Source organism: Nicrophorus vespilloides, unplaced genomic scaffold (assembly GCF_001412225.1).
Source record: "Nicrophorus vespilloides isolate i.1.1-1 unplaced genomic scaffold, Nicve_v1.0, whole genome shotgun sequence".
NCBI classification, from domain to species: domain Eukaryota; kingdom Metazoa; phylum Arthropoda; class Insecta; order Coleoptera; family Silphidae; genus Nicrophorus; species Nicrophorus vespilloides.
The window spans coordinates 1-141845 of NW_017099915.1; the positions used below are offsets into that span (position 1 = coordinate 1).

The 141845-nt window shown below is 32.2% G+C and overlaps 19 protein-coding genes across 29 annotated transcripts in view; 6 read left to right on the forward strand and 13 right to left on the reverse strand.

Moving 5' to 3' along the window:
• Nucleotides 1-6209: 6209 nt before the first annotated feature.
• LOC108566044 (trypsin-1-like) lies at nt 6210-8832 on the reverse strand. The gene is made up of 5 exons (XM_017925740.1): nt 8769-8832; nt 8523-8700; nt 6643-6947; nt 6429-6580; nt 6210-6368 (listed from the first exon to the last, which is right to left on the reverse strand). Exons 1-5 carry the CDS (start codon nt 8830-8832, stop codon nt 6210-6212), a joined length of 858 nt encoding a protein of 285 aa, XP_017781229.1.
• An 8518-nt stretch (nt 8833-17350) lies between these two features.
• Nucleotides 17351-18417, reverse strand: LOC108566060 (protein PRY2-like). 2 transcript variants are annotated; one of them, XM_017925762.1, is made up of 4 exons: nt 18254-18417; nt 17999-18094; nt 17694-17942; nt 17351-17633 (listed from the first exon to the last, which is right to left on the reverse strand). In XM_017925762.1, exons 1-4 carry the CDS (start codon nt 18330-18332, stop codon nt 17353-17355), a joined length of 705 nt encoding a protein of 234 aa, XP_017781251.1. In that variant the 5' UTR covers nt 18333-18417; the 3' UTR covers nt 17351-17352. The 2 variants fall into 2 exon arrangements, with proteins under 2 accessions (XP_017781251.1, XP_017781250.1); XM_017925761.1 differs by having other exon boundaries at nt 17351-17579; nt 17999-18417.
• Nucleotides 18418-20188: 1771 nt separating this feature from the next.
• On the forward strand, nt 20189-22418 carry LOC108566058 (actin-related protein 2). Of its 2 annotated transcripts, XM_017925756.1 has the most exons (7): nt 20189-20354; nt 20420-20530; nt 20731-20745; nt 21036-21194; nt 21253-21381; nt 21435-21848; nt 21907-22418. In XM_017925756.1, exons 1-7 carry the CDS (start codon nt 20307-20309, stop codon nt 22228-22230), a joined length of 1200 nt encoding a protein of 399 aa, XP_017781245.1. In that variant the 5' UTR covers nt 20189-20306; the 3' UTR covers nt 22231-22418. The 2 variants fall into 2 exon arrangements, with proteins under 2 accessions (XP_017781245.1, XP_017781247.1); XM_017925758.1 differs by lacking the exon at nt 20731-20745 and having other exon boundaries at nt 20190-20354; nt 21907-22417.
• Nucleotides 22419-23703: 1285 nt separating this feature from the next.
• Nucleotides 23704-25232, reverse strand: LOC108566059 (ribonucleoside-diphosphate reductase subunit M2). 2 transcript variants are annotated; one of them, XM_017925759.1, is made up of 2 exons: nt 25127-25232; nt 23704-25062 (listed from the first exon to the last, which is right to left on the reverse strand). In XM_017925759.1, the coding sequence occupies exon 2, from the start codon at nt 25056-25058 to the stop codon at nt 23979-23981; it is 1080 nt and encodes a 359-aa protein (XP_017781248.1). In that variant the 5' UTR covers nt 25059-25062; nt 25127-25232; the 3' UTR covers nt 23704-23978. The 2 variants fall into 2 exon arrangements, with proteins under 2 accessions (XP_017781248.1, XP_017781249.1); XM_017925760.1 differs by having other exon boundaries at nt 25122-25232.
• Nucleotides 25233-26287: 1055 nt separating this feature from the next.
• Nucleotides 26288-30523, forward strand: LOC108566045. Its single transcript, XM_017925741.1, has 14 exons — nt 26288-26512; nt 26566-26953; nt 27022-27114; nt 27164-27337; nt 27395-27562; nt 27622-27804; nt 27863-27985; nt 28042-28206; nt 28267-28635; nt 29108-29491; nt 29556-29654; nt 29711-29893; nt 29949-30077; nt 30136-30523. The coding sequence occupies exons 2-14, from the start codon at nt 26616-26618 to the stop codon at nt 30509-30511; spliced, it is 2784 nt and encodes a 927-aa protein (XP_017781230.1). The 5' UTR covers nt 26288-26512; nt 26566-26615; the 3' UTR covers nt 30512-30523.
• Nucleotides 30524-33666: 3143 nt separating this feature from the next.
• On the reverse strand, nt 33667-38482 carry LOC108566064 (integral membrane protein GPR180). Its single transcript, XM_017925766.1, has 4 exons — nt 37364-38482; nt 37169-37306; nt 35228-35483; nt 33667-35163 (listed from the first exon to the last, which is right to left on the reverse strand). Exons 1-4 carry the CDS (start codon nt 38237-38239, stop codon nt 34934-34936), a joined length of 1500 nt encoding a protein of 499 aa, XP_017781255.1. The 5' UTR covers nt 38240-38482; the 3' UTR covers nt 33667-34933.
• A 4185-nt stretch (nt 38483-42667) lies between these two features.
• Nucleotides 42668-66955, reverse strand: LOC108566054 (protein BTG1-like). 3 transcript variants are annotated; one of them, XM_017925752.1, is made up of 5 exons: nt 66809-66955; nt 51823-52102; nt 47795-47983; nt 45227-45485; nt 42668-45145 (listed from the first exon to the last, which is right to left on the reverse strand). In XM_017925752.1, exons 2-5 carry the CDS (start codon nt 51942-51944, stop codon nt 45011-45013), a joined length of 705 nt encoding a protein of 234 aa, XP_017781241.1. In that variant the 5' UTR covers nt 51945-52102; nt 66809-66955; the 3' UTR covers nt 42668-45010. The 3 variants fall into 3 exon arrangements, with proteins under 3 accessions (XP_017781241.1, XP_017781240.1, XP_017781242.1); XM_017925751.1 differs by lacking the exon at nt 66809-66955 and adding an exon at nt 57491-57785; XM_017925753.1 differs by lacking the exon at nt 66809-66955 and adding an exon at nt 57046-57125.
• Nucleotides 66956-77811: 10856 nt separating this feature from the next.
• Nucleotides 77812-85735, reverse strand: LOC108566056 (zinc finger protein ubi-d4 B-like). Its single transcript, XM_017925754.1, has 7 exons — nt 85413-85735; nt 84469-84970; nt 84274-84400; nt 82048-82464; nt 81172-81480; nt 78491-78603; nt 77812-78410 (listed from the first exon to the last, which is right to left on the reverse strand). The coding sequence occupies exons 1-7, from the start codon at nt 85466-85468 to the stop codon at nt 78285-78287; spliced, it is 1650 nt and encodes a 549-aa protein (XP_017781243.1). The 5' UTR covers nt 85469-85735; the 3' UTR covers nt 77812-78284.
• Nucleotides 85736-85964: 229 nt separating this feature from the next.
• Nucleotides 85965-86867, forward strand: LOC108566057 (mitochondrial import receptor subunit TOM20 homolog). The gene is made up of 2 exons (XM_017925755.1): nt 85965-86393; nt 86467-86867. The coding sequence occupies exons 1-2, from the start codon at nt 86261-86263 to the stop codon at nt 86787-86789; spliced, it is 456 nt and encodes a 151-aa protein (XP_017781244.1). The 5' UTR covers nt 85965-86260; the 3' UTR covers nt 86790-86867.
• A 2584-nt stretch (nt 86868-89451) lies between these two features.
• Nucleotides 89452-94630, reverse strand: LOC108566053 (cofilin/actin-depolymerizing factor homolog). The gene is made up of 3 exons (XM_017925750.1): nt 94516-94630; nt 91067-91389; nt 89452-89769 (listed from the first exon to the last, which is right to left on the reverse strand). The coding sequence occupies exons 1-3, from the start codon at nt 94516-94518 to the stop codon at nt 89649-89651; spliced, it is 447 nt and encodes a 148-aa protein (XP_017781239.1). The 5' UTR covers nt 94519-94630; the 3' UTR covers nt 89452-89648.
• Nucleotides 94631-95630: 1000 nt separating this feature from the next.
• On the reverse strand, nt 95631-99943 carry LOC108566052 (RNA polymerase-associated protein Rtf1). Of its 2 annotated transcripts, none has more exons than XM_017925748.1 (5): nt 99689-99943; nt 97786-98195; nt 96987-97710; nt 96638-96850; nt 95631-96560 (listed from the first exon to the last, which is right to left on the reverse strand). In XM_017925748.1, the coding sequence occupies exons 1-5, from the start codon at nt 99758-99760 to the stop codon at nt 95949-95951; spliced, it is 2031 nt and encodes a 676-aa protein (XP_017781237.1). In that variant the 5' UTR covers nt 99761-99943; the 3' UTR covers nt 95631-95948. The 2 variants fall into 2 exon arrangements, with proteins under 2 accessions (XP_017781237.1, XP_017781238.1); XM_017925749.1 differs by lacking the exon at nt 99689-99943 and adding an exon at nt 98260-98354.
• LOC108566051 (transmembrane channel-like protein 7) lies at nt 98411-105639 on the forward strand. Its single transcript, XM_017925747.1, has 5 exons — nt 98411-98473; nt 101297-101518; nt 101601-101804; nt 102030-102262; nt 102566-105639. Exons 3-5 carry the CDS (start codon nt 101636-101638, stop codon nt 104459-104461), a joined length of 2298 nt encoding a protein of 765 aa, XP_017781236.1. The 5' UTR covers nt 98411-98473; nt 101297-101518; nt 101601-101635; the 3' UTR covers nt 104462-105639.
• Nucleotides 105640-105804: 165 nt separating this feature from the next.
• Nucleotides 105805-108103, forward strand: LOC108566049 (transmembrane channel-like protein 7). Its single transcript, XM_017925744.1, has 3 exons — nt 105805-105877; nt 105929-106002; nt 106057-108103. Exons 1-3 carry the CDS (start codon nt 105829-105831, stop codon nt 107851-107853), a joined length of 1920 nt encoding a protein of 639 aa, XP_017781233.1. The 5' UTR covers nt 105805-105828; the 3' UTR covers nt 107854-108103.
• A 146-nt stretch (nt 108104-108249) lies between these two features.
• LOC108566067 lies at nt 108250-109141 on the reverse strand. The gene is made up of 3 exons (XM_017925772.1): nt 108935-109141; nt 108591-108823; nt 108250-108533 (listed from the first exon to the last, which is right to left on the reverse strand). Exons 1-3 carry the CDS (start codon nt 109077-109079, stop codon nt 108507-108509), a joined length of 405 nt encoding a protein of 134 aa, XP_017781261.1. The 5' UTR covers nt 109080-109141; the 3' UTR covers nt 108250-108506.
• Nucleotides 109142-110029: 888 nt separating this feature from the next.
• LOC108566066 (regulator of telomere elongation helicase 1 homolog) lies at nt 110030-113353 on the reverse strand. Of its 3 annotated transcripts, XM_017925769.1 has the most exons (10): nt 113175-113343; nt 112490-113116; nt 112108-112442; nt 111871-112056; nt 111684-111808; nt 111258-111627; nt 110942-111199; nt 110655-110891; nt 110308-110598; nt 110030-110249 (listed from the first exon to the last, which is right to left on the reverse strand). In XM_017925769.1, exons 2-10 carry the CDS (start codon nt 112977-112979, stop codon nt 110037-110039), a joined length of 2505 nt encoding a protein of 834 aa, XP_017781258.1. In that variant the 5' UTR covers nt 112980-113116; nt 113175-113343; the 3' UTR covers nt 110030-110036. The 3 variants fall into 3 exon arrangements, with proteins under 3 accessions (XP_017781258.1, XP_017781257.1, XP_017781260.1); XM_017925768.1 differs by having other exon boundaries at nt 112490-113344; XM_017925771.1 differs by lacking the exon at nt 110030-110249 and having other exon boundaries at nt 110497-110588; nt 112490-113353.
• Nucleotides 113354-115483: 2130 nt separating this feature from the next.
• Nucleotides 115484-123758, reverse strand: LOC108566065. The gene is made up of 3 exons (XM_017925767.1): nt 123533-123758; nt 119667-119867; nt 115484-116807 (listed from the first exon to the last, which is right to left on the reverse strand). Exons 1-3 carry the CDS (start codon nt 123585-123587, stop codon nt 116602-116604), a joined length of 462 nt encoding a protein of 153 aa, XP_017781256.1. The 5' UTR covers nt 123588-123758; the 3' UTR covers nt 115484-116601.
• A 9686-nt stretch (nt 123759-133444) lies between these two features.
• LOC108566047 (3-hydroxyacyl-CoA dehydrogenase type-2) lies at nt 133445-134539 on the forward strand. The gene is made up of 4 exons (XM_017925742.1): nt 133445-133573; nt 133626-133793; nt 133852-134016; nt 134071-134539. Exons 1-4 carry the CDS (start codon nt 133565-133567, stop codon nt 134497-134499), a joined length of 771 nt encoding a protein of 256 aa, XP_017781231.1. The 5' UTR covers nt 133445-133564; the 3' UTR covers nt 134500-134539.
• Nucleotides 134540-134556: 17 nt separating this feature from the next.
• LOC108566048 (UDP-N-acetylglucosamine transferase subunit ALG14 homolog) lies at nt 134557-135541 on the reverse strand. The gene is made up of 2 exons (XM_017925743.1): nt 135361-135541; nt 134557-135284 (listed from the first exon to the last, which is right to left on the reverse strand). Exons 1-2 carry the CDS (start codon nt 135365-135367, stop codon nt 134632-134634), a joined length of 660 nt encoding a protein of 219 aa, XP_017781232.1. The 5' UTR covers nt 135368-135541; the 3' UTR covers nt 134557-134631.
• Nucleotides 135542-136142: 601 nt separating this feature from the next.
• Nucleotides 136143-141845, reverse strand: part of LOC108566062 (pleckstrin homology domain-containing family G member 3) — a 24164-nt gene continuing 18461 nt past the window's right edge. For 2 of the 3 annotated variants that reach the window (XM_017925764.1, XM_017925763.1), the window contains exons 5-9: nt 141182-141273; nt 140857-141124; nt 140474-140785; nt 137280-138112; nt 136143-137226 (exon numbers count right to left, since the gene is read on the reverse strand). In XM_017925764.1, coding sequence (XP_017781253.1) covers nt 136551-137226; nt 137280-138112; nt 140474-140785; nt 140857-141124; nt 141182-141273 — 2181 coding nt within the window. In that variant the 3' untranslated portion in view covers nt 136143-136550. The remainder of the gene's footprint in view (nt 137227-137279; nt 138113-140473; nt 140786-140856; nt 141125-141181; nt 141274-141845) is intronic. The other variant, XM_017925765.1, reaches the window with a different exon arrangement.

Below are 141845 nucleotides of genomic sequence, written 5' to 3' on the forward strand. Positions count from 1 at the left end.
TAAAATATAAAAAAATAATAAAAATAACTTACATCTGAAACTGCTACGGAAAACTGTGGTTAAATTTTGATATGCTTTGTTTAGGTTTTAATTCAGAATTACTCGTTTCGATATTACAGTAAAATAAAAATAATAATTATGTATTAAAATATATTTATTTTTCAAGTAAAAAACATATAAGTTGAATAAATGTAAAATACAAAATGTACAATAATACAGCTATGATTAAATTAATAATAATTATTACATATATATATATATTATACATTGAAAAAAAAAATATAAAAAATAAAGATTAATTTATATTGACAATTGGCAATTTTTCTTCGGAAATCACATCATATAAATAATCACAGAATTGCTCCAGTGCTTCATAGTTGATAGTAAATTTCCAATGTCCTTTAACATATCAAGGGCTCTTTTTTCATAATGTGTTATATTATCAAAATATGATTTAATATTTTCACTATTATCACAAAATACAATAATATCATTGATGGCCTCCGAAGTTGGAATAATAGTCGAAGTTATAACATTATTTACTAACAAACTCCACCTGATATATATTGTAGAATGCTTATTTAAAACATTGTTCTGTTCAATAGTTTCATTCAGCATATGAAGAAACGTCTTATGGTTTAACAAGATTTCGTTTACTTTCATCTTTAAGATTTTCCAAAACTCGCTTTCTATCTGCAAATACTCTTCTCGCCATTTCTGTATATGATTCTCGGTAATTAATTCAATCTGTTGATCATTTCTATTCATGTTATGAAAGTGATAGTTCAGATCTTCTTGCCTTTTATTTTCAATATGTTTTAGGGACTTTGTATCTTCTTTCAGAATTTCAAGAAAATTCTTTATTTTCAGCGTCAAGTTTTCCATCATAATAATTTTCATTGGTTGCTTCTGTTATTGTTCAAGAAATAGTGTTTTTTTATTTTTTATATATGATCATGCCACACTCACATTGCTTTATTTTGTAATTGTATAGTTTTAGCTGTTTCGATTGATTGACTTACCGCGGTATAGTGATATTGAAAATTTTAGCTATATAGACGTTTTTTCAATTTAAAAAATAAATACAATTTAGAAATAGAGATAAAAGCAACAAGTAAATATTAAATTATGACGATATTTAGTGAATATGATTTGAAATGAAAATACTAAAAAATACTTATAAAATATTCTGAACTCATCTATTTAAAATATTTCTTTAATAAACTTTTATTGAATAACAACATACACATATGAAAAATAATTTAATTAACATAACATAAGTTATTGCATAGAAACGTTTTGTTATAATTCTATATATTTAAAATTTGATTAGATTAAAAACTGAAAGGACATAATGATCATATTTTTTTTTATTATTCATTTTGAAATATTCATGTACAATTAAGACATATAAATGAGTAAATATAAAACGTCGATGTTCTGGTTATTAATCTACATTTTTTATTGAGTTTTAATTTTAATACATATATCCCAGTCTAATCTTTACAAAAGGTCTTAACTGTTGAAAGGAAAAACTCCAATAATTTTCAATATATTCAAAGCGCCACAAAGAATTTCAGTACAATCTTGTTTAAAACAGCTGAAGGTTAATCAATTTTTGTAAAAAAAAGTAACACGATAAATATTTTCTTCATACAAACACTAACAATAATTGAATACAGTATAGTTTTCGAAATAATATTCTTTCCTCAAATTCTTGTTCTTTCAATTTAAAATAAATAAAATAGCGGTGATAATTTACTACAGAAAAAAATATTTTATTCTACTTATTTTTATTTATCAGATGTTCAAAATAGTTTCTGCAAATTTGCAACAAGTTGAAATACCTATTCACTTAAATTAAAAATATGGCCTCAAGTTGTACCAGTACAAAGGAATATTATAAAAATATTTATGTCGTGTAATTTTATTCATAATCTGTTCATCAATTTGAACGATGAGTAAATTTAAGATCGCGGTGGATAGTTACCATTATGATGATTTGATTTTTAATTTGTTGGTTAGCTGTCATCTTGTAGGTTAACTTCAGTAGTATATCAGATGTTAATCAGCTGCTATCCTTAATACTGTCATTGTCCATCGCCTTGGCTAAAGGTCCATATGCTGAACCTCATTCATTTCACGGTTCATCAGTGATGAACCGAGAGGGCTCACAAAGGGCCTGGCTTGATCAGGATTTGAACCTGTGCCCACTAGCACGTGGGTAGGGCGACTTAACCATTCGGCTATTAGTCGCTCTAAACATTATATGTTTGACATTAAATTTTATTGAGTTATAAAATTTACTTATATTTACTTTGACTGTATATTTTTATATACAGTGGAACCTAGCTTAACTAGTAAATCTCATAACGAGCATTTCGTGTTTCGAGTGACGAGAAGAAGAGAATTGTCAGATTGTACACCTGCAAAACAAACATTTATTGTGTTCAGCCATTATTATAGTTATATTATCTGCGATTTTTTTTGTATAATTTAATAACACTTGCATTTAATAACAATAAAGCCGAAAGAATAAAAATAACCATAGATATAAAAAGCAATATCAATAAAAAGTGAGACCAAGCTATACTTTTTTTCCCGACATTATGGTATTTTACATTAGTTTATACTGGAAAATTATTTCACTATACGAGTATTTCATTATACTAGTAAAAATCCGAAAATTCTGAAACGGATTATGCGTTAATCGTTATGGTTTTAGTAAAATTAAAAAATAGGAATATGTACCAATAATATTCTACTACTTATAAATACTACTGTATTTATCACACATTTTCGTTACGTCCATAAAATATTTTAACAATAAAATGTTTATATAACTTGTTACTTGTTATATTGATTTCTCAAATATTCAATACCATACTAAGAACGGTAAAATTTTATGCACAATGGAAAGTGCGTAAATATTTATTTAATATCTCAAAATTGGGAGCGAAATCTTGAGAAATTGGCTATTGTTTATAATGCCTATTTACGAGAAAAAGTATAAAACTATGGAAAAAAAAACCGACAAAATATTAGCAAAGTCAAAAGTATGTGAAATTATATAAAATAATAGGAACTATGACACTTACTCTGAAACGTATATACAAAAAGTTATTCACTATAAAGGTAAACAGATTTAATATTAAAATTGAATATGCCGGTACCCGGAAAGTTCCGAGATTTTACGCACTTTCAATCCCGATTGAAAAAGTTCTGTGTTTAGTCATAGCATTTAATGATTTTTTTAAATAAATTGCACAAAAATGTACACATATATTAAAATATAATGGAACTCGTAACGCAAAACAATGTTTCCCATATAAATTAATGTAAGATAAGATAATATATTTATAAGGAGAATGAAATCATCTTCATATTTTCTTCTATCGTGAAATGAACCAACCTGGAATGCGAATTTGATTTGCAGAAAACAAAATTCTTTTATATCAGAAAACTGTCTAGTTACACTTCAAAATTTGGTGAAAATGCGACACAACATTACTAGATAATTTTTTAGCGCGCAAAATCACTACCTTATATTAATGTACTTCTCAATGTACGATACAATAGTTTTTCATACTTTCAGAATTTCTTCTATTGCATCTCCTACTCCTTTAACAAACTCTCTTCAACAACTTTTTGCTATGAAACACAATGCAACTCCAAAAGCTCTTCGGTGGTCAGCTCTTGGCTGTTCTCATCCACAAGCTCAATGATACCATTGTTATCTACATCCCCATGATTAATGATAAAAGACACAATCTCGTTCATTGCAGGCTCCACGGGTACTGTCTCAGACCTCTCAAAGACACATTCGATCATCCTGATGTAGGCAACAAGGTGGAAGTGATATTTACAAAACTCTCTTACTGACAGATTGGTCCCTTCAGTCATCTCAAAGGAACGTTCGAGGAGTGCTTATTCCACTGTATATAAGTTTTACAAAAACCAGGAGAACATGAATATTTTGTCAAATCACGACTTCGCACTTCTCTTATTATATCTCTAATTAATTATGTAGTAATAATCATTTATTATAGTGTACATATTTTAGTGATTATAGAATTGGATTGTCACGAAAGTCAATTCAGTGTTCACAAATAGATATGGGTTATGTTTATTTTTAATTACTTCTGTCAATGTTATGATTTTTACCTTTTGACATTTGATAGATGTCATTTTTAGCTTATGCGAGTAATTTTGAGATGTTAGTTATATGGTGTGCAAAAAAACTAACAATTTAACATATTTATTTCCGTAAAGGCAAGTAAGCCATATGTGAAGTTTTTAGTGTTTATTTCTAAACAAACTGCAAGTGTCAGAATTGGTTTTGGGTATTTTCACTCAAATATGACAAACGTCGACCTGCTAAAGTTGACCAAATCAAAGTCATTAACTGTGTGTGTCTTTCTCTAATTGTATAATTGAATTGATAACAATTTAAAAGAAAATGAAAATGCTAATGTGAATTTACCATTAATTAATCTCAATTTTATTTAGTTATTGCTAACGACCATAGCGGACGATGCCATAAAAAAATATAAACAAATCTCACTTTTACAACATATTCAATGTAGGTATTATTTCTCTTGCATTGCGAAATATTCAAAGAGATTTACTTTCAAAGATTGCCGAATAAAGCTATCGCAATTTCGATGCGGCGCTTCTCTTTGCAACTCTCCTCCAGATCGTATGCAAATTTCCTTTTTACATGTATATAAATCGAGAGTAAAATGCCGCGTTTTCCATTGGATAAATAAAGACATCGATCTCTTGACCACGGATAACTACGAAGAACTCGTCAGTTTCTGTTTGTGTGGATGTGTGTTGCCGTGTTCTGTAAATTGTTCGCTTGTCAGGACGACAGCAATTGACGAGGCGTTGAAATAATGCATGGAAATGGAATATAATTGCTTTTAAATTGCAATTAATCACCATGTACGGTCGCGCCGAGACCGTAAAAATTCTAATACATCTTCGTCTTGAATATTCATGCATCGGCAATGACGAAGCTATTGGAACAAATATTACTTAAATCTTGACACGTATTACTTACATCACACGTAATAAATTCACTGAGAAATTGGTCAATCTGATCCAATGTAATTGTATAAAAAATACGGCATTAACTGAATTAACTAAAATTATATTCATTTAACCATAATAGTTATTCTAACAGTGTATACTATTAATACTGTATAATACGCAAATTATTCTTCTTCCTCTATCCAATATTTCCATTTAACTTTTGAGATTATATACACATAAATCCATTGTTGGAAAAACACTTTTTATATTTCAATATATTTATTATTTATAATTTACATTGTTTGTTTATACTTCCTTAGTGCTTCGCCGCTTCTCCTGGTTGGTATAACGAGTCAGACTTGTTTGTGTTTATCTTAATTCGTTCTGCAATGGTCGTACATTTCGTTTTTGAAGCTGATTGGATTTCTTTTTAATTTTCCCTAGTAATTGGTTATATTCTTGAACCCTTCTCACCAATATGCTGTTTTAGAGCAATGCTCCGCAACCTATTTTCACCTACGGCACACCAAAATTTTCCTAAAATTCCGATTCAATGAACACAAAAGTTTTATATTTGGCTCAATATTTGACAACGTAACCCGAAGCATGACAAATGTTGATAAACTTTGCTCACATGAATATGTGGTCGAAAATGGAAGTACTTTATGATGACTGATTAACTGAAATCTAAAAAACATCTAATAGAACTTCGGCGAAGTGAAGTTGACGTCCCGTCATGACTTAATTCTATAAAGACAATACTGTCTCGCAATACCAACCGCAGGGACACATGAGGGGTGCAGCTGAGGAGCACGAAATAATACTAGAAACTGTAAAATATTTATAAATATATTGTAAAAAATAGAATTTTAACAAATCTTGTAATATTTTATTATTTTTACAAAAAATGTTAAAAACAAATGAAATTTAGTAAATTAATTACTATTGGATAAAATAGGATTTGTTCTGGGAAGTGTAGATTTAATATTTTGTATATACATTTAGAATACCGAAATAAACGGCATATTTATTGTGAATATAGCTCTCATAAATAATACTTAAATATTTTATAATTATTTGGCTTCATAGAAGCATTAAATAGATGAATATAAGTTAAAATCTTTGGTTTTGTTTTTTGGTTTAACAGTTTCCTTCCTATGCGTATAGCAATTTTAATTCCCGAGTTGCGATTGTATCCACGGTATGAAATCAGAGACCCTGGTGTAGATACCTGGCAGATACGGTCTGGCGCAGCCGATTCCTGTGGACACCACTCCAATAACCATCGTCTGACTGCTCTGGTCGACCATCAACGGACCGCCGCTGTCTGCCTATAAACCGCAAAATGCCTGTAATCTAATATCTAACAACGCTATCCCATCTCCTTTTACCCAGCAAGAGTCGACACCACCCTGCTCATGCCCGGCGCACATTTGCGTCTCTTGGATCTTGGTCTTTTTGCCCTGCGATTTGTACCACTGTCTACATCTCTCGTTCTCCAGCACATTTACTTTAGCCTTTTGTAAAATGTTGGCTCGTCCACCTGATGAAGTTTAAAGTTATTTTATTAAATGATTGCATTCACTTCACGTTTATTGCACTCACCTTTTGAACTATTTTCGTTGGTCCATCCCCAACCGGCAACCGTGGCCAAGATGTTTTCGTACTTTCTGTAAGCAAGATCATCGCTGCCCAATGGAAGGCAAGCTGGCAACACCTTAGATGTCCAGCTGATCGGCTGATCCAATTTCAGTATGGCTATGTCACTCTTGACTTTATTGCATTTATATTCGGGGTGGGCCGTGATCGTGCTCACCGTCATCTCGTATGCATCCGACTCTTTCCTCAAATCGTACTGTCCCAAAGATACCTTTATGCTTGCCGGCTTCAAAATGTCATTTCCAACTCCGCTGCAAATATAATTATAACTTTCGATAACTAACGATATTTAATAAATCAAGTTCAATTACTGTTAAACAATATTATAAACAAAAACAAGAATTCTAAACATAACACATACTTATGTTTAGAACTTTCTTCACAGTCTTGACTGAAAAACTGCATGGTCTATGAGCAATTAGAAGAGAGATCTTCAAACAGATATAGTTACAGCTAATTGTGTTCTAATTTACGCGTAACAACTCTCTTGTAAAAATAGTGCGGCGTAAATTCAGGAACGCCTGTATATAAAATATGTTTGCTACATTTTACTCAAATTTACTAATTGAGTTCACTATATCAATATAACAATAATATACCCTGAATATAACCGACGCCACTAATAATCGTTCGAATTTAACCATATCAAACTAAAAAAAATCCTAACTTGAAAAAAAAAAAGATTTTTAATTCAAAACATAAAATTCAATAAATAAACTATAATAGAGCACTTATACCAATTCATATTCGCTTTATTATAATGAAAAAAGAATGGAATTTAATAAATTAATTGAAATTATATAAAATATGATTTGATTCTAAGGTTTACATTTAATCTTGCTTATGTTCATTTAGTATACCGAAACGAACGTTTTATAATAAAAATAAAATATATTTTTCTCTTCTTAAATCTACCATTCAAAACTAAACTGCATATTATTATCAGTATTATGAAAAAATATCGTAAGCATAATAAATCTCAATGAACTGACTTTCCTTGTGTTTCAAGTAGAAAGTTCCAAAATAAGATTATTTACGATACATTCTGTGTTTAATATCGAACATACACCAAAATAACTTTTGTTATTATTTGTTCATTTTCAGTTAATTTAAAATAGATCACTTATATAAAAAGTCCTTAAAAGAATAAACATAAACATTTTATGCTCTAATTATATTTTCATGGAATTTTTAATTCTATTATTCTTCTTATATTGTATCTATTTTCTAAAAAATCGTTTTACTATTAGTTTTCACATTATTCTATTTCTTCAAGTTCAGTTCTATATTCTATGAAATTTGTTCTTTCAGCTTAAAGTCTACTTATCTGCATCAGATCTAGAAAAAAAAACTCGTCTTCGTTATGGAAAATAACGTATCTGGAAGATAATAAAATTTTTGACAGAATAAATATTACATGACACACTGTCATATAATAGTGTATTGTTGATATTAGGCTTTATAACTTATTATACTGGCATAAACACCAATTTCAACATCAAAATGTTTATTTCTACAAAACTTGACATATCTCATTCTAAAATAGATATTGTAATATTCATAATTTTAGCTCTAATCATTTTGTAATAAATCTATAAAATACAAAACTATTCGTTTGCTTGTCACTAATTATATCATATATTTTGAATAGAATCAAATAGATGAAATAATATGTTCAAATATATATTAAGTCAGATATTGGACTAGTAAACAAGCATATGAAATTATTTATATTAATAACATTCACTAAATTTGCTTCAATATTAAGTTCAACTTGTGCCGAGATGAGTAGCAATCACTGTTGTGCAAAAGAGAGTGAGAATTACCTGCAGATGCAATGAGCAGCGGTCAGAACATGTCTATTGGTAATTAGTGAACCTCCGCAGAAGTGACCTCCCCTCCTAGTGATCGAAACCAACCAAGGGAATTCCCCGGGAAGGGCATCGCCGCCACCTACGATTTTCGGCTGCTTCCTCGAAGCCCTCCCGCACTCGATGTCGGCGACTTAAAGATTGATTCACCAAAAATGAACTTCGATCGTTTCGAAACGCAACCAAGTTTCAGGTACTTACAGTTATTGAATGCATTTGCCGTTACCACGGCAACCAACAGGAAGACAACTGCTCGATGGATCATTATGTGTGAGTGTGCTCTTGTTATTGTTGCTGTTGATGCAGGTAATTTTTGGAATGATGACTGTGATGCGAGTGCATTTGGTTTTTATACAGCTGAGTGTAGTCGAAGTGGGAAGTGTTTTTCAAGGGTAGATAAGTCCTGTGGCGGTTGGCGGCGGTGTCGACTCCTCATCCATCCATTTGTATTCAAACTCTGATTGTCGGAGATGACCTTGGCCGTAGGCTGCGGCTAAGGTCTCCTCGGCTTGATGGATTTCCATTTCGTTTTCCTCGGCTTTTGGATGAACAACGCCTGTCCTGGTCCGTCCTTTGATGACAATGGATAGATTACATTTGAACTTGATGCCACAGGCATTCAATGCGATGCATTTCTCTTATGCATGGATGTGTGTGTGTTTGTGTATGCATGAATTAATGAACTTGAACATGGACACATGGACGTTCAGTTTTTTGTATGGGTGTGTATGTGTGTTTAGGAAACGATGGTGATTTGCATTCGTTCCATTGGCCAACAGTTTGTTGAACTTTTCTATTACCGAATCCTAACCCATGGTCATCGTGCAGCAGTTGCAACCGATGTTTGGCCGACACATTAACACACTATACGTGACCAAAACATTTCCCTTCCTCCATGTCCTATAACGACAATAACCTTCCGATTACGAAAGTCGAACTATTTAATACCTATTGCCAAAGTCGAAGCTCAAGATTCAGAACCAACATCCCGACAAAATCACAAACACGACCTTTGATGACAAACGAAAAACCCTATCAGGAATAGAATCTACACTAAATGTGTGTGTGTGAGTTCATTTTTTTTGTATCGTCATTAATTCATTGGAAGGATTTTTGCAATGTCGCATCTACATACTACATACATATAATTTCGCCTTCTCAAAGCAAGGCCGCGATAGTAATGAATTCTGGTATTGTTATCGGAACACAATTAATATATGAATTCATTATTATGTAATTGTATTAATTTTCTCGCTCGCGATTCACCTTTTTTTAATATAAAGCTGCTGCCGTCGATACATTATTTATCTGGTTCTAAATTTTAATTTATTAATATTTATTTCTCTTTTCGGGTATCGTCGCGGCAATGACTCCAATTTATATGTGGGTTAAATCTTCATTGATTTAGTAATTGTAAAAAAATATGTTAGGCGCAAAGATTAATAATTATGATATATATACGTAAAACCATTTACATTAAATTAGAAATAACATTTATATTTACTATACTAATTGTATGAATGTTTATTTATTACCGGGAAACCGGAACTTTAAAATTAATTTTCCGAGAATAATTTAAAAATTTCAATTAAAGGGTAAAATTGTATTTTTTTAAGTTAATCAAAGAGTGAATTAAAATTTCCTTTGGTCACAGTATTTCAGTCTAAAAATAATATTTATAGATTAGAAAAAGAAAGAAAATACAATAATTACAATTGCATTTCTGTTTTCATGACGCTATTTGAAGATCTAAAACTTTTTAATCTAAAACATAAATTGTAATAATTGTGAACGTTGAATTTAGAATGAACAATTTGATCTGAAGAGTCCTTTAGAACAGTGATTTTAATAGTCCACAAAGTAATTTTTACTTTAAATTATGAAACTCTTACAAATAATGCAATAAACATGGAATAACTATTTAACTTTTTGGTTGTTAAACTATGACATTTTGAAAAATGTAAGTTTCGAAGAAAAATGTATACAATTTTTCAGTCTTTTCAAAAAACATTTCATTGTCAAAATTATAGAACACGTCTTTAGTCCATCAAGCACAACTGATCCTGCTGAATGGATAACTGAACAAATAACATATGGTTTGAAGAAAGAGGTAGAACGGCTGAATCAACAGTAAAAGCTTTATTGCGATGCAAACTTAATAATGAACTTGATTTTTCGATGATAGTTAACAGTAATTAACAATTATCACTGGTTATGCTGTTTTTTTTGTTAACCACCCCGGTATTTAGACTTTTCAATCATAAGTACTTCACGTAGAAAGAGTTACTTTTAGTTTTGACTAAAATCTCAATATTGCATCGGAATGAGAAATAATATTATGGTGAGTCTAATAAATATATCATGAAATAATAATTAATGTAAAATAATTGTAAATAGTATTATTCTAGTAGTTGTTGTAGTCATCTTAACTCTATACATAAATTATATCAATTTACTCGGAGATTAGGAATTCTGCGTAGGACCAAAATTGGTCGGTCAAGATTTATGTCAGCGGAGTCGACTAGAAAGAGCAACGACGCGAGAGAAGTCCTCGAACATACTCAAGATGGTACTTGAAAAGCAGAGCCGCATTGCATTTTGCCAAGGTTCCGAATTGCAGAAAATAAATGATGCAAGTCGCGAGTGCGCTTCATTCAGCAAATAACTACCTCTTTGGGGCTAACCGAACTGCGAGCGCTCAATCCAAATTGCGAGAGTGCGACAGTGAGCGACAAGAGCACAAAACAACGAGGTATGCAACTCTGATGTACGTTAATGACCCGATTTTAATTGAACTATGCAAATTGGACTTTTTATAAATCCATTCAAAGTGGGTCTCCGTCTATTTCTCTGGGCCACGAACTGCGTAATTCACGATTCAATTCTTTCCTATTTAAAATCACCTTTGATTGTTTTCCTTTACTATACTCTTTTGAACTATTTGATGGACTTTTAGAGATGGTGGCATTCTCGTGAATGCTAATACTAATCGAAATAGCTTTAATTCCATTATAAATTACATCAAAAAGCATATACTAAATAACCTTTTTTCTTGCTGTTGTTGTTGTTAATTCTAAAGAATATTCAATGAGTGGATTCCTTTTGTTGTAGACGACCTCAATAAGTCTAATTTATAGATTCATATGAACTAAATGCAAATTCAATTGCATTGCTGATCATGCGCGTGATGATCAAAGTATATTAATTAACTCATAATTTCCTAGATTATTCATAGTTTTTTACAGCAATAGCTCATATAGTCTAGGAGCTAAATACAAAATAATAAAATGCAAAAAGTGACTTGATAAAGTGAAAAACTCGATTGTTTGTGTACTATTTTAAGTTCTATTTTTTTAGAATTTATTTTTCTCAATTAAAATTTAGTTTATTGGAAATTTTCATACCGGATTATAGTAAATCCAGACTAATTTAAACTGGACTAAACGATGTATTACTATATTATTAAAATCACTACTCAAAGTATTTGCTTGGTGAAAATGTAATACAATGTAGAATCTTACAGCATGAATAAAACGATGGTGATTGTTATGCCCTACGTTAGACGCTAAATCATAAAGGCTTTTCCTCTACGAAGAATTTAGTAGATTCTAGTGAGTTAAAATAAAATGAAAATAATTTAATTCCTTGGGCGGCCTGGTACCATTTAATACACGGAACGGATACTAACCAAGTTGGGGACCACTGCTCTAAAACACTCAGACTTGTTCAAATTTTTGGTTTTTAACGTCAGCTATAAAATCTTCAAACAGTAGTTCTTGAAATTTTATTATTTTATTGATAGATATCCCTAATTTCTAGATGATTATTCACAAATTGTAAAAAAAAGTAGAAAAAATCCGAAAAATTATGTGTCGATCTTGAATACGTAAAAATTTGCTAAGAGAATTTATCATTCATAAATTTATGGGTAACATCGGCAATAAAAAATGTACAATCAGGTGCACCTTCTATAGACAATTTTATAGATATAAATGTAGATATTGCCATGTTAATATTAATTACATGTTCTGTAAATGGCATTTGAATATTTTTAGTTAATAAGACTTTTTTGCATTTTTTTAATTGTCCTGTTATCCAAAATCAAAAAATTCCGTCCAAAATTAATGACGTAGTATCAATGAACTTCATTATTGGAGATAGACGAAATAATTTCCCATTCGTTCGATTGGAATTTGAATCCGAGTCAAAATAATAGACAAAATTATCAGTATTTCTTAGCAAAATTTATCGATAATTTCAGTAATCGGTTTACCAGTAATCAAACCCCTAGTAAAAATCGTTCAATTTACAATACATTCCTATTATCATCGTGTATCTTTTTTTTCTGTAACCATTATTTTCTCCAAATAATTATAACTAAAATTAATTATGAAATAAATAAATAATAATAAATAATTAAGAATGCCAGTCAAACAGGAAATTTACGATTCATGTGTATAAAATGAAAATGAAATAGTTCAAAATAAGTTATTTGACTTTAAATCTTGGGGTGGGGTATTATTATAATTTTCTAGAAAATGCCCAAGAAGAAAGAATTAATTATTTTGATAATCCATACCATCCAATGTTGACGAAGAAGTCTGATTTCGTAGTCTAGAAATTTGTTGGTTCTAGAAATTTAGAAATTTAGGCCTTTTAACACGTTAAGTAAAAATGGGACAACCCATGTGCCATGTGCATTACAGGTGAAATCAACAAAAATAAATGATATAGAGTGGAACCTCGCTTAACGAGCATAATCCGTTCCAAACTCTTACTCGTAATGCGAAACATTCGTTAAGTGAAACATTTTTTTTCCATTTTCCTTCATGTAAAATACGATACCAAGAAATATTATATTTATTCAAAGAAAATTATATATACATTGCTAAGGAGCATGAATCATCTTCAGGGAGAAGGACCGTTGCCCTTAACCCTGTATTCAGGGCGGATCATCTATAGGGGCATTAGATGAAGTGCACCACTTATATAGTTTCAAAAATATATTTATTGTAATTGTTATATTTGATCTATTTCCAACACGTTTTTGGTCTATGGCCCCCACCTGTTTATATTGTCATGAGCCGTTGCTGGTGGTACAGTGGTACCTCGATATACGAGTTTAATTCGTTCCGAAACCTTGCTCGAAAACTAGGGAGTTGTGTGCAGCGGTGTAGTGTGCGATTTCTCAAATTTTGCTCTCATCTCAAAGCAAAATATCGCTTGCTCGGCGGCTCGTATCTCAAAACACTTGTATATTAGGGCACTCGTATATTGAGGTACCACTGTATATACAATTTATTCAATGTTTAAAGTTAAAGTTTAAAACGTTCGGCTATATTTATTAATTCTATTTAATAAATAATAAGTTTATAATTAATAATCATAATTTATTGTCAAAATATTCTATATAAATAAAAAATAAATAAATAAATCCGCCAAAAGGGTTATTTTTCGGTTATTTTTTGTTTCAATAAATATATATTTTCATAATAGCCCTTCAAATGATAAAAAAATACTGTTGAAATTATATTTTATAATTATTAGGTTAACTTTAAGTATGTTTGAAATTTTCATAATAGTGTCCCTGACTAAAATAAACTAAAATTCATCTGAAGGACATACAAATTAATTATGCAATACATTAATATGTCTATATAATTGAAGATACATTTAACACATATATACTAAATATAATAAATTCCCGGTGTTTTCATCCTCGAGATGCTCTTTAACCCGAAGGTTATACTAATATATTTATAGCTCAAATACCTTAAAATTTAAAACATAGATAAACTAGTTTTTATACGATTTTCGTATTAATAACATATGAAGTTATTTCTTTGAAGAATTTTAATTAGTACAGTGGTTTCTAAACTTAAAAAAAAATACCGGTTTTTCAAAAATGTTCTGTAAACATTTCCAAAAAAGAAAATATAGTGCTACCGAGCTGGGTTTAATTAATTTTAGTGTTTAAGGAAGTCACTTCTTCAGGGTTTTGAATATACAGTAATACACCGATTATCCGGGTCTCAATTTAGAGTGGTTCGGGTTAACCATGTTCGTGGACGTCTTAATGTTTGCTATTTTATAATCTAAACAATAAGGGATTATTTTTTTTTAAATAAATAAAGAAAAAATAATTTTATACGGAAAACAATACAATAATACAGATTATCTTTTAATATGATTAAAAATTTATTTTTGTATATCAATACATATATATTAAGTTTTTCAAGCAAATGAAAGCGATGTTTGTATTTACCATGTTTTTCAATTATCAGTGCTTTAACGTTCCCAAATTACGACGGATAATCGACGTTTTACTGTATTTATGAAATCTTTTAAAGGTATAGCTTGAATTTCTTCTTTCCAGAAAACTTAATGATCTCAATTTTTGAAGAAATACGCTAAACGTCTTTGTTCAAATGTTCTATGGATTTTTGTAAATAAAGGTGACTGGAGTGTTACTAATCATTTTTTGTCTTCTCTATTCACAACATTAGAACGATTTCTGATTTGATAAATTGATTTATCGAAAGGCCGAAAACATACCATATTAATCGCATTACACAATATTTTCAAAAAATAATATAGTATGTTTTTATTAATCAATAAATAATTTTGAATGTAGATCAAAAATAATAATTTCAAGAAACATATTTTTATAATTACTATTATTGGGCAAGTTATATAAAATTATAATAATAAAGATAATAATTCACATGTAGGTAAAACAAATAATAAATGAATCAGGTAAATATTAGAGTATCCTAATTAAAAATTATCGCATTTGTAAACATTTACGTAATCCCATTCTCATTATTGTTATTAAACACATCACGTGCTCTTAGTTTGATATGTATTTGGCTAATAGTTAACAGTTTGGTTAAACATGAGATAATCTACTTGTGCAGCAAAATTTTTAAAATATGTTTAATTTAATTATAGAACAATAAAAGAAGGATGGGGTTATTTTCCAATTAAATCCAAAGCATTATATGTGTATAAGATTGATGGGGAAGTGCATTGAGAGAAAAAAAAGGTTGAAAACACTTGGTATATGAATAATGTTCAAAATCAATAATTGATAGATTAAAGTATTGTCTATGATTTCGTTAACGACTCTGCGATGAAATTGGGCTAAAAGCATATAATAGGAATAGATTTGAAGTTGCACACCAATCTACTAATGTGTAACGAACACTCGACAGCCGTTAAATTTTTGTCATCTTTCGCGTATGATGTTTTGGTGACCGTAGTGTCAGATTGACAAAATTAAGTAACAATATATCAAGCCAAATGTAACAGAATAATATTTTCAGCATGATATTGAGTAGTTCTGAAAGTTCGTGCCGATTTTTCAAAAAAATTAAAAATAAAAACTTGTATACATCGATATATACATTTTTATTTATGTATACACCTTTTACGCAACTTGAACATTACATCCTCCCAAAATTTATAAGATTTTTCGTTAATGGAATTTTGTAAAGACCCGAATAAATTGGAAAAGTGTCTGGTGAATACAACGGATTGAGTAACACAACATTTTCTGACTCCAACATTTTTTATAGTGTAGTCAAAGATATATAAGTGCTAATATTGTCATGATTCTTGTTAATTAAATTGTGCGAAACTCATATATCGTAAAGGTTTATATACCAAGCTTAAAAAAAAAATATATTTGATATTTTTAATATCTTTGATAAATCATGTGTCGTGTTGTAGTGGGATTATTCTCGACCAATGTCGAGTCAAGACTGAACTTTCTAAAGCAACTTCTCCGAAAGCAGAATAGTTCTTAATTATTCTTTTAATGGCATTTTTGGCTTTCCAGTAATAGAAAAGTATCAAAGTCTAAAATGCACTTTTTTCTTCCATCTTCAAATGATGTTTGTCAGTTTACAAAAGCGGTTTCCAAACTTTATGCTACTACGCCTCCCCGAAAAGGCGCGCGCCTCCCAGTTTGGAAACCACTGGTTTACAACAACTTTTATCTAAAGACGGTTGAAACGTCACCTTACAAAAAATATATAAGTTAATTGTTTTTAACAATTCTGATATAATTTGGTTTAGCTAAAATCGGCACGAACTTTCCAGTCATGATGAACATTTTTTGGCCGTTTTTTTACCCCCTATTTTCTACCCCCTTATGGTTTATCGGCCCCAAAATTTTTTTGAGGATCGCCAAAAATTTGATGAAAGATGAGACGGGATGTTTTTCTACTCATACCCATTCTTCGGGGAGGAATTTTTTAAGTGCAAAAGAGGATTGCAGACAAAAAAAATTAAGAAACACAAAAATTAACTAACTATGCACTCCGGCATACCTTCTATACTTTTATCATACATTTCCTCAATGTAAGATATGCAACCAGAGTCTCTTTTTAGTAATTAATAACAGAACTAACTTTAATCAACTATAAATAATGAAGTAAATGTTAATATACTTTTCTAAAGTCTTTAATTATAATTTAGATTGCCCCAACGACATTTAATCTCTATTTTGGAGCGTTCGAGCATCCGATCCCAATATATGAGTTCTATGATGTGCGCATGCCCATAAGAAAAATCCAGAATATTTTAAAATATTCTAACGTGCGTATACGCGCTATGTCGCAAACAATTCCCCGACCCTAGGAATTCACTAGAGTGGATATGAAAATACCCATATTATCAAAATAAATAATTGTAATTTATAAACATTAAAATAAACTATAATAAAAGAAAACAAAAATATAATATAAAAAATAAATAATAATTCTTTGTTTTTAGTCTTCTTCTAAACTAAATTGATTTGGATTGCATAACATTTAAAAAGACAAAATATCAATATTTTCTGTCTTCTTTTTTGCTTATTTTTGTATTTTTTTGTGGAGAACAACCTCCTTTGGGGATTAATTTTTTTATTGTGCGTTGAAATAAATGAGGAGGTTGATGGTGCAAAGGACGTTGAGAGTGCAGAAGACATTGAGGGTGTAGAAGACGTTGATGGAGCAGAAGATGTTGCTGGTGCAGAAGACGTTGAGAGTGCAGAAGACGTCGATGGAGCAGAAGATGTTGATGGAGCAGATGTTGTTGGTGCAGAAGACGTAGATGGAGCAGAAGATAACAACATTGGTGTTGGTGCAGAAGACGTTGAGAGTGCAGAGTGAATGGAGTTTAAGTGCTTAAGTAGTTCCTCTTCACATAAAACCGATGCTTGGCGGAATTCTTCCGCACTACTAATATTTTGCACGGCTACTGTTAATTTGTTTATTAACAATTGTTTAGCGTGCTCCAATCTTGATGTGTCCTCCACCTTCTTGCTGACACAATGAACTATAGTAGACGTTATGTCACCTCGGTCGCAGTCTTCGTCACTGTCATTGTCTGAAATAAAGGATAAAATAATTAATCATGATGGATTCTAATTGCAACATAATTACCCGAACAAATTTCCTCTGATTTTGGAACTGACTCTGGATGTTCCTTCCTATACCTCTGTACTAAATGTACATGTTTGCACATATTCCACTGAATACTATAATCAGTGCATGTACAGCAATATGCATGCATCCACATTTCACATTTGCTACAGTACATATTGCATGAGCATGACTTTTTATTTTCGTAAACAGTAAATATCTGATTTGATTTTTTATAGATCTCGTATCCACCTTTGTCCCCAATCAGTACAGTACCAAGGTCCAGTTTCTCACTGTCCTTATGACTACGTCTTAAATTACTAATTTTCGACGTAATCTTCCCCTTACACGCCATAATAATATTGTCAAACGATTTGTCTCTTACATATTTTAATATGGCGTGTATACAAACGTCCAGCCTTTTTTCCTTGTAAATATAAATATTTAATTGTTCTATGCATCCTTTCCAGATGCATATTAGTATTTGAGAGCATTGAGACGATAGCAATATGTCCAAGATTCCTTCTTTTTCATATAATAAGTTTGAGAATAAGTTTCAATTTTGTATGTACACTTTCCTAAATATGAAATTAATAAATATTCAAATGTTTTCGAACTTTACCAGTCTATATATACCCGCTTCTCTTGAGAAATTATTTTTTTAAATTTTTCCCCATGCATGGTCCACATGCCATGCCATGCAAAATAATAAATTATAGTTACTCATATAATATAATATGAATAGTTCAACAATACCTAAATTCAGGTGGATGCATTACTAGCACCCAGGCATTATAATATGAATCAGCCATGTCTGACATGAACACTTTTGGCTTTATCTTCAACCCACATTTGTCCTTAATGGACGAAAATAAAGCCAAAACTGTTCATCAGACTGATTTGATATCAAAAAAGCACATGGGAATCCTTCTCTTGCATCATTTAACACCAATAATGTGTGCAACTCAAACCCATACCAATTCGTTCCATGTGTTCCATCCAGACATATGCAGTCTGATCCTTACTTTTTCAACATTTCCTTTTGTGCTGCAATCATAATGATCAGCACAAAATCCTCTTCCTTTAAGAAAGAGAATTCTGTTCAAAGTTCATTTTGTCTTTTATAGAAAGGTCATTGCTTGTTAGTTCTTCTACCCACAAATCTACACTCTCTGCATCATTTGCATTTCGAATTACAGACTTATTTAAATGAAAGTCCCTTTTTATATTTCTTAAGTCCTGCTTTGTGAGAAGATGAATTTGCTCCAAGTTCGAATCTTTAAGGGTATCTCTACTGTCCTCTATTACAGTTTCAATCTGTCACTTTTTGGAATAGAAACATGACATAATTCATTTGTGTGTCCTATGTGGGTACTTGTATATTTAACATTGTAAATACTATTTTTATGGTATTATGGTAGAATTATGGATGCAGGACAAAATGCTTATGTCTTTTCCTGTTTGATATGTTCCTGACCTATGGCACTGATATCTTGTCTGGGTATAGGTAGTAGATTTGAATGTACTATTATCGTGGGGAAAGGATAATGTGTTTTCTTCTTCTATCTGTTTCTTCCAGCTATTAAATTCTTCAATTGTCAATTGTCATGATGTTCAATATTGATATCTATATTGTGAACCAATGTAAAACGTTGAATTAATGCTGGTTTGACATCAATAACTTCGCATAAAGGACATTTCAGTCCTGAGGTATGAACCTTGTGATGTTTGTTGAAAATAATTTTGTTGTTAAAACTTTCTGAACAAATTTCACAATTATACTTCATCTTATTTGGAGCAATTTCATTTAACTGATCTGTAATATAAATTAAATAATTTGCAATAATGAAAACAATTTAAAAGTTTACCATGTAAAATCACAACATCACAACAATTGAATGGTTTGCATATGTTTTTGCACAAACAGAACAAAAGAAGCCTGGAGTAGACATTTTAAAGTTTTAAGGAACACTGTACCACAGATCACAAACGTTTCTGAAACAATGGCGTCAAAAATAGTCATCGCTATTCTCTAAAGTAAAGAAATCGTCGATCTCTAAAGGAAACAAATCGTCGAGCTCAAAAGTAAACAAAACTATACACCGCGCATGGACGGTGTTGACTCACCTTTTAATACGTTTTACAAATTCATGTCGCATTAGACAGATGTCGCTGCCAACAGATCCAATTTGACCACTCTGTGTTGTCAAATATACAATCTGTCATCTTGAGGTGTGGTAGTCGTTCGGTTGGATTATGATTCACTGATTTATTTGATTACCGTAGTTTTGTATGGTTTTTTGGGTAGTTTTTAATTTTAAATGTGAAAATGGATAGTCAAGGCAGAAAAGTGATCGTTTGTGATAATGGTACCGGGGTAAGAACATCGGTCGATTAGGATCTGCCCCCACAGCCACATAACCTGCAATGTTTTTGTTTTAGTTCGTTAAATGCGGCTATGCCGGTAGCAATTTCCCAGCTCACATCTTCCCCTCGATGGTCGGAAGGCCCATCATCCGCGCCGTCAACAAAATTGGTGACATCGAAGTCAAAGTAAGTAGCGAAAGAGAAATCGGCAACATAAAAAAAAACAATTGGCAGTGATGATTTCATAGACCTACTTGTCAAATTGTGTGTTATCAGAAACCAACACTGATAAAATGATTCATAATTGTTTCCTCTCCATATATATTATATATATACTACATTCACATTGCATTCATTAATAGAATTATTTTTATTTACTTTTCTAGGGGTTACACGTTGATGTAAGACTTATTTACATTTTGTTTTGATAGTTGTTCCTGCTTCTATAACAGCTTGTTTATTTTATTACTTTCAAGTAACACTGATATTGTGTGTTTTATTGATATATTTTTTTTTATTATTAAACACCTATTAAAACTGAATGTTTATGCACGCTCACACAGGGAGTGGCAAGTACGCTTCCTGTAAGTAAATATGTAGAAAGAAATTTTGAACTAATTTTTATAGTACTATCTATATTTGTTTGGTTTTACTATTCACTTAAATAAGTTTTTTTTTGTAATGTGTTTAGGATTTGATGGTTGGAGATGAGGCATCAGCACTTAGGTCACTTCTGGAAGTCAACTACCCCATGGAGAATGGTGTCGTCCGGAATTGGGATGATATGTGTCATGTTTGGGATTACACATTTGGACCTAAAAAGATGGACTTGGATCCAAAGGAAACTAAGGTGACAGGATAACTGTGTGTGTCTATTGAATATCTAAAAAAAATGATGATTATCTCAGATATTGCTGACGGAACCTCCGATGAACCCGATCAAGAATCGGGAGAAAATGATTGAGGTCATGTTCGAGAAGTACGGATTCGCTGGTAGTTACATTGCTATTCAAGCCGTATTAACGTTATATGCTCAGGTAATATTGGAGAAATTGAAAATTTCTTTGATGATCTTTAATATTTTGCATAGGGATTATTGTCCGGAGTTGTGGTTGATTCTGGAGACGGAGTAACGCACATATGTCCCGTGTATGAGGAGTTCGCACTGCCCCATCTGACCAGACGTCTAGACATCGCCGGTAGAGACATAACCAGATACCTCATTAAGTTGCTATTGCTCAGGGGCTATGCTTTCAACCACTCCGCTGATTTCGAGACGGTGCGAATGATGAAAGAGAAGTTGTGTTACATCGGATACGACATCGAGACTGAACAACGGTTAGCCTTAGAAACTACCGTTCTCGTTGAACCCTACACATTACCCGATGGCAGAGTCATAAAGGTAGGCGGAGAAAGATTTGAAGCACCCGAAGCCCTGTTTCAGCCGCATTTGATAAACGTCGAAGGACAGGGCATTGCAGAGCTGGTGTTCTCAACAATACAGGTAGGCATTCAAAGTAACCCAAGAGTGTTGTCATGAATATTTAATAATTGTGTTCCAGGCGGCCGACATTGATATGCGTTCCGAATTGTACAAGCACATCGTCTTGTCCGGAGGCTCCACCATGTACCCAGGACTGCCATCACGGTTGGAGAGAGAGATCAAACAACTGTACCTGGAACGGGTGCTCAAAAATGACATCGACAAACTGACAAAGTTCAAGATCCGCATTGAGGATCCGCCCAGGCGCAAAGACATGGTGTTCATCGGAGGAGCGGTTTTGGCCGAAGTGATGAAGGACCGCGACACCTTCTGGATGTCCAAGCAAGAGTACGAAGAGCAGGGACTTCATGTACTCAAAAAATTAGGCACAAGGGCTGGCTAGACCAAAGGCGCATAATAATAAAACGTATTAATCAATAAAACAATTTAGTGACCTCTGGAAATGAGCATGCATGAAAAGCGATTGGTCAAAAATTGAAATGAAATATATGCCACATTTGAAGATGAATACCATCAATTATTAAAACATTATAACTATAATTATTAATATTATTATTTCAATTACTTCATTCTATAAGTGTAAGATATTTAATTTTATTTTGTGAATTAAGATTTTTATATTGTACTATAATAATTTTTAAAATATGTATTTTTTCGTGCTGAACGTATTCGGAACGGACATTCCAATATCACTTGGCATTTTCAGCAGATTTTTGAACATGGAGCAAACGTACAACAATTTGTGGAATAATAATAAACTGGAAATAAATCCATTTTTTATTTTCTTTTTATATATATTAGCTTTTGTAAATACCAGTTTTTTTAGGTAGCTTGTAATTTGGATGGCTTCTAATGCCATTAATTAAAGGTTGAGAAATGCAGAGAAACGACTAGAAATATTAATTGTTCTGTCAATTAAATGAATTTTAAATAAATTGAAATACAATATAAAACATATTTGTTGCTCTTAAAAAGATTAATAGTATGTCTCAATGATGTACAGTAATCTTATTGAGACGCTGTAGACTCATCTCTCTATTTTACCATTCTCAAATTAATTTCAAGGTACCACAAATAAGTCATCTATCGTGTCGTTCTCATAAACTCATGAGAATATCTTTTCCTCGTGGATAAAGTTATTATTAACACATATAGATATATATATATAATAACAATGTATGATATGATACTATACAAGGTTTACACGACAGCCGATAAATTTTATCAATTTTCGCGAATGTTACTTATCAAAACGAATAATATTATGAATTGTTACATTTCATGACTTATTGAATTATTACCAGATTTGATTTCATCACACTCCTCTAATTTATGGCCTTGGTGACCGTCAATATGAGCTCGGGTGTATCTTGTATATTTGTTTTATGAGAATTTATTTTCATTTTTCAAGTTTGTACTCTCTAAAGAAAACCACACTTTCTATTAAATGTTGTGTAACTTTTACAATTTTAGTTTCCAAATATTTTTTTGTTTAATGAAAATTCAAATACATATACTAAACGCCACATAATTATCTGCTTTATTTAAATGTCATATAAGAAGCAAGTACACCAAATGCACATCGAAACTTGCAACATTGCACCTGTTGAATTAAAACAGATCCATACGATACCGTCCATCTGCTGTGTATCCGAAAACATTTCCCGCCAATAACTAAAGCTACGTAAACAAGAACCAACATGTGCAAACCGAACCAGGGCCGCATTAAGGTTGTGGTGGCCACAAGCACTATTCCCCAACATTTCTGTTCATTAAAACTTAATTGATGCAGGTTTTTACATGACTATAACAAACTTTTATCCTTCGTTTCATTTTAAAAGAGAATGTCTATTCATTTAAAGCTGTATGTGTCTATTTATTTAAAACTATATTTACATTTTACGATATTTCCAGATATAATAATCACAAACATTTCACTGTAATTGCAATGATGAATTTCCAATGAAATCATTCTTGCATATTTTAGTACAATTTCTGGGTAAATTAAGTAATCGTTTAATAATGTGACTACTAAAGAAAAAAATCATTAACTCGTGAAAAATCAATGTATTTACAATAAGAATAATTATAAGTAATTAAAAATAAGTTTTCTTTTAAATGAGAATTAAATTAAAAATTGTCCGTCATGGCGAACTCATCGGTGATTTTGGCTAACTGGTATTCTCCAACTTTCTTTTCGAAGAAATTGGTTTTTCCGTCTATCGATATGTTATCCATAAAATTGAAGGGATTTCGCGAGTGGTAGATTTCAGCGATTCCCAAATCTGCCAGCAGCTTGTCAGCCACGAATTCGATGTATTCACACATAAGTCCGCAATTCATGCCGATCAAAGATACAGGCAGGGCTTCGGTAAGAAACTCCTGTTCGATCTTCACGGCATCTCTGATGATGTTCTTGACCCTCTCCTCTGAAGGCTTCTGCACGACGTGCTTAAACATCAAACACGCGAATTTGCAGTGCATCGCTTCATCCCTGGAGATCAACTCGTTGGAGAAAGTGAGACCGGGCATCAATCCTTTCTTCTTCAGCCAGAAGATCGAGGCGAAACTGCCGGAGAAGAAAATACCCTCCACTGCTGCAAAAGCGACGACCCTTTCACCGAATGTCGCTTCTTGACTGGAAATCCAATTTAACGCCCAATCAGCCTTCTTTTTCACGCATGGAATAGTTTCAATTGCATTAAGAAGAAAACTTTTCTCCTTCACATCTTTGATATAAGTGTCTATCAACAAACTGTACATCAGTGAGTGTATGTTCTCCATGGCAATCTGCATGCCATAGAAGAATTTTGCCTCAATAACTTGTACTTCTTTACTGAATCTCTCTACCAGGTTTTCATTGACAATACCATCAGAGGCAGCAAAAAATGCCAACACATACTTGATGAAATGTTTCTCATTTGAAGTCATTTTTTCCCAATCTTTGTAGTCCTTCGACAAATCAACTTCATGAACCTTCCAAAATGAGGCCTCAGCTTGTTCATACATCTTCCACATGTCATTATAGACGATTGGGAACACTACATAACGTTTGGGGTTATCGCGCAACAAAGGCTCTAATTCCACATTGAATTTCTGTTTTCCATCAACACCATTGGATTTTGATGTTTCCACAGCTTTACCTTGAATGTTAATACTGTTGTTTTCAGTAAGAATATTTTCTTTAAAATGTGTGTTTAGGGAAGACATGATTCTAAAATTAGAAACAAACAATTAGTTAGTAATATACACTTAAAAATATAAAAAAAACACCTTACTTTATAATATATAACTCACTAACGCAACAGTACAAAATATAATAACTGCAATACAGAGTGCAACCGTATTAAATACCCTCCAAAAATAAGGCGCCAAAGTAAATTCAATGTTGCCAAACTTCTTCAGAACTACCAACCAACCAACTACATTTCTTCTTGTTATCGCCCCATTCTTAGAAGAATAGAGGTATACAACTTAGCTTGCACTTACATCGACTAAAAAATATTTATAAACAGCCAGTTAAAATAGAGTTTAAATTTATTATTATTATTTATTTAACATATTAATTGGTCAAAAAATGTGATCAAAGGACAATCAATCAATCTTTCCACCATAGTTTTCGTTATTAAATTTGAAATGAAACGTTGCCTACTAATAAATTGGATTTTATTTCCATATTTTTCCTCATATATTGTGGTTTAAGAATGGATTATAATCAAACTTTTCAAGGCTATACACGATACCAGTATTCCACTATTTACAAAATAAATATCAACATATTTATTATACAAATATTGCACAATATTGCAGTTACATGCATATTTACAGTCAAAATTGCTCGTATAGAGCTATTGAGTAATTATTATTTATATTCATTAAGCCTACAACTTAATAGAAATACTATTTGAATCATTAAATCTTAAGAGTATATTATATTTAATATTCATAAACTCCACAACGACATAATACCAAAATATTCCACGGTGTCCAGATAATTTTAACTAATCTAATCGAAGAACTATATACATGGGAAAGTAAACGCATCAAATGACTTGACTATATAGAGCAAAAGAAACGATTATTTATGGATAACAAAATAATTATGTATATTTTTTTATTTTTCCTAATTATAATTGTGTTTGTTTTTCAATGTTAAAACCGGACTATAGTGAGACCGGACTACTTGAAGCCGCACTATGGGAAATATTGCTATGAAAGAAAAAACATGTTACAACGATAATTACCAATAATTACTCTACATAGGCTTGTTCGATCTTGAGATGGTTTTGTTCGTGATCGATCAAATATCCTGAGTATACTCGAGCGCATATTGACGGTCACCAAGATCGTAAATGAGAGCAATGAAATTTACGTATTTTTCAAAATACGTGATGTGTGCGCATTTTTTTATAGATCATAGCGGTCACCATAAACATCATGCGCGAAAGAGGACGAAATATTAAACTGTGATTGAGCATGTTGATCTAGTAAGCTACGTTCTCGAAATGTAAACAAGGCTTATCTAAATACTAAACGAAAAGTCGTAAATGCATATAGATTTGGATATAATAATCTGGTACTACTATAATTGTATCTTCAATGTAGGTATATTAAGTCTGCAGTCTTCCAGAGTAAATTCTGATCTTGTTCATAACCTCTCATATGTAAGATAAACATTGTAAGATAAATATTTATTACAAACTTTATACACTTGCAGTATCACAACACTTTTTAGCCTTTCTTATTCTGATTTATTTTTTAACTAAAATGCGTTGTGCTGTGTTTGGTTGTAACAGTAACAATAACTCAAAGAAATATATCAACAAAACCATGAATTTTTTTCGTTTTCCAAAAGATCCAGATATTTGTGAAACGTGGATAAATGCTTGTTCACGAGCAGATAAGTTCAACGTAACTACTGCTAGAATCTGTCATCTCCATTTCAGCAAAGAAAAAGATTTTGTAAGATGCTTGAGAGAAGAATTACTAGGGGAAATAAATAAAAGCCGGAGGCAGTTGAAAGAAGGAGTAGTTCCAACATTAATGTTGAATAACTATGTTCATGGCCAAAAGGCAAAAACAATATATGCTTTAGTGAAATCCAAGTAAGTATTCAAGTACTTGTAATTACTTAATTTACAAATTACTGAGTTTTTGCTTGAATCTCTTATAGTGATCATGTCTCTGGGCAAGGTGATATTAGGATTGAAGAAAGAATTCTCTTGGAAAATGAAAATGATTTATCACTTAGTACCAAGAAGACTCAGTATTCAAATTAAATTTTTCTTTTTAAATAACTAATATACATGTTTTAGAATTAAAACAAAGAAACCTGCAAAGAAGCCTGTAATCATTAGAAATTTGAAAAATATTACTTTATTGGGAAAGCAATTGAAAGTGCAAGGTGGCACTAGAAGTTTTGGTAATAATAATAGAGAAAAAACTATTAATATTCTTCAAAAATCACAAATTACCAATAGGAGTAGTGGGTATTTTAAATTTTATATTTTGTTCATTAAAGTTATTAACTAATATATATGTTTTAGAATCAAGATAGAAAAGTCATCAAATAAACCTGTAATTATTATTAATAGAGAGAATACTGGTTCATTAGGAAATCCATTGCAAGTTGAAGGTGACAGATCTAGTGCTGGCAATAATGATAATAATAGTGAAAAAACAGTGGATGATGAAAGCACCAATAGGAATAGTGGGTATATTACATTAATTTTTTTTAGTGATAAAAAAATATTAACTAATATATATCTTTTAGAGTAAAGATAGAAAAGTCGGAAAATAAACCTGTAATTATTATTAATATCAAGAATACTGCTTTATTAGGAAATAACTTCAAAGTCAAAAGTGACAAATTTAGTGCTGGCAATATTAATAGTGGAAAAGCACTGGATGATGAAAGCATTCTTCAAAGATCACTTGCTACCAATACAAGTAATGGGTATATTCAATTTAAAATTTTGTTGGTGAACAAATATTAATTAATATATATGTTTTAGAATCAAGAGAGAAGATCCAACAAATAATACTGAAATTATTACAAATTTATTAGGAAACCACTTGAAAGTGGATTGTATCAGATCTTGTGCTAGCAGCAACATTACAACCAACAGCAGTGCTGAGTACTTTAAACTTTATATTTGTTAATATAAACATTTTACCTGTTATATAATTATAGAATCAACGCACAAGGTCCATCAAAGAACTATGTAATCGAAGGTTTGGTAGAGACACTCTCAAATGCAACAAAAGGTAGCTCCTGCAGTGGAAATATAAGTATTGAAAAAGCGGTGAATGTTGAAAACGTTTCACAAAGATTAATAATTACTAGTAGAAGTATTGGGTATTTTAAAACCTTGTATATATGTCGGTGTTCAAATTTTAACTAGTATAACTGTTTCAGAACTAATACCGAAGGTTCTTCAGATAGTAAAAAAATTATTGCGGAATTGGAGCAGAAGATTGCTGTATTGGAATGGCAGTCGAAGGGTTTGAAAAATATCTTCTCGCCAGCGCAAATAAAGAGAATTAACGAACCACTCAAACGTCCTAGATGGTCGGAAGAAGATATTAGTGATTCCATTGTTCTTTTTGCAAATGGACCAAAAGTCTACAAATTGCTATTAGAAAAAGGATATCCCTTACCTGCGATCAATACTCTCCGATTATGGATGAAGAACGCTAACATTAAAAACCTGTATTTAAAAACGAAGATGCATAGTGGAACTAAGAGGGATAAAACAATATCCAACAAAATAAAGAAAACTAAAAAGTAATAAAAAAAATCGATCCTTGAGATTTCTCTTTTTTTTTAATCCAATTTATTATTTAATATTTCCAAAAGAATTTCATTTTATATAATGGAATATACTTTAAACTTTGTAAAATAAACAGTGGTATGTCGGTAATGCGACGAATAGCTAGTTCCAATGTCGTTATGAATTTAAAATGTGTTTTTGCGGTGGTGACGAGTTGGAGCAAGTTGGAGGTTACGTTCGCGGAGAGTAAACAAATAATTTGATTTAATACTAAGACAAAACGGAATAACGTAAATAACAATTAGATTTTGATTCAGTTAACTCTGTTATTAGATTCTTATTGGCTTTTATGTACATCCAAAGAAAACGTTTTCGAGCTACTTTATAACCTCTGATATGTAAGCTAAATATTACAAAACAAGCACATATTTTAAACCTTGTAACATTGCAGCTCCCAAACACTTCTATGCCCCCTTAGTCCTGATTTTTATTACCTAACATGCGTTGTGCTGTATTCGGATGCAACAGTGATAATCAGACAAAGAGGGAATTCGATAGAACAATAAAGTTTTTTCGATTTCCCGTTAAAGATCCAGTCGTTTGCGACAAATGGATTAATGCTTGTTCACGTGCGGACAAGTTTAATGTAAATAATGCCAGAATCTGTGAGCTGCATTTCAACAAAGAAACAGACTACGAACGTTGTTTGAAAGAAGAGTTGTTAGGATATGTAAATAAAAATCGTAGGCAATTGAAAAAAGGAGTAGTTCCATCATTAAAGAGATACAAGAATATGATGGATCAGAATGATAATGAGCAACCTGTTCCAAGAAAAAAGGGAAACACAGTATTTATTTTAGAGAAATCAAAGTAAGACCCTGTAATGATTTAATTTATTTAGTACTAAACTTAAATTTGTCTAATTTTTAATTAGTATTTGCAATGACTTCTCTGGTGTAGGCAATGTTAATGTTGAAGAAACAATTAATTTAGAAAATGTGCATCAATCTTCCATCAGATCCAACAAAACAGGGTATTTTAAAGTTCGCATATGTTGTTGTAAATTTGACTCAATAATATCTATTTCAGAATCAATATACAAGATCCTGCAAAAAAACATTTAATTGTTTCAGATTTAAAGAGTATTTTCATTGTAAAAAGGCAGATGCAGGTAACAGGTGAAGGTTCTAGAGATGGAAATGATAAGAATGAAAGGACAAATAATACTGACAGTTTGAATCAAACATCACTTCTTGCCAACATGAGTAATGAGTACTTTCTACTCTGAATTTATTAATGCAAAAATGTTAACTATTGTATTTTTTAGTAACAAATCTCCAGGTGCTTCAAACAATCATATAAATTTGAAATATAATACAGAATTGTTAGGAAAGCACTCTGAAACGATATGTAAAAGCTCTTCTCAAAGATTATTTATTACCAAAAGGAGTATTGCGTACTTTTTAATTTTAATTTATATTTACATAAAAAAATAACTCTTCCGTTTATTTTAGTACTAATACAGAAGGTGTTTCGGATAATCAAAAAACAATTTCAGATTTGAAGCAGAAGAATGCTATTTTGGAATGGCAAACGAAGGGCTTGAAGAGCATCTTTTCGCCAGCGCAAATAAAGAAAATTAACGAGCCTCTCAAACGACCCAGATGGTCTGAAGAAGATATTAGCAATTCCGTTGTTCTTTATGCAACGGGGCCTAGACTCTATAAATTGCTAATAGGAAAGGGATACCCGTTACCTGCGATTGCTACTCTCCGATTTTGGATGAAGAACGCTGACATTAAAAACTTATATTTAAAAACGAGGGTACGTACCGGAATACGCAAGACAGCTAAAATAAATTCCAACAAAAGAATAAAGATCGTTACATAACGTAATAAAAAATAGAATATTTTGATGACTTTGTTTTATTAATATATGTACATAAAATAAATCACTTTATTTCATGTATAAATCAAATTGTCAATATTTAAATTAAATAAGAGCGAGGACGACTTATTGAGGTAGGCAAGATCTGGATCGATAGCCCTTTGGTTATAAGAATGGTCAATGAATGATTTCAGAGCGTTTTTTCATTAAAAAAATTGCCTTTATAAACAGAACGTCTAATATTTTGGTTTTAAACATTAATCGAATTAAACATCAAGCGATTTATTACTTATTAAATATGTTACAATATCTTTCAGTTTGAGAAATATTGTTACTGTGTTGTTATTATCCATTAATCGTGTTCTTCTTCTTGCTCTACTACTTTCAACAAATTTTCAATTAACATTGGAAAATCGTAAAATTGAAAGACAGGTTTTCAGTGAAATGTAGATTACAAACTCTCTTAATACACTTTATACGCTCCTTATCCATATTTTCAATGATTCATTCAACGTAGCAATTTTCCATTGCTCGAACAATAGAGAATGAAGCGGAGGAAATGATCTCAATGGAATATCATCGCCGCTTTTAGTATTGCACCCTTGAAAGCAATTCAATTACACATATATATATAATAATTGTACACACATTACTTACTTACACGTGTTTGCTTGTATTATTCAAAACGGCGAAATACAAATGGACGAACATAGAAATAATGATTTGAAACTCCATAAAAAAGTTTATGATCGCAAAGTAAATATTTGAAACATTTCCGATCGTCGACCAGGAGGGGAGGTCGTTAGGCCACCCCCAATCTGCCGTGTGTGCAGAAGGAATTACGTCCCTATTAGACATTATTCACAAGGTGAATAGTGTAATCGAAAAAAAAATAAGATGTGTCAACTATAAGATAAAAAATAAGCGAGAAAGATTGTACGAAGATTCAAACAATAAAAATATAGTGATATTAAAGTCAAAGTTCTTTTAATAAAAATTATTAAAAAAATATCAAGAACTCCCTGTTTTCTATAACAGTGGTTCCCAACCCATGGTCCATGGATCAAATGGTACCGGTATCTAGCGAGTTAAATATTAAATCACTGTATATTCTTATTTTGGTGTAACTGTATCAACATCCCTCCCTCAGCGGGCCGCGCTAAAATTATCAAACGTTGACCGGTCCGCGGGGGTACGCGATAACCGGGCGACGGTCAACTCGGCGACTGACACTTTAAAATAAAATTTTAACATATTCGCTTACAATAATAACAATATTTTTTTAGCCATATAATAGAACATAATATAAATTTGATGTATATAAAAAGTAAAATGAAAATAATTGTAAAAATTCCATAATAAAACAAAATATGTAAAGATTCTTTATATTTGAGAAAATTGGATTTGGTTGTAGGGTTTATCGGTTTTTCAACTACAAAATCGGTTTTTGAGTCGTCTCTGGCATAAATACTAAGTTTCATGAAGGAATTAAGTTTATGATAGAAAGAGGCATAAGGACGACAAGATGCGAATTTATTAACAAGTGAAGACATTTGAATTTCTGTTACGTGAAATGAAAAAGTTGAAAACTGAAATTACTTGCACTTCTCCTTTACTTATAGAATCCACAAAATGTTTGGACAAAGACGTCCAGCGTATTTTTTTCACTAGCATCAAAAAATGTGATCATTAAGTTATCTAGACAATTATTATCAAGATTGTATCCAAATTATTCAATACCAGATAACTACAATGATGAAAAAAGCGGCGAAGAAGAAAATCAAGTCATAGCTTGCAAAATATGTTTCAGCAATAGTGCAGACATTCTATTCTATTTAAAATCATATTTTCTGAGAAAAAAATAAATAATAATATAAATACAATAATACTTTATAAATATTTACTGATATTCGTTTTTCTATATAGTTTTCTGTGGAGATATTTTATGTTGTTATAGTTTTATGTAATATTCAATAATTTTAAAAAGGAAAATTCGAAAATAAGTTTTGCAGAAAAGTTGACCCTAGTTGGTCGTAAAGCGAAAAGTCGTATAACGAATCAATTGTTTTGACACAAATCCGCCTTGATTTCTGCTTTTTGAGAAACATTGTGGAAAAAGTGTCATAATAAAAAAGGCCGTTTTAGCGAAATGTCGCATAATAAGTTATATGTGTATGGAAAATATCATGTATAAATTTCGGGAAAAATAATATGCAATTATAGACATAATAGAAATAAAGTTGCTATCAATATGCAGGGCTGTCTCCAATAATGCAAATGTATGCTGTAGATTCAATGATTCTACCTCCAAAAACATAATTTGAAACTAAGAACAAAGCCTTCCACTGCTGACCAAATACAGTGACGCTTAACAAATGGTTGCTGCAAGAGATCGTTGAACGGCTGACTGCTGGCTGTGTTGGTTGCAATTCCTAGAATTGAGCGCAAACGTGTGGAACGCAACATGCCGAGTTGAGCGTACTTGCAATGGTGCAGTACATTGTGTAAAAAATGGTAACCTGACAAAAGAGTAGTAAAACAGAACATTGGATTAAAATATTTCTTAATATAAATCATACAAAATTTACTGAGTACTTACTTTCATTGGATTAGGACAAGGAGACATGGATATGGAAGAATAATAATATGCAAAGATTATCATAGTAATATCATTTTTGTTTAATTATTACAAAAAAGTTGATTTTAGTATAACAGTGGATAAAAATAATTGATCGATGTCCATCATGTTCAACGAGTTCAGTTTAATAAACGAATTGACATATCCTAAGGATACAGAACTAGATACAAATGTGCCGACAATCGAAAACCAAACACATCCAATTTCGTAGTGTGCACTTTTCCTTTCGATAATAAAACACGCGCACAACAAATAAACAAAAAAAAAACAACAACTCCAAAATTACACCCATCACATTATTTTTCCATTTAAAGACTTTCTTCGCCGAAATCGAAGAATATTTATATAAATATATTGTTTTTGCTTTGAAAACCGCCAAATCTGTTTTCGAAGTTACAAACCGAACAATTAAAATCTAAAATTCATACTCAATAATAATAATCAAATCCGATAGACACCAGACTCCAATATTATTATTTATCAATATAATATCATTTATTATTTATATTTATTATTTTTTTTTTTAGAAAAATATGGCTTTGAGATATTTTTGTTTGTTAAAATTTGGCAAAAAAATTCCTATACACAAATCATCGTCGTATTCATTCATTGGCTGCACTCAGTCTAATCACATATATTAATCATCATCATCATATTGGGGCATGTTCACAGATTATCATTGAAATTCCTCAATACTTAAAACCAAAATATTCACTAAATTATGTCTCTATAAGTAGGTATAATACATTCATGCCAAACCAACAAACATCACCAACACCATTCGCTTTTCCACTATAAAATTAAAATGATTTAATAGTCATAATGTGTAAAACAATACAAGTTTAAAAACATATCTATCCATCCAGTTGCTACTAACTGTTAGTTTCTTAAATTAGTTCAATATAGTTATTGTTAATAGTCAAAATACTAAAATTAATTACTGTATTAATATGATCATTCGTATGACTAAAAGAAAATGGTTACTGATTTAGATGGAAAATGTAATTGTGTTGATTAATGTCTCCTGGTTTATATACAAAATAAGATATAATAATTAAATAAACACTAATTAACATTAAAATAATATCACATCACATCAATGGATACAAAACCGAAAACCAGTTTTTGAGCTCTCACTTTCTATGCCAACATACTCAATTTTCGCTTTCCCGTAATTTTTTGTTTAAATCTACATTTATAAAAAAATCATTAACCCAGTGAAACACGTTCGAATTAAATTATTTTTTTGAAGTTTTCAACGGAAAAGCCTCGCGATCTAAACAGTTTATCCTCTTATCTTACGTATTACTAATAATTATAGATTATTTGATAAAACTGAATATTTGTGCACTAATGTAATATCGATATAAAAAGTTAGCACGTCAAACCAAACAAAAAAAGTGGATCGTAACGATAATCTTAGTTTAACTAAGATTCCGTCCGATATTTGAGCAATTAATAGAACATAATCGTATGATAAAAGATAATATGGCTAAAAAAAATATAATAGTTGGGATAATTTTGTTGATGGTGAAGGGAAACGTGCAAGGTTTGATGATAAAAATGACAGCAGCTTCTATTTACAGGCTGTTAGAAAAATATTGACTACGCGATTCACGCACGTTTGTGCCGAAGAACACAGACCATCTGGACGAAAATGAAAGAAGAATTTCAACAGCAGCCGCAACGCAATTAAACGTTGGTTAATCGAATATATACAAACCATCCTAAACGTGATTACATAGTTGCGGTTCAATAGGATGAGTAGTTATAGTAGTAATAGTCATTCAGGCGTTGGTCTTGGCCGGATCTTCGTACCTCCCTATTTCCAGAGTGCTCATGCTGCTCAATGAAGTGTAGGAGTTGTTCACTATGTGCGGAGCCTCGTTAAACTCGTCCAACTCTTCGCTGTCGGCCACCGAAGGTCCAGCAAGTAGGAAGTACTGCTCAGACCTTGTCGGCCAAAGGAGATGAGCCATTACGCAATAGGCGAAGCAATCTGCAGAGTAGGTGATCCCTGAAATGGAGAATTAGAACATTTAGTAAATTCTCGTTTGCGTTTAATCGGATGAACTTCCTACCTAGCAGCAATTTGAACCTCCAGAGAGCGGAGACGTGAAGCGCAATTAGCGCGAGTATTGGTAGGTAGATGAACCATACGAGGCTCGATGCTCCGAAGTGAAGAAGGAAGTTCAACTTCTGCGTGTTGTGCTCGTACAGCATTGTGGTCCTCAGTTCGTACAGGAACCATATCATAATCAGCCATCTGAACACTATTATCAACCAGCCAGGCCATGTCTGATACTCATCGATGTCTTCAATAATATCAACTTCAGTCTGCAATAAAATATTAATTTACAGTTACATTATTTTTCAAATGAACATTTTATTTATTTTAACCATTTTTCGTCATTTTTAAGAAACTAGAAACATAATCAATTACATCAGTAGGTGGCAGAAATAGCGCCATAATTAATTATTATAAAGAAATCACTATGAAATTCTTATATACAACAGAAGTTGTACTAGATTAAGTAAAGTAATTGTTTTTAGTGGAAGATTTAGAAAACCTAGTTAGCAACGAAGACAGAGAAAATAATGACCAAATTAAAGACCTTCCTGTCTAAAAAATGTTAACAACCTAAGATTTAAAAAAGTGCTTAACAGTGCTGAACATAGTTAAAATAAAAAAATATATTTTTTGGATTTCTTTTAGAACACAATAAAATTAAGTTAAGTTTTAAAGGGCAGTGGTATTGCACCACCTTTTGAACATGCCATCTTAATTTTCTAGAAAATGTCTAAGAAAGTAGCTTTATTAAAACTATGCATCAATTTTTATTGTTACAAACACATTTTACAAAGTAAATTTTTGTTTCGTTTGGGCCTTTTTGGGGCGAGAAATTTCTAGCCAACAGGTATTTGGACTGTTTCACGTTTAAAATTTTAATAGTAATATAAACAAGTACCGACAGACTAAAGGTTAAAGAAATAGCTCAGACAATTGTTAAATTAAAGAGAAAAAATGCACAAATAATCAACTTTACACTCATATCATAAAATGTAATTTCACGTTGTATATAAGTTGATTGTTTACTGTCATAGCAATAAACTAATCCTAGAGATGAATTACTAAGTCAAATGTTATTTCACATTTTACAAAGTCACTGCATCTTAACTTTAACTTTAAAGCATAATAACTTCAGAAGAAAGTACTCCATTTCTCTTTTTATATAATATATACACAAAATAATAATGGGATATCAATATGATTTGATACATGTCTCAAAACGACAAAAAATACAAATTTGTGTATGTTAATATTTAATTGACAATTTAGTGGACATAGAAAACTACTTAAATAGTATTTGTTTCTCTAGTTCTCGTTTTATATTTTTTTTTATATTAAAATATGTGTTCATAAAAGAATATTATTTTTATGCTGAGTATATCAGTTGTACTTAATCGCAGTAACTATGTCTGTTTTGACTATATCATGTTATGACTTAAACAGCTGTTTTAAGGTCATCGCCCACCAAATTGTATGTAATCAGTCACCGGTAACCTTAACCTAATTCTTTATAACAAGATAAGTAATCACCGATTAATGGTGAAGACTTACAATGTTTATGTTTTAGTAATTCTTAATTTATGATCAGCGCCGCGATAGTGACGACAGATCCAGGTGCATCAAGCATAGTAGTGCCAGTAATAGTATTGTTTTAATGATGGAAGAGTGCGCAAAATTGATATTTGGCCACAAACGCAAGATTTCCTTACTTCGGCACAGTTTATTTATTTTTTAAGATCATTTTAATATTAAAAAAATCTACATCATATTTTCTTAAAATAATTCATTTTATTTTTGTTCGTTCTGATACCTTTGTAATTTCGCAAAACATTATTGTATGACTGATGCAATAAACATTTTTATTATTATAAATTTTAGTTTATAATTAATTTCTTTAAATATTATAAAAAGTTTTAAACATCTAATATAGAGTAAATCTTTAAAATCTTACCAAATTCCATACATACAGCAGAATGTGCACAACACCATAACACAGCCAAATAGCAAAAACCAATGGTTTCCAAGTCAATTCCATTCTGGTCACAGCCCACCCCTTTGCCAAAAGGAGCAATAACAGCATAAAAGAAGTCTATAAAAGTAATGAAAACAATGATTTAAATGATTATTTAACTGTCAGAAAACTCACCCTTGATAAAATATCAAAAATATCACCAGCCATTGACAATTTAGGATATCCTATGCCATCCAAACAAAATTTCAGTGTGTGAATAAGGATGAAGCACAGAGCAACAAAATCCAAAAGCAAACTTGCTGTGAACAACTTGGTCACTGGATGTTTCTGGATTCGTACAGCATGCAATTGCAATGGCACTAAAACCATATAGCAAAACCAGAACAACAGGTACAATTCCAAAGTGTTCTGGCGGTCAAAAGAGAATTGGTAGCTCAAGCTACTGAATGTAGTGTTTGGGTTACCATTGACCAACCATATATCATAGTCAAACTCCTGGTGCCCATGGCCTTCATTACTAGTCCACTCACATTTATCATTCAAATGGCAGGCAACGAATGAAATATACCAGAATGATGGCTGCTTCAAGTCTTGTATCACATATGTGAACTGGTTTCCTTTCACCACATTCCAAGCAGTATCCTCATCTAAGCAGAGTCCACCTTTTGGACAAGGCACTTTTCTCAGGTAATCATTGCCTTTTGGATTGCATTTAGCATCAAAGGCTTTAACACTGAGCTTATTGAACATCCTCTTACATGCTTCCTTCTTGTTGTAGATCACACGGTTCTCATAGTACTCTAAGAACAGTGACCTATCCAGCACTGCTAATGTCACAGGCACAGAGAAGTTGTGTCTGGCTGTTATGTTACCAAATATATAGCCGTGTGTGGTTTCCCTCTCATGTCTTTCAGTCTTCTGGAAACCAAACTTGACAAGGAACTTAAAGAACTCATCAGTCCTAAATTTTCCTTGCAAATGTGTTGCCTGTACACCACTAAAACACAAACAAACAAAAACAAATTTCACTACTGCACTGCACCAAAACATTTTAATGTTATTAAATGTCCAAATGATCTGACAATGCTGACAGGTTATGTCCAGCTGTCACCGAATCTGACAACTGTCAAATACACAACAGTTTTTGTCTAATTAGCACAGCGGATTACACATAACAAGTTGTTTGCCTTCGCACGTTCCTACTAACATATTACATCGACATTTTTAACTTGATCAGCAATTAATATACACGATAAATACTTAATTTGTGCTGGTGACGTTTCATTTCTTTACAGATATCTACTTGTCAACCGTCAGAACCACAGCAAATTCAAATTTTCAAACTTTATAAAAAATAGATTCAAATGAATTCATTATTTAAATAATTTGTTTTACTTCTTATTTTAAAAATTATCATTCCTTGTGTTAGATTAAATTATATAAATCATGAATGTGTAAGTCTATTATAATTGTTGCTGATCATTTTAAAATAATTATGTTTAATTAAATAAATTTAATTTTATACATTTTTATTAGTTGCATGTTATAAATTCTAAACAATTTACAATGTCACAATTACATAAATACAGAAAACGTGTATTTCATTTAAATATATGAGATGTTACCATATGCAAAATCAATTCAATTAAAATCATATTTCAATATAAAAATTTTCTCTAGAATCCAATTAAAACTTAGAAAATATAATACAGTAATTGTGATTTCAATTACTTCTGGAAATCAGACAATGTCTCATTGCGGTGTTATTTAAAGATAACAAATTTGTTTTCATTTCACAATTATTATTTTAAATTTATGCGGCAAACAAATATGTACAATGATGTAAATGTCTGTAAAGCCAGGCTAACCGCAATTATACAACAACAAAAAACAATCCATCCTTGAAAATCTATGTCATACATTAAACGTGCATTTGTGAGAAATTATCAACTGCGAGTTCTTGGCTACAACTAACCGATCAATACAGAGAAATCGAAAAAAAAAAGTAATACATCATTATTTATTTATATGCAAACAATTTATCATGAATAATTTAATTAAATTCATGGAACTGCTTATTACAATAACGCATTCGAGAATTATTTAAATATTACGTGAAATTAGTAAAAGATAATTACTATCATTTAGTTTAACCATTATAGTTAGTGTATATCGTCTATATTTATCAAAATATTAATTGATATACAGTTTCAGAATGTATTTTCCTAGCAATGTAATCTTTGATTGCATTATTTACTATATTCCTAATAAATAACGGAAAATAATGTCTGGGATTATGATTTTGCACAACGTGAGTGATTAATTTCAAGTGGAATAAGTTAAATCGTTTCAGGAAATTCATTAGACGTGTATTATCTTATCAAATTTAAAAATGTTGTTCATAATAAAACCATAAAGAAAATCGATTAAAATATAATATTTAAAAGGTCAGCGTCAACACAAAGTATGTGACCATAACTATTTTCAGAACAATCGAATAAATAAGTATACATACCTGATTATATCTTACATTGAACTTATATATTATTATACTGTTATTAAATTCTTTGAAGCTTCAGAAATTCGTATATATTTCTAGACTGAAGTGAGGCTAGACAAAAAAAAACTATGCATAGTTTTAAAGAATTTTCTGATTAGGTGGTAATTGCTCTTTCCTGTACATTTTCTAAAAAATTAAGATTCAATTAAAAAGGTGATAATGCCCTCAGAGTTAAGATAGAACATTGAAATTTATATGCAAGTATATTGACTAATATATAAAAAAAATACTTTAATCCATGCAATTCATAACAAAATTGTTGATTATGATAGGATTTTTCGTCTATAAGACAGTAATCTTCATATTTTACAGAGAATAAATAGAAAACATAGATAACTGCCAACCAATCATATTTTATTAGTTTCCATATATAAACCACGAACTGTTGAAACGATTGTTGAAATGAATTATAAAAAAAACTGGGTCATCGCGAACGGAAAAATGTCAAAAAATGTTGCCTTAAATTACCCATAAATTATGGACAATAAACGAAGGCATTACACAGAACCTGTTTCGCCATCTGCTCTCTGCCTGGAAATATTGCAAAACGTAGTCAACCAAACTACAATTTATGAACCACCTGTAAATGTTTTCGTTTCTCAATGTGTTCATTCATTTTGCACTTTCCGTATAATTTATACCAATTAGAACCTTCTTTCTTTTTTCGAGTTCATAAACATTATTTTGGTATTTTTCAAGATAAAAGATGGGAAATGTTCAAGGATAGGAAGAAACAGTTGAGAAATAAAACTGCGCGTATTTCAATTTGCAATTCTTAACATTAATTATATTATATCATATTTATATATATATTTTTTACATTCAAACATTCTACATACAATATTTCTACAGTAAAGTTTTACAGATTTGTTGAAGAATTATGTACATACAATTCACAAATATTTCTCTAAAATTTCGAGCTGTATATATATAATGTGTATATATACATACAGAAAAATATCACAATAATATTATATTTATATATATATATTTTTTATGAATGAAATAATTGCACTTTCAGGCAATAATAAAAATCTCTTTTTTTGTTATTTTAACTTGTTTTCTTTTTGTGTTATCATTTTATCTTCTTTGTTTCTTTCTTGAATCAAACGAGCGTACATAATTCTAGAAAAACCTGGACTGGATCTTCATTAACTTTTCTTCATCTTGTGAGGGGCGGGGGTCGTGTTGGGCGAGGAGGGGTACATTTAGTTAACAATTCCATTTACATAAGTAATTAAAATTAAAAAAAAGATGATAAAAAAAGTGGTTGGGCAAAGGTAAAACATGTATATGTAGTATAACAACATCGAAGTGGAGGAAAACAAATATGTTACAAATTAAATGCATATTAATAATTATAAGTGTATATACGCGTCAAAGAAGATATTATAGATTAAAGAGAAACCCTGCTAATTATGTGATTTTTTCCTTACAAGTTCACCTACGAAAATCCGTTTACGATTATTTTTTTTTGCGAATTAAATTCTACTTGCATTCACACGCGAAAATTTCCATCCAAATTTTTTTCAAACAATCCCAAGATCAGATTCTCGATCGAACCTCGGAACGACAAAAGGTAAACTCTGCGACGTGCAAATGCAAATGCAACTACTAACTACCGCTGCGCTCCAAATGGTTCAGCCAATTAATTGAATTCGCAAAAAAAATAATATAGAGTGGATCCTACACAAATGTATACAGAATAGTTACACAACATTTGAACATTCATTGACAGCTAAAACGGGGGAGGGCGAGTTAATACATCGATACATATATATTTTTTTTGTCTTCTAGTTGCTCCTTTTTTCCGAAGCTACAAATACAAATCACAGCTGACATCATCTTTTTTTTTTTAACATTTTCTTTTACCTCTCTGCATACACAACACAAATATATATATAATTTTTTTTTCACTTAAATCCTTACAAACATTAATTTTGTATTTACAAATATTCTTTATCCGTGGATCAGGCCGATTTTTCCATATAAATTTAGTTCGAATTTTGTTTATGAAAAAAAAAACTAAAGAAGATAAAACACCTAACGGCAATTACAAGAAAAATATAAGTTAATTTCGGGTTAAGTAACCACACCATACTAAAAAAAAGTCGTTGTAAATCACACAAAGAAAAATTGCTCTTTTTTTTCAAGTAAAAAATAAACGTATTTGTACACAGAATTCAGTCATTCGCGAAACAAAACTAAAAAAATGCTTTTCAAACCCTACATTTAAAAGAAAAAGTAACTAAATAGAAGAGAAATCTGCTCGTGAAATTGTTGACGATGGCAATCGACGATGATGGTGGGAGCGAGTGTGTATTTTTTTCTGTGCGCATTCGTTGCAACAGAAATACACGTTGCAAATATGGCATTCACCTCATCCGAAAGATGTTGTCAACGGTTGCGCAACATCCGCAACGTGTATTCCGTCTCCTTGACCAGCAACCAAATACAAATTATATCACATTATTTCCAATAGAATTCGATCACCTAGCACTATTATATATTAATCATTACCTATTATTATTTCTCCTTTTAATTTAATAAAAATATATATATATACACGAAAAAAAAAACTATTGCGAATCACATCATCTCAAATCACTAAAAATATTCTATTATTTTTAATTTATCTTGACTTCGGAACACGGGAGGGAGATACGAGCGCACATGACTTTCTTTTTTTTTGCAATACCATCATCATCAATACAACCGACAATAATTTCAATGAAGAAACGAGATCGAAAACGATTCTGTACACAATACCTTCAACTTTTCCATATATATAGGTATATATGATTTTGTTCTTTCTTTCTCGAAATTAAATTTGAATTAATTATTTGTTTTTTAATGGGAAGTAAACGTGAAAGAAACAAATTGCCGTAACCGTAAAAACCTTAAATTAAAAAACAAAATAACTTAATAAAACGTATACAAAAAGTGGGAGGTGTATCAGGGGCACGTAACGAATTTGTCATAATAGTGTGGACCACTTATTATACATATTAAATTTGGAAATATCTTTAGAATGAAATTCCATTCCGAAAAAGGCAATCGAAAATAATATGTAATCAGCGCGAAATTTCAAAGAACAAAATAACAACCGGAATTAAACAAAGCTTACTTTCCTTTTCTTTGTATGTAAAACCTTGAAAGAAAAAAATCATTACCAACTAAACGCAAACTCGATTAAAACATAAGATTTCTTAAGCGGAAAGGAGAAAATTAATTTAAAACGAAAATTAACTAGGGAAGAAAAGTAATTACAATTAAAGCAAAACTACGCGTAAAAAAATAATTAATAATTACATATGTATGTATATGAACAAAATAAAGTAAATTAAAAAACACGACGAGGGCGGGAAAGCGCGGACGATAGTTAGTTAATAATAAAAAAAGGAAAGGCGTCAAAGTAACCACTCGAAAGGGTGCTCTGAACAACATCAATTCAACAATTAACGATAGATGATACACGTACTCGCAGAACGTTAAATCTAAACATACATCGGACTCGGAGAGCAGCGCTTTTTTAGGGGGGGCGGCGTCGAATTTATTTGCGAACAAAAGAAAATTAAAACTGGGCGGTGGTAAATTCGACGCGCCTCCAAACAAAAATCAAGCCACATTCCGTACATACAACTATAACAAAACAACAACAAAAAAATAAGAGAAAATCACACAATACTGATTTTTCTGCACGTTCATTTCATAGTTTTTTTTCTTCTTCTCTTATTTCACTTACGAAATTCTCTTTGTACTTAAAACAATTATTGTCAAACTATAAGCAATCGTAACAATTAAATTAATTCATATTTACAGATGGGGAGTATCGCGAGAAAACAATCATTACTATTATTACAAATATATATTTTTTTGTTGTTTACTCTCAATTCAATTATGTTTCGTATCATTTCATTTTTTTGGCATTTATACAATAATAATTCAGTTCAGTCACTTAAATCACAATGAAAGCATTTCCTTAATTAATCCGTTAAGTAGATAATTTAAAAAAAAAAACGAAATTTAAAGCTAAGTAAATATTCTTTTCTGTGGCATTGACTAGCGCTCTTCAATCGTAGGCAAAATGAAAATATTTGTACATTATCTTCTTGAAATTGTCTTCCATTTGCGATGAACTAGAAGCGCGCTCGCCCATGCCCCATCCTGTATCTCAACTGAGGTTGGATTATTTTTGTTTGTTTCTTCTGTTATTGGCGCAAATAAGTGTGAGACGGGGAGGACTAGACATCGGCAAGGCGTGCCTAACACGCCCCGACCAATAGTAGTACGACATGAGGAACTTCTATGTATGTTTTTTTTGTTACAGCAATAATGGCCACATCCTTTGTTTGTCATGACATGATTATTATTTATCACAGTTCAACAAAAAATAATAATAATTAATCATATATAAATTAATTAATTAACAATTATTTATAAACATCTAGCAAAAAAATAATATTATAAAAACGATACAGTGTGGAGAGGTAAATAACTACGAGTGGAGACGTATCGCTTATAGTTTGAGATAAATCTTTTTAAAATTATATTCTGTATACTCTTCAATTTCTTCATCTCTTTTTTGGCTTTTCTTTTGTATATATGATAAATATTTTAGGGATTTGTTATTTTTAGAAAAAGACCTTAGGCTAAATTGACTATTCACTCCTGTGTATTTCTTCATTTCTTTTTACTTATAATTTCTTTTGAATAAAGGCACCCGAAAATTTGCACAAATTTGTTATTTTGGTAATTATTTTTCATATAATTGGTTTTTTTCTTTGTTTATATTTTTGCGATTTAATCTTAAAAACATTAAACCCCCAGAGTAAGCCCCAAAATATTTAAGTAATAAATTCGTAATTTCTTTGATTCAGTTGTTTTTCTTCTTTCGAAAAAGAAACGACATCCTTCCCTTTCTCTTTAAATGATATAAATCTTATACTCTTGTTTTGTAGCTTTTTTAATATTAATAAAAAAATATAGTTGATAAGATAGTGAGAGAATGAGAAAAAGAAAGAGAGAAAGATTGAGTTGGAGAGTTGAGAAATGACAAGTACGTAATAATGTTTACGAGTAAGTAATAACAACATCTACCGTTAATCCTAGTGTTTGCTTGCTTGTTTGTTTGTTATATGTGTGTTTCCTTTTTTTTTCATCCAAAAAACTTCACCATCTTCATCGTTTTAGTAGTAGTAGCGCGGTAGTAGGCGGTGCTCGGGAGGCGATGGGCAGGGCTCCGTTCGCACAAACCACGCCTACACCCTCAGAATGTTTTTGTAGTGTCTCGTGTTGTTGTAAGTCATGTTCCTATAAATGGCCTGGGGAACTGGGAACGGGGGACCCTCGCAACGCCATGGCGGCCTGTTCTGGTGGTGCATATTAAAACTCAACTGCAATAAAAGAATAAAACATAATAAGAAAATGTATAATGCATATTTGACAACTAGGGTGGTCAAGAAGGCAACACTCACTTCTCTAGATACTGGCTTAATTCTAAGAGGTGTGACAGGTGCGTTGTTACTATGATGGTAACGGTGGTGTTTGGGCGTGTCCATTGTCGGTGTTAATGGTATCGTTAAATGGTGTGTGAGCGGTCGCAGCTGCCTGACCCGCCTCGATTTGTCCTGTAAGGGCGTAGTCGGTGGCGACGGAGATGGACTCGAGCATTCCGATGAGGACTCCGAGGGGAAAGTCGCTAAAGTACAGTACGAGCCTTCAGACTCGCCTAGCCTAAACATAAAGAAAAAAACAACATAAGTATTACATCATAGATAAAATGCAAATTAATATATGTATTATAATAAATAAAACGTGGGAGGCACTACATAAGTCGGGAACATGTCGTAACTATTCAATCAACAACTAGTCTCAATCTAATACATTAGGTATGTCAATTTTGAGCTATTTATTCTCTTAAACTTATTAAACGTAAACAAGAACTCTCGTTTGATTTCTGTTTCGCAACGCCCACCGCATCGGCCCTGACCAATTGGTTTAATGTAGAAGGCTGATTCATACCGATTCACAATAATGGAAAAGATCGAAAGGTTTCTGCGTCTTTGTTTTCTTGTAGCAACCAGGAGCGAATCCAAGGAAAAATAAAATGAAGAAGAAAAAAAAACGAAAAGCAGCAAAATAAACAAAAGGAAACCATTGAGTCCAATGAACAATAACGAAAAATACAAATAGAAATGTTCTCGTTATTGACACAAATCAATAAATATTTGCAATGTTAAGAAAACGAGTCCAAAAGAATTGGCATTTTCTTTTTAAATTATTTTCTCATTGCTTAACTGCCGCAAAATGAAATGTGAATTCGAAGGACGTGAAAATCGGGTTCCAATGCGTTCCGTTTTTAGTCGGTGTCCAATTTAAATTATTAATTAATATTTGTTTTTGAATCAAAATGTGTACGTGACTTATGGAATAAATAACACAAAACATTTAATCGATGTTTAAAATGCGACGCAATATTATATATATATTAAATCGTACGATTCAATGTTGTTATTACTATTCGATCCCCGTTATCAATGATCGATGAGACCGAAAATAGAAACATCTTTTTGTAGGCTATCGCTATACTATAAATTTTTTGTCGCTATAATAATCATTAAATGATGATGCAGCTGGCTTATTTATAATAATTCTCGAAATTACGTTCGTGCATAACGATGATTTTACTTGCCAAACAAACATATCATTTGGAAAGTTTGTTTTAGTTTAGAGAAACAATTCATTTCCCGAGATACCGCAGACCATGATTAGATATCCAATGAAATGCAATTATCGTTGATTTTCGTTCGGTCATAATTAATAATACAATTTTTACAGTTCTGAAGTTTATGCGTAAAAATAATTTATAAATAGCCTGCTCTATCTCTAGTAGAACCCTTTATCTATTGATTTAAGTTAAACAAACTGAATCGATAAATACGAGAATGATATAGAAATAAATAAACCGGAGAAAACGTGTTGGGGTGACATTGCAACAGCTGTATTTAAGCAACACAGAACGTACGTCATTACGGCAGTATATATTTAATACAGTGTATTTACGAAACATAAGCAAATTAAATGGAAAATAATAATGCCCTGTACATGACGTGAAGTCGATAAATCTGCATGCGAAGTGAGAGTAGGCAGACAAAAAACTGTTTATTCCCATAGAAGAGTAATTTCAACATTGACACACGTTTACAGTTATTACGCTCATACAAACGGAAATCTCCATTAAGAAGGAAAACAATGCCTACCAACATTTATTGTCTCTAAATCAATACAATTTATCAAGTATATAAAATATAATCTGATTTGTATCATTATTACAATATTCATTTAATTAATATGAACGTGACTGCAAAATGTGAGCGTTAAAAAATGGGAAAAACCCAATAATTTATTTATTTATTCAATACTCGTGTATCTTAATAAGAAAGAACAAAAATGAAGTTTAATAATACTTGTCGATAATGTTGTCCGGATATGTGGGTACGTAGTATTTACGTTGCAATTTTTATTTACAAAAAATATATGTGAGAAAAAATACACGAAGTCCTCAAAATAATACTGCAAACAGGCAGAGTTCAGAGATCAGGCGATTTCGGAGCCAGGAAGTGAAACGCAGAAAACAGACACGACTATAAACATAAAATAATACGAACATGAGGAGGATGAAGAACACGAGGGCGTAGCCTTTCTTCTTTTGTAAATATTTTTCTTTTAACAAAAAGAGACATCTGTAATTTTATACAGTTGTTTACACGATTCTCAGTATTACTGCTGTGCTGTCACCTGCTCACGTTTTTGTATGCCTTTCCGTTTTGTGCAATCGTACTTTTCCACGCAATGCAACTAAAAGAAATTGAATATGCTCGAATGAAATTATATTGTGTTCAGGTGAATCGAAGATTCCTGACTTGCTTCTATCTGAGCAGTGTATGCAATATCGCCTTTTATTATACCAGGAATAAAGAAGTTAAAAGGCGGATGCGCCAAGTGTCTATTTTATTTGTTTAACTTTTGGCTAGTTTACTTACCGATAGCAGACTTCGCTAGGATCCACCCAGACGGTGAGTTCAGCTGGGAGACGTAGGTCTCTATACTTGAGGCCGCATTTGCTGGCCGCCTGCTCCAGTGTCAAATCGACAGGTGTCAATCCGTTCACTCGGATGCAGCGGTAGCCCTGGCCTTTTGCCGGAACCTCTGGAAACCAGTGCTTCTCAAACCTACGGAAAAACAAAAAAGTCAGTGCCTTACAAACTACAGTAACAGTAGCAGGAATAACAATGAAAGAAAGATAGACCATACAAATAATATAATATGGGTTTTATCACAAATGGGGGCCGCGGAAATATATAAATACAAGTATAGTCAACAAATAGTTAAACGCGATAAAAACGAAGGACGATGTGGTGTCGCGAAAATACAATGTTTAATTCATAAAGCATACACAAAAAAAATACCAACACACAAGGAAATGACGAAAAAAAGTTTGATTTGACCCAAGGACCACAACATAGATAGCAAAATGCACACCAGTAAAAATAAGCTACTAAATTTTAAAATCATTTAGATTGATTGGGCTTTTGCTGCACGCAAAGTGAACTTATCTTTTTTATGATTTGCCCGCAAACATTTTTTTATTGGCGTTATAATATATCTAATTTGCATAAGGTGAGTGAAGTTTCTGTTCTAATAAACCATTTAATTGGTCCTCGAAGCTAAGAAAAACGTAAAACTATGTATATCTTAGTCACAGTTATGTGTTTTTCCAGATAATTTACAACTAACGCTGCATTCAAGAGTGATGTTCATACTTTAAGCTGTTCATAGTAAAATTTTAATGTACAAGCATAAAATATTTTTTAACTGATTTTCATTTATTTTGTCTGTTTTCTTCAATAATTAGCTCTTTGCACATATCCATATTATTATTATTATTCAAAATAAAAATATAAACAATCGGAATTTGGAAAAGCGATCTCAGAATATATTTAGATTTCTTATTTAGGCTAGTAAAATGCAATGCAATGGGCCACCGGAAAGTAGTTTTTCTTCCTACTTTAGCTCCTCGAAGTTTCCGATAAATATAGATTTTTCTTGGTTGGTCTTGGTCCTTTTTTTCGCCTCTGGCTACGGTTCATTATTTCTGTGTTTTCTTTCATAAATATTTATCCCCGTTTCGCCGAAAATAAAGCGCGCTCCCGAAATTATATGGACCACCTCCGGGTTTGTTGCTTTATGCGTGTGCCCACTATTGCCTCTTTCTGTTTCTACTGATGCTCTTTCGCTCGTTCTATAGCGAGATCTTGCTTGGAAATTAAATTAGGAAGCCTAAAAATAGGAATTGGTTTTCACACCCGAAAAACAACATGGGCCCCGCACGAGAAAGTTCATATATTAAATATTTTCATAACGAAAGAAGAAAAACAACAACGTCGTTGCCTATTTTCGGCTTTGTAGCCTTTGGATGTATTGAAGTTTTGATTTTAAAAGTGCATTTCGCTAAAATTAAAAATCTTAATTAAAAACTGGACAGGAGTTAACAAAAAAAGACTTGATCAAAATTTTGTCCCACGAAACAATATTTAATTAAACAATCATTGTATGCCAACCAAGAGCAGTACTAGTACATTATTTATTTAATTAAAGCAAACTCTCTCGCGTAAACAAATTAATTTTATGAAAATAGCATATATACACCTGTACAATCTAGACAAATAAAAATCAATAATTCGGTCAATCACGTCAAATTATTGCGTTGTATAGTATTGAAAACAATTTCTATACGCAGTTGCCGTGCGTTATATAAATCGAACGAACGAACAGAATTTGTATCAAACTTTTGACCCAATAAGGTAGCTTGTCGCTGTTATTTAATAATAAATTCGACCAATGAAACCCATCCAATTTCGTATTTTATTGGCGGGTCATAAATCAAGGCCTGTTGACAGTCCGTCGGAACAGGGCCTTATTGGGGTGGGGAGACTCAACGCCATTGATTCCCCTTGGTTACGGCGAAGGTCAAGGACAGAAAGTCCCCCCAATCTCCCCACACCGGAGAGGCAAAAACATGATAAACGCGCGTCACCGAAAACTTCGATCTTACGCTTTCACGAATCAAAGAGAACAGAATTTATTATTAACACCGATAACTTCACCTCCTCCTCTTCAAATATTTGAAGCAATTGCACTTTATATTTTTTTGCACTGATATGATCAAATTCGGTTTCATAAGTATAATATTTTGGTGATATCCCTTTCGCCATCAGTAACATCCAAAGGTTACACGATTTAAAATTTGAAGTGAATACCAACTGAGGATTCTTTATCTGTGACCCCTCGAGCGTGACGTTTGCGGTAGAAACGAAGAAATAAAGACAAAAAACCGGAAACAGTTCACGTCTTGTAAACAACGTAAACGCAAAACCCGAAATCCGTCGACGACAACAACATAATAAATGATTTAATTAGGAACGAAGGTTACTTGAGGTAAAAAAAACGAATTCTCTAATTAGTTTCTTTTGTCACTACTTCGAAGCCAATTCGCATTTAAAGAAACTCCTTCAGATCCCCATCATTACCATTCCATTCAGCGGATTATGAGCGCATATTCCTGCCGCAAACTTATTCATTTCTATTCAGTGTACATCAGATCTTTAAATACGAATTGACCCTTAATCCCTTATTACTTATTAGAAAGAGATGGTTGTAGTTCTTGAACAGTCTTGTATAGTGTGTGCAGGGGCGGAGAGACGTGTTTGGTGGAGTAAGTGAATTCTCCATACTTGTCTTTCCAGCTGCTCGAAGCCTGTTCTGTGTATCAAAAAAAGAAGGAATGGAAACACAAATATCATCAATAATCGTCAAGTGCTCACCAACAATCCATCATGGTTCAATTTCGTGATGCACCAGATATAGAACAATATTATAAAACTAGGGTATATCTAAGAAACTCCCCTATAGAAAAAGTGCCATCGTTTATGTTAATAAATAATAATAAGAAAAATAAAACTAAATTGAATTACTGCAAAGGGCTATTTGTAAGCAATTGTTATTTTTAATTATATATTCGGAAATACGTCAAATCGGTTTCTAAAGAATTCATTTACGCGCAATAAATATGTATATGCACAGATGCAATTTCCTGTAAGTTACTATTATCCGGTTATAAAATTTCGTTTTTTAAGTATTCATTATGCAGAAATGATCATATTTTGTTTGAAATAATTCATTTCAAAGAGTATGTGTAATAAAGCTATAAATAATGCATCATATTCATTAAAAAGTAATGCCAGTGCCGTCAGTATTTCGTTTGATTCCAAGTCTATTTCTCCATCAAGAGTAATGGTACACACAGTGAGTACAACATTCTATCAGGCATTCACTATCCGTTCTTCATTTCAAAGCGCGCGACGACGTATAGCAAATAACAAATTACCGTAGAGTTTAATAAACTCGAAATTATTACTTTATTCCATTGTTTTCAAGGTATCCGGTTGTGTCTGTGTGTGGTATTTTTTTTAAACTTTATTATCATCATCATCATTATTATTACTGACATCTTTGTTTAATTAATATATTAAAGATAAGCGAGTGCAGCGCAATTTTTTTTCATTTGAACAAATATTTGCACAGAACGCTGAGCCCCTAGATTGTTATGTACTGTTTTTTAATGTCACATCGGAAAGCCTCATTATAACGAAGTTAAAACGCAATCCTTGAACGTACAAGGTTTTTCCTTCAACTATATGAATCTCCTTCTGAATCTCTATAGATTATGCTAAACGTGCGTCTTATTCTTATTCAATGAATTTTGATGCGAAAGTATCTGTAGAATAAGTTCATTCGCCATAGATTAATGTTAAGGGAACATCACGCTGTGAATATATTATCATATTTTTATAAACATTCAAAATGATCCTAAACGCAATTTGTTTATGGAAACAATTCAAGCGAAGTGACGTGGCACCTGACGTTAAGTGTCATATGTCACATTACAAAATAATAAAAATTTCGAGAACGATCATCGAAAAAACGCGTTGAGTTAGGTATCGTTTCTTACCTTTGTGTGAGAAGTGCAGTTAAATGATGTTTGAAATTCTCTAACTGATCACTGGGGAATGTTTCACTTTTCTCGATGAAACGGATTAAGAACATGACAGCAGCTAAAATCTCTTCCTTCATGGTTCGCTTCTTCGTTCGAAAATTTTCTTCACATCGGCGTATTATGCGTATTGTTGATGGGATGCGATTGCTTCGTGATTCCCTGTTGTGTTCTGTCGATATCAATGTTGGTCGTTTTGTTCGAAACCAAAGCTTATCCTTTTGCAAAAAGACGAAACCTGGAACAAGAAAAACACAATTGTAGAAAAATATAATGGTATATTGTGATTCTCTTACGCACTCAAATAATAGTAAGTTAAATGTAAAACGACACAAGACGAACTAGTTATTTTCCAATCGAATTCAAAAAGATTTTGGTGTTCGATCGATTCGGATTGTGATTTTACGAACACACCATTTTGACAGAAATAAAATAACCACGGCACACTGATCTCGCGAATCGCACGCATGTAACAATATATAGTCACTGGGGGATTAATTCCATTTTATATGCAACTAGTATTTACAGAGCGAGATTTAGTAACAAAAGCGATTAGTTGCTTTTGCGTTGCCAATTATTTCAAAAAGAAAAAGCATGTTAAATTGTCCATTGTATAACATATAAATTATAAGCATTGTTGTTTACGTTCCAAACAATGAGCAATATATTTTACACAGCGAGTTTTTTCTGCGATCTTTTTTTTGTTGCTAATTATTTAAAAAAACGTCCTGCACTTTGAACATCGGAATTACTTTTCATTTATTTACTTGGTATTGCTATGATCATCATTTGCGCTATCGCAATTGCCGCAATTACAAAACGCAAATACGTGCACTATCTCCCTGGCTTTTGATGTCGTTTTGCAAGAAATTCACCTAACGTAGATAGGTCTCTTCTTTCAGAAATCAAAGGCTTCTCTCGTCTAACCATTACGATTTGCAACATTGACAAAACACTAGAAATGCAGATTATTCTCGCTTAACGAATTATATGTTAAGCTAAACGTACGTGCTTTTATGAAAAATAAAATAACAGTTTTCTACGATCGAAATCGATATACAATTAACCAATAAAGTTGGTTGAAATTCTGAGTTTCCTACTCAATTATGTATAAAACGTAAACTTTTGTAATGTAAACGTTTTATTTTTATGATACAGAGTGTTGAGTAGTTCAAGTCTCGTGCATTTTGCAACTCGGCTCGTGAGTTCCTTCGAAATAGAAGAACCGTGATGAAACACAATTGACGTAACCGTTTCTTAGAGAACTTCGCAACAAGTCTTTTTTTTCGCCTATTCATTTCCATCTCCGACTGCGAGGATACGGGCTCTAGGCAGCTAATTGCCCCTTAAAACGTTTTCGACTTCTACCCAAAGGCTACGGTGGAGGGTACCAGCTGGACGCGTTTTCGCCCTAGCCCCCGGTTAACAAAATAAAAAGGGGAAAAAGAAAGTGCAAACGCTCGTGCACAGCAACAACAGCGTACAGAAAAAATAGAAACCTTGTCGAATGAAACGGTTGGTTGCTCGTGACGTGCAGAAGCAAAAATGTTGAAATCTTTTATGAATCACTTCGACGGGTTTTCATTTTGGACTTGGATTGTTATCGAAAAACAAGCGCTGTAATTATGATGGGCAATTGTTTTCCCAATTGGAAACGCCAGCTCATCCTGAGACCGAAAACGGAGGCACCAACAACACGGCGATTTTCCATTATAGTTGCTAATTAATTTGAATCAGTTATTCAGCCGAGGGCAATTATAATATCATAACAGTATTTTTCGCTGTATCGTACAATTTGCAAATGGCATGTATATATATCTCTCTCATAAATGAGTTGGAGGTTAAATCTAGAGAACAACTTTCTCGAAACGCGGCGCTCTTTTTTACTTCTTTCGTTGGTCGTCATTTGCCGCTTGCATAGATTAAACGCGACAAACATTGTACAACTTAAAATGTCGTTGTTCATTCGATTCACGTGCTACGCGCATTTGAAAAGAGGCGCCCTCCGCCGCCGATAAATAAATATTCATTCAACGGGATTACGCAATTTTCCGTTTTGATTTCTTGGTCCCGGGTCGCGCATTTTTCGTTGCGCAACTGTCTGCAACTCGGTGATATCTTGCATGTGGCACAAGTGCATTGGCATTTGGCTAAACATTGGATAGACCGTTTGTCTAGCCTGATTACTATAGATTCACACGAATAAATTATTATATTTTATATTTGCAAATTTGTTTACAAACCATATTTGAACAAGGTTTCAAACATATGTATTATATAAATGATTATAAAGGTTAAAAAATGATATTAGGATATTTACGCTATTATTTCCAATGTTAATGGTTACGTTTTAGAACAGCGATTTATGTTATATTTTCGAAAAAAAAAAAGAAACTGCTAAAGATTGCGTTATATCCTAGAAACGTGATTCATAAAAAACCGAACTGTACTTTACATATAATTCGAGGGTCACGTTTTTTGAAGTCCACGAATAATAGGGGAATAAAGTAACAGAACTCATCGGTTCAAATGTTCTGAAAATGCACGATGAATGCATTTCGATTTTAAAATGTCTAATGGGCAATGTGAGTGGACCCACGTCACACATTTCGATGCATTGAAAACATTTTGGGGTCTTTCAGTGGCACGACCGAACACTTAAATGCACCTCAATACGAAACAAACTAAAATCCCCTAAACGAAATCATCCACAAAAAAATGGGGTTACCATTTTTTACCCATTCCTTTATTCTATTATTCCTCATAATGCGAAGGGGAATTCCCCTCTGAAACCCTCATACACTCACAAGCAACAGCAAACTGTTGTGTACAAAATAATTTAAAAATTTCAAATTCAAAAGGCAACGTTGCCAGCCTGCACTTTCACTTTAACCGTACGGTGAAATACACAATATAATTAAAACTATTCAGATTCAAATCAAAGCAGGCAAACTTTAAGCGTTTCAATTATTCACGTCGCTTTCCGCGCGCGATTGTATTGTTCGTCGAGATTGTTTTGCTTTTTTTTTTATTAAATCAACAACAAAGACGAAACTTTTTTCATTACGTCCGGAGCAAAACAAAATCACGGTCAGAACATTCGCACAACAAAAAACGGTGGTTACATATTACTTTTTTTTCTTTCATTTCTCGCAAGCAAAAAAATACGGTTCGTGTGTGTATAAATGTATATATGTGAGATAATTACGTAAAAAGCAATTTCGGAACGGTCTCTTTTCCCTTCTGTGTATGTGTGTCTGCGGTTACGCAACGGCGCATTGTGCAAAAGTAAAAAGTGAATATCGAAAAACAAATAAAAGAATTATGAAACAATCAATCCGTCCACTGCTCGGAGCACCACAAAAAAAACAACGAACAATGCAAGCATTCACATGTCCATCTTACGTCACGGTTCAAAGTAAAATGGGCCCACGTAGATTACTTTAAAGTAGGGCCTTGTTCAGCAATAACCTTTGTTAAGTCCGCATTTGTTGTCTTCAGTGCATATATGCACGTGATAATAACATTGGATGAAAGAGTAAATAATTTCATAAACAGTAACTCAATTATATAGTAAATATAATTTAAATATAAATAACATGTATAAAATAAGAACCATTTTAAGTAGAGCTAGAAATATTTTTCTATCTTTAATAAAAAAAAAACATGATGTTTCTTGAATGAGTATGAAAAATGAAGAATTCTAATTTTAACACTGCATAAAAATGGATACTTGGATGATCTAAAATTATTTTTCAATGGTGCTCTTCTCTTCTTCGTACTTTTTTATATCAATGACTTCTCTTCCTTTTGGCTTTTCCTGTGTCACTCGTAAGCGAATAGGACGGAGAGATATGATAAATAGTCCGTGACACAACCGCTGCTATACATTTGGCGAACAATAGAATATAATTTCTCTTTTTTGCGAACGGCAATTTTTATATCCTGTGAATTGAATAAGCGGTAACAAAAAAACGAAACAACGAAGAGACACGATAATGGATATAATATAGGAAAGAAAAGAAAGTGCAATCATTTAATTCAACGTAAACACTTCGCCAATTAAACTTTAAACAGTGGACAAATTTATTTAAAAGCATTCTCATAATTTAACATTAGTTTAATGTTAATTCAACTCGAATAAAGATCTCGGCAATGCGATTGATGTAAACCCCTATTTCAAATAAGTTGTATTTTTTATGCTAACGAATAGGGGTGAGTATGAAATGGAAGGGGGCCATTTGTGTAAATTTACGTGAGAAAACTACGAGGAGTTCAAGAAGTAAACCATGTGTGGAAAACAAAAAAGAAACGTGTTGTCAGAGGATTGATGAATTATAATAATTATTTACGACTGTTAAATAAGTACCAATCTACTTATTAATTTGTATTCTAAGGAAATATAGACTATAATTTGAGGAAAAGCAGATATTTTTTGTTCGTGGTTTTGGTTTCTTCCGTTAATCTACAACGTTGCCGTTCTTAGCCTTTGTTTCAAACTACGAGATTATTGAGAACATATCTAATAAATAATGAATGTTTCCTACAGATAATAAACTTATACAACGGAAAACACGCAGTACATAAGTGAAAATGAACGAATGTGTGATTCCAAATTCTACATTCATGTATGCACCGATCTCGTTTTGGTTTCGGATGAGAAACTTCGAGTTGGGGTTAAAAAGGAAACACTTCCGGCATGCATTTCCACGGTTACGCTTCGCACATTCGAACTTCCCAACATACGTTAGGATTTTTAGGGCCGGAAGTTGTTGGAAGGTCTCTGTCCACGCCCTCGAAACGAGATCCGCGAGGGAAATTTACCTATCTAGAAGGGCCACCGTCAACAAATTCGCAAAGAAAAATATACAAAAAGCTACTAAATCCCCGAGATCGATTACCCATATTCGCCAATATTCAGTTTTTCAGCATTATTGTTGTTTCGGGTTATACAGCGGCTGTGTAAAAAAGAAATCCTTATATTACCAACCTACATACATTTATAACTTTCACATTTATACGGCACAAGAAGTGAACTAAAAATACGTAAATAAAAATAACGATAATTTCGTTTTCTTTCTTCGCCTGCACAACTTGCATCGAATGCTGTTGCCGTTCGCTTAGAATACGAAAACATTTTTTTTTAAACTATCGAATATCGGCGATTACGCAATACGTTACTTTCGTAATTATGTGTTGTGCAGATAGTTGAGGCAATCAGGAAGCGGAGCAACTAAATATGAACAGTCACCGTGGACCATGAGTATAATTTGAACTACTGCAGCCACGGAATTAAAACTTATTTTGCTACAACGCAAATTAAAGCAGTTGGACGTTTCCATTATTTATCAGCTTGATAAACGCTCGGGGGGCCGTAATTAAAGTTAATTTGCTCATGACGGCAACGCTGGCTGGAAACGAATATGCAGTTATGAACATATTGCAACTATTCAATAATTAATTACGTAAATCATCTGATGTCGCGGTGTTTCGAATCGATATCGATGAAAGCATTGAACTTTAATTGAATTGAATGTATTGGAATAAAATACTTAGAAGAATATCAAATGTATGAGCGACCACGTGGTTAACGCGTAACCTTATGCTCTTCTCGCAATCTACGTACCTCTGGTGCGTTCCCTTTTCAGCTATATTCGAACTGGATTCTCCGTTTTGTGGTTTTATTGTGCGGACACTAAAATGCGACTTCTAATCGTTTTCGTAGAATGAACGAGGTTGATAATAGTAGTGACGACGACAATATTACAAACTAGTCACATTCACACTCGCTTTCTCGCCTTCAAACTATAACCAACTACAGCTACGTTTCTCCTCCTCTCCCCAAGTATACAAGTCCCTATCTACGACGACGCGTCCAACCTCGACCGAAGCTCCCTCGCAACTGGCGACTGCCCGTTCAACAGGCACCTCGTCACATCGCATTTAGTTCCTATCTACACATATACGTAGAAGAGGGAACACGCAAAAGGAAAAACAAGTAAGCAAAAACGCATTTGCCGATACAAAACTCGCAAGTTTTGCATATCCAGATAAGATTATCTCTCATTATATTACATACGCAACGAAAATAAAAATCTGCGCTGAAAAAAGTAACAACAAAAAACGCGTCTCAAAGTCTTGCCAATATATTTAAGTTTGAATCATTCATAAATGGCTATATGGTACGCGATATTTCAAGAAATTCTTCAGGTTTTCCCACATTGTTTTCTCGCACTCCAACATTTACATATCACCTTTTAAAATACCTCCGATAATTAGAAAATGGGTAACTTTCAGATGACGATCTATTATAGTTTTCATAATTCTCAGAATCCATGAAATTGCATCCATCATCATCTAAGGATTCTAAATATACCAAGTATATTATTTTATCTAGTACCATATAAATGATTCACGCTGTATATAGAATAGTAAAGACAATTATAGACTTGAAACAAAGGTTCTCGTCTGCGTACGCAGCCGGGTCTCGTTAACAAACCAAAAAAAAACTGAACCCTGTCCAAAGTGCGAGTTTCCTTTTAATACTGATATTAAGAAAATTTCAACCCGTAAACATATTTCAGGGTGCAATGTTTAAATTCTAGGAAACAAATATTCGTGTATAGGATTCTAAAATATATATTTTAAGCATTTTTATAAATACATGATCAAGCAATTTGTGCACTAAAACTTTTAAGAAAATTAAAATAAGTGATTTATAGAATGATGCCTCGACAGTTAGTGCCCAATAAATATTTTTTTCTTTAGTACTTAATTACGGTAGTTATAGAAACAAATATATGTTACGGACCACTTTCGCCAAATTACTGTTTCCAAACACACTAAAACCGGCGTTACGGGACATTTTTTCTACATAGAGGCACGCCAGCAAAGCTATATCAATATCTATAAACTGTGCCAGAACGAGTCATGTTACGTGTGTGGCACAACACTGAAATGTCAAAATTTCGAAACCATGACATTGCTCCTACTATCGAAATCATACTTTATAACAATCATATTTTATGCAGAAAAAAATATACGTATATCAAATAAAAGTTGACATACGTTGATAACCCAAAATTGATAAGAACAAATGTGCGGATAGGGCACTGGCGATACGAATAAAACTTACTAGACAGTTATTCCATATGTATATATTTATTATAAGAGTAGTAACATAATGTGCTGAATCGTCTAAAAAAATAGCAGAGTCCACATTGTGATCATTTCGCCATTGCTTTGCCAGCTGCTCGTGTCAAAATTTCGAAAATGCAATGCTCATTAAAGAGAAAATCAATCAAGACATAATACATTTAATAAATTTGTATATAATAATAATCTATCCAAATGTATTTTATATCGATCCAAACTTTATATATTTATTGGCAAATTTCGTTCGGATCGTCCGCAACAGAATATTTATGAAACAGTAGCATGATTTCGAAAATGAATAATCATGTTTTTTTTTGTTTGTCGTTTTTGTCGCGTCGTGTGAATGTTTGCACGTAGATGATACTGAAATAAAAAGCATGCAATGTTCGATTGGAGTTTCACCTTCGATTCACTCAAATATTCTGAGCGATTCGATTCGATCAAACATAATGGCGCATTGCACGTAGAGTATTTATAAAGTAAATTGATTTTGAATGGAGCAAGTCAAAATGAAAATAGGAAAATGATAATTCATATATATGTTCGTCTATAAAATGAGAATTTAATGGATTCCGGGAAAAACACGACAAAGTGCATCTCCAATGGTGTAACTATCGAAGTTGCGAAGAATAATGCTTTAATATACTCATTCGAATTTTACGCTATTTCCAAATATTTACTAAGTACGTACACTCCAGCACACACATACAGCTTGTCGAACCGGTTTATTTATTCATCTTCAAATATTTGATCGGTCTCTTCTTCTTCGCGTATATATTAGACCTTTTTCCTACATCCTATGGAAGGATGTTTGCTTTAGTAAAAAGCCATCAACGCCATACTCGTTTCAACACTGAAACGAAAATATTTACACTTTCGGTAGAACTAATTAAGAACATTTTTCGCAAATTAATTATAGTTTTTCATTGACCGTGAGATGGTGTTACAATCTAATTTGACTATATCTATAATCGATTGAATTGTTTTTCTTTTTCAGAAATGCTGTTTTTTTTTCTCAACTGTACATGCAGCGTAATCTAATCTGTCAATGAGTAAATCTTGACGCATTCTGAAAAGCCACTGATCCATGCGTTTCGATGTATTTACAAAAGCGAATAAAAATGCCCCTGTGACCTTTCAGAACGCGCATCTACGCGTTTTCCTTGAATCCTATTGGAGGAGAAGTGTGTATCCAATTAAGGACGTCTCTAGAATGATTTATGAATTAAAACCCCCGAATCCTATTCAATCACGGAAATTTGTTTGCCTCCGCATTATCGTCGCGCAATTCCGCACAAATTATATCCTTATCAAATTGAATTGGAGCTTTCCTACCATAGCAACAGACTGCGGAAAATCTCCCACTCACTCTCTCGCAACGTGGATTCGCTGGGCAATATGCGAATTCAGGAAACATGAAAATTGAAATAAAACCTTAGATTTTGATGTGTATCGTAATACCAATCCACATGGTGTCTAGTTTCACCCGAAACATTGCATTTGCAAGTCTTGCAAATATTTTTATTTTATAATTTATTGATTTCCGTATTATATTACAGTCTAGTCCGTGCATTCACTCCTACAAAACTCGAGTTCATTTGCTAATTTATGTACAGAGTAATTTATGTATTTTGTGAAATATCAAAACATTATATATTAATATTAATTTATATTTTCATAGAATATCCGACATTTCAATAATTGCCATAGAAAACATATTTATTATAAAAAAATAAATTAAAAAACTATATATTTATTTAAAATATTCGTGAGAATTATCAGACATTTCAGCATAATTTGATATAATTCCACATAAAAATGATAAACAAATACAATAAAAAATAAATTCAGTAAAGATAAAATTGTTAGATACACAATTGTTATGTCGGAAAATTTACTATCACATGAAATCTCTAAATGAACAATGTTAATTCTGAAAAGCATACAAATGGTACGTCGTAATTACAAAAAAAATCTTGAATTCTCTAAATTAAAACCATCCAGCTATTATTCTCTACCACTGGTTATGCTAGAAATTACAAATGGATTTCAACACTTCTTAAGTCAGAAATCTGTAGCGATCTTTAGCACGCCAGTACCATTTATTGCGTTATTTTTGGTCATCGAATGCCGTGTCCTCCCCTCAATCACCGTGGCACAACCTTAGTAAGCTCTCCATTTCACGATCGCTTTTTATTTTTATCGTGGCCTCGCGATGAGACCGTGAGACGGTTTTTATTATTTCAATGGTTCTTCGGTTTCATTCGGAACGATAAATAGAAGAACTGCATTTCCCGACGCCTGCCAAAATCGAAAGAAAATAATAACACGCAGAAATCCTCGATTACCGCAGACTTTTAAGTCTTAAAATACTTCAAAGATAAACCACTCTTCGAGATAGCGCTTTTTGTGTGAAGAACCAGACGCGCAATTATCGCTGTTTTTTTCTAATGATATATGTTTCACTCTGTATCGATAATGAATTTACGAAAGAGTAGAGTAAAAAAAAACTGTTTTTCTTTCCTACTTAGACGATTAGATATCGTGAGTTGTGTTCCAGATATTCCTCCTCCCATATGTTTTACATACTGACGATATACGACCAGTTAAACGAGTTTTTTGTTATTATAGACGTTCTTTTCCGCCTAGCAGATTATTTAATATAGATATACAGGGTGGCCCGCTCTTTATGCGAATAGAAACAGCTTCCGCACATAATACCGGGTTTTATGCAAGAAACGCGTTACGAGATTTCTTGCGATTCCTCAATCAAAGGAAACGAAAAGATGAAATGGAAATTACATAAATATAAGAAAGAAATAAGAAAAAACTAGAGAGGCGTTGCGTCATCCGGAGTGTGGATTGAACGTGTATGCACACACACAGGAGGAAATCGTTAATTAACGTGACGCAATAGCACTAAATAATTAGGAGCACTAGAGATTCTATTTAATTGGATTACCATTTAACAGTTACGAAAATAGAAATAACAATTAGGGGATGAGCCGATTGCCTAGAATTTAGTCATATCACGAAATACGTGTTCGATAACTGCCGGTTCTCTTAATGATGTCTATTCAGAAAAAAGAATAATAAAAAGAAAGATTTTTATAAAGACAATCCTTATAATAAACCCCTATACGGTTGCCCGCTTAATTTTATTGATATATAATATACATCATTCATCGTCTTTTTATACTATTGTTTTATGTTCGACGCAATATGTTCAATTTGAGAATTTTAGTTAATGATGTCTATAATATTGTATACAAGGTAATCGTCACGTAGGCACAAATAGTTACAAAGATAACAAGGACAAGAACCTCAAATATGTATTTAATTACCAATCTAAAGTCATAATTATAAATATATCGATACTAGTTATACAGATGACGATTCGAATTAGTAAACGGAAGAATAAATACTTAACTAACATACTTTGTAACAAAAAAGAAGAAAGACTATTAAAATCTGAAGATGAAAGAAAAATAATTTAACAGTAGTTACTTATACTTATACATAAGTAAACTACTAAAATGAAATGATACATTAATATATAACTTATACGTAAATGAAAAAATGTAGTGTATTTACCATCTTTCATAGTAAACAACATTTTGATAATTTGAAAACCACAATTGGAAATAAATAACACATACAAACGGAAAACCACAAACTTATATTTTATGTTGTCATTATTTGTAGAATCTACTTTTTTTTATAAAATAGTGGCAGTACAATAAACTATGAATATGCTCTGTCAACAATATTAACTGCTTTATACAATGTATTTTTTAAGTAATATCAAGTTAACTTAAGATCGAACTTAAATAAATATTGATATACAGTCATGAACTTATATTTCAATATATTGTAGACTAGTTTTAGAAAGTATTCTTTAAAAGATAGCACAATTATTTCATGATTAAATGTAAATTTTGTATGATAATATTCAAGATTATAATATCCATCCCGTTGATGGTAATTTGAATGCAAGTGAATGGTAATCACTCTCTTTTTCTTGTTTGATGGGTTACATTCAAAACGAGACAACTAATCGATTTAAGTGGAATAAAACAGCGTCGCGGTGGTGATTTTAGCTTGGACGATCATGAAAGCCCATTGTGGATAATAAACATGATTAAATAACCACTTTAATCGAATATAACACGTGGCCGATGCGTGTATGTCGCAGACATATTGAAAATGTCACATAAAGGAGCTGCATTCAATTTAAATATGCGATGAAGGCTAAACCAATATGACATTCACGTGCAATATAGATTGACAGCAACATATTTGTACCATAGAATTCCGAATTGCCATTCAAAACTGAATGAATGTTAAGGGAATTGTTCCTGAGTGGTTATTTGTTGGACAGATTGCTGCAATTGCCAATTTAAAATTGTCTAAATTAAGAAAAGAAAAAGAAAGTAGCAAGTAGTAGTAGTTTATTTTAAAATTCAATTCGTCAACCCGATTTTTATTCAATGTATTGAAAATAAGAACGCAAAGACTTTATGAAGTCTCCCTTTTAAATGCCAATCAGTTAATCTATAAGTCCACCAATCCTAATTTGATATACGTTGCTTTAATACAAAAATAAGTTTAATTACAACAAATTCATAAAAATAATGATATATTAATTGAAACTTACTAAACAAAAAACCTGGTTATCTTTAATCACAAATATAATTATCTACATAAATCCATGAAATTGTTCATTTTGTTTGGACACATTATGTGAATCACCACCATAAACATCTGTTCTAACCACAGCAGCAAAAGTTTGTTAGTGTCTTACACTGAACTATCCAATCATTAGACCCTCATACAAACGCGTTTCTTTTTTTTACCATGACATGCAATGCATCATCGCAGAAGTTAATGAAGGTTGCTTGGGAAGTTTGCCTCATATTCGCCGGACCTTACCCCTCCTAGGGTTGCCATCTGGTCCAATTTCCACGCACATATTTCAATGCCGAAATGTTTCATTAAGCCTTAGTGTTTTCATTTTCAAAATTAACATTTAGCTCCAGGTTATACAACATCATCTTGATACATAAATAATTATGACTATAATGTCGATTAATACAAAATATACATTATTATAGATTTGTTAAGTATATAAAAAGCTAAACTTTTTAATGAATAATTGTTTATTAATAATAAACAATTATTCTTCTGAATATTATTCTTAAGTATTAAAAATATGAAATATTTCAATGAGCTTAAACTACATGATGAACTGTTAAAATTATCTCGCCATGTTCGACTACTTATATATGCGAAGGCTTTTCAAAGCACACCTGGTTGAAGCTAAAATACCGAAACAAGCTTGTACATGCATACAAATATATGCCCGTCGTACATTCAAGCATGTTTCGCTATTTTCGGTTTTGTGGCATCAAATATGCTCGCTTTGTATTCAGTTAAACATTAATAACTATTAATATTATCTACTTTTATAAATACTATATTTATGGAAATGAATATACAAACAAGGAATATATTAACTTTTTCATATTCGTTATTTTAAAGTCATATTCTTCATATTCGTTAAGTATATTAATGGTTTAATAAATTAAATTAATCGAGAAACTGATCATTACTTTTTTTTGTAGTTTATGCTTTGTTGTTACTTTTTATGAACGGTATTTTCATATATGTCCTTCGAAGTATATAAATATTTAAAGATATCATTGTATAAGAATATAATATTCCACCCAAATTTACGGTAATTTGTATCGATTTTCGCAATATATAAGTTGATGAACAAACAATTCTGTTATATAAATGAAAGAAACGTGTACGAGCGTTGCATACAAGACGGTCAGACTCCGTCGATAACCTATTGATAACCTATTAATACAGATTTGTTTCATACTGTATCATACATAGCCACTCTTATTCGAATTAACACCCAACGCAAGCGGACACTCCCAATGAAAATAATCTATAAACCTTGGAGCTATTATTACTGTCAATGGAGACAGATTTTTATTAGATTATCAAAGATGTATGTGAAAAGTCCTCAGTATAACATTGTTAGGAGGAATAGCCTAACATATATTCAATAACTAATAAATGAGGGCAAATAATATTTTAAGAAGTTTCCACGCATATATTTAGATATGTGTTGATATTCTCCTGTAATTGACTAAAGGATTTTTTGTTCAGATTTTAGTTTTAATAATCGGAAATGGATAAGATAATCTTTTACTGAGAATAGTTTGTATTGGATTTCAATATAAGTTACACACTTGAGACAAAATTAACTTTAATAATACATGAAGTTCAAACTGAAAGATTATGTTGGAATTATCAGAAAAGTTATTTGTTTATTTAAATTATGAGAGATATATTTGCTAATTTTCTATCGGCTCAAGTTTTTCGAATTCCATGAACACTTCTAAAACTACCTCGAGATAAGAGTTGTAACATAAGGTTTTATAGAGTTATGGAATTTCAATTATCAATTATAATTACAATGGTCATGAGAAGAATCACCCCTATCAAATGCATTGTCTATATATACTAACAAATGGTGTAAACAACGTTTTAGACATAATTTTACAGTACTAAGAGAATGTAATACCCGCTAAGTTAACTGTAGCAATTTTATTGCTCATTGTAGCTCGTTATAGCCGCAACTTCTTTACGCCCGTTATAACGTATATGCTTTTCATTTGCAATGGATAAAATGGAGAAACCTAACGATCTTGAAAAAGGGTACGGCTTCGATTTCTACCAAACCTATATACCATATGTATTTGAATTATTATACACTTTCCACTTTCAGCCGAGTCCGCTTCATCTCAGCTGAATCATTGTTCCCGGCGATTCGCGAAGAAACTTCCCGTTATTTCGGCCCCGATAACTGGACTGTATATACCCCATACAGTATGGTTAAATGTACCCGTTATATCGTCGCTTCGAGACTGGCACATATAGTCAATATGGATGAAAAGAGAGGTGAACGAGTCAATAGAAATAAGTAAATAAATAAATAAAAGTGCGAAAAATTGTAACGGTTGGCCGGACCGAGGCCCCGCGATTGCACTTTCTATTCGCTTCTAATCAAAATAAATAAGAATTTTGCATGTAATATATATATATATATACATATGTAGATATGTATTTATATACATGTCCGTCTTTTTCTCCCATCTTCCAATATGATCGTATTTCACACGCATGTACGAGAATAAAAACAGGCCGCTGGAAGGTTTTGGTCTCGTTCTTTTTCTGTTCTGGTGCGCCTTTCTCACAAGAAGACATTAACATATGTGCCGTGACGCAAACAAAACAGATGCGGGACCAAAACAAAGGACGTCCCTGAAATTAGGGCTGTGGCTTTCATCTTTCTCGCTTTCTCTCCACCATCCATCGTTCGATCTCTCTTTACGCCCGTTGTTTTGCTGTTGTTGTTATTGTTGTTTACCATTGGGCTTCTTTGCCGTTTCGAGTTAATGCGGTGTTCTAATTGGTTTGCGACCCAGATGAGAAATCGGTTAATCAACATACACATGCATAGGCAGGCAACAAAAACAACAATCAGAATGTGACGCAGCGTTTGTGTTACAATCGTACACAGAGTGCATTCACATCGCCCAAACAACACACACACAGATACAGAGACACGTATGTGATGGTGTGTACGTATGTGGATATGTCTATACATATATGCGTTCTCTGTGTATGTATGTGTATATGTACGTGACATATTTTCAACTATAATCGCGCGTTCGGGGCGAGTCCGATCAAAGTACATATGTTTTTCACTTACCCGTAAGTTTTCCAGAGTGTTTCCCGTGCGGAAAATGCACTAAACACCAAGCCGAAAACACAATCTTGAAAAATTGTTACTACACCGATAGACTGAAACGAGTGGCAGCGCAATGGACAAAAGCAACCAAATGAATGATGGCGCAGGTCGGAAGTGACTCACGCCACAACTAGAAATCATCTGTTTCTCGGTGCCACCACCACTCCGCTCCGATTGCGGCGCGAAATTCAAAATGTAAAAAACAGCCGATCGGCTGGAAGTGGTAATTCACCATCGCCCATTAACCGATCAATATATGATAGTTAATATCAGTTTAAATGTAGCAAGCAAATTCAATTATTCACAATTGATGTATATATTTATTTATTTATTATTGCTTATGCATTCAAATACGACATTAGCAATATTCTGCATCATGTTTGAATTGATTGTTTACACCAAAAATGCTTATTTGCCGATGCATCATAAATAACACAAATATGTATATTTTGTGTATAGAAAAATATCAATTTAGTTAGTTTACTACAGTAGCTAACAGTTTTTGGGTGACATTCCAATGAAAGGAAACATTTGCATTACAGAATTAAGTATATATACCAGGGCTAGGCACACATGAGGCCAAAGAGAGCCGCAATCCGTAAATAAGGAGCCACACGTAGATACACAAATTCAATTTGTTTTATTTAATGTAATTGTATATTTTCACAAGTCACATATAAGAACATAAAAACACATATAAAAAATATAATTATTAAAAATAAAATGAGAATTTAAAAATTCTAACGACAATCCTTGGTAATTTTCTTAATATTTGTCATAAAATTAAGAAAAAATAAAACTAAAACTTTAATGACTGAATATTTCATACACTTATGAACAGTAGCAACATTTATTACAGTTTGTTATTTTTATTATGTATAAGCGATGATCTGGTTGAAAAGAAGCATTTGCCTAATATTATATACATTCTCTTATTTGTTTATTAATTATAAGAAAAATACATTTTTTAATATGTATTTTATTATTATTTTAATCTAAATTTACAATTTATCGCAAATAGAAAATGTAATTTCTCAGATTATTGCTTTTAAATAAAAAAAACTTAGCCTTCTACAACAGTTTACGAGAGTTTAAATTATATATGATTAAAATGTTTTAAATCTATATAATATTTTGTTTTTTTTAATGAAATTTCCTCGGTTAACTAATAAAGATTGTCAAATATAGAAAATAAATACTTTCTTAAAGTATGTTTTTTTTTTCATAAAAAGTTTGTTAAAATTAATTTATATAATAAATATCAAAAAATGTTTAAAATTATTGTAAATATTTATAATTTTATATACACACCCAAATTTCACTCAAATATTTAAATTTTTATATTTGACTAAAATTTGTAATTTTTAATAAGTAGATAATAGTTTATACCATAAGTACAATATTTATTAGTAACTATTAATAAAACGCAATAATAAATATTGGATTTAGTGCAAATAAATAAACATAGATAATAACAACAACAACAATGCATATATTTTTGGAAATCGTAAAACGTGTCTCTTGTTTTTGCTTTTATGTATGCATCAGGGTGGGTATAACAAGTACGTTTAGAAGAAAGTTGTAAATAGTTATTACGTTGCAGTCATAATATTGATGAACATTAAAAAACAATCGGACTAATTCTATACATTAGTACAAGAAGACAAATTTAATTTTTGAGGTTTTGAATGCGTAGAATTATATTTACCACGTGCTACGGCTTATTTTCTTGTTTCATTTATTAGATTAATTAAAGATATACGTATTTTGTACATCATTTATTCTATTTTTATAAAAAAAGAAGTAAAATGCTGTGAAATTTAAACTTTTAACTTTTGTTGGCTCTATAAATATTTTACTATATTTACCACGTGTTCAATGATTCTATTTTTTTTTGCTTCATTTTTCATTTATTATATCAATATATTTTTTGTATTTTATTGTAAATAACATTTTGTGATGAATAAACTTTTGATTTTACTTGAAAATTAAAGTATTCTTGGCTCAATTTTTTTTTTAAATTAAATTATCATAAAGTTTCTCCAACAATATTTACCACGTGTTCAGTGCATTCATTTTCTTTTCACTTGTTTCAGTTTATATTCATAACTTACATAAATTAGTATAATAATTTATTTTATTCCTATAAAAGATAACAAGTTGTGATAAGAACGTTTGACTTTATTTTTGTTGGCTCAATTAATTGTTTTAGGTAAATAAAATTCAGCTTTATTTCTCCGAGACTAGAATTATATTTCCACGTGTTCATTTCTTTAATTTTTTAACTTCTTCATTATATTCATTACATAAAAGATAAGAAGAAATAAACATTTTTGACTTAACTTTTCTCGAGATTACTCCAAGACTAGAACTAGAATATATACCACGTGTTCAGAGTTGATGCATTTTTCACTAAATTTATTTTAAATTATACATACATTTGTATTATTTATACTATTTGTAATAAAAAACTATAAAGTTTTGACTTTTTTGTAGTTAATTTAAAAAAATCTAGTTATCTATTATTGAGGTTTTTCCATGCCTACAACTATACTTAACACGTGTTCAATGCTTCAACATTTTCTTACTTCATTTCATTACTTAAATATATATGTAAAAATAACTCGTTTTATTATTATATAAAAAATATACAAAAGTAAATAACAGAACTTTAAACTTTACTTTTATTGACTATTAAATAAGTTTTTTTTCCTTTTCATAAAGTTTATTCATTCCTAGAACACAATTTACCACGTGGCCAGTACTTCTACTTTCTTTCTTGCTTCATTTCATATTCATTACTAAGATATATTTTTAAAAATAACTTGTTTTATTTTTATAACAAAAATGTGTTATTTGAACTTTATACTGTTGTTAGCTTAATTAATATTGTTCTTTTACCTTTGCACAACAATATTTACCACGTGGTCAAAGATTTATTACTTATTTATCATGCTTCATTTTACATTAATTGTATAGATACATTTGTACAATAATTTATTTTATTCTGATAAAATATAAGATGCTGTGGTATATAAACTTTTGACTTTATTTTTGTTGGCTCTATTAATATTTTTGTTTACATCTTTTTGAGATTTTTCCATGACTAAAACAATATTTACCACTTGTTTAATGCTACTGGTTGTTTGTATATCTTTCTTTTACATTGATTATAAAAAAAATGTTAACTTTTCTTTTGTCAATTAATATTTTTATTTGCAAATAAAAATATTTATATATTCTAGTCATTGCCATATTAAATATTCAATCATATGAATATACTAAGATTAAAGAACAAACATGGGAGTAGTAATGCGGAAACGATTTGCTAGAATAACATGTCTATGCACGATTCTCATTCACACGCTGAACGAAGGACCACGTGGTCGATGGTTCAGTTACTATTACTAAAACGTGAATCGGTCATTCGATATTTCACAAGTTTTCGTAAGTTAAGCAACGCTCTTGGATGACTAATAAACATAAATATGCGGCAAATTGAGCCAAAGCTTAATAAAAGTTGTCTGACGCAAGTAGTAATCAAAAAAGTGGAATACTTAGAAGTAGTTAGAATTTGGGTAAGTTTAGTACATGCGAGGTAAGTGCAGGTAAATGGTTCCGCCAATATCCCGCACTGTTTAAAACCGGACTAATTGAGAACTTTAAAAGCAAAAAAAGATACTTGAATGTATAGCAAAAAGAACAGATCATTTATGTACATAAAATAATTTTGTTTACTAATTTTTAGAATTTTCTTGTACAATTAAAATTTTGTTTTATTTTTCAAATGTCCAAACCGTACTATAGTTAATCCGCACTGATCGAAAAAGCACTATAGTAGAGCTTCGCTCAGTGCGGATTTACTATAGTTTTGGACTAAATAAATAGTAATAAACTATATAAATAATATATTAAATTCGCTATTTTCTAATCTAATCAGTTTATATGCAAGCCATATAGTTTGTAATCTATCAAATGAAATTGATTATTATAGAATTTGATAAAAGTTAATAATAGAAAGTAACAAATATTGTTAATAAACGATCAAAGTTTGTACTTTACGTATGTTTATATAGATTAATAATGATATTTTTTTCTGAGTGATAATACGTTTCTTTTCGAAGTATTTAAATATATTCTGCTATTTCTCTTCAAGAATTTATTTCCAAGACAGGTAACTCTAGCAAATTATTAGTGCACAGCTATCGCATTATTGTACATTATTTATTCTATAACGTGAATATCTCTTAGGATTTCAGTGTGCACACATGAGTGAAGTTTAATAGATTTAAATTGGTTCTCATAAGAAAATCACTGCGTGGGGTTGGCCGGATACACTTCTCAAATATTGATGCGAAGCAATTCCAGTCGGTTCGCCCACGCCGCCTGTACAATCACAGTACGTTTTTGGGCTCAGCTGCGCTCTCCCTTCTTCAGCTCCTAACGAACCTTGTTAGTTCTATGGAAATTCTAAAACGTTTCAGTCGTTCTTAAAATAGCCTTTATGGAGAATTACAAAAAAAAATGTGTTAGGAATCAACAATTTCATATTATATTTTAAAATAAATGATGAAATTACAACAATTTCATAATGTGTGATTGCTTCAACGTATGATTTTCAATATTATTATTGTACTTACAATTCCATTTTCTTTTTAAAATTAAACTTTTAACTTTTTATTTGCACATTTTTAGCCCTAGTTTTGACAGAAACGCCAGCGACCAAAAACTCTCTGCAGGAAGAATATAAATTTAATTTGAAAATAAAAAAGTTAAAAAATAACGAGCTTAATCCGTTCAAAAATTTCCGGATTTTTACTCGTATAGTGAAATACTCGTATACTGAAACATATTCAAAAATACATATGATATGTGTACACAAGTTTTAAAAATGATGAAGCAAGCCATCCGGGTCTTCTCTACTCATCGTCACTCGTTATGCGGAACTACGCTCGTTAAGCGAGACATTTTTCTTACAATTCATTTTCTCGTTAAGCGATATGCTCGTCAAGCGAGGTTCCACTGAACAAAAATAGCAAAAATGAGTATTGTTTGATTGTAAAGGAATTCTGCTTCTTTTTTCAAAAATAGGGATCGCTTTGTTGAGTAGACCGTCGTTAACGTTTGATCCATTTGAGTACCACAATCCTCCCCTTTGGTATATTTCTTTGTTGCCACCTGTCTCTCTCAGGTAGCCATACCTGGAAGGGCTTTATGCGCTCATTCAGACAGTAATTCTGTTTTCAAGGATAGTGCTGGGCTACTAGAATTTTCCGAAATTTGCAACTTAAAAGTTCATTCAGCTAGAAGTATTATCAGAAAATAAATAAACTTTATAATTACCCTAAACTCAAGCATAAATAATTTTCTTCAAAAAATGTCTTAGAAAGAAAGTGGTCAGCTATAACAGAAAAAGGAATACAGTGAAACCTCGCTAAACGAGCACCTCGCATAACGAGCAAAATAAAATTGTAAGAAAATTGACTCGTAAAATGGTACGCATTATCGTATATTACATTAGTTTATATGGAGAAAATTGTTTCACTATACAACTAAAAATCCGGAAATTTTGGAACGGATTATGTTAACCGGATTTATGTAAGCGTAGAACTTCGCTAGAAAAAAAACTTTCTGCTAGAAAGTTATGAATATTAGAAAAAAACTTATCAGCATAAGATTTTGAGAAATAATGTCGCTTATATCGATAAATTACTATAAACTACAGCGGTTTCTTCTATAAAACATCTTCTGTCTGGATTGTTAATTAGTTGAAGTCCACGTCATTATTTGTTCAGCGAGTTAGTTGACTTTTCGTATTTATTTGTTCTGATCTATTTGGAAAATTATCAAAAGTGCTTAAATAGAATAAACAAATATCTCCAAGTCCCTCGAGTGTTCTCGGTCTAAATAAAATCCAATACACATTCACGGACTATAAATACATTCGAAAGTCTCTTTGAAGTTTATAAACCAACTCATAATGGAATGATTGATAATTTCGTTTCCGATTATCTTCTATAAACAATGCACCTGATTTGTATCTTTACTTACGTACTTGAAATTATATTAGATGTTATTATTAAACTTTCACAATTACTTCTTATATTTTAAGAAAAACAACTTGATTACTATTTAATTTATTGAACAATTTAAATGCATTTCTGATTTGTAATGTTCATCAATTTCAAATTTACGTGCACTTATGTTGAACAAGTTTACTTTTAAAAAAATAACGACAGTCACTTTCAAACATTTCATTACTTAATGATTTACAATGAATTGAAAATCGTGAATCGTACTTTATTTTTAAAATTAATAGGTTAATTTGAATGTAATCAAGTAAAAAATATTTTCTATACCATTTTTTTGTAAATGGAAAGAAAAAAAACACTACAATATTCCCAAAGTAATCAATAAGCATCGTTTAAACTTTAAAATATAAAGTTTTTTAAAACATAAATAAACAGATTTGATGTACAGATTTGATGTACAGACTACGAATCGCGCATTTAATAATTAATAAGTATCAAGATTACTTAAACAAATAAATATGAATTATAAATAATCACAATAGAACAATAATAATTACTAACACGTTCATCACTATTTCTGGTTAATTTTCCTATCACTTACTTTAAAATAAAATGTATGAAATTATTAATTGTTATGAAAAAAATGTTATTTCTTCAAACAAACAGATTTTGCAAAACAGGTTTTGCAACAGGTTATTATAAGTATAATATAATTATTTATTAAATACAGCAATACCTCACATAGTACGGTTTCGATCAGTCCGGATAGATTATAGTACGGTTTGAAAGTTTTAAAATAAACGAAATTTATTCAAAATGATGTTGGTCTTTTTGTGTGGTTTATTTTTGTATGTTTAGTTCATCGATTAGTCCGCTTTCAAAGAGTCTTACTATGTAAGGTATTGCCGCATATCAATTTAGAGTATAACCAAGTTCGCTAACAAATAACATTAAATGAAAATAAAATACGAATTGTGAAAGCAAAAACTGCATTCAAAGGTATTCAAGAAATATACAACAAGTTTTACAAATAAAAATATTTCTTGATAACACATATCACGTTCGAGTTGACGATCTTCACGGTGTCTAGACAAGAATATGAAGTACCTAATGTATTTCTAAAACAATGTTTTATCATTAACATGAATATATTTATCTATTTAAATGTTTTATATTCATTTGTATAATAATAGAATTTGAACAATACGCCACTGTTTTCAATATTATATCTACATGATTTTAAATTGATAAAATTATATTTCAATTGATGCTACTAGCAAATATAGTTTAAAAGTATTTATAGTTTTGCAAATATTTAGTATATATTTAATATTACATTATTTTTATTGCCATCCATTAAAATAATTTTTCATGAATATACTCATTATTATTTGAGAATTCTACATATTTTTTAGTAGGAAATATAAGAAATCAGGAATAGAAAGTTTGTTTATAATTTGTCATTACGGAAGAAAAAATGAATATAAACAATTCTTAAATACGCATAGTGCGGGTAATCGCTTCCGCCAATATCTTGCTTGGAACCGGACTAATTGAAGTACTAATACATAAATAAACCGCACAAAAAGTGACTTGACTTGAATGGAAAAAACAATTATTTTATTTTTTTTTAAATAATTTAGTCTACTAATTTTTAAGAATTAAAATTTAGTTTTTATTTAAATTTTCAATCCGGAGTGATCGACTATGCGAGGTAAAGCTATACGTTAGTTTTTGCAACTTCTAACTGTTTTGTTGAAAACTCCTTTGTGGTTGCAGGTAGACAAACATGTCTGTAGTTAAAAATAAAGAATAGATCTTTTGAATGACAATATCATATGATCGATTTTCATGAAATTCTTATAAAATATATATAAAAAAATATGGCTTAAGCTTGCGTTTTCATTAAAGGTCAAATATTTCTAAAAAAAAACGTCGTAGAGAAAACTACATAAACTAATATTTTATTTGTAATTCCAAGTAATTTTCTGATTTATTCAATAAAAAAAGTATATATCATTAGTAGACACCTCATGCTTAAGTTCCGGGCGTTAAGTTCCAAATTACCTTGATTCAGCCTTGCTTTTAACATTAGAATGCAAATATTTGAATCATGTTTAATTATTTCAAATATATTATTAATTGTCTACATCTATGCATCACAAAAATGGCATGATGTTATCGAGCGCATGGTTCATCATCTTCTGAAAGCATGCATGTCTTAGGCATAAAGATGTTTAGTCTTCTGTCCTGTCAACGCCGTTTGCCAGTCACATATCGGTAGGATTATTTACTATCTACAATATTAAGCAAAATGGTGAGTATCAGGTCGAAACCTCTGCAAAACCAGTAACTCGAGGGTGTATAGTTTAGATGGGCATCCTCCGATGGCTCAAACTTGTATTCAGAACGTTGACACGTAGTTGGAAATACCGGATCCTGAGTTTACAAACTATAAATAAAATGCTTTTTCTGAGCCCTGCAGCATATGTTTTTTCAATTTTTTTTCACCGAAACAACGATTATTGGTATTCAAACTTTACTTAGAATCTATTCTTTCGTTTGAACATTTAGTTATACCAAATAAAGTAAACAGTATTTTAACTGAAAATTCAATTATTACAATAAACGAATATTTTCTCTCGCAATGTATTTTTTTTAATATTGTTGTGTTTACTGTTAGCATTATCATTATTATGAAGTAATATACATATTTATTGCTCAGTAAATACAATGACTCAGTTAAATGGCTTTATCTATCGAGTCACAGCAGGTACTATATATTTTTTAACTATAGCAAAGTTCAAATTTCAATTATTTCTTGTAAATATACAATTAAAACAAATATATCAACACGCAAAAATATATATAATTGGCATCATTATTTGTAATGGACTTTCAATAAATAACGTTTGCAACTAAATTTGTATGTCCTAGAAATAATGATAGTGCATTTACTGAATATTTTTTTTATAAATTTGTACTTCTAGAAAAGTAAATGAGAGATTACGACTTCCATTACCGGTAAACGATTAACCGGTTTTAACAACAAATGCGATTACCTGTAAATTTACTTGAATATTTTTTACCAAATTATAACTAATATCCGACGAGTAGAAATGTCTTTAGTCAATCCCCAAAAAAAATTCTTCATAGTACGCTCCAAAATTAATTTAGAAAAAAAAATATTGGGGATAACAGAACGACATGAAACAGCTTGTTAGATATAGTTGAGCGATTCTGTCAATTGAAAAAATGCAGCAAGATAATAAAAAGAAACAAATTGATCTGCTACAAAGATCCATATGTCTTTCTACTCTAATATTAATATCATCTTGTAGCTGTAGAAACTGTACATCTGAGCGTACATTACTTAAGCCAATGTTACCCATAAATTTTCTGCGCAAAAGCAGCAAATGTTGTCCAGTTTTTACAATTTTAATTTTTCAATTAAAACATATTTTTTAACTAATAATATTTACCGGTAAGCAAAAATAACGGTAAATTTGGATGTCTTATATACAATAACTCTAAATAACTTGAGTATCGAACAAGATCCAACAAACACGTTTAACATCCAAGTATTTAAACTATCGTATGAATATGCGCACTTATACATCTCGCAAAAATAATTCTTGAAATGCAAAAACTGTAAGAAAAAAGAATTTAATATTTCTCTTTCCATATTTATATACTCAATATTAAAAATAGATTTTTTTGACAAAATTAAACATTGAATGTAAGTATTACTTTGTTCAAATTCTTAAAAAGAAATCAATACACTAGAAAAGTTTATACGTATTTAAAAAAAATGATATTACTATATGCAACTATACGCACAAATTAAATAATTATATAAATATACATTTTTTAAATTTAATTTATAAATATATGAACATATATAAAACTAAAAAAATGCTAGATTTTTTTTATAAATATTTATATTTATCAGAGAGTCGAACCGACAGTAATTTCGTTCGGGTTTACGGTTACGTTCCAAGTAATTGTTAACGTTCCAGATTCGGTTCGTCTAAAAATTTCAGTTCAGTTTCGGTTCCGGATGAAATTAAAATTTAAAATCGAAAAATACAGCAATTTAAATTCGTTAAAGTTAAAATTTAAAACCGGTTCGACTCTCTGATTTTTATAATCGTTTCTTTCCACACCTTCCCTATTCACTTAGCTTACGCATCTTGCGCAATTTCGCCAGCCACTGTTTTGTTATTATAATACCCGAACTCTACTAAAGTTCATTACAGCTGCTAGCGTAGTTACTAGATTATATTCGCTTGGTATCAGAAGAGAGAAAAAAACAACTAAAAAATAATATTTCTTTTATTATAATTATAATAAATAGTAGCAGTCGGTAAAATTAAACAATTTTTTTTAACTATATCGATCACATTGGAATATAAAAGTACATGTATAGGCAATATCTGGACATCCGAGGTGTTATAATATATTCTTAATTTTAAATAAATTCATCTGCATTATTATTCTAGTATTGTTCAACTGAATGAGGCTAGAAAAATAAGTTATAAATTTAATAAAATATTTACATTTTTTTTAAATCTTTCATTCTCAATATCTATAAATATCATAAAAATATATTTTTTTTAGAAGTACAGGCAACCACAGTCGCACATCATATTTCATACGCGGACGATTGATTTCTTTGCAAACACGCGCATCGATTTTCGAGTATAATAAATATATATGTATATGAATGATGTATATTGATTGAATATTTTCGTTTCATTTCTTTTTTATTACAAAAAAATAGCTTCGAAGGATTATAATATTTGTATATAGAATATTTGTAAAAACAAAAACCGTATGAGGTAGCTATAATAATTAATAATTAAGAGAATGGACTATTATCAACAACAGTTCAGAAATTAAGTTATATATGTATAAAAAAAACACATGTGAATCAATAGTTTAGGCCATTAATAATAATAATAATAATTTACAAATCTCAATTGTTTTTTTTTTCTTCTTCTCTCTTTCGATAATTATAAGTACATAATCCTAAAACCCTTCTGGCTCTCATCAATATAATTATGTTCTCTTACTCTTCGTAGTTTAAGTACTTAAGCCTAAGTCGTTTCCCTTTCAATTTATACATCACTAATTTATACACACACATATATATGTATGATTTAAAAAAAAATAAGTTTCATAAAAAAATATATTACAAACTAAGGATGCTGATTTTTTTCTTCAAAAATTAAAATTAGAACGTAACAAACCTAAGGGAAATACCATCTTCACGACTTGTTGCAAACGCAAGGAAGAAATCGTGAACTAAAAACTATCACTTATTTCGAATACTACGAAATTAAGAAGCTATACGCCTTTTTCTTCCTCTCCGTGTCTCCGCTTCATTCCCCGGGAACGCTATTCTATTTGTGGAATTCGTGGATACACAACTTGCAAGACCAAGAACCTTCCGGAGGAGTAGTCAGTGGAGGACTCAGACAATACATGTGATATCCGCGATCACAATCATCACAAAACAATAATTGATCCTGAAACCATCGGTACAATGAGAATGCATACCTTTTTTTTGGCGTATTCTAATAATTTACTATATTATCTAAGTACTTACGTCGTTATCAGAAGTTCCACACACAGAACAGCATTTACACTCGATACATTGCCATCTGTACTTTTTCACCGATATATTCATATTGGCTGTGAATTGCAAACACGTTGGATGGCCTAGATAGGACAAGAATTAATCGCAATTAATTACAACTAAATAACCATTGGAAAAATAATTATGTAAGTGATCAAGAAGTTATCAGATACTTACCATACGACAAAACACAACTTATTTAATACCCGACGCAATTATTATTTTCATATGAATTATTATTGGCGTTTGTGAATATTGATAAAAATTTAATACAGTGGAACCTCGCATAACGAGCAAAATGAATTGCAAGAAAAATGACTCGCTTAACGAGCGTAGTTTCGCATAACGAGTGACGAGGAGAAGAGAAGTCCCAGATTGCGCGCCTCTTACATCATTTTTCAAACTTGTGTACACATATTATGTGTATTTTTGAATATGTTTCACTCTACGAGTAAAAATCTGAAAATTTATAACGGATTAAACTCGTTAAGCGAGGTTCCACTGTATATCGTTTGAAAAATAAATAGCTTAAATATGCTCAACAATTGAAAAGCAATAAAAAAAATCGCACAAACCGAATATCTAAAGCAACGAGGCCCAGAAAGACTCTTTGACCATCGGGGAATGATTTCGTGGATTTGCGGAAGGAGAGGATTGATATTTTTTTCCAAAGTGCCGAAGAACAGTGACTTTCCAAGTTACGTAAATTTTTCTTTCTTTTTTTTTGGTATATAAAGGCTTTTACTGTACGTGATTTCAATGCATCAAAATAATTTTCTTTTCCTTTTTCCATTTAGAAGAAAATGCGTTCACCCGAAAAAAAAAACAATAACGTGCGCGAAAATTTCAATGCATCAAAAAGAAAGAGTATTCGTTGTTGGTCGTTCCATCATTAGCAATCAATGGTATTTCAGAAAAATGTACATAAATTGAAGTGCACTCAAATCTTCAGCACTCGAGAAAAAAAAAAGAAACGTAGAGAAAACAAAGAACAAGATTCTTAAAAATAAAAAGCGAAAAGAAAATTTTTCGTCGTCCATTTTTTTTTTCATATATATATTTTCTTGCATCATTCCATTTTAAGGTTTCTTTGTAGATTCTTTGTTGGCATATTTTTAATATTAATATACTTAATATTGCACTAAATTTACATTATATACGCTTGGAAAATAACTGTTCTCACAACTTTTTTTTTGGTTAAAAAAATTACATCCCTCGCACATACACGCACTCGACAAACATGAATTCCCATCGATTCGAGAAAAAAATATAAAATAAATCAAATATTAAGAACAAAACTATAAATTCTCCTAATCGTCTCATCGAAATTATGCCCCAAATATTTCTAAACCAACACAACACTTAGGAACTTTCGCCCATTTTAATATTTCCTTCACCAACAGAAACAAAAAATCTAATCTCTTCTAATTATGTTGGGTTAAAAATATTTCGATTTACAATTTACTTAAAGCAATAAACAATATATAATAATAATTAACAAAGCATCATCAGATCTCCAATTATAAATAAATATTATACATTAATTAGATTCTTTTAAATCATCTTTTATAAATATATATTTATATATATACTTAATAAAGTCAAAATTATTGACTAGAATTTCTGCTATTCAAAATTAACGTTCCTTTAAGAAATCCGATTGAAACAAAGTATTGAAGAGCTGTTGCAAAGGAATCCTTAGGACATTCAGAATATCCAAGATTTATACAACAACTAATCAGAAAAATCCAACAAACAATTGCTTTATGTCAGCCTCCATTTCAATCGACCGAAAAATCAATAAGTTTGACTTAAAAATGCCCATTCTCTCAATCTCTTGAATCGGAAGACTATGAAATTATAAAATTAAAAAGTGCACCAATATTATTTTTTCACATTCTTCTTTTTCAGAGTGGTTAGTCAGTGTGTACATTCTATAAACTATTATATCATTCATTTTGATTTAGGTAAAATTTGAATACTGGACTTAACATCACTCTCATATTTTTAACTTTGTACGTATTTCACTTCTTTCGCGTTTCTTCAATATTTTGGCAGTTTTTCTTTTGTATCAAAAATTCACCTAAAGTCCAGCAAATATGGTCCATTAATATCATTCAACTATCATTTAAAAGAAAACAATACAACATATTCCTATATATATACAAAGCGAATTTGCATATCCCATAATATTATAATAATATTACATCATCTAGACAGAGACACAAGTGAATTTGATAATATGTGTGTTAATCTAAGTAAAGCTTCTTCTTGACCAGCAAACGTTTTGAGCAAATGGTTGCAAATCGATCAGACTTAAAACCACTGTTCTAATTAAACATTAGAAGATCTAGCTGAAGCTTATGACATTCTTTTTTTTTTTTTGGTCGCCCAAATTAAACCATTCCCCTTGTCGTCATTCACATAATAATATAACAAAACTTATACATATAAAAATAATTGCGGCGACTCAAGTATACACAAATACGTATATAATAGACTTTTTTTAGAAAAATATGTGTTGCCCAAAAATTTGGTTTTAGAATATTTCTTTTGCTATAATAAGGAACACAAATTGAATTTGCTTCAACGAATTGACTAAAGTTTCTTTTTGCGGCCCTTTTTGGGCTTCTCATCGACTTTCCCCTTACCTGATCTTCCGCAATCTGAACACGAAACTAGCTCCTCAGAGCCACCGGTTTTCTTGTTCTCGTTAGAATCGCCTAAACAAAAATCGCAATAGGGACTGGGAGCGGCCTTCGGTTTTTGCTCCATCGTCGCTACCATCGAATGGATCTGAGGAGGCGTTTCGATGGTTTTCTCTGGAACCAAGACTGGCATCGGTGGATCCTCTATGGTAGGCGGAACGGGTGCGGGCAAGTTTGGCGGCAAAGTTGGAGGAGCCTGAGTCGGCGGCAATTGGGGCGGGTTCGACTGTCGGCCACGCCTTCCGGGAGTGCCTAAATTAAAATCGTCCAAACGGAAGCAATTAAATATCGCGCCAGTCAACACAAGTTATCAAGAAAATATAAGACAAAATAAAAATAATCAAAATACACTCACTCACAAGAAAACACAATGTAATAATAATAAAAAAATTAAAAACAAATAAATGCGAGTCTCGTGTCTCTACAACGGCAGAAATAAAAACACATTTAGAATATATAATATATATATATGTATATGAAAGAACTTTTGGATTTGTCTTTGCAAAACTTATTTGGTTTTTCGGGCAGAGAATTATTAATATTTAATGAGTGCAGACAATGCAAAATAAAAGGAAAGTATTTTAAGTTAAAGCTGTTTAGGTCTACTGTTGATGTAACTACTGGCAAACTCGGACCAACTTGCATCATTCAATAAGGATAAAAATAATAAACAAACAGTATTAAATAAAGACTATTTGGTAACAAAAGTAAAATAAAATAAGTATACTACACATGCATCTAGTAAAATAATAACAATAATAAAAGTAATAAAAACACAAATAAGTATATAGTAAATAAATAAAAGAAATAAGGCAGTACCGGCTGGGTGGTTCAAGAAAGACACATAACTATCTTGATAGACGTTTCCTGGAGCTGCACCGGGGGCGGGCAAGGCATCTCCTAAATTACCAGAAGGGGGCGGCAAGAGGCCGCCACCCAGGAGAGGTGGCGGCGGCATGGCCGGGCCGCCTAGATTGGGGTGCAGCGGAGGAACGCCGCCGCCGCCAATCGGCATTCCGATGCCCATGTGGGGCGGCGGCGGACCGCCGACCAGGGGTGGCAGCCCACCACCGCCCATGGCGGCGGCAGACCCCATGGGGGGAATGGGCGCGGCTGACGGGGGCACGATTTGTGGCGGGGCCGCTTCGCGCGAATTCTCGTCACTTGCACCCTCTTTGTGCGAATGTCCGTAGTGGTAAGTCAGTCCAGGCCGCGTCTTGTACCGCGCCCCACACACTGAAATTTGCCAAAGAACAAAAAAAAATCCAATTGGTTCTCCACTGTAAATTTTTGTTTTATACTCTTCAAAAAAGAAAAGAAAATTTTCCCCTCAACTTTGTAGAGAAAAAATATATAAATAATTTGCAAGTAAAATAAGACTATCCACCCCCAGGCGACACATGATGTGTTATGCAATGATCAATTAATTACGAATAAAATATATTTATATATAAGAATATATATAAATATGTATCTATATAACAAATAAATAAACTCAAATAATATTAGGAAAATCAACAATGATGATCATCTACAATTCAAATCACAAGGTGTATGCAACCAAATATACATCTAATCTTTTATAATATATTAAATGTTGATGGATTAATCTACAATGAGGATGATAATGTGTTTTCAAATCACAACCCTCCCAGAATATATGTATATAGATAGGACCTAATACGTCATAATAATTGAAGAGTTTTGAAGAGCATAAAAATTATTTCTCTTACATGTTATTCATTTTTTGTTTAATTTCTCATATTTTTTAGTGTACACGCTCAATCGCTTAGCAATTAGAGGGACTAGAACCGAACATCTCTCAAATCCGCTCCGGGCATTAGATGATATATAAAAAAGTCGAATGTAAAGTAATGAAAATCCGCTAAAAATAAATAAAAAATAACAAGAGAAGCTAGTCAAATCGCCAACTGCCAGTTAGTCAAATAGAGAGCAGAGCTGATTAGTAATTAATAATAGTACGGTAAAAGAACCAAAGCGGCCAAATATAGAACGTCGTGAACCCGAACCGAAAATCACACGCACTCGTACGCCGGAAAATAAAAGGCTAGAAAATAAAAGGGCGGATAAATCACTTTTCTTGCTCCAATCCTCTTTTTCGGTTCGAGTCCCTGTCTTAACAATAAATAAGAAGAAAAAGCTGATTTTCTAAGCATCAAGCGTAAACACTATTTGTAGTCTATAGGAGCTACTCGAGATATCAAATAGCAATTAACATTCGCAATAAACAACAATACCAGAATCAACAAATTCTCAAAAACCAATGTTAAATACTATCTGTATCTGCTGTACGACTCACTTTCCATGCTCAAGCATTAATTAACGATCTCTTCTCAAAATTTTCAAATACACACAACGCTTTTCTCAGCAAGTAAAAAATATCTTACATTTGAAATATTTTAAAATACCTTGATTTTCGTTACATGAGCCGTTTTTTAGGTTTCATTAATTGTATATACTATAAATAAATACATATATATATTAAAATTAGAGGATATGTTCGATGAAGGTAATTTCATTTAAAAACAAAATCTCTTCTTTTCATTAAACACTTTAATTATTAAAATATGTATATGAACGAGAATTTTGAAGGTTTATAAATGAGCCCACACTCTCGTAAAACTAAACAAAAAAGAAACTAATGAATGAGTACCAAAAAAGCTTATTAAACTTTTTAAAGCCCTCATCATTACAATATATTCTTAAAATTAAGATAACCCTCTCGCTCTGTTCTTAAAATATCTTAAATATATATATAACAAGGTAAATTAAAATACTGCAATTAAATATTAGTATGTCTTTGGCTACAGGTAAAAGTATGTAAGATATTTATCTCTAAGCTAAATTAAGAGTTATAGACTTAATTGAATCAATTCAACTTTCAAGTTTGATATTTCTTTGATTTGTGTCGATAAACTAATATATTTAATATATAATTCATAAATATGATGAGCTGGTTCATTTCGTTTTTTTTTTTTCATGGTAATTTTAAAGCTCGTTGAAGCTAACGTCTAAAGAACTTACGTTCACAGGCGAAAGGCTTGTCCGGATCGCCTGGCGTCGGATCGAAATTGTGAATTGAAGACTTCTTACGTCCTCTACCGCTTCCCTTCCGTCTACCAGGTGTTCCAGGAGAATCGACTCCTCGCCCCTGGAAACGGCACCAAATTTAATAAATATATTACATTCATAAATTAAATTAAATTTTACACAACTTACCCGGCCTGTTCCTCTACGCTTTTTATTCCTCTTACTGTAAGACTCCTCATAATCCAAATCAGAATCAGGATCAGGTTCATCATATGCATCCATATCCAACATATCCTGTTCGTCATAGAACCATTCCTTTGAGACCTCATCCTTCAACAGCAATTGTGAGTCCTTGCTGTCAGTGTCTTGCAGGGCTGGATTCTCTACTTGGGATATACTGTGCATATCATCATCTAGCAGGTGGTCAACTGCTCGACCATATGCCCTTGCATTCATACTCAAATATTGCCTCCTCTTCTTTCTCCATCTTTGCCTTGGATAACTGTAAATTTGTCCAGGTACTGTGCCAGGCATCCTTTGTCTCTTGTTCATAAATAAGGATGAATGACCCTGTGCCACTCCTGTTTGGCTGTCCAAAAAGGGCAGTCTCATTCTTCTCTCTATACATAATCTTGTATTGTAATTTGCAGATGATTCAAGAGCTTCCTTGTATGAAGAATCATTTAAAAAACTGAAATAAATTTTAAACAACCACTGTCAGTTACTAAAATAATGATAGGTACAAAGAGATAATAACCAGAATAGAATAAAATGATTACGTTTTTGTTTAAATATAGTTACTTTTATTATATCTTCAATTATAAATTTAAATTATAAACAATTTAGTTTTAATAATTATAGAATAACAGATGAAAGATCTTAAAATCTAACAATATACATTCAACATATGGTGTTGTGTATTTTGATAATAAGATTACAAAAGCGTATGTATATTTGATTAAAAGTATATTAAAAACAACAATCGTATTTGTATTGATTGATGGAAACACCCATAAATTAAGTTGTTTTCATAGAAAAGATTAAAAATAATTAGAAATTAACATGTAACATAATCAGAAAGAGTTCGGGCTTGTTAATTAGGATACGATAATAGTATTAAAATGTAACAATACCTTTCTATTTTCTCTAAATTAGTACCAGTGGCGGTGGGCAGAACGGCGGCCGCCATCTTGAAAAGGGCAAACAATCGATGTCTGGTCTGGTTTGGTCTGCCGCTTGGTCAACAACCATCAAGACGGAGCATCCAACACAAAATCGTTAAAAACATTTTCAGCGCCGCACCGGCCCAAAATCAATATTCAACTTTTCATTTCAATATAAGTTCAAGGTCTCTGCCGAAATACTATACACTTAAAAATTTGATAAACTGCATCACACAAACTCCTTCTGCTAAACAACACTTCTAGCCATTCTATCATTCCTAGATACACACATTTTGGAAAGTGAATCAAGAAAAAAAGGAAATAAACAAAATTCATAGTGATTTTTTAGTTTGAAATGTTGGGTCCATTTTTTCTCCATTCATGAAATAAAATGTATCTAAAATGTTTATAAAATTGGCACACTCATTAAGTCAATTAAAAGCATGCACTATCAGAATATATTAATAGGAAATTATAAATAGTATGCATCTAAAGTTCATGAATCGGTATTGAAGATATAGCGGTTGGCAGCAGTGGCGGAAGAAAGGTTCGATAACGCGTTTGGTAACTAGATTTTCCGACGCGTTTTTCACTTGTCTCGGACGGAAAGTCAAATTTCCCACGAAACTGACACACATACAGTTTCCGTTAAATTCTCTTGGAAAAATCAATCAAACAAAATTCGTCTTTGTGTGCATTAATTGTCGAAGAAAGGACGATCGAGGCCCCGCCATCAAAACTTCCTTCTTGTTGAATAAACGTGATGGAAGGTTGCAATTACTGAGACGCCCGGAGAATTAAAGGAAATTTTGAAGGAAATGTCGAGTTTGACGCCGAGCACCGCGCTAGGCATTGCCGCCGGCGTCTGCGGGACCCTTTTCTTAGGCTACTGTATATATTTTGACCATAAGCGCCACAAAGATCCCGACTTCAAGAAGAAACTCAGAGAAAGTAAGCATGGAACTCTTGCTATTTGCCCATTTTGTGTAATCATGCTTCGTTTGTTTTTTCCTTGTGCTATTAGAGCGTAGGACCAAGAAGGCTTCCACCACTGGCAAGCGTACAACCACAAATTTCCCCAACATGAAGGATCATGAGGCTGTACAGAGGTTCTTCCTTCAGGAGGTGCAGCTCGGTGAAGAGCTGCTGGGAGCTGGTGATCTTGAGAATGGAGTCGACCATTTGGGTAACGCAGTCGCCGTTTGCGGCCAGCCCAATGAGCTGCTCCAAGTACTCCAACAAACTTTGCAACCACAAGTGTTCCATCTCTTAATCCAACGACTGCCACAGATAGCACCACGTATTGTCGCACAAGAACGGCAAATGCAAGAAGACGACGTAGAATAAGAGGATTTATCTATTTTTCGTTGTTGCCTAGTCTCACATGGTTAGAAATATATAAAAAAAATATATATTAAAAGAATACGATTCGTTTTTCTTCTTCACATTGATTGATTCATTATACTTATTGTATTGTCATTACTACGTTTGTTGCTCTCTTATTCATTATGTTGTAAAAAGTGCATATGCTCAAGCAATAATTAATATTTAAACAGAAACCTACTATTGTTGTTATTATGAAAGAAGAAAAATTCGAAAAAAAAATTGATTGAAATAAATACAATATTTCTCTAAAATATTTCTTGTTCTGATACTACTACAACCCTCATTTGTAGCTTCCACAACAAACTTGTTGCGCCAGATTATGTTATCTATTAAGAAATCTACTAATATATCTACCATCAAGTATGCATTTACAAGTCAGAGATTAGCTTTTATATTTCATACATTTAAATCTGCTTCTTTTCTATCTGATTGAAACAGCAAGTATATCTTACAAAAAAGGAAATGAAAGAAATTTGGGATATATCAACACCAAATTTCTAGACTGGATATTGTTGAAATGAAAATACATATATCATTTCAACAACATCCATGTTTAATTATGCAATCGTATATAATAATGAAAATATTTACGAAAACACAATTTTAACGTTTTTTTTAATTGTAAGAAAATCTTTATTAGTCACAATTCACAAATCTTTAATATTTGTTAGGTGTTCTTCCACTTATTGTTCCAGCAGTTCATATAGTTTCTCAATGGGGGACCATCCTCTCTGAAATTTCTATATACTCTTCTGTTCACTGTAACTGCTTATGTAATTTACAAATCTCAATATATTTAATAAAAAAAAGATTTGTTGTATGCGTGACCTCAAAACAAATATAAGAGATTTTTATTTATCTTGTTAAACCAAAAAAACTATACGCGCTTGGTAAGTTATAACTACTATAAATAAAGTAATCAAAAACGAAACGTGCTCTAATTAGATTGCTTATATCGTCTGCAATAGCTGACATATTGCTAGCATAATTTTTGTTTGTCTATTGATTGTTTAGTATTTCTTAATTAAATAAACAAATATGATACGCAGTACTTTTGATAGCGTTTTTTGTAATAATATACAGAAACACAAACTTCTGTATTTAATTTTCATCTTTCTGTTTGCTAAATTTTACAACAAAAGAATTACAAATAAATGGAATATTGTTATCAAACGAATTTCAAAAAAAATAACAAGTATTTAAAAAAATCTAAAAGCACACTTGAACTTATAGTTAAACTTTTGTCGTACACTTAAGTAGTTATTGTGCTTTGGACTTTATTAAAAAAATAATCTAATTTATATCAATAATGTGGATTTATTATTTTTGAAAATTATGAAATGGTACTGTTCTATGCAGATTTGTAATTATACTGTGCAATTTCCTTAGTGACGATGATTTTACCAAATATTGGAACTATTCATTCCGTTTGAGTTCTAATACGAAAATTAACACTTTTATATTCATTTTTAATTATGTAAAAGCTTTTCCAGGTGTTTTTTGCTTTGTCGACTAAAAATGAAACGTTCTTATAGTTAATGGATCTTACAAAGGCAGCAATAAGTAAAAATTGGAAAAATTTATTTTGTGGCGTATTAAAAAAGAAACATAAGATTGCATAAGATCTAGTGCGTTTTGTCCGTTAAATTTTGTGGAACTCATACGTCGTAACGGTTTATGCAACCAAGCATAAAAAAGATCTGGTAGATGGTTGCTTTTGATATCTCTTTTAATTCATGTGTCGCGCCTTGATTTCATTATTATTACTAACAGACCTTTAAGGCTAGAATCACCAGCTCTAAACTTAACTAATTTCTTTCGCACAGATCTTTCAGTTAAAGCAACTTCTTTATAAACAGCATCTATCTTAGATGCCTTTAGTGGCATTCTTGCTTTCCAGTATTAGACAAGTGTAAAAGTTTAAAATGCACTTTGTTTTCTTCTATATTCATGAGAGTACTAAACTGACAAACATAATTTGATTTGAAACAAACTTATTTTCTAAAGACGCTTGAAATGTTACCTTTCAGAATGTGTACCAAAGTCAATAGTTTTTAACTTATGATTTATTCAGGCATCACAAATAGCACTTTCGCGAAATTGGCATGAACTTTCCGGATAACCCAATATATTGATATGCTGTAACATATCGTATCCACTGCATATTCACGTAATCATCTTTAATATACATTAAGTATGATACATACTTATTTAAAGAATATATTTTTTTATTCTTAAATGTATTTGTTAACAGGTATTTCGGTAATTACTACTAATAATTTTGATATTGTCTTTATTTACATCATTCAAATTAATCTTGAGAAAGAATAAAATCTTCACTAAATCCAAAAACCTTAGTAATTGATTTAGCTATTAAGCAGTCTACAAAATTGTAGTTCTTTCTTCCTACGTAAGAATTCTACAAATCAAAATAATTAAATATATAAAAACTTCACTTACAAAATAATTACCAATAATACCATTAACGATTGACAATAGTAGCAAAAAAAGAAAGAACAAACAAGATTATTTTTTAAGAAATTTTATTGTGACACAAAAAATTGTTGTGAACAAACGTAGTAATATTCAAATCGAAATAAATTTGAAATAAAACTCTCGCTCCGACAGTTTTAAAAATGAAGCTTTATTATTATCATTAAATACTCAAATACTTATATAAATAGTGCACCCTTTTTTGGATGGGCGGGCGCGGGGATGAGTGACAGTCAAATCAAAAGGCTTGAAGAGAGAAACAAAAATTATCATTATTATTATAATTATATGTTGTTGTTGAGGGAGGATACATTGGGTTGGAGGAAACTATTGGCGATCGGTAGCACGCAGTTTCTCTTCGACGGCCTCCTGGCTGGCCTCCGACAAGTCTGTTGCCTGAATGTACTTTTGTACACCGACTAATGATTTCTTAAGAGCATCGAAAGAGCTGAAATAATACAAAAAAATACATCAATTACTACTAAAGTACAAAGTCACATCAATATGTCTGTCTATCGTCCTCTCTCAAATATATATAGGACCGACATCGACCACGCAGCACTTGCGCCATGTGCATTTTCTGTCTGCGGAAAATATATTGAACCAAGGGTGATTTTTTTTTCCTTCTCCCCTTCTGTATCATTTTAGAAATCCCAAGTGAAGGATTTCTCCAACAAATCATCAGCAGACCATTCCCAATAATTACGAATAACATATAATAAAATATATATTATCAGCTAAAACTTCACATATATATATATCTATATATATATTAAATTCATTATCAGAAAGCAACAAAAAAAATATGTACAACTTCATACATTTTGTTTATCTATGTCAAACTATAATATACTAATTTAATGCGAAACGCAAAAAGACGTTTTCCAATCATATACATTCATATTTATTTAAAGAAAAATTTATCAAAGATAGATAAAATATGAATGAATAATTTTATTAATAACTCGTAATGTATTTTCTATATTTGAAGATGAAACAATTTATTTTGTGAGAACAAATATGTGAATGGTTTTCATTATAGAAGTTATATTTCAACTATATACCGCATGATATCGGTTCTAAAATGGCCTTCGAATAATAATCTAATCATAGAGCACAGCATAATATATCACAAGCAGCCATATAATTTTTGAAATATAATTTTGGTTAAGACAATCTCTTGAAAATAGAATGATTAGAAATTGAATTGAGTTTATATTTAAAATTGTATTAACTTATTAGGAAAACTTTGCAGTTGAAAGTTGAGCAATTACAATGGTATGTATAGAATATACGATTTACTTCACAACTTGCTAGACACAAAAGTGTTTAACTCTTGAAAATAACTTTCTAATTACATTATAAAAAAATAATATGACGCATCCCGACAATATCCATAAGCAACGTTACATAATTATAACAAGCAATTTATTCATTCAAGTGCAACTTTACAACATAGGTGCTTAAATGCAAGGTTTTCTATTATCTAAGCATTAATTAGCAATGTATCAAATATACAACAATTCGTCTTTTTTCAATTTTGATTAATACAACTATAACAAATGTTACAATCATAAAATATTATGTTAGTTTATATTTTAATTAATAGCAAACATCGCAAATTTTCAGTTATATTTCAAATTTGCGAACTTATGAATTTTATAAATTTTAATGCTTAGTGGTTCTTATTGAGAGTTAATGTTTCCAGTGTATACGTCGATCAAATATTTTGAGCAATATCTTACCTTGAGTACAACATCTTCTTCTTGACTTTGGCAGTGTCTGGACACCAGGACATAAGGAAGAGCTTCTGTTTCTTGGATGATTCAGAGGTGCCCTGGCACTGATGCATGTACTCGAAGTCATAGAGGCCGTAGCGGCATTCACCAGCACCACCAGCCTGAAGGTCCGTAAGGAACTTATCGTACTCCTCATCGCGAGCTCCGATCACCTCAACATCGATCTGCCTCTCATCCTTGATGAAGAAGATCACATAGCGATGCTTCTTATCCTTTTTGATCTCTTCATAAGTTGTCTTGCAGGCATCCGAAACCGTCACACCCGATGCCTAACGGAACCAAACAAAAAAAAAACAACATGATGAGGATAAGGAAAAGAGCAGCACATTCCGTATAATTGAATTATAAATCAAAAAATTAATTCGCGTGAAGAATGAAATCCGCGTATAAACAGAGTTCATTATCGTTAATTAGTAATACTTAAAAAATACTAATTATGGAAGAAAAATCAGTAAAAATTGCGAATAATTAAATTTTGTCCCAAATAATATAGAAATGATTTATACGATCGAATGAATAATAGAATAATTATGACTCAAACTTTGATAATTTGAACACGGGTGATTCAATGACGAGATAAAGTCACGCCATCTTTTCAGAAAAGGAATGAATAATATTCAAGCGCGTAGTAGAAGACAGGAAACAGAACTTTAAAAAAATAGACAGGAAATGCACCATTTGAATACCTAAAATTTTAAGGGAAAAACATGTCCTAAATATTTTTTTGTTGTTAATGTAAAAGACAAATTATGTTTTACTAATATAACGTCAAACAAAAAAAAAACTTTGTTTTTTAACACATTGGATATCAACAGTTCTAACTCAATTTTCCAAGAATCGGATTAACAAAACTGATTTTCTAATTTCATTGTTAATGTTGTTTAAAAACATGAATTTATAAGATTGTAATTTTTGATAACTATGATTTTATTTTTCTGCAAAATTTTGTCCTTTTGAACACTTAAGTTCATTGAATTATAGAAAGTAATTACTCATGGAAATGCCGCAATGAATCACAAACGTATTGGGAAAGTCAAGGTCTCGCTCTCGAGTCATTGAATGGATCAATTGTGAAATTTCGGTGGAAAAAATACTCCGAAAAGAGGAGAGGATAACAAAAATAACGACGGGCCCATGTGGTCGCCGGGTCTAGTCTAAAGAGTGAGCAGAGTTAACTCCCCCCAACCAACTAACTAACCAACTATGCTACCAACCAGCGTACCAACTAATTTTAGCCCAATCTATTTTAAATTCTATCCTAAAATTAAATACAAAATATCTTTTAATACTGAGCGCGCGGAGTGTCGAGAGATAAAGAGGAAACAACGCTGGGGGTAAAAAAAAAAGATCTCAGATCAAACAAAACAATACGTTATTGTTTTTCATAATAAAGAAATATGCGGCAATTGTTCGAAGATTATTTGTATAAATAACCGCATTTTTTTGAGGTTGATATTGGAGATTTGGTAGTTAATGAATTAATATGTTTCTATATGAAAGTGGTATGGGCGTCCAAAAATACTTTTGAAAGTTCGAAACGTGCAGAGGAGTGCTATTTGCAAATTTTATTAAATCCTCTCCGCACACACACGCACACTTTTGGATTTCGGCCAGAGAATGAAATAAATTTTGTTTGACAAAATCCTGTCCATACAAAGAGAGGGGAACCAAATTAGGAACACGTAAAACATGTTCCTTTCAACCGGCTATCGAACACGAGATTTTTGTGCCTTATGGTAAATCATAATTAGTTGTACTGGAGCATACGATTCTAATTGTTCTGAATTGAGAATATAATTCATTCAATTATTAACAATAATCATTGTGCAAACGATTCAATCGGATCGGTTATAAACTAATTAAGGAAACGGAACTTTTTAGCAAACCAAATGTTACGCGAGATAATTGGTAACGATGGACAAAAAAAAATAGTGAAAGTCATTAAAAATTCGCAAACTGGTTCCAAAAAGAGACAGGTTAATCAACAGCTAGCTGTTGTTTTTAATGATATATGTAGAGTTAAAAATATGAGATTAATTGAAAAATGCTATTATTCATCTCACTGATAAGGAACGTGGAAACAAACTGATCATATCATTGGATCTTTAAATATAATTATACAGTTACACATTGTTTGCAATCCATTATGAATACTGCGCATCATTAAATCTTGAATTTCATAACAATCAAATAAAAATGCAAGTGTTGTTTTACATTATTTACTGGATAATCGTGTTTATATCTAATATTAGTCACGTTCATTGATAAACTGGAAATTTCTATGATTTACTGATTACACTGATGATTTGATTCGCAAAAACAATTGATTTACATACTTGTAAAATGTGCATGTAAAATTTATTTGTTAAAATGTGCTGAGAAGTGCTATGGTGTTCTAGATCAATCGATATAAAATTAATGTTCAAGAATATGCGTTAATTTGAGAACGTGGTTAACTTTATTATATAGGCTAAAAAAATGTAATTGTTATTAGAATACATGAGTTTTACACTTTTTCGTGTAATTTATCAATTATATATTATCAGGAAATTATCATTCCTTGAAGATTGCATAAATTATCTGATTGAAGCAAAATATGTTCTTCCAAGTGTGCAAAGCTGAATAATTAAATTGAATCGGTTTTAAATTAGAGTCCACATAGAAAATTCCTTAATTGATGAATATGGTTTACAGTTTTGTTTCGGTATAATTGATTAACGGTACGTATCTGACAGACTGAATTTCTTTATTATTAATAGATTGCATTATCTAATTGGCAAAAACAATTGATTTGCGTGTAATGTCTTTTTGTTAATAAATTGTTGTTTTGAGATGTTATCCGGTTTTCTAGTAACTAGAATCTAGTTGAATTGGACCGCTTGAAAATTAGAGTCCACCCACTACACATTAAGAATCTGCGTTAATTGGTAAATATGATTTACAACAGTTTTGTATCGGTGCAATTGATGAATGGTATGTTATCATAGAGATAAATGTTGAAACGAACAAAAAAAGCGCTTCGAAACGTATGGAATGAGAGAACAGACCCTTAGGCGAGTAGAGTATGGGCGAGGCGTCGAAATGAGTCATTGCTGGCACCTTTCGGCGATGCAAATTGCAAGAAATGCGGCGAAAAGGGTGGCGGATCAGGGAAAAGTGAAGCCCTTCGTAGACGGCAAAGCGACTTCCGGGTCGTGGTCCATATTTTTTTTGCGTGCATTCGTGCGAAATTAGAAATGAAATGGCGACCGGCTAAACGCAACCGCCAACCGACCGAGATTCGCCGCTACCAAGGCAACACAAGAAACGAAAACGCGAGTGCTGGGAATCGCGGAAGCTACGGACACGACGGCCAAACGGTGTTCAAAGTATATACAAAGATCTGGTGTTCTTACCATATTGAATTAATTGGAGAGGTAAAATTTAAAGGGTATCAAATGAAGCAGATGCACCCTGCTGCCAACTTGCTCAACTGTGGTCTTTGGAGGTCTAGCGGACGTTGATCCACCGGCGTTGACACGAGCATGCGCGCCGTCGTTCCGATTACTACGCCTCGCCGCCACCAATCCAACACAGTCAGAAAAAATAAAGACAGAGAAGGACATATCGACAAAGTAAGTGACAGAGCGAGAAAGGAACAATATGAAAGACCCAATGAGAAAAAAAATAAAACCAACGGAAACCGGAAAACTTCCCCGCGACCACCACCAGCCACCAGCGCCGGAAACGGGCGCCCTCTCCTACGGAACTGCCGCTCCCCACCAGAACTACTTTTCGTCGCGTTGCCTTTTCTAAATTACAAAATCAGTTTTCAGCCGCTTTTCCGGCTCAAAAACCCGCTTTCCGGTACTGTAAACCGTGTTTGCGCAAACCCTGTCCTTGGGGGTTGACGGAGTGAGTCACACCCGCTCTCCACCAATCTTGGAGCCGGCCACCTCGGATGCCCATAAATGGTAAACGGACGACCGTCGCTCCAAAATGGCCGACTAGCAGTTGAACTTTGCCGCCACGCCCAACCGACCAATCAATAACAGACGCAGCGACCTGCTGTACCTACCCATACTGTGCGCGCTAAATTCAAATTTAGCGTATCGGTAGTCCAAAGCAAAGTATGAGAAACGAGAACGAGAATGCTTTTAAATCACATTTATTTAATTCTTTACACACTTAGAGTATTATTAGTTGCCTACATCTTAGGCGCACATCGAGATTGAATGTTAGTTTATCTAACATATACAACAAATACCTTGAATAACTTGTCTTAACTGTCGGTTATAGTATGTATATATATATAATATTTATATGTAGCATAGTGATATATTTAATTTACACTTAATAATTCGTAAAGTAATTAAGTCTAGTACGATAATAAAAAAATAACGATTTTTTCCTCAATATATCAATACCTTAGAAGCGACAGGAATCGCTAAAAAAACTGTTCATTAGGCAGACCATTTAACATCCATGTTCCTACACAAGAAGTAATTGAAATAAAATAAAAATGATCGGGTTTTCTTAAAATATTAAAATATATTTTCTTTTCCGGAGGATCGAATGTGTCCTCGCTTAACATGAGTAAACTATCTTGATTTATTAAAAGATTTAATAAAAATGAACGTGTGTATGTGTGGTCTCGTCATCAAAAATAGTAATTAAAAATAATAATAAGTCACGTTTGAAACTTAATCCCTAGCTTAAAAAAAACAAAAATGAATACTTCATTATCATACTAAAAAAAAAACGGAGAATTATGTTGTATATATATAGTTGTTCACTTCTTGAACTTGAAAATGATACGGTAAGTATCATTCCCCATTTTCAGTGTATACTAGATGAGTCCTCTCTTCTTTTTGTAATCCTGCAAATTCAGGCTCCGCCTTGGTCCCAAGCTGTTCGTTGTAGAGTTTTTCACGGTAACGCTGACGGACTGAGCCGATGGGAGCGGCAACTCGAGATCGATCTTGATGTCAAAGTCGTGGGCGGAGAACAGGTCATCCTGGGTCACCTGGGCTGGAGTGGCTTTCGGTTTCTCCTTTTCTGACTCCTTTTCCTCTGGTTCCGCGATCACTACCGTAGCTGTCTCATGGGCTTCCTCTGGGGCAGCCTTGAAGTTCATCCGCGGTTTTGTTGAACGCCTCGTGAACGGATCATCAATCTTTTTACCCTTGTTGGCACGCACTTCTTCCATAATAGCCTTTTCTGCTTCCTCCACATTTCGTTTTCTATTTCGATCATTTATGTACGAAATGCTCGATATCGTCGAGGTTCGCATTTTGTCCAGTTCTGATGCACGTTCCTCGAGTTCTGCAATCTTCTCATTGTACTCGCGTGCCTTTTCTTCGTCTCCTCTGCTTAGGGCGGAATCCCTCTCCTTCATTAACTGTGTCTTCTTCATTGCGTAATTGTAAGTTTTCTGCTTGAAACGATCCTTTTCTTTCAGCTAATGAGATAATTCAAATCAAATTTGTAAGTTAATATTGAGCATAACATTGGGATGTATGAGGGTGGGGCACTTACGATTCTGTCCACATCTTTTTCGTTATATTCATAATTTAAAGCTTCTTTGATATCTGCCTGCTTTTTTGTTATCTCTTCTTTAGTGGGCAAAGGTGTGGCTGCCTGAGCAGAGGCTTCCACCCACTTCTGGTACTCGCCCTCAGTAAACTCCTGATTTGAAACGAACTCCAGCCTGAACACTCTCTCACCTTTGCCGTGTCTGACCTTGCAGCCCTAAAAACGAAAATCAATAATTTCAGGGGATTTATTAAATTGCCAATGTTGGTCATATTGGTTTATATTTAAGTAGATGTGTCACACTGTCACAGCATCACTAAATATTGATCGACGTTTCTGATTCTTTTCTTACCTTGTTTGTTCTCGTATTTCCCAAGTTGTAAATTTTTGCCGTCTCGTGTACTCCAGTTATTTCAGCTGCCCTGTAGACTGGTATATCTTTGTGTTGACCGATACCGATACGAATGAAGCAACCTTTAACAATACGATCGAAGAACGGTAAATGTACGAATTTTTCCAATTTATGTCTAGAGAGACGAATCAAGTTCAAGTCCGCTTTCGTAGGAATATATTTGGTTTTAGTACGTTCTTCGTCTGAAGGTTGTTCGTTATCACTGGAGCTCGAGCTAGAAGACCTTGAGGAACGTGACCGTTGGGATGGTGCCCTGGATTCTTCGGCAGATCCTTTATTATCACTATCACTATCATCGGAGTAGATGTCAGAAGCTTTTAATTTAATATCATTTTTCTTTGAAGATAGACTAGCATCTTCCTCGTCCTTCTTTCTTTGCTCCTCCCTTCTGGCGCTTTCCAATTCTTCTCGTCGCTGTTTACCTTCGCGACGTGCTTTCAATTCTGCCATAGCATTCACCCTCTTATCAACTTTCCCGCGGTTCTCTTCGATGTTCTTTTTGCGTTCTTTACTCCTTTCTTTATGGTCTATTGAGCTAAAATCATTCTGTAAATTCTTCGTGTTATCCTTTTCCTTGTCCTTATCCTTGGGTAACTTCTCTTTGGGCTTCTCCTTTGCTCGTTCCGCCTTTTTGGCTTGCCTCAGTTTCTTTTCAATTTCAAACCTACACAATTGGCACAAGGTGTCTTTAATTTTTATCTGAAATTATTCTCACTTGTCATATTCATTGAAAACTCACCTGTGTTTCATCAATTCCCTTTGCTCGATACGTTTATAAATTTCAGTCTCTCTCTCCTTCTCCGTGAGACTTGCCAGCCTGGCCCTATCCTCTTCGTCTCCCATGAGCTGATCATCGTATCCGTCATTGAACTCCTCTTCCTCAGAAGAATCCGACGAATCGGATACTTCTCCTTCTTCTGGCTCGGAATTATGGGATTTCTCTTCGACTTTAGGTTCTTCATCTTCTTCCTCCACCTCCTCTTCCTCCTTCTCTGATTCAGAAGATACAGAGCTTCGCTTTTTGGGTTTCTTCGGTTTGGTGTGGGTAGGTTCCTCTTCGCTCTCCGAATCCGAATCAGATCCAGAGCTCATATTCTCCCTCGGTGATCTCTTCCGTTTGCTCTTCTTCTTGGCCAGATTCAAGAATTCCTAAAAAAAAGAAAACACACACAATAAATCTACTGGGTAACTCTTATTCACATCCAAAACTGACTGAGGCCATGGCAGTGTGGTCCATTACTAAATATAAAAAGCACGCACTCAAGGATCTCGTTCTAAAAGTAGAGACAGACAACCTGTGGTTTGTTGGCAGTCACTTTTGACAGAAAAAACGAGAGCCGTAATAAAAATACGCCAGTCGCGCAAAACGAGTTATTAGGAATAGTTGAGCTAAAAAAAATCTCTTCAAACTTTTAATTATTGAAATCGTAAGTAAACTGAACAATCATTCTTTCATAAACATTACGAAAATGAAATATTTTACTGCTTAAATTTATTTAAAAAAAAAACTTGTTATTTAAAGGAACACATGATATAAGAATTAATATTTAGAGGAGGGTATCACTACCAAATGATAGTAATTTAATAGTCACAAAGCTGCAAATAATATGTAAACAAAATCTAGAGTTCCTAAATTAATTTGATTACTATTTAAATTTTGAGATAACAGAAAGAAATTGATATATTAATACCTACAGCATATTCAGGGTCCAATAAATAGTCATAATATTAATAATAGTATTTATTTAAACTACATTAATATAACTAAATAAATAAACAAAATGCTAATTATGAAATAGATTCCATAACAATTTCAATGTACATATTAAACATTCCAATTGATTTATATCCTGTTGACTCACCAAACAGTAAAACAGATTATTTAAGTACATTATTTTTATATATTTCAATAACAATTTATATATTACTATTAAATTTGGCAGGTCAATAAGATACTAGCTAATTGTTTTTAATGAATTAGTGCAAATAAAAATATTGAAAAAAAGCATATTTTTATACAATTATCTTCATTATTAATACAATAACTCCAATATCTTGGTACATAAATTAATAATTTATCTTGCAGAATACAGATTGTGAGCACAAATAAAATCAATTTACTCATATATTGATCCATAATTAATGAATAAACTATTTTTTGTGAGACTGATTTATTTGATTGGTCAATTAAGTGAAATCTCTTTTTGCTGTTAACAACATGATTGGACACAAGAAATTATTGTGTTTATTTATTGGGTGATGGAAATATTTTTTGTGAATTGTTTTTCCCTGGAACAGAAGTGTGCAACAATGCATGTAAAGGGCTGGTCCCTGGAAATCAGCATCAGATCCAAAATGGTTACATGATCTGTAGGGGATGTTGCTACATGAAATTCTGATATTTCCCAAAATTGTGTACAACTTGAATGTGACATTAGACCAAGGCTGAGGTTATATTATCTGGTGGTTCGTTTGGCACAAACAATTACCGAGTGCCCGATGAAACAAGAAAAATCAATTCATCTGGCGCGGCCAGCGTTATCGACTGGGCTACTCGCCCTTTTTTTCCTCAACATCATCATTTCACTTTGTTCCGTTTGTTTGATGTCTAACCTACAAAAAAATATGCAAATGCCACTCACACTGTCCAGATCGCTAGTTGAGTCGTTGCTCGAGTCCGAGTCGATCAATGCTTGGTTCTTGCGTTTCCCCATTGCGAAATAACAGCCCAAAGGATCACCTACTTTTCAAGAACCCGGGAATGCAACGCACCTCAGTCAGCAGCAAAACATCCACCTCAAATACAAACGGTCGCGTTGCGAAACTGAAAATTGCTGCTGCTGCTGCGCCCCCGACACCAAAACAAGTGTCAATAAACGGCGGCTGACTTCATGCGCAGCGGCTACAGAAACGCGCCATTTTGGAAAGGGATGAAAACAGGACAACAATAAATTCAATTATATTGTATCATTTTAGATATTAAAAGTAGGTTGTAAAAGAACAAAACAAAATATTGTAAATCTTTAAATATTATTATTATTATAACAATGCTTCAGTTCTGACAATGGTTTATTTTTTTCAAAATTTGATTATTGTGTTAACTTAGCTCAAACATGACGATAAGTCAAATCTTATCAATAAATCTCTTGCCAATATAATTTTATTGAAAAATCAATATTTATCTTTGTTTTTATATTCTTATACTGTAGGATTCGCAATGATTATAATTTATTGGATAATGAATTTCTGAACTGCTCAGAACAATACGCGCGTTTTTTCTCTGTGTATATGCGTTATTTTAACAGGACCGTGCCTACGGATTTGGGCGCACAGGTTAATGCTAATCTTAATATTGTTTATAATTAAGCTTTATATGTGGCTATAATAAATGATCCGATATGTGACTGGCAAACGGGTCGACAGGACCCAGCTAAATGTGAAGGGGTTTCCAGAAGAAGACTCATTATTGGAGGAGGAAGAAGAAGAAGAAGCTTTATATGTTTATATGTAAGAAAAACCCTTAGTTCTTTAAAATTGAACTCTTGAAAATATTTTCGAATTTTAATATTGAATCATGTTATGTAGATTTATTTTCTAAATTTATGCGATATTTACATTCAATTCAATATTAAAAACAATGTTAATTAAAACAGATATTGAAAATAACTATTTAATCTTATTAAAATATTTCGTCAAATTAGTACATATTTTTTTTGTATAATTGACAATACAGAAATAATACATGTTTGAAATACCTTAGGAAGACGAAGAGAAAACAACAAGAAATAAGTTTATGGTACAAATGTATTATCTTAAAGATTATAGTTTCTCGATATGGACATCTAAGAGGAAATGATCAGAAAAAATAGCAGATACTAAGCTACGAATGAATTGCAGTATATGCATTTAATATACAATTAACACATGTTGTTATTATTTAAATTTTCTGTTTTTCATTTTTCTACAATTTTCAATCGATTGTGGGACGATACATATTATTTAGACTAGAAACATATTACACATTTACAAAAAATATGTGTAATTATTAAACTATTTAAATGTTTTTACTTCCATATTTTATTTTAATTATTCTACAATGCGTTGATTTTCATATGCTGACGTGTACCAAATGTATAAGAACTAAATAGTGCTTTGAAAGTTGATAAGATTGTCTCAAATATTGTTTTAATGTTTCTTATTAAAAACTAATTTATTAATGGTTAATGCAGTTTTTGTTGTATTTAATGCAGATCATTTCTGAAGAAGCTATTGGTTGCTTGGGGTTGGTAGCAATATGCAGCGCGTCGATTGTTTTGTATCGTCGGATGAGCGAGCTGTCACCTGCTGTGTTATTAATTGTCTCCGATTGTCTCGTTACGTGTACGTGAGAAAAAAGAGAGGTGAAAATGGGTTTTCCAATTAGAATTCGGCAATTTGGCTAATGAGCTTGTTATGAGTCGAAGACGGATCAGGTAATTGCAGCACGACGTACCGCCCATCCCCCCGTTCGCTGCCGGCACTTCCAGATTCATTGTTTTGTTTTGATCATTTCAGATTTTAATTGTGGGAAAAGCTAATGTGATTTAAGCATGTCCGGTGGGCTAAATAAGAAGAAGGTGAATAAGACTCAGGGGTGGGAAGTTGCTGGGTCCGAGTTTTACCAGGAAAGCTACCCATCAAATGCAGCAGATTTTGATGTACTGCAGCAGAACCCCAAGCATCTGGCCACATTGCTACCGAGTAAACAGAACCGGGCAGGTGAATATCAAGAGTATTGTGGTTATTGCAATGTTATTAACCAATTTTATCACTTATTATTATTGGTCTTAAGGTCTTGCTAATCATCATAATTGATTCTATTCCACATATTGGTACAGCATTACAAATATCCTACAACAAACAAGACAGGATTTATTTTATTTTTTGGCCTTCTAGCTTTCTAGGCTATTATGGTCAATGTACTTAATCAATTATTAATTTCAGCTACTATAAAGCTGAGAAATAACAGTGATACAAGGACATTTCGGAGACAGCAATCCATGCGCAGGGAATCCACTTTCAGGAGGGCCTCAGTGGCAGCAGAAGTGCAGGTTGCCATGATGCCTGATCTCTCACAGAATCTGTCCAATGAGCAAACTACATGGCAGGAAATCATGGAACTGAAGGCAATGCCCATTCCAATGGCACAAAAGAGAGAAATGAAATCAAAGTTGCAGGTAAATTACTTTATTTATTATTTTTTATTAGTAATTGAATGTATTATTTTTCATTCATTTTTGTTGTTTATTTTATTATATTTACTAAGACTATAAATTATAAAATAACGTTGATTAGTAGTAAATTTAACTTGCTGACAAATAAATCAGGTGATTTATTATTACTTGTTTTGAATATATTAGACTGTTTACAGAATTGTATTAAAGATGAAGGTCAGAATTTTTATTATGGAGCAGGGAGATGTGTATTTTTTATATCTTTTTTGTAAAGGACATACTCAATAATATTTGTATTGCTTTTAGAATGAACCTAACCTACGTCTGCAAGGATACGAACAATTCAAATGGAAACACAAAAGGATGCTGGAGAAGTTCAAGTTGCGTTTGAACGAGGCGTACCAGAAGTTGGAATTGTGGCGTGGAACTTTGAAAAATATAGAGGGAAATTTTGGTACGGGAGTCGTGGCCTATTTTCTGTTTATCAAGTGGCTAATGCGGTTAAATCTGTGCATGTTCGTACCGCAGTTCTTTTTCGTGATATTACCGATGCTCCTCTCTCAAGAGAAGGCTCCTGTAGAATGCTCGGGTGGTGAAAGGAACTCTACGGAGTGTTGTACAGCCAACTACTTCAACAGTAGCAGCGGTTCCAATCTCGTTCTGGATTTGTTCCAGGGCAGAGGGGAAATGGAGAAAACCGTGTTCTTCTATGGACCATATTCAAACGAAACCTTACAGTATTATTTAAACGGATCTCAGATGTATTACAACCTGCCTCTAGCTTACGTCGCTGTGCCAATATTCTACTTTTTGTTTTCGCTGATCGCCATTGTAAAGGCGGCAGCAAAAGGCTTCAAGGAGCGTTTGGTGGAAGGCGAAGGTCAATTCTATCACTATTGCAACCTGGTGATTTGCAGCTGGGATTTCTGCATTGACAACAAGAAATCAGCGGGAAAAAAGCAGGAGGCTATATTTAAAGAGATTAAGTCTAGTTTAGAAATCGAACGACTGGAAGAAGAGCGAAAGTGTAGGACGAGGAACGAGAAGACAAAGTTGTTAGCGATCAGAATTGTCGTTAACTTTGTTGTGGTTTTGATACTATTCCTTGGAGCTGCCATAATATACTTTGTTTTTGATTTTTCTACCAACAAATTAGTCGATTACGTGGGAAACTCCATTTCCTTCGACACCGACAGCATCTTGAGGCTGTTCTATGAATTCCTCCCATCCATAATCATAGTGTTATTGAATATGACTGTACCATTTCTGTTTCAATATTTGGTAAGCTTTGAGAATTACAGTCCAATTTTCGTGGTTCGATTGACGTTGGTGCGAACGGTCTTCTTGAGATTGTTCTCGCTTTTCGTACTTTACGCTTCACTTTATAAGAAAATCTCATGCGAGAGAGAGGAAGATGAGTGCACAAGTACTAGTTGTAATACACCTATGTGCTGGGAAACCTTCGTCGGCCAACAGATGTACAAATTGGCGTTGACTGACTTCGCCACGCACGTATTCATCACGTTCGTAGTCAACTTTATTCGGTCAAGGATTGGGAGGTTGGAAAATAGGTTCGCGAAATTAATTGGGGAACAATATTTCGACTTACCCAAACACGTATTGGATGTGGTTTATCTGCAAACCGTTTCTTGGTTCGGAAGTTTCTATGCTCCCTGCTTACCAGCCCTCTTTACCATTATCTTCTTCGCCATGTTCTTCGTCAAGAGGTTCGCGTGTTTGGTGAACTCACGACCTAGCAGCACCGTTTACAGAGCATCTAGATCGAACTCTATGTTCATGATTGTTCTCCTGGTTTCATTTATATTCGCACTTATCCCAGTTGCGTTCTCCGTAGCCGAACTGGTACCGTCCAAATCGTGCGGTCCGTTCAGAGGATTGAATTCGGTGTGGGAGGTAGTAACCGTCGCATTTCACTACACTCCACATTGGATTCAAAAAGTGGTGTTTTTCTTGAGCACCGCCGGCTTCGGCATTCCGGTTTTCATCGTTCTCTGCTTGACACTGTATTATTATATTGCGGTGACATCTGCGAATAGGCACATGGTGGTGGTTTTAAAGCATCAGCTGGTACTCGAAGGTCACGACAAGCAATTTTTGCTGGAGAAGTTGAGCTCTTTCATCAAACAGCAACAGAAACGCTCAAGACAGCCCGAGGGCGATCGAAATGTAGTGAGCAATTAGAACAAAATATTAAATATTTACAAATTCTCTAATTGACAAAGGGAAGCCCACTCCCTTTTTCTCTCACTCTCGATATATTGAAGTTTTTAGGGTTTTAAAGAAAATCAAGAACAAAAGTTTTTAGTCATTGGGCATTAATATTTCATTCGAGAGTTCCGACTGATTTATGTATTGTAATTCCTCATAAACGTACTCTGCCATTACAATGGTCCAAAAATAAATTATTTAATTGATGATTCTCAATTGCGAAAAACGCAGCTAGATCTTCCAAGTTTTACTCTTTAAGTATACAGGGTGTTTTAAAAACAACGGCAAAAGAAACGCGTTCGTTCGGTAGTCTGCATATATATATAATAAGTTAATTTTCTTATTTTATCATATAAACATTTAGACCAGTGTCTTCTTACATATCCTTTGGAAAACACTGATTTAGATTTAAATTTGTACCGATGATATTATTAAACAAGGCTTACAAAATAGGACACACGGCACACGATTTTTCTCTTGCTTGAACTGTATATCATTTTTAAACCATATATCTTGTTTCCATTACAAATTATTTTTTTTCCTTCATTCGCCATTGTGATAGTAACAATAGTTCCTTTATTTATTGTATTTATTTTGTAAACTAGTCAAATTGATGGTAGTTTAGTTTCAATCAAGATCTACATTATTGTAAATAATTTTGAGGATAAAATGAAAGTGGAAACAAAGTAATAACATGTAATCATTATCGAACGGTGCTTAAAATTAACATAAATTAACGAAATTTTGTAAAGAAAAGAAAAATTATTTATATGTAATCATAGGTGAGTCGCCGTCTTATTAAACCTTGGCGTTGTTGGCGATTCACTTTCCAAACAGAACCCTTTTTCAGTAGAAGGGTTTACGCTCAAAATAGTGCTTCTGGCTCAACGAAAACATGGTTAATAAAAAAAAGTTTCATTTTAAGCACTCTCACACGAACAATATTTATTATACATATTTATATAAACATATTCTATATAAATACTTGATAATCGAGATAGGACATTAAACCTGCCAAGTAAACAATTATATAGCATTTGGGATGATTTTACATAGCTCACATATTACATTGTAATTGAAAGATTTGTATGTTTTTTTATTCTACACTTGAGAATTGTTTCTGGTGAACCCAGAATTTCATTTTTATTTTGCAAATGATTTTAATATTCTAGTCAAGTATTAATTTGTGATTTTAATCGATATTTTGTTTTTGTATATATTTAAAATAATGAATAAATTATTAATATTTTATTGTAGACTTTAATCTGTTATAACTCGCCTTATCTTATCTCGGTTTGCATGTTTTTATACTGGTAATATATGTCATCAACTAGTTTACAATGCAGTATGTTAATAATGATACTGGGGCGGACGATGAAGATGATATCGGTGAGTGTCTTAATGTTTACATTTATTGTATGTTTTACTTCCAATTTGTAGCAAACCATTTTAATGACCCAAGAAAAGAGGCTGTTTCCATGTGGATGAAAATAAAGTTAAGGAATAGTTTATTGGTAAATGAAAGCAAATTAAAACGTTGCACAAGATACACACATTTTTTTTTGTAGAATCGTGGATATGAGTTGGATAGTAATCGATCGGTTGGGAACAATAGAAATTTGTCGTCAACATCGCCTTCGAAGTTTTTCAGGAGATTTTCTCTATGGAGAAAACATTTCGATTTGATAGAAGATGAATTTGGAAATGGAACAAAAGCGTATTTTGTCCTGATCCGATGGCTGATGTTCCTGAATCTGTTTCAATTCGTTCTTTACTTGTTTTTTATCGTAGTACCATTTGTGGTCTTGGAGGTTGATGAGCCAAAATGTCCAGCGAATGCAACGAATTGCTGTCTAGTAGATTATCTAAACGCTGACAATAACGGAAATTACTTCTTGGATTTCATTCAAGGGTCGGGGTACATGGAGAAAACTTTGCTGTTTCAAGGATTCTATAGGAATTCCGTTTACGAATACGAGTCGATCGATGGGAAAACCAGGTATTACAATTTGCCTTTCTTTTACGTCTGGACGACAATCGCGTACTTCTTCATATGCCTGTGCATAATTGTGTACGAGGCTTCGCAGGGATTTAAAGTGCAAATAGGCGATTCACTGTTGACATACAGCAAATTGGTTTTCGCCTCGTGGAATTACTCGATTAGAACCACCGAAAAAGCTTCAAAGAGAAGCGCGGATGTAAGAAAAAACCTCGAAGAGCTTTTGGTTAATGATTGTACGGAAACGACCAGGAAAAAGTACATAAAGAGTAATTACAATAAAGTGGTGACCATAAGGGTCGTGGTCAACATTTTGGTGGTGGTGATTTTGGCTGCTGTCTCCTTCGGTATATTTACTGCTTTCGTTTACTCTAACAATCAATTGAGCCCTGTTGATAGGGAGATATTTCATTTGAGCGATGTGATGAGATTTGTTTACGAGTACTTGCCTTCCGTGGTCATTTACCTCTCGAACGCCATTATCCCTTTTCTGTTTCAAGGTCTCATACGATTCGAACAGTACAGCGCAACATTCACCATCCGTCTGAATCTGCTGCGAATGGTTATCTTGAGGATGTTTTCTCTGTGCGTGTTGTATGCCACTCTTTACGCCAAAATAAACTGCGTCCCGGGCGAACTTGAATGTGGTTGTAACGACATCCTTTGCTGGGAAACGTTCGTCGGCCAGCAAATGTACAAGCTGACGCTCACCACATTTGCTCTTCAACTCTTGACCACCATCATCAACTATCTGCGTAGCCTTGTCGGTAAACTCAACCACAAGTTCGCCAAAACCATCGGGGAGCAGTCCTTCGACATATCCAACCATGTCTTGGACGTCGTCTACTTGCAGACTATAGCCTGGTTCGGAAGTTACTACGCTCCGTTGCTACCAGCTATATTCGTCATTGTATTCTTTTGTATGTTCTACATTAAAAAATTCGCATGTCTTGTTAATTCTGTGCCCACGATCCATCAAACCACCGAAACGCATTCCATGTTCATGTCGGTTATACTCGTATCTTTCATGTTTGCATTAGGACCCTTAGGTCTGTCCATTTCCGAATTGCAACCATCAAAATCTTGCAGCCCCTTCAAAGATTTTGCAACGACGTGGGATATGGTCATAAAAGCCTTTAACTCTCTGCCCAAAATCGTGCAGAACATTTTGTTTTTTCTCTCGTCGACGGCGTTCACTTTGCCAGTATTCATAATCCTGTGTTGCATAATCTACTATAAAATAGCAGTTATATCCGCTAATTCATCTAGAATTAAGAAACTACACGAGACTTTGCTGGCAAGGAAGGAAGACAATAATTTCATTAAAAAGAAAAAACGAATGATACACGAGCAAAGAAGATTTTGAATATGAATAAAAATAAAATATTTACTTTTCTTAATAAATTTAATTATAATTAAGGCAGAAATAACAGTTAATAATCCTTTTTATTTTAAGTAAATATTCCTACAAATATAGAACCTTTGATGACTACATGAGAGTATTTAAATACAAATAGAAGGAAATAATTATAGATTGACGTTATTTCTCCCTTGCAGTTCCATTTAGCCAGTGTATATTTGTTTTAAAAGCGCATAATTTAAAATTATGTACATCAGTATCCATTAATAATTTTAATTAATTTTATAGAATATTGTAATAATGAAAAACTGTATAATTGCTATTTAAATTGAATATGTGAAAGGAAATAAAAACAATGTAGATATAATGTAAAATAATTTGAGATTTATTTATTAGCAAGGCACTAAAGATGATTAAAAATATAATAAATTCCAAATTCAATATTAAATAATTTAGAAATAAAAAAAACGAACAAGTAATATAAGGCACTAAGTAGATTTAACTGTAATAAGGTAATTAAAAAACTTCTATTGAAGGCTTTGGTTGATGAGGCTCAACAGTGAACTGATCACTTTAGATAAATGTTAATCCCAAGTTCACTCCAAATCACAGATGAGTGGTATCCCTCATTATTTAAACACTTATAGTATTATCTAACTCTATTCATCTACAATAGGTGAATGCAACTGCAATAAAACAAGTTGATTAGTATATAGAAACAATGATCAGTTTTCTTAACTTACAGCTTCTGCAATATCAATCCAGTCAAGTGCTTGAATCATGGCATCATTTTTACTTGGTACTTTGTCCCAGTTCCACATTGTCAACTTATCAAATGTATGTATCACATAAAAATTCCTATCTTCCTTCTCAGTCATGGGTTTCATGCTCTCGTGCAACACAAGACCCTTGTATCCATCAGGTACATCAATTACTTTTCCCTTGAGGGGATAACCACGAAACGAGGCTGTTAAGTCTTAAATATAACAATTCTCAATAAAACATTCTTCTAGCAACAATTTCAATAATGTGAGCTTTTTCTGCATCCTCCTACAGTAGGTTAAAATAAACAAAATTTCATACTCACGGTTCTCTTTCTCCTTAACGTACGTTTCGAAGTACTTCTTCACTTTCGCATCGCAGTCCGCATGTATTTTAAAGGGGACAGACTGCAGTTTTGTCTGCAGATTTGTCGCGGTGGATCTTTTCCCGCTCTGGATGCGTATCGACATGTTGCTGACCAATAAATGAAAACTTCTATTCCGAAACCAACGAAACTCGATCAAAACAAACTCATTTTTTTTCTCTATTACTATAACCTAAACTTGTTATCGCAAATTTAATCTAAGATATTTGCAAATTGTTATCATTTGAATTAATATAATATTAATATTATACAGATATTAAAATTGTTTATTCATTTGTATTTAAATGGAAAGCAATTTGAAATATAAAAAGCACTCATTATGTAACCAAATATACACATATTTGTAAGATGATAATAAATCAGAGATAAAATAGCATCGAAAGAGTGGCAGAAATAAGGCCGTATTATTAAAAAAAAACAGAAAGTGAAAAAATGTCTTTCGCTGATAATTATTGGACATTGAAGTCACTGGGATTCAAAATTGATGTCGGTTTATAATTTGTGGGTTGAAGTTTGAGAAAAAATAAATCTCATTTGGTCGTAACTCATAACAATAGGCACATACAACAAATTTTCTAACTAAATCAGTTATGAAATGTATCATATCAGAAGTTAATTGAATCTGTTATGATTTATGAAGACAGATAATAAATATTCACTGTTGGTATTTTCAATTTAATATATTGTTGTAAAAAAATGCAGAACAGTCAATTGCATGAGTATTCTTGATTGAAGTGAGTTGAATACTCTTATCTAGTTAACAGTAGTTAGTAATATTTGTATATTTAAAAATTCTAACTTTTAGATGAATATTAATCAATTTGTCTCCTCTTATTAAAACTGGTTTAATTTAGGGAGGTTTGCTTCACTTAACTACGTCCTGACGACGCCGATCACAATAAGAAATACCGGATCCCATACAAAAAAGTTAATAATATTTTTCTTATCAAAATTTAATGTCATTATTAATCATGGTTAAAAGTGTTCAGGGGAAAGTTAATAAAAAATATATATATATAATTAATAATTAGCGATATTGCTTTTATTTCCACTTGAGAATATACTCTTCGAGCGATTGTTTGTGCTGTTCCCTGATATACGCCCGAAGTCCGAGCATAAGATGCCAGCTACTTGATCTTGACATGAAAATGCTATCTAACGTTTGGAAAAGACTTTGAATCTCGGAGTCGCCCCTATATTTTTTGATGGCCGAGACGAAGGAATCGTACTCTTTTACATTCAAATTCTTTTTAACCTGTAATCAGTTTATTGGCAGCTAAGTACAAAAAATAACAGATAGTTACAAATACTACCATGATCAAATAATCTTTAACATCTTGCTTCGTGATAGATTTGTTCTCTGTATCATCTTGTATTGGCTTGTTGGGGATTAGCGTGATTTTTCTGCGTTTTACTTGAAATGTGGACTCTTCTATTTCGCTAGATGAACTGCAAGAATTGCTGCATTTCGCAGTAGAATTTCCGAAGAAATTAGGACCTGTATTTTTCTTGTACGATGGAACAATATTGAAGTTCGCCGACTTGCAACCTATCACGGGATTGCACTCTTTCTTGATAGGCGGTTTTACAGCACCTATCGGAAACTAAGCACAGGTTAAGTATTTAGTGAAACGAAATGCTTAATTGTAAATATTCATACCTTTACCGCTGCTCCTTCGAAGAACACTTTCAAATCTTTCATTAAATCAACGTAACTGACATTCTTTGCGTATTTTCTTAGCCACATGGACATGTGATTTAAAACGTTTGAATTGTTAAAGCGGGTATCCAACAGAATTATAGCACCATAGTCATGCCTGTGTCGGATAACCCTTCCGATGGCTTGATTCACAGCTTTAGCGGCCTCCAAATTATACCATTCATTCCCATTCAAATACTAAAAGACGGTTTTAATATGGATACAGCAATCATTGTATGCAAGATTACCTCGCGATTTTTCAGTTTGCAATTATCTAAATATTGTTTTTTCAGAACAATCCGTGGGTCCTTTAGGGGAGGAAACGGCAGGCCTGTGATCAACACGGCTCTGCCATTGGCATCGGCAAAGTCGAGACCCTCAGATACTTTACCTCTACAGACGCCCATAAAAATTGCGCCCTGCAAGTTAGGATCATGCACGCTCTTGTAAAAGTTTTGCATCGCCTCCTGGAATGCATTTTTCTCCTTGGGTTCCACAAAAATATTCTGCAATAAAAAAATATAAATTACTATTTTTCTATAGATAATTTTGATTATATTCTACCTTTCTCTCATTCATTGAAGCCCAGAGACCGGACTCTTGCCAGGAATCCTTGCACTTCCTCAACATCACATATGACGGAAAGAAAACTAACATTCCATGTGGAATAACTCGAATCAGATTACTCACTGTTCGTCCCAGCGAGGTGATATATTTGGGGTTGTCCCGGTTTTGGTAATTACAGTTGAGTATCTGTCCGTCGGGGCCTTTGCTCAATATCTTCACACAAATTTGATCGCCTTTAACAATGTGAGGATTCTCTAATTGAAAGCCTACATTCAACTCCAATTCAGTAATTAAAGGTGGTAGTGGAGCTAAAGTCCCACTGGTCAGTATCACAGATTTCACACCTTGACCCATCAAAATATTCATTCTATAAACATGAAAAGACAATGATCATCCTTGGTAGGCTATAGCAATCAAACATACCCAAAACCTGGACTGAAACACCAAAAGCTGAGAACACGACAAGCAGGTTTCACTTTGTTTGACGCTTTTGATAACCAATTAGAACTTTGCTTTTGCTTCTCGCCTTCTTCCATCATAACGTGGACCTAAATATATAGCACAGTAGTAAATTAAAATTATAACAGTTTGCATATTTGCAAATACAGACTTTGTAACATCTTTCCAATTTCTGTTTGTAATTAGGTTCAACATTTATAAAAACGATGCGTAACAGATCCTCAAATAGACTTAAACCATGCGTCCACTTCTGGAAAACGCCTTCACCTGCAGTTGTCATAAATTGGTTCAGTTTATCTACTAAATTTATCACTGTGCCACAATTTTCATTGGTAACCTGCAATGGTTAAGTATTAAATGCTGCAAAGGTTTGTGCACTACAACTTACACCACTATCAGCCATCATTTTGAATATGTATTTACCTTCAAAGGTGGCACCCTCTGAATGATTTTTAATTTCAATATTATCTAAGACTTGCTCAAAGTCCAGAAATATTTGCTTCAATATACACAATTCATCTGGGCTAAAATCTGGTGGAGTATCATTATATGACATACCCATATCCCCTGCTTCAGAAGACAACACCTTCATTGCTTCAGTTACACCTTCAATACTCAATACTATATCAGTAGATTTAATTTGCAAAGAAGCTGAATCTTCACATATTCTTTCAATGTTGTGAGCTTCATCCAATATAACAATATTATTAGTTAACTCAACACCTGAAATAATATAATTATGTTTTATATTGCAGTTCAGTAATATTTACCAATTGATTTTCTCACTCTTGCATCCAATAAATAGTTATAGGGCATGAATATTATATTTGCCTTTTGTTGCAGTTCCTTTGACATGTAATATGGACAGAACTTGTGCTGACTTCCCAGTTTTACTATATCTTCAATGTCCACTATACTAGGCTCAGTCACTTGTGGATTGACTTTCTGCCTTTCCACACGATTATAAAAATGACATGAATGTGATTTCACTTTCATACGGCACATATTAATTTTAACACTATTGCTTTCTTCCTTTATTATTTCAGGATGAATACACATTTGCTCTCTAGATCCTATGACTGATGCCTTTAAATGACTGTAGTCTGATCTTTTTAATTCCTGCATTGCTTGAGACAACTGTGCATGGGTTCTTGAGGAGTATATTATCTGGGGTGTCCCTAGCACCCCTCGGCTAGGTGCCTGATTCTTGTTAAAATACTGATTCACCTCATTGAGACAATCTTCATCCAAGTTTTTCATATCTGGAAAGAAATTGAGATTGTTGGTTTCTTTAATTTTTGTTTCCAACCATGCCAAAGAGGAACACAATAAGGAGAGTGTTTTGCCTGTCCCTGTAGGTGATTCCAGAACTCCATGCCGCTGATTTCTTAAACAATCTATCACCTTGCTCATGTAATCCTTTTGAATATCATAGGGCTCAAATGGAAATTTCACCATAATTCCGTTTATTTGGTATTCTGTCATCTTGCTTAGACACTAATGAAATAATTTAAAACTCTCACTTTTCTCACTTTTTTGGTTAGTTTTGGCGGCATATGTAGAATTCAACAGTTATCAACTAATTTCAAACGGTTTAACTGGATTCAACATGTTGCTTCATTAAGTTCGCGCATGATGTTAAACGTGTTGCCTATTCACAAACGTAAATAACCAGTAACAATGATTCAACAAAATTGTATGATCGCTGAGACTTCGATTTGAAAACAATTACTAAGTGTAGTCATTCAAAATGTTTTTCTCTAGACCCCTGTAACACTGGTTATATTAGTTAAATCATCAATTAATAAAAGCAGTGACCGGCTAAATTGTGAAAGATGCGCAAGCTAAGTGCAGCGGGATGGGGAAAAGAGAAGAAGAAATTGTCTTCTTCACCCTCTTCGTTCTATTTGACCGGGAAAATAATCATCATTATTTTATTGCTGTCAACTTTTTAACAATATCTAAAATTTTCAATGTGTTTCAATTGGTTGGTTTTTTAAATCAACATAATGTTTATTATTTATTAACGAATATCTTTAAATTCTCATAGAAAAAACTAAATTTATACAAAAGTACTATAGAGATAGCAGAACTTCCAAAGACGACAGTACAAGAGGCAACTGAAAATATTGGTATAATCAAATAATAATATCAAAAGTTAAAGAAAATAAAGAGAAGAGTTCAGCAAATCACCTGAAAAATATCAACGATTAACAAGATATAATATTATAAAAATTGGAAATGAAAAATTCATTTTGTCTGTTAAAAAAAATATATCAATATTTCCATATTTCAAATTGTCATGACATATTTAAATCGTTGTGAATGCTGTAAACAAGAATTGGGCATTCCGAAAAATGGGCTTGTAGTTTAGCCCAGCGTTTCTCAAACTTTTTGTTTTGAAGAATGGGTATGTGTAGAAAAACATTACGGATTGATCAATCATCAATTTTTCTATGACACCCCAAATCCAACCTTTTGAACATGGCTAGTGAGACATTGTTACAATTGTCTAGAAAATGTCCAGGAAATAGGAATTACTTTTTAAATTGGTTGGTATGTCAAGAGATGAATTTTGATAGTCCATACCATCCGATATTGATTTGACGAAGTTGTCTGATTCAGTTGTTTAGAAATTTAGGAATTTAAAGTGTTAAAAGCAATAATTTTAATTTAAATTGCCAGGTTTATCTATTTGATATACAATTGCAATCAGATGGCGACTATACATTTATAATGGTTATCAAGACCTTACAAAGTGTGTTCAACTCAGAGCTTTAAAAACAAAACGAGCCGAACAAGTTCCTTACCATCTTCAGCAAATATTCATTATTTTGGAGCAAGTGTCAATGGTAGAGAATTTATGAATGAAGTTATTGAAGAAATTTGCGAAATGTGGGTTGAACTCAAAATCGTTCATCCTCAATAGTTTTTTTTTAGTATTGTTATGTCAAATTTTCGCTTTTTACAAATAAATATACAAAAGTTGTTTGTCAATTTGTTAAAGTCTAACGATATTTCCTGTCAAATTTAAAGATGATGGGTAGAATAGATACGAGTAAACGCAATATTAGTGATGTAAGGTAGGTAGAAATTCCACCACCACCAGAAATTCGTTTTGCCATTATCTTCGGATTTAGACGTTAACTCAAGACTATCTCCAAGTGGTTACAAAGATTTCAGACCGGATATTTATCTGTGGAGGTCGAACTTGGTGAAGGTAGCCCTAAATCTTCGACCGACGATACAAATGTAGCTCTGGTGATGGCAAAAGTTGACAAAGAATCAAGAATGACACAGGGAATGGCTAGTAATGAACTGGACTTGAATACCATAGCTTTATCGTAAATATTAAGTCTTCACTTGGGCTACACGAAGAAATCCACTCGATCCACGACTTAGCGAACTTTTGTATATTATAAACGGAAACAATGTTAGGAAATGGAATAATATTCTACTTCATATTTGGTGAAATAATTGTAAGGTGTTTTCTTTTTCGAAACAATTAATATTTATTCTTCTATTTATCGTATTGTACATACATGTTAATAATGACAATATGAAAATCAAAAGTAACGAATAAAAGAAGACGCAAAAATCCATAACAGAGCGGCGTGCGTATTTCTTATCAAATTGTTAATATTACATTTATCGTCGATCTGAAAAAAAAGGAAAAAAAATCATACAGAGTTTAAAAAAATATCCCAAGAAAAATAGCATTTCTCCAATATATACAATATCCCTGGATATATCTCTCATTTATTTATTTAATAACTTTATTCTCTCGTCGATTTCATATACCTTATATAACAATATATATATATATTTTTTCTTTGCGTATTAAATATAATTTTGAAAGGCTTTTATAACATGCTGGAATATCACATCAATCGCATTTACTTTACATGGTGTGAGTGTGTGTGTGTGTGATGAGTCGTGAGTTATAGCGCTTCTTTCGGTGATTATTCGACAATTGTATTTTGGTGTTGCGATTGTATACACGTAATAATAATATTCCAACATAGTTATATAATTCAAAAGGCAACGCGCCAAAACAATCATGCATCGTTCGATCCGGATGCAAGAAGTTTGAACGCCCTTCGCGCACTCCATTTTGTTTGTTTGTTGTTGTTCTTTTTATGTTTCGTATATTGGTTTGGTTTGTTTTGCAAATTAGCATCGAATCCTAAATGTTAGTGATACCCTTAATACCTTAGCAACAACTAACTTAAATGAAACAACAATTAAATGCACGATTTTCTGAATTTTCTCATAAGTGGATGTTGCACATTAACCATTGCTGGCAGTGTTTAACAATTCAATAAAATTAATTATTTTTTTATATATTTATATATAAATGATTTTTTTTTTCCTAAAAGGAAGTCAAAACAAATTCGAATGGCAGGATAAATTGGTTTAACGACCTTAAATTAACCTCCCTGTGTACTCTTGCATTAATTAACCTTTTATTAGAAACCCCGCTTTAAATTAACTTTCGGCTGCGATTTTAAGTTGTCGACTCTTTAAAGTATGATTACATGAAGCGTTTCGTTCAATCAATTTTCTTTTCATATTTTAGTTTTTAGCACTACTTAGCATTGCTAAATCAAAACTTTATCGTTTATTTTTAATTTTCTTTTCATATCTACGTGTAGCGTATAACTTCGAAACGCGCGGGGCTTTCGAGATCCTCATTTAAAAAAATTGTAATGTACCTAGTGTAGATTTCATCTTTTTAATTCACTAATTATTTGCTTGATCTTTCAATATTTCCAAACCCGATTTTTTTAAAATTATTTTTTCCGTTTTTTAATGTTGTTGGATGGCTTCGGGTCCTTCTTGTTTAGTAAGACTTTTATTATTTTTTTGATATTTCTAGCGATTACGCTAGGCGAACCATGAATAGGACGATCAGAAGAGCGGCCGCGATTGATGGACGATTAAATGTGTAGGCAGAATTGCAGAGGCTCTTCGTGCAGGAACAATATATTATTTGGACATCATGGGTTCCTGTCCTACGGTAGCATTCTTTCTCGTTTTCTTCTTCTATGTATCCACATCCTCTGATCACTCGCACCTTACCCTGAACTGTAAAAAGCAAATAAATCAATTAGTATGAAATGTAAAAAAATACAGTGGAACCTCGCTTGACTTAAACTCGTCCGTTCCAAAATTTCCGGGGTTTTACTCGCATAGTGAAATACTCGTATAGTGAAATAATTTTCCCCATATAAACTAATGTAAAATACGCTTTTTAATGATTTTTGATTTTATCTATGGTTATTTTTACTATTTGGCTTTTTATTCGGAACATGTTCGAACACAAGTTTGGAAATATGTGTAATCACACAACATTAAGATGCAACTAGAATGACTACTAACACCACAAACTGTTGTATTATACTTTTAATATTTGTTTATATAGCGTACTTAGTATGTTTATATATTAAAATAATGGTTGGACTCAATACATTTTTGTTGTGCTTTTACAGCAAACACAAAATTATAATTGCAAAGTATAGTCCGCTATAAACAAAGATGACAAAAAAAATCGAAAATGCTTAATTTATTAAAAAAATACACATAATATGTGTACACAAGTTTTGAAAATGATGTAGCAAGTACACATTCCGGGACTTATCTTCTCCTCATCACTCGTTATGCGAAACGTCACTCGTTAAGCGAGTCATTTTTCTTACAATTTATTTTGCTCGTTATGCGAGGTGCTGTGACCGAGAATACACTGTTTATTCTTGGTCAATAGCCTTTTTCTTAGTAGAATGTTACAATCAATTCTAAAGTATAATCAATCATATATCTATATAAATTTATTACTAACGTCAGTTTCTCTGACGCCACGCGTGTAACAACTTTATGATATTCCCCGCGAGTAACGCAGGGATAAAAAAATGCTAGTATTTATAATATGTATTTTAAAAAAATATTGTTTGTACAATCGATAAAATGAACAAAAAATCGAGACTTTGGTGATAAAAAATATCAATCAATTTAAGTCATAACTATAATAAACTAATATCATATTTTAACGAAAATATAAACAATATCGTGTTGTGATTATTAGTATATTACATTATGTAATAGATTTATATCAATAGCTCAGTAAATATAAATTAATTGCAATAATAATGTAAAATGATTTGTATTACTCTTGCGTATCTCACGTTTCTTAACTTTCGTAAGCATTGAAATACTACTTACTACTTACGAACTCCCGGTCTTACGAACAAAATTCTAAAAGCTCTAACTTGTTACAAGTAGATATCTAGTGATAAAAAAATGAACTGTCTAAACAAAAAATGATAATTTCTTTAATAAAGTATATTATTTTTGGAAGATGTACTATCTGTTTTGTTACATTTGTTTCTTTTGTCAATTTTATTAAATAAATGGAATTTAATATATATAAAAGTAAAAACCATGATAAAGTGTGGTAAGATAAGTATATTTTGAAATTTTTTTCGGCTTACGAACAGCCCTTTGGAACGGAACTAGTTCGTAAGTCGGAGGATATTTAATACAGACCCGATAGCCTAAATACCCGATAGCCCAGCAGCTGTGATTTCTAACCCACGTGTCGTGAGATCTTTGGTGAGTCGCGATTAAAAAAAATCATAAATAAATTATTTTTCAAACATAATAAATATACAAAAATTAATATGTAAAAAAATTAAGTAAAAAGCTCTTTCTTTTCGGTCAGCGCTACCCAATTGGAAAAATGTCTTAAACACTAGAGCTGGTGAGTGTGAGTAATGATTACAATACAAGTCAGTCTTGTTTGGTTCATCATAGGTAAAAGATAATTTGTTTTACGTATTAGTTTGATTGTTTTTTTGCAAATATTATTAGTTTCTACGTCAAAAATACAACTACATTAGTGGCTTAACTAGATGTGGATGAGTAAAGTTAGTAGACTCCAGGCAAATTTGGGATCCCAGGAAAAGTTTTTATCTTAGTTTTCAATGCCCCCGATTAAAACGTTACTGCATCTACATTTTATTTTTCGCTGTAACTCCAACAACTAGAACTATTGAGTTGGCAACTAAGTGATTGTTTTGTCAACGTGTTCAAAGCACCTAACATATTGTTTTCTTGTTGTTTGGACTTCCACCTTTCATTTAGTAAAAAAATGTATCGTTCAGTTATTTAGTTTTGTTTTTATCCCAATTTAAAAATGAAAGAACAAGTCGCGCATTTCAGAACATATGTCTGAAATGAAATTGTATTATTTCCGAAAGGCTGAAGCCTTGAAAAAAAGGCAGTATCAAAATTGGTTTGCCAAATTTCGTTCTAGTGATTTTTCACTGAAAAATGCGCAACGGCCAAATCGTTGATGAGACCCATATCAAGGCTATTATTGATTCAGATCGTCATAGCACAACACGTGAGATTGCAGAGAAGCTCAATGCATTAAAAAATAAAATAAAACAGCTTGTCAAAAAATTTGAATTTTCATTCTTACTTAAAATACGCAATCACTTAGGTGCCAACCCTATAGAAGTTGCCTGAGATATTTTAAGCTATGACATTGTATGACTTTCATGAACGTTTGTTTGTAAATGATTTGTATTTTAATACGATGATCATAAGCAGTGTTTGATGTTAAACAAGACAATAATACATTGCTTTCAATTGGCATCCACCAAAAGTTTGACGGTTGACCTAGATCTTGGTTCTATGCATGAATATCAGCTCGAATGAATTGCTTTATTTGTCTTTGGGGAATCGTTGTTTGTTATTATTATATACTTAGGTTTTGAAGGGCGAAGTGCGGTCTTTTCAGGACCGGTGACCGAGTTCCCCTTTTCCCTTTAATTTAGGTTTTGTAGGACGCGTGCATCGATCGATGGCATCGGGCCAAACTCGACGCCGTGCCCTGACATTTTCCATTAATTTAATACAACATATAGTTGCAATTATGTGCGGTACCTGTCTGGGTGATCTTCCTGCAGAGGATGGGCTTGTGATCCTTCATGTGTTCCAGCGGTTTCTTCATCGAGCAGTTGACGGTGCCCAGCGTGTACGGATCGAAGGGATCTCCGCATCTCGGATCGAACTCCGAGTTGCATTGGTAGCATGTGATCGACTTGTCCGATGACTCGTTCTTCTGCCATTTATTGCCGGCGTTGCCTGCGAACAAAACCGAACAGAAATAGAAGCAAAGAAATACGATAATAATAAAATAATAGAAACACATGGAAACAGCGGCTCAGATCAATACGGGTTGTATGTTTTTTGTTGTTGTTGTTAAAAGCGGAAGTTAGGTTGAGCTTCCGTTGGCACCTCAATTCCCCCACCGAACGGCGAGCATTCAATTGCGGTTATCTGATTGTCGAACTTTTCATATAGAAAATAGGAACACGAAGATTGTTTTATTTGTTAGATGAAATTGAAAATTGATTTAATCATAAAGAAGAGAAATTGCATCCATATTTTCAATCCAATAAATAATTATAATATATATAGGGTGAAATAAATAGCCAATAACATTTTATAATAGTTAATAAATCATATTTCTCTTATATGCACGTTATTGATGTTATTATTAGTTTATAATATATTATTAACTACATGTTATTATTATCTAACAAATGTATTGATCAAATTGTTTACCAATGAAAAGCAAAGTTGTAGAGTCGTTAGCTTAATGGCCTCAATTTTATAATTCCATTAGTGGTCATAAATTAGAACATGACCCTTTCCTTTCTGAACAGAAATACTTACATTTTTTTTTAAATAATAATTTCAAAACTTCTAAGTTATTTTCTTTAGTCATTTTAATTATTGGATAATTCAAATACTAATTCCTTACGGAAATGACATTAGAAAAGGTAAGTGTTTTATATAAACCAGGGTTTCCCAAACTATGTTTCGCGGAAATCCTGAAGTGAAATAATGATTATTTAGTCATATGATGAATGTTTTTACTCATTTTCTAAATTTTGTTAACAAATAATCAAATATAAAAAAATACAACAATTCTTTATAAATTAGAAATGGAAAGAGATACATTTGGCCAAATATATATTAATATTATTTCATTTAAATTAAACTTTTATCTACTACAGCAGTATTTACATTGAGGGTTGTAATTTTCTTGTCATATAAACTTTATATTATTGCTTATTAAACACTTTAGTGTATCAAAAATAAACTTTCCCATTTAAGAGTAAAGTTACAGGGCTCGATATGTTTGACACATTAAATATCAATGGAACTATAGTCGTATTGACGAAGTATTTCTATATCATAATAATATAATATGGGGCAATTCTAAGGACTATCGATCAATGCTCGGTCTGCCTTGTGATTATAATCAACCCAAAGTAGTAAATAAAATCAGAGCTCATTTTATATTTGTCATTGCTGATATAATATGAATAATGGATGCGGAAAGACTTCGGACGTTAGCCTTTTGGCACTAATTGCAAACGATAATTATGTTTAAATATAAATGGATGAAATATAAAATATATTAAAACGCATAATTATATATGATTTTCAATTGCAACACGCTAATAATAATGGATTAAATATAATAATCACAATTAAATATGTCACATGAAGAATATGTTGCCAAAATAAATATTTAAATTAAAAAACTATTATTATAGATAAATCATTAAAATAATATCAAGTTATGTTAAACATAAAGAAAATGTATTGAAAAAACTAATATTAAAGAAAGTAGTATAAAATTCAAGAAAATATGTTATTACTTTACTTTACAGACTAATCTAAAGTTTGAACATTGGTTTATAACAAGTTAGTACCAAAATGAATGAATGAAATAATTTCTATAGACCTTTTTTCATTTATTAATCGTACTTTATTTTCTGGTAAAGTTCCCAAGCCAAAAAACACAATTAAACTTATATAAATTGTAATACAGTGGTACCTCGCTTAACGAGCACAATCCGTTCCAAAATTTCCGGATTTTTACTGGTATAGTGAACATTTTTTCTCCATATAAATTAATGTAATATACGATAATGCGTTCCATTTTGCGAGTCATTTTTCTTACAATTTATTTTATTCGTTATGCGAGGTGCTCGTTAAGCGAGGTTCCACTGTATTTATGTTAAAATATAGACATAAGAAGTGAAAGATTCAAGATATATTACTTAGTTATGTACGTAAACAATTATCAAGTACAATGTACAAACACAATGTCATTTTAATTATAGATTTTATATTTACTTGAATTCAATACAGAAATAAAAAAGAAAGGATCGTTTAGATCCATAATATTAAATTGATGATACACACTAATTGAAGCAATTAAAAGAGTATTATCGTTAATAAAACATGAGATGACGCACAATTCATCGTATAGCGAGCACAAAGTTCGTGAAATTCCTAACGATTAAACACTACAACGAGATGAATAGATAGATATATTCATTAAATTAAATACCATTCATTAAATGGTAATTTAGGACTTTCTACCTTATGGTCAATAGGCCTCTGCAGAATTTTTGTTATTATATTGAGTTTTATATTTTAGTAAGTTATTGTTGCTATAAATAATATTATTGGTAATTTCATAAAAAGATACAAATATAAGCTAAAGTATGTATAGTTGATAGATTAATTTATTATTGCAATTATAGAAGCAATACAAAATTTTTGGTTATAACATTTGATTCTTTCTTTGAAGAATATTGTTAAATTATTAACTAAAATTGTTAGTTTATTTTATTTGAAAGAAAATATTTTGTATCTAAATTGTTTACGTCAAAATAAATTATTCATAAATGATTATTAATAACCAATTAAAATAAATCTGTTTAATACAATTATTCAAAATTTCGTTATTACAAAATATATATTAGGTGTGTTTTGTTAGTCAATTGAAGGTACATAGATTAAAATATTTTGTTGCCGTTTATTCTTGGATATTTATTTTAGTAAATGACGCTTAATGAATGCAAATTTTATTTGATAAATAGTTAGATAATTTTTGAAAATAAGTGTTTTTTTATATTTTGACATTATAGTAATAAACGATTATTATCAAATATATGGATATTTTTGTAATATGCTATATTTCTTTTGTATTGTTAATATTTTATTATTGTTAATTAGGATATAGTAATGTTCAAATAATAATAAAAATATTAAATATATGTTAATTTAAAACATAAATGTGTGGAAAAAGTATCTCAATTTATATTAATGATTGCGGTGGAATGATATTAGCGGAAAAGGTCGTGTTCTGTGGCGAATTTAATGGAAATGTAATTCGAATGACCGCAGGGAAATTACGGTAAAATTGATTAGGAATGGAATGTTCGCTGTGGCCCTTCCTCCTCCGCCGTTGATGATTGATCGAAATACCGCTGATGAAATTTTAATCGAGTGGCTTTTTGATGTTCGCCTCGATGTAGGTTAATGATTTTTTGTCGAGTGGGGAAGCCCTTTTGCCGTAATCGGATCTCGATTATCGATTTTTATGCAGTTCGCATCTCTTTTGCCAACTGCACTCCACCGTCGTCGCTCGCGCAACGAAAACTAGCCAATTAGATAATTGCTACAAATGATATGATTTCGATCCACTTGAGCCAATAGGCGATCCAAGGTCGCCTGTCCCCATCGACGTTTGATCGAAGATTCTTTCGGAAGTGTTCCTTTCTTTTTGCTATTATCTAACTTATATGATTCAGTGGTTTCTTTTTAGCGCGGGTTCGGGGGTGATGAATTCAAGGTCAACTTCGTTGATGTCGTTACGTAAGTTGGCCGAGTTTGCGTGTACGTTTGCGGAAACGGAAGAAACGCTTGATAATAATACTCACATCCAATTGCGAACATTCCCAGCGCGAGGAGGGTGAGCAGAGGCCAGTACTCCATGTCTTCGACTGTTTGGAGTTGCGGTTATGTCCCTACTTGCGCACGGAAATCCAAAATTGGTGCGTCCGGGAACGAGCACGACTGCACCACCGATGGGGGACCACCACATACATTCGCATTCGAAGGCAGGTTGCGATATCGACGCTTCTCTGTCTGTTCAGCGTTTAGCAACGACGGCGGAGGCGCCAGGCGGTGGCTCCTGGCGATCATGGTTGGTGGTTCGCAGTTGCCGGTGGAGGTGGTAGCGGCGCCGACGTCCTCGGAAGTAGCGACGCGCCGTGCATGTGACGTCACTCCGGCCGTGCGGCGTCGTCGGGCGTCGCGTGACGTCATGGTTTTCTGGGGCTGCTCGATCGATCGATAGACGGGTAACCCACTTTCGTAGACTTCCCTCTTCCGTGCAAATACTTATGTTAATTGTCCGCATCAGGAAACCGAAGGCGTATCCGTATAAATATCACGAAACCATCGATTATTCCGACCCCGAAAATTACACATATTGCATTCTTATTATACCAACCACTTCCTTGACTTTATATAAAGAAAGTAGTTCACTGGGTTACATTTCAAATAAAACAAGTACTGTTTAATTTGAAAAATATAATTAATTATGTTTGAATTTTTATAAATAATTTGTTTGTATCATAATTCATTAATGTTATAAATAGAACTTCGAGCACAATCCGTTCCAGGTTTTATAGTTAGAATTTTAACTAATTAATTCATTGCAGACTTACAACATGTAACCAATACACGCAAAAATAAAATATGCATATAAATAATGATAAAACAAATCAATACTTTGATTATTTACATTTATAATAAATTGTACACACATACAACGGAATATTATTGTTTACTGGAAGGTTATTCTTCAACTAGAGTTTACTAATTGAGAGTAGTGGTTTATTAATATAAGAAGATTATTCATTGTGCATTTAGAAAAAAGGGTCTACGAAAAAAGTTTTAATAAACAGTGGTGCCGTGGGATAGAAGGTGACTAGGGCCCACGACAACCTTAATGCAGCCCTAGTTAATATTATATTTTATTGGAGAAATGTCTTATGTCTTTTAATTTTCTATTTTATTTTAGTATTTATGTATTTATCATAAAAATAACCATAAATTCTTTATTTATTACCGTAATTTGATGATCTGCGATTTCAAAATGTTTATATAATTTTAAGAAAAGGGACAGAAAAGCTTATATATAAATAAAGATTATTATTATTATTTGTACTGTAATAATATTATATAATTCTTTCATCACTTGTTCTCTGTGTACATTTTGCTCTATAGCTGAATTTTTGAAAATGTATCTTTTACAAATTATCTAAATGTTTTAGTCCATATTGGTTATTCTTCCTCATTTTTATAATAAACCAAATCTTTCATGTATATAAAAATAAGTGGATTGAAAACTCAAATACTTTTTCTACAATCGTAAAAAGACTGTGAGATTTAATTGTTTCTGCAGGTTTTATTAGTTTCTATATTATTATACGAGAGCAGTAATCCAGTAATAATATGAAAATTCCTCCGTCATTTGAATATATCATCTATTATTAACACACAGTAAACATTATATTTTAATCTTTTTCTTAGTTGTTGTTTACCAGCTGTTTATAGACGTATTTGTGCAAGTTTCTAAGATGAAATACACGAGTATCATTATGTGATAAAATTATTTGTTTTTGAAAGTTTATCGACAACAGAAACAATCTGCTCATTAATTTCTAACAGTCCACAGATGGACTTTAGAATTTAAATGTAGACGTACAATCGTTGAAGATGACCCACGTAATGGCCTTCATGATATAGTATTAGATGATCTACGATTGAAAGTGTGTGAAATAGCTGATGCCATAGAATTTTCAACAGAACGAGTTTTCCATATTTTGCATGTAGATTTTAAAATAAAAAGCTCTACCGTATTTGCTACTAAATGACAAAAACGCATTCTCAAGCGTCTTTAGATCGCTTTAAAAAGAATAAAACCGATTTTAACAGAGACGAAAGAAAAATCGAAATAATGGTTAATAGATTCTCTTGAGAAAAGTAAAAGAATTAACACAGAATATTATGTTGGATCCTGTTGGATCAATTGGATAAAAATATATAGTGAGAAAAGATCTTATTTACAGAAAAAGAATATAGTCAATTACTAATTAGTCAATTACTCAATTACTTAATAAATTGCTTGAACATTCATCTTATTTGCCAGATTTAGGTTCATCAGACTATTATCTATTCCCAAATCTGAAAAAAAACTTCCTGGAAAGCGTTTTCCAGGAATTCTCAGTGGGGGTCACAGAAAAATTGATGAGAGACGGGTCGGTATGTTTTTCCAGGTTTTTCTACACATACCGTTTATTTGGGGAGGTCGGTTAACTTTTTTAGGTGCAAAAGGGGGTGGCGGACCAAAAAGTTTGAGAAACACTGCTGTAGACAGTTATTTTGCAAGTCTTAATACAAATAATTATGAATATGGTATAGAATTATTAGAAAAACTTTGATGTATAGCCACACGGAGATTATAATGAAAAATAAAACAAGTTTTTGAACGACAAAACTGCCATCGCATATTGCTCAAGAAAGAAACTCTTACATAGAATATAGCTCTTTCATAGAAAATTTGAGTAATCAATAAAGTGCTGGAACCTTTTTTAATAGTTTTATTTTTATTAAATCGATACGAATCGTCTTTTTAGAATTGATATGATTATTTATATATGAGATAATTTCTATAGGCTATATCGATTTAATTGGTTTAAACATTTGGAATGCAAAAGATACACGTGATATACAATTTTTCATGCGGGTATGCTGTTTGATAATTGTCAGATTAGACCTTTTAACTTAGTACAAGTAATTATGAGCAATAGTAGTTATTATTATTTTTACAATTAGAAGATACATGGTCTCCTGTGTTTTGTCAACAGTAATTGCGTTTTTACATCATTTTAAGCATGTCAATATATACTGCAAAATAGTCATTAGGTAAATGCTATATACCCTTTCTTGAGTTTTATTACTTCAGCGTTTAACCTTCAGTTTTTCTTTGAAAATATGTTCTATTTTCCAAGTGTTACTCATACAAATGCCACGGAAAGATGTGAAAGATATGTAAAATTTTAAAATTATTACATAGATGAACTAATAAATTCATAGAATTTATTTATTATACTTGTACACTTTTTAGTAATAATCACCGAGAAACTACTTATCCAAAATGCTCAATATTCAAGTTTGTGAATAAATTTTCTCTCATGTTATATATCTTTGTATATGGTATATATATTTTCATTAAAACTGTTCTACAGCAGCAATAATTATATCAATTAATATATAGTCAACTAAATAATAATTAATCAAAATTAAAACAAATTCTAAAATATTAGTACACAAAATTACATACATTTATATTTAAAATATATTAAGAAAATATGCGTGGATAATATATATTTTTTTTTAAATAAAATAAAAACAATCTTTATTTCTTCATGCGGACCTCAGAGCTATCGACCGACGTCTTTCCGCCCAAAGAGTTTACAAATTGTACAATGAAATTACGAAATATGGGTAACATAAAAAAAGATAAATAAAAACATAAGCGAAATGAACATTTATGAGAGTCTATTATGTACTTACGAAATAAAGAAAGGAAACATTGCATTAAAAATATAACTTAAAATATATATAACTTAATATACATGGAATGTTCTTTGGCTCAGAAAATAATTGTTAATACTATGGAAGATATTAGCATATTTAATCTTAATGAGAAAATAACTTCACAACGGAATAATTTGTATTTATTTAGATAGTTAGATTGTTTATTTCTTTCCATTAGTTATACTTTTCTATAAATGTATTCTAATAAATACATTATAGCAATAATTCAATATAATTAACAAATATACATACTTCTGTTAATTATATATTAAAAAAAAACAGAAATTACATACAATAAAAGCTTAGTAGAATATTTAAATAATAAGTTTAATAATATGGTCAATAGAAAGTAAATTTATTTATTTCAAATATATTTTTCTGAAATTACTACATTTGAGATGTTTGAAGAGGTTTACGTTGATTAAAAACATCACAATTTAATATATACTTATATTTCAAGAACTTGTTGTCGCCTGGATTCAAATCATTATCACGGAATATAAACGGTTTTGTTAAATGAACCATCTCGATTTTGTCGTATTTCCAATAATTCTTTACATTTACGTCAGAAACTTTGTTTAATGTTTTCACTGAACTATTCATTGTGTTTTCTACAATTTGAGAAATAATAATATGAACATAAAACCAAATTACAACACTTTTATACTATGCAAGCAATTACTAGCATTCGTATAAGAAGAGGAATATCGTTAAATTTTTAATTGACCCTTAATGGTTTAGAGAATTTAACTTTTTAATTTTTGTTTTTTTCATATATTTTTTTTTATGTTTAGAAATTTCGTAAAACTATTACACTCTGTATATTCTGAAAGTGGTACCACAACAAAGAAAATTTTGCAATGTATTTTCTTTGGTCCAACAAATTCTTAATATTTTTTTATCATTACATTATTTACAAGTATCTTTATATGTTATCTTTAAATGTTATGGAACTGTTTAATTCTTAGAAGTATTGAATCCGCAATTATTTTGTTTTATAACTGGAGAACTAATATTTGGCTTGAATTACTAGAACCCTTTCTCCGTTCTGCATAGGTAATATAATATTAAAAATTCTAAACCATAAATTGTACTATGAAATTACATTTTACCAGGGTAATACATTTTACCAGGTAGATGCGCAGTCTCTCTCTGCCAGAAGGACGCATAATATAAAAACATGTATGCATTTAAGAATTCATACAAATAGATTTATTTTTGTGTGTTATATTCAGTGCAAAGTTTGCAATCGTTCGACATGGATCCAGTCGCGAAGGTCTTGAAGAAGTGCATGAAGAAGGACTGCAAACGCATTGTAAGTTATTCTATATTTCAGAAGGAAGTTGTAGAAGGTATCACTGATACCTTTGATACAAAGGAACCAATACCCCAAGAGAGTTCAGAAACGAAAACTGTCGAAACTATCTCAGAGAGTAGCAATGAAAAACCTGGATGTTCTAATGGAATACAATCAGAATTGGTTTTGAGTACGAAGAAAAATTTTTTGAGCAACTATCAAAAGAGTAGTTCTTTTATTAATTTATCTGTCGCTAAAGATAATTCGTGTACATTAAGAACGATGTCGATGATGGACATATACAGGTCAAATTATTTTGAAGATGAGAATTATATTTCTAGAGAAGTTCACAACAGTTCGAGTGAAAATACAAATGTCCAGGATCATAACCAATTCCAGCGAAATTCTAAGTGTAACTTTAGTAAATCTTATGTTAGCGCGAGTGATCTTCTGGAGGAGGCCAATAATCAACGACTAATTATGTTGCAAATCACAAAAGCACAACAGATCTGTAATAATATAGGAAACATGGAATATCTTGAAGTGCAGAAAGTGCTTCTTCTAGCGGAGATCAAGAGGATGGCACACATAGATGAAATGAAAAATATCGTTTTTACGAAGGAAGATGTGGTCGAGCATACCACAACCATAAAAATCAAATCTATTTCGTTGTCGATAAAAATGGATGTTAAGAGGAAAAATAAGTATTCGTTTATTTGCGTCGCATCCGCTGGTACAAAAGTACTCAGCAGCAATATTGTCCAAGGTGCTGAAAACATACTGTTTAAAGATGAGCTTATTTTCGAGGAGCTATTTTCCAACTTTGAGATAGCAGTTTCAATATATAGTTTGAAAAAGAAACGAAAGTACGACAAAATACGTTCACTCGTGGGGTCCGAACTCAGAAAGGTTTTTGGTCACAGTTCGACCTATTCAAAATATAACTTTTTTTCGACTTCCAAGTTCGAAGTTACTGGAAAATGTACTCTTAATCAGGCCAATATGATTCAAAAAAATGGGTATTTCAAGCTAAAAATAACGGATGAAAAATCACCTTTGGACGGACACATCTATATCGACTACTGTATTTACCCTTAATAATTCTATTTTATCTATTACGTTTTTGTATATTGTGATAATATTGTAGTAAGCAGTTATTCGAAATTATTTCTATTTATGTTTTCAATTCTGAACCAACTTGTTAAAATAATATAAATAAATAAATAAAATATGAAAACCAATTATTATTCTTGTTTTATATGAAAAACACAACATTCTTTAGATCCATAATAAAAAGTAATTTCGTATATTTATGTCAAAAACAATAACGTAATTTTTTTTTTAAATTTAATTTTATTAAACAATGAATGCAAAGAACATAACCTTTTCACCAACTTTTAGGCAATTTCAAAATTCCATGCTTTTTGAAAATATGTTTTTCAAAGATTTTTTTTTCATTCGACAAAATTTTCAGAAAAGTGACTAAGTGCAAAATAATTATTGTAAACAATTCACTTTTCATTGCCCATTATATCTAATTTCGAAAACCAATTTTTACACACATTTGCTTATATCAGCGTTTCTCGAACTTTTTGATCCGCGACTTAAAAATTTGAAAGACTGTTTTACATCATCTTATAGAACACATATCTTGTTAGGTATTTTGTCGTTTTAAGGAAATAATCACCTAAATTATTGCTTGTTTTGCTCTATCTATGTCGCTAAATAAAAAATACTCCTATTCCTCGTTTTACAAGGTCATTATTTACAAGTTTTCACTTTACACGGTTAAAAAAAAATAAATATGAATGTTGATCGTTATTACTCGTTATTGCTTTTACACGGTTTAATAAAAATATTAAAAACTACGTGTCGAAAATAACCTATCCTATGCGTTTATTGCATACTTTTTGATATACACGATTTTACATTCAAAAAGTTACAATTTCGATTTACACGTTCTTCCCAGGAACCTATCAACCGTGTAAATCGGGTATAAGTGTACTGTCTTTGGATGCACGAAACCATAATCTCTAAGTAAATCAGTGAGAATGTAGTGAGATATTGACTGAAGATTGTTTCAAATACTTCTTATTAACGTAAAATATTTTGTTTTGAAATTTTCAAACAGGACTATAGTGATTCTAGACCAGTGATTAACAAAGTGGTCTATATCGACCCCCAGGGGGTACATTATACTATCTTATAATATAAATACATATACATTATTTATAAAAGTACATGAAGTAAAAAAAAATTATAGATGTTTATAAAATTGTGTAAGTTGTAGGATGTAGGCATTCGCTTTGTGGTCGCAATACATTTTGAACTTGTAAAAACCTGCACATAATGATATGCCAGTATCATCTTGTTATGCTCAGTCTCAGAGCAATGATCTTAATAATTATAAAAATGTCCTAATATAAATAATAAATTTACAAAAAATCAATGTCAGGTAGGTAGGGGATCTTCCCAAAACCGAAAAACATGGCAAGGGGTCTACGACACAAAAAAGTTACCGTTACCAACATAAAATATTTATTATGTCAAACGTTCATAGTTTAGTCTACATTTCGGTTGAAAGCAATTTCCTTTGGTACAACAAATTCTTTAAGTTTTTTCATTATTAATATACGCCAAATATTTTTTCATTTTCCTAATTTTTGCTAATGTTCATTTAAGAAATATAATCATTATTTATTGTAATACGAATTAGTTATAATATTTCTTATAACAGTCATATATAAACAAATAAAACATAATGAACTGTCACAAAAAAAATCAATAATTAATAAGTTTACTTATATGCACTAGATCAGTGGTCCCCAAACCCCGGTCCGTGAATCAAATGGTACCGGGCCGCCCAAGGAACATTAAATTATTTCCATTTTTTAAGTCAGTAGAATCTAGTGAGTAAAAATGTTAAATCACTTTATATTCATTTTTTTTGTGTAACTGTATCATCATTGCCCCCTCAGCGGGCCGCTGTAAAATTATCAAACGTTGCCCGGTACGCGGCGATAAAAAGGTTGGGGAGCACTGGACTAGATCATAGATTGTCAAACGGTGGTCCGCACAAGTACAAATTTTGAATTTAGTGGTTCGTGAGGTCAGAAAGTGGTGACTGCTGCATTAGACGTGATCTGATGATGATTTAATAGGAGGAGGTATTTGGCGATTACAAATATCACAATTTCTTTCAAACTCTCTTTCGCACAACTCGATGGGAACGGTGAAATGACTGGAAGGGTTTTTCTTTGCTACATTAAGCATCTCGATCTGGATGATTTTCTTATCATTTCCTAATACTTTCATCTTTTTTTTCCAATTAATTCACTAAATGATTCTTAATTTTTCCTGCATAAACACAGAGAAAAAACATTAAAACTTGTAAAGTATTAAGAACCAAAGGCTTTGACGTTGCTATTCAGAAGGATGTCTCCCGTTTGAGCAGTAATCCGGACTCCCATAGAAGCAGAGAAACTGAATTGAATAAGAAGTGGGAGCCCAAGATCGACGTTCTTGCCAGTACAAGAAGAACGTATCACGTAGATACAGGAAAAAGCATTTTGATGGGTCATCTCTTTTGCTCTCTAGGTAGTACTCTTTTATATTTACTTTATTACTTTATTTATTAAGAGGTAAATATAATGAAAATAACACTTTTGAAAAATTAAGAAATAAACGTTTCTTATTCTATTTGTATCTAATGAGAAATATAATATTTTAGGTACATCAGAAAATTATGCGCAAGTATGAACAGGAGAGCCGCAAGTTGGGCAAACAGAGTTTCATGTATGCGTAGTTCTGGATGAGACCGGTGAGGAGAAAAACAGGGGTATCACAATGGACGTAGGACGTTCTCAGTTTGAATCTCTAAACAAAATGGTTAACTCAATTATGCTTTTACTAATTAGTATTTTTTATAGGTGACATTACTGGATGCTCCCGGTCACAAGGATTTTATTCCCAACATGATATGTAGAAGAAAGAGCACAAGTTTTGCGCAACTAACATTAGAGCAAACTCAAATAAAAGTGATTAAAAAGGATATTAGTCTAAATATGACCGAAGAAACATTACTAAGTTGAACTAGATGTGTTGAATTGAGGTTTATTTCTTTTGTATTTTTAATATTATAATCGAAAACAGCTGTAAGAAGGGAATTGGGTAAATAAAATTTAAAAAAAATGATATTTGACTCGATTTTAAATTTTAATTTCAACCGGAACCGAATCGAAACTGAACCGAAATTTTGAGACGAACTGAAACCGAATCTGTTTATCTTGGAACGTCCGTAAACCGGAAAGAAATTAATTTCGGTTCGACTATTTGTTTATAATAAATCTATATGTTAATTTTGAAAGTGGCTTAACTCCATTTATGGTAAGAAAACATATATTATTTTAATAGGAATTGTAAATTTCATTCTCTTAGATACACATAACCAGTGTTACGCCCCGTAATAACAATAATTGTAAACTGAACCATTTTATATATATAGGGGCGGCTGTGGCTATAGTTGCCTTTATCACGAAAATCTTAAATGAAAGGTCGTTAGTTCGATTCCCAAAAACCAAAAAAAATCGAGGGGGCCAATAAACCCGAAAGGGGTATGTTCGAGATTATGGTTGTCGGAATTTTCTTCTTTTCTTTTCCACACCACACTTCACTTGGCCAGCATCTTGCGCCAATTTCGTCAAGATTTTGAACAAATATAGGTTATGCAACCAAGTTAACTTTTACCGGTAATTGTTTTATTTCTCGATAAGAAAATAGATTATGAAAAAACATTTTTAAAGTCTACGCATATATTATAAAACACCGAAAATAATTACAATGAGAATATAATAATGAAAATATACCATTCATGTTTACGGTCTCAGAGTAAGTGACCTTGATAATACTTAAAATGTTATCAAGCCACATGTTCTATAATATTCTCTTAAATCTCGGCCTTGAGATAGTATCAGTGCTTGAATAACAGTTATTCATCTTTTTTATAATGTTGAAGGTATTTGACCAATTTTATTTAAAGTTTATAATGTAAATATTTAAATACATAGGGTGCTGTAAGTTTGGTCACTGGAGGGGCTTCTGGTCTAGGAAAGGCCACTGTGGAGAGATTGGTGCAACAAGGAAGCCGAGTTGTCTTGTGTGATCTGCCAACATCTAAAGGAAATGAAGTGTCCAAAGCTCTTGGAGAGGATAAAGTTGTCTTTGCCCCAATTGATGTATGTTGAATGAAGTTAATTGAGATAAAATTATTCACTGTGACTCCCAATTAAATAGGTCACTTCTGAGAGTGATGTCAAGAATGCTCTTCAATTAACCAAAGATAAATTTGGTAAGCTGGATAATGTGATCAACTGTGCTGGAATTGGTGTTGCCTTTAAAATATACAATTTCAAGAAAGATCAAGCCCATAGCCTGGAAGATTTCTCTAAAGTTATTAATGTAAGATAATTAGGATGTGTTATATAATCTGGAATAATTTACACATTACTTTAGGTGAATATAATTGGAACCTTCAATGTAGCTCGCTTGGGAGTTGGTTTGATTGGTCAAAATGAACCCAATGAGAATGGACAAAGGGGTGTTGTTATTAATACTGCCAGTATTGCTGGTTATGAGGGACAAATGGGTCAAACTGCATATGCTTGCAGCAAAGCTGGCATTATTGGCTTGACTCTTCCAATGGCCAGAGATTTGTCCACCCAAGGAATCCGTGTCTGCACAATTGCTCCAGGATTATTTGAAACCCCACTGCTGAGTTCTCTACCTGATAAAGTGCGTACATTCCTTGCTAAGTCTGTACCTTTTCCACAACGTCTGGGAAATCCAATAGAATTTGCTCAGCTAGTACAAAGTATTATTGAGAATCCAATGCTTAATGGTGAGACTATCCGTTTAGATGGTGCCTTGCGCATGCAGCCTTAAATGTAATATCTTACAGAAATAAAAGAAAGTTTTTTATTAATTGAAAATAAAATTTGTACAAATTGAGTCTCACTTTACAACACCACAAATTATATATTAAATTTAAAAAAAAAGTACATTGTTTATACAATTTTAAAGCAATTGTCCAATGTAGTCAGCCCTTTTCAGTTTTCTCTTCAATGGAGGCCATTGCACTAAAATATTATCGGCAATATAAATCAGTATGTTACCACTTAAAGAAAAGGTTTGAGTTCTACAGAAACTCTCGACAAAAACTATCTTAGTATCACAAATAAAAGCAGCCTTTAGTAAAAATGCAATAAAACAAATTGGAATACATGTCCCTGGCCCATTGCACAATATCAAATCAGGTCTGAGTCTCAGCATCATTGGTATACAATACAGAATTGAATATATTGTTGTAAATATTGAGGAGAAATATGATTGGTTGACTGCTCTGCTCCTTGGTATTGTCCTTATAAAATAATCTTTGGCATCTTTAGTCTTCTCATTTTCAAAAGCAACCACTTTTAAGTAGCTTGTCTCATCAGTCCTGGCCATCACATAATGTCTGGGGCTATACTTAAGGAAATCCAGAGATGCCATCAGACATAGCATCTCTGTTGTGTGACCCCCTGATCCAATGCAAACTAATGTCTTTGCAGCATTCACTCTTTTCTTGTGCCACACTTTCGTATGGCCCGTCGTTACTTTATGCACCAAGAAAAATATACGAACTAATACCAAAAGGATTGCCAATATGCCTGATTCCAAAGCCAAATTTCCTTTGAAAGAACATAAAAATATAAGTTATTAACTTAATCATTGTTTAAATAGAATGCTTGTGTTTGCTTTGAATACCTTCCATTTCAACACTTTTAAAATTACTGTTTTTGTACACTTAAAAATCGATTACATATTTGGTGAACTACCACCGCTAATCATGTGGATTTTGTTTTCATTCTTGACAGCTGTCAACGTTATGATTACATGGGGGAATATTATGAGTTTTATTTAATTAGTGCTTCAGGATTAATTATTAAATATATCGATAATTGATTCTACCATTCACACAATCGAATATTTTGTTATTATTAATATTTAAATTACGTAACCGTTACTAGCGCCATCTATACAAAATCTGCATAAAATTACTTAATTTGAGTTTGTCTACTTATCTATATTAGAAATATTACTAAATATAAAATTTGATTACAGGAAAGACTATTTTTAAATGAAATTATAATGTATGTAACAAATTGTATACAATTATTGATATATAATTTATTTTCTTTCTTATTCAAATCTCATCTGATTAACTTCAATGTACATAGAAATATTCTTTAATATTTAAGTTACTATGAATCAAGTGTTAGTCTTTTTTCTGTTCAAAGTGTAAAGAGGGAAGTGATAGGTTTATCACGAATGAATAAAGAGTAAAATAAAGGAGGGAACATTTCTATTACGTTTATTTCTTTAGAATATACATAGAATATTTCTAAAAAATCTCAATATAAAATTAAATTAGACTTTGTTCTGCTACGTCACTAAGTAACAATAAATTATTGGAGTTTCTTTACTTCTTCATTTTTAATGGAAAGTATACAACATATATTTTGATTTATTTTTTTTAGAATAATTTAAATAATTTACAATAGTCCAAGTTATTATGATACGTAAACTTTCCATTCGTAAATATCTTAATCTACTATAAAACTAGTACTTAAAATATTTGGCACTGAAACAACACTTTTCCTTTCTTCGAATACAGTAATAACTTGGATAAAATCGTTCACATCTTTTAACAATTACAGTTAAAAAATAGATATGATAAAGCTAAAAACAGCCTAGAAAATATAATAGAATTTTCTTAATTCTTTACTCTCTCTATCTCGTACTCATATTCACTCTAATATGTTTTATTGTAAGGCAGGACCAGACTCAAGTCCTATTTTGTTGGATATCTAATACTATTAGAACGTTGGCGAGGGTCCTGCAAACGTTGATATTTTTTGTATTTAATAAGTAGAAATGATTGAAAAGAATAGTGGTTATTCGAATCTGTCCACCATCGTCTTCACCCAGCCTTTTAGATGCTCACTGTTCCCGCAATTTTTATTGTCGACTTTTGTACTCTTTTTGCTCAAGTATTTGGGTTTGGTCGGGATCGGAGGCGGCGGCGTTCTGCTCAACGCCTCCTGGTGCTTAAGATACGACGTCGTCGACTGAGGCCGGACCGCCGAACGAAAGCTGTCGCTCTTCTCGATATTCTTCTCCTCATCGTTGAGGCTCTTCTCCAGCAGACTCTCGTAGTAGCTGTCGGAGTTGTGACTAGAGTTGAAGATCTCCTTGCTGTTGCTACTATCGTTGTGACTAGACTTGCACAGACTGATCTGAGAGTTCTGGCTGAGCCTCTTGTCCAGCTCCTTAAGTACTTCGGTCTCATTGATGGTCATATCCATGTCAAGGTCGCTGATCATGAGGTTCGTCGGTTCGGCTGTATGCGTGTTCGCTTCCAATGGATTCGGAAACAGTTTTTGAGGATCAGCGTAATCTGGGTTGGCGATCTTTGCGCCCATGCTCTTTGACCCTTGTTTGTACGTTGGCGACTTTGTCTTTTTCTGTTCCTCGCTCAGGATAACTCGGAATTTCTGTATTAAGCTGGTCCGGATCTTCGATTTCCTATATATTTTGTGCTCTGGATAATCCTCGGTGGTTCTGGAGTCGCTGCAAATTTATATTGAATTTAGTTTCTATTATTATCGATAAATAACACTTACTTTTCTTCGATTTCGGGTATTTTCTCTTGCAGCGAAGTCGTCGACTCGGAGATGGTCAGGCTGCAGGTGGGTTGGCTCTGTTGATTCAACTGGAAAGATCGAGGTAGCGAATCTGACTTGCTGAGTTTCTCTTCGGCGCTCTCGCGCCGCGACCGTTGTCTTTGCAACCGTTTTTGGAATTCTTCGTTGCTCATCAGCAAATCGTTCACCACTTGCGCGATGTTCTTAGTTTGCTGCTCCGTCTTCGCTTCTTCCAAGTCTTCGTAGCTCTTACCACGCTCTTTGATCACGTTCAGACTATCGATGGAGGCACCGATCATATCACAATTCTCCGAATCCGACAGATCCGTGTAGAAGACGGTAGCGCACTCTTTGGCTTTCTTTATTTTGGAAATCTTCTTGGGCATCGTTTTCGTGTTATAAAACTGAATGCCGCTTGGGTCGCTTTTCCGTCGCCAACTGCCCAACTGGAAAGGTCGGTCTTGGGAGGCGGCACGTCGTTTCGTGAAATCTCTAGTCTTCCGCACTCGACTTCTCCTCTCCAAGTACTGTGGCGTGGAATGCTGCTTTATTGGTGACCACTTCTCATTTCCTTCATCTTCTGGGGTTTCCTCTACCTCCTGACCCAATTCCATCACCAGTTGTCGAGCATGCATGGGTATAACTGCCGTGTAATTCTCTAAAATTACTCTCTTAATCTGTTGCGTCCAATCCTTCTTGATTTGTAGAGTCCTCGCTCTCAAAGTGCACTGCAATCGGGGATTATCGAAGGGCAATACATGGAAGCAGAGAGGTTCTCCTCGGATTTGCTCGACAAGCATTAAATTCGAGCACTGAAAATCAAATTACAATACATAAAAATCATTGTTTTTTTTCTTTAACAAGAAATTATTCTTTCTTAAATATTTATTAAGTATAATATTTCTTGTTGCTTTCATAAGAATGTCAAAAATATATACATTTCTTCTAAATGATAAACATTATTTTGAAGGCATTTAAATATTGAATCATAATACATATTTTTGTATGTCTTTCATTTATTTTCTTTAAAAGAGTATATATAATTAAAATGTGTTTAATTTACATATTAATAAGTAAATTATATGAGTAAATATTATTTAACTTTTACTTATTTGTACAAACTGTTTAAAATAATTTTCTGGTAATGATTCTACAATAGAAAATTGCGTTTTATTTTAACTGTAATTAAAACATAATGGAATTATAGCAAATCGATGAATGTTATTGATCTGCATTTTTACAATTCAAGCAAAATTGTTTTGTAATAGACAATTAGTTAGTGAGAGTGATTAAAGATGTTGCAATTTCAAAAAGTTCTATTATACTATGTCACTTGCTTGAGAATAAATTGTATTTAAGTCCAGGTTATTTAAATTGCAATGATTCTATTGGCATATTTTATATTTATTTTTTAAGAATATTTAATATATATCAATTTAAGAATGTGATTTACAAATTCAAGTAACATTAATACGTCGAAATTATTTGAAATTTAATATATTATTTAGAATCAATTTTCAATAAATATTTAGAAAAAGAAAATGTTGAAAATGGTAGAAAAGAATTTCACAATTAATTACCAATTTGTTTCCCAAATGTTTTATCAAATTTACATCTTTAAAGTAAAATTAGTCTCAATTCATTTTAGTGCACAAAAATCAATATCATTTATAATTGTTTTGAATATTTTTAAGGCTTAGAAAATGTAGCTGGATAATAATTTATTAATAAATGTTCGATAGTTTATATATTTATGGGATCATTCTAGAAAAATCAATTACAATTGATTTGATGCATTCTCGCATTGAATGGATACAGGCTGGATACTTATAGTATTTTAAATATTGCTATTTTAACACTGAAAACAATATTGACCGTTTGAAGGTCGTACTGATACTATTGCATATTTAGTACTTTGCCGTTTTACCGTGAAGGACGTTTCTGTTAAGGAATATAAAAAGTAAGTAAGTATGTATGTATAAAATAATGTACAAACAAATGTATGAGTTTTTATATTTATCAGTATATTGCTTAGTTAATAATAAGGCAATCACTCGTGTTAATTGTTGATAAACATTATCATATATATTAAAATAATTGCCGTATCTTGCAATTATAGATAATCTTTGTGTTCAGCTTTCCATTTGTCTAGAGATTCATTTGTTTTTATATATATACAGTGAAACCTCGCGTAACGAGTTTAATCCGTTCCAAAATTTCCGGATTTTTACTAGTATAGTGAAACACGTTTTCCAATATAAACTAATGTAACGCTATAATGCGTTCCTTGCTGGAGAGAAAAAAAGTATAACTTGGTCTCGATTTTTAATGATTTTGCTATTCATATCTATGGTTCTTTTTATTCTTTGGCAAGTGCAAGTGTTATTAAATTTTGCACAAAAAAAACACAAATAACATGTCTGAACACAAGTTTGGAAATTTTGTGATCAAAAACAACACTAAGATGCAACTAGAATGACCACTACCACTAGGAACTGTTTTCCAACTCACACACGGTGAAATGAGTTTATATTTGTATCTTATATTACTTGTATCAATTCGGGGACTTGGTGGAGGTCTCTTTATACTTTTAATATTTGTTTATATAGTAAAGTGTACATAATGTGTTTATATATTATAACAATAGTAGGACACAATACATTTGTGTTTTGCATTGACAAAGATGACAAGGAAAATCGAAGATGGTTAATATATTAAAAAATACACATATGTATAAACAAGTTTTAAAAATGATGTAGAAGGCGCACAATCTGGGACTTTTCTTCTCATCGTCACTCGTTAAGCGAGTAATTTTTCTTACAATTAATTTTGATCGTTAAGCAAAATGCTCGTTATGCGAGGTGCTCGTTAAGCGAGGTTCCACTCTACATTTAAAACAAATATTATAGTGTATTAATTCTAGCAAAATCATTTAATATTGTTTTAAAGTTGTTTTTTTCTAATGATTATAATATTTAAAATGAATTGATAATTAAACATAGTAAAAATAGTCAGAACTTTAATTATGTCAGTAATGTAATAAATGTTACAAATTGAAAGTTTGTTTCCTAGTTTTTTTTTAAGGATGAGAGTAAATAGCGTGTAATCTGCAAGAAATCTCTTGAGAAACTTGTGAATTGAACGAGCAAATAATGAGAATCATTTCCTCTTACCATAATGTGGGTCTTATAAGCGAAGGCGCCGTCGGGTTTGCTCTTGGCCATCAGCAACAGCTTGTCGAAGAGGAAGACGTGTCTCCGCCCACGTGCACCACCAACTCTGAAGGTTCCTTCGGCTATCAGCTCGCCAAGGGCGGTCAGGTCGGGACCGTTCCAACCGTAAAGTTGACTCTGGATCTCCTGGATCCGTACGGCCTCCTCGTGCTTCCTCTTCATGGTGTTTATATGCGCCGCGACGCTCGTCATCGTCGCCAAAGCAAGATCAACAGTGGGCTTGTGCTTACTCTCGCACTGCTTGGACAACCTCTACAAATTAGAAACGAGGAAATCCAGTTAGTTAGAATGCACGATTCCGGGTCGGCTTCGGGTTTGCTCACCTGCAGCAACAAATGGTACTTGAGAATTCTTTGTACTGGCTTCAGCAAATAGGAGCCCAGGGGAAGAGCGTGGCCGAGGGCCGTCTGTCGCTCACGAAACAGAACGGCCGTCTTTTCGTCGCTCGTCAGCTCCGTGAGGACGTTCATCGTTCGCGGATAGTCCGTGCAGTAGACCGTGTAAATCGAAAAACCCGAGTCGTTCTGCAAGAAGACATTGGCGATTTGGCTGGGATCACAATTAGCCGAAAGCAGATGTTGCAAAAAAGATCTACAGAAAGAACAAATTATTAGAATCTAGACTCATCGTCGATCGTTGTTAGCTCACTTGTTGAACCGGTAAATTTCCTCGATGTTGCTGAACAGGTGATTCAGTTGGCCTTGGATCTGGCATTCGGTTCTCCAAGGCTCCAAATATCCCTGAAATTCATGAAATTCGTAATCGCGTATTAGAAAAGATGGAGCGTGTGAATGATGCCCGCAACCTTGGCCAAGGCCGACTACGTTCGAGACATCTACCATTTCCGCGCTCCGTGTCTAAAATCCACGATTCCCGCCCGACGGTTTCGTAACGGAAGTAAAGGTCATTTTGTTTACACAGTGACCGTTCCAAGAACGCGACGCCTCTGCCTTCGTATTCACCTTTAATTTACAACAACAGACAAGAAAAAACAACATCCGAAGACACAAAGGCTCCAAAGTCCAAAATAACTATAATTCTCAATGATGAAACTGCGTGATTTACACGGCAATCGTTTACATCGAAAAGAAGCAGCGAAAGAGAGAGAAGGCGCATAATCCCTGCATGCTCCACGATGTAATTTCATTCGACTTTATGACTAAGACCAAGCGAGTGTCATCAATTAGAGATTCACAGCGCGCGCTCCTCCGAATATTCATCATTCTCGCAGCGGGAACAATTACTCGATTATCCTACGATTTCGCACATTAAGGTCACTAATGAATTTTTAAATTCAGACACTTAATTCGGA

Excerpts from the sequence above, each read along its gene's own strand:
- LOC108566044 (XM_017925740.1), bottom strand. The coding sequence starts at position 8,832 with ATGATCCATCGAGCAGTTGTCTTCCTGTTGGTTGCCGTGGTAACGGCA. Across the intron at positions 8,701-8,768 it reads GGCAAATGCATTCAATAACT|TCGCCGACATCGAGTGCGGG; the intron begins GTAAGTACCTGA and ends TCAATCTTTAAG. Across the intron at positions 6,948-8,522 it reads GCTGCTCATTGCATCTGCAG|CGGAGTTGGAAATGACATTT; the intron begins GTAATTCTCACT and ends TTATATTTGCAG.
- LOC108566060 (XM_017925761.1), bottom strand. The coding sequence starts at position 18,332 with ATGGCGTGTAAGGGGAAGATTACGTCGAAAATTAGTAATTTAAGACGT. Across the intron at positions 17,943-17,998 it reads ATCAGAGGAAATTTGTTCGG|ACAATGACAGTGACGAAGAC; the intron begins GTAATTATGTTG and ends CCTTTATTTCAG. Across the intron at positions 17,580-17,693 it reads CTCAACGTCTTCTGCACCAA|CAACATCTTCTGCTCCATCA; the intron begins CACCAATGTTGT and ends CTTCTGCACCAG.
- LOC108566058 (XM_017925756.1), top strand. The coding sequence starts at position 20,307 with ATGGATAGTCAAGGCAGAAAAGTGATCGTTTGTGATAATGGTACCGGG. Across the intron at positions 20,355-20,419 it reads TTTGTGATAATGGTACCGGG|TTCGTTAAATGCGGCTATGC; the intron begins GTAAGAACATCG and ends TTTTTGTTTTAG. Across the intron at positions 21,382-21,434 it reads TATTAACGTTATATGCTCAG|GGATTATTGTCCGGAGTTGT; the intron begins GTAATATTGGAG and ends TATTTTGCATAG.
- LOC108566059 (XM_017925759.1), bottom strand. The coding sequence starts at position 25,058 with ATGTCTTCCCTAAACACACATTTTAAAGAAAATATTCTTACTGAAAAC.
- LOC108566045 (XM_017925741.1), top strand. The coding sequence starts at position 26,616 with ATGCGTTGTGCTGTGTTTGGTTGTAACAGTAACAATAACTCAAAGAAA. Across the intron at positions 27,805-27,862 it reads GCTACCAATACAAGTAATGG|AATCAAGAGAGAAGATCCAA; the intron begins GTATATTCAATT and ends TATATGTTTTAG. Across the intron at positions 30,078-30,135 it reads ATTACCAAAAGGAGTATTGC|TACTAATACAGAAGGTGTTT; the intron begins GTACTTTTTAAT and ends CGTTTATTTTAG.
- LOC108566064 (XM_017925766.1), bottom strand. The coding sequence starts at position 38,239 with ATGTTTTGGTGCAGTGCAGTAGTGAAATTTGTTTTTGTTTGTTTGTGT. Across the intron at positions 37,307-37,363 it reads TTTTTGATATTTTATCAAGG|ACTTCTTTTATGCTGTTATT; the intron begins GTGAGTTTTCTG and ends TTACTTTTATAG. Across the intron at positions 35,484-37,168 it reads TGCTGTATGTATGGAATTTG|ACTGAAGTTGATATTATTGA; the intron begins GTAAGATTTTAA and ends ATTTTATTGCAG.
- LOC108566054 (XM_017925752.1), bottom strand. The coding sequence starts at position 51,944 with ATGAAGGAAGAGATTTTAGCTGCTGTCATGTTCTTAATCCGTTTCATC. Across the intron at positions 47,984-51,822 it reads ACTGCACTTCTCACACAAAG|GTTTGAGAAGCACTGGTTTC; the intron begins GTAAGAAACGAT and ends GTTTTTCCGTAG. Across the intron at positions 45,146-45,226 it reads TTAAGCCAGTATCTAGAGAA|TTGAGTTTTAATATGCACCA; the intron begins GTGAGTGTTGCC and ends CTTTTATTGCAG.
- LOC108566056 (XM_017925754.1), bottom strand. The coding sequence starts at position 85,468 with ATGGCGGCCGCCGTTCTGCCCACCGCCACTGGTACTAATTTAGAGAAA. Across the intron at positions 82,465-84,273 it reads CAAGCCTTTCGCCTGTGAAC|TGTGTGGGGCGCGGTACAAG; the intron begins GTAAGTTCTTTA and ends GGCAAATTTCAG. Across the intron at positions 78,411-78,490 it reads GTGGAACTTCTGATAACGAC|GATCAATTATTGTTTTGTGA; the intron begins GTAAGTACTTAG and ends CGATGGTTTCAG.
- LOC108566057 (XM_017925755.1), top strand. The coding sequence starts at position 86,261 with ATGTCGAGTTTGACGCCGAGCACCGCGCTAGGCATTGCCGCCGGCGTC. Across the intron at positions 86,394-86,466 it reads CAAGAAGAAACTCAGAGAAA|AGCGTAGGACCAAGAAGGCT; the intron begins GTAAGCATGGAA and ends TTGTGCTATTAG.
- LOC108566053 (XM_017925750.1), bottom strand. Across the intron at positions 89,770-91,066 it reads AAGAAGATGTTGTACTCAAG|CTCTTTCGATGCTCTTAAGA; the intron begins GTAAGATATTGC and ends GTATTATTTCAG.
- LOC108566052 (XM_017925748.1), bottom strand. The coding sequence starts at position 99,760 with ATGGGGAAACGCAAGAACCAAGCATTGATCGACTCGGACTCGAGCAAC. Across the intron at positions 98,196-99,688 it reads CAACTAGCGATCTGGACAGT|GAATTCTTGAATCTGGCCAA; the intron begins GTGAGTGGCATT and ends TCTTTTTTTTAG. Across the intron at positions 96,851-96,986 it reads GAAATACGAGAACAAACAAG|GGCTGCAAGGTCAGACACGG; the intron begins GTAAGAAAAGAA and ends TTTCGTTTTTAG.
- LOC108566051 (XM_017925747.1), top strand. The coding sequence starts at position 101,636 with ATGTCCGGTGGGCTAAATAAGAAGAAGGTGAATAAGACTCAGGGGTGG. Across the intron at positions 101,805-102,029 it reads GAGTAAACAGAACCGGGCAG|CTACTATAAAGCTGAGAAAT; the intron begins GTGAATATCAAG and ends TATTAATTTCAG. Across the intron at positions 102,263-102,565 it reads AAATGAAATCAAAGTTGCAG|AATGAACCTAACCTACGTCT; the intron begins GTAAATTACTTT and ends TATTGCTTTTAG.
- LOC108566049 (XM_017925744.1), top strand. The coding sequence starts at position 105,829 with ATGCAGTATGTTAATAATGATACTGGGGCGGACGATGAAGATGATATC. Across the intron at positions 105,878-105,928 it reads GGACGATGAAGATGATATCG|CAAACCATTTTAATGACCCA; the intron begins GTGAGTGTCTTA and ends TCCAATTTGTAG. Across the intron at positions 106,003-106,056 it reads AGTTAAGGAATAGTTTATTG|AATCGTGGATATGAGTTGGA; the intron begins GTAAATGAAAGC and ends TTTTTTTTGTAG.
- LOC108566067 (XM_017925772.1), bottom strand. The coding sequence starts at position 109,079 with ATGTCGATACGCATCCAGAGCGGGAAAAGATCCACCGCGACAAATCTG. Across the intron at positions 108,824-108,934 it reads CGTTAAGGAGAAAGAGAACC|ACTTAACAGCCTCGTTTCGT; the intron begins GTGAGTATGAAA and ends GTTATATTTAAG. Across the intron at positions 108,534-108,590 it reads GGATTGATATTGCAGAAGCT|TTGCATTCACCTATTGTAGA; the intron begins GTAAGTTAAGAA and ends GTTTTATTGCAG.
- LOC108566066 (XM_017925768.1), bottom strand. The coding sequence starts at position 113,204 with ATGACAGAATACCAAATAAACGGAATTATGGTGAAATTTCCATTTGAG. Across the intron at positions 110,892-110,941 it reads GCAAACTGAAAAATCGCGAG|TATTTGAATGGGAATGAATG; the intron begins GTAATCTTGCAT and ends ACCGTCTTTTAG. Across the intron at positions 110,250-110,307 it reads TTAAAGATTATTTGATCATG|GTTAAAAAGAATTTGAATGT; the intron begins GTAGTATTTGTA and ends AACTGATTACAG.
- LOC108566065 (XM_017925767.1), bottom strand. The coding sequence starts at position 123,587 with ATGGAGTACTGGCCTCTGCTCACCCTCCTCGCGCTGGGAATGTTCGCA. Across the intron at positions 119,868-123,532 it reads GGGAATGTTCGCAATTGGAT|GCAACGCCGGCAATAAATGG; the intron begins GTGAGTATTATT and ends TTTTGTTCGCAG. Across the intron at positions 116,808-119,666 it reads CAGGAAGATCACCCAGACAG|TTCAGGGTAAGGTGCGAGTG; the intron begins GTACCGCACATA and ends TGCTTTTTACAG.
- LOC108566047 (XM_017925742.1), top strand. Across the intron at positions 133,794-133,851 it reads TTGTCTTTGCCCCAATTGAT|GTCACTTCTGAGAGTGATGT; the intron begins GTATGTTGAATG and ends CCAATTAAATAG. Across the intron at positions 134,017-134,070 it reads ATTTCTCTAAAGTTATTAAT|GTGAATATAATTGGAACCTT; the intron begins GTAAGATAATTA and ends ACATTACTTTAG.